The 144,179-nt window shown below is 38.7% G+C and overlaps 1 protein-coding gene across 1 annotated transcript; it reads left to right on the forward strand.

Annotated features, from left to right (window-relative positions):
* Positions 1-20,492: 20,492 nt before the first annotated feature.
* TSPAN7 (tetraspanin 7) lies at positions 20,493-97,751 on the forward strand. The gene is made up of 8 exons (XM_036305778.1): positions 20,493-20,635; positions 78,872-79,060; positions 84,028-84,102; positions 85,298-85,393; positions 86,811-86,966; positions 91,168-91,251; positions 96,495-96,570; positions 96,837-97,751. The coding sequence occupies exons 1-7, from the start codon at positions 20,555-20,557 to the stop codon at positions 96,561-96,563; spliced, it is 750 nt and encodes a 249-aa protein (XP_036161671.1). The 5' UTR covers positions 20,493-20,554; the 3' UTR covers positions 96,564-96,570; positions 96,837-97,751.
* Positions 97,752-144,179: the final 46,428 nt, after the last annotated feature.

The following is a 144,179-nucleotide window of genomic DNA, read 5'->3' on the forward strand; positions in this document are numbered from 1 at the left end:
ACCTCCATGCTGTTTTCCACAGTGGCTACACCAGTTTACATTCTCACCAATAGTGCATGAGGGTTCTTTTTTCTCCATTTCCTCAGCAATACATTATTTTTTGTCATTTTAATAATAGTCATTCTGACTGGTATGAGATGATATCTTATGGTTTTGATTTGCATTTTCCTGATACTGATGTTGAGCATCTCCTCATGTGCCTGTTGGCCATTTGTGTATCTTCTGTGGAAAGTTGTCTATTTAGGTCCTCTGCCCATATTTTAACCAGATTGATTTTTTTTCATATTTAGTTGTAAGTTCTTTATACATTTTGGATATTGAACCCTTATTAGATAAATCACTTTCAAATATCTTCTCCTATTCAGTAGGTTGCTTTTTCATTTTGTTGATGCTTTTTTTTAGCTGTGCAGAAGGTTTTTAACTAATGTAGTCCCATTTATTTTTGCTTTTGTTGCCCTTGCCTGAGGAAACATATCTAAAAAAACATTGTGAAGATCGATGTCAAAACTCTTACTGCCTATGTGTTCTTCCAGGATTTTTTTTTTATGGTTTCAGGCCTTAAATTAATGTCTTTCATCCTTTGTGAGTTTATTTTTGTATATGGTGTAAGATAGTGGTCCTGTTTCATTTATTTGCATGCATCTGTCCAGGCTTCCCAACACCATTTATTGAAGAGAGTGTTTTTCTGATTGTGTATTCTTGCCTGTTTTGTCATAGATTATTTAACCATATATGTGTAAGTTTATTTTTGGACTCTCTATTTTGTTCCATTGATCCATGTGTTTTTGAGTAAGTAATCATACTGTTTTAATTAATATTGCTTTGTACTATAGTTTAAAATTATGAGTGTGATACCTCCATTTTGTTTTTCTTTCTCAATATTTGGCTATTCTGGGTCATTTGTGTTTGTTTGTACAAATTTTAGGATTATTCTAGTTCCGTAAAAAATGCCATTGGTGCCTTGGCCAGTGTTCTCAGTGGTTAGAGAACATCAACCTGGGCACCAAAGGGTCATAGGTTTGATGCCCAGTCAAAGGCATGTACCTTGTAATTGATTTGTAGTTACAGGTGTGATCCTTAGCAGTCATGGTGTGTGGGGGAGGCAACCAATTGATGTGTCTCTCTCACACATCAGTGTTACTCCCTCTCACACTCCCTCCCTTTCTCCCTTTCACTCTAAAACCAATAGAAAAAATAACCTCGGGTGAGGATTAACAACAACAAAAAAATGGCATTGGTCTTTTGATAGAGATTACATTGAATCTGTAGATTTCTTTGGATAATACATTCATTTAGACAATATTAATTCTTTCAATCCATGAGCACAATATATCCTTCCATTTATTTGTGTCATCTTCAATTTCTTTAATCAATGTCATGTAGTTTTTAGAGTACAGTTCTTTGACTTCCTTCGTTAAATTTATTCTAGGTATTTTATTCTTTTTAATGCAATTAAAAATGGAATGGTTTTCTTAATTTCACTTTCTGATATTTTGTTCATAACATATAGAAGCACAACAGATTTCTGTATATTAATTTTGTATCCTGTAACTTTATTGAATTCCTTTACTAGTTCTGGTAAATTTTGATGGTATGATTAGCATTTTCTCTATATAATGTCATCTCATCTGCAAATAATGACAGTTTCACTCCTTCCTTTCCAATTTGGATGCCTTTTAGTTCTTTTTCTTGTCTAATGGCTGTGGCTATGACTTCTAATACTATCTATATATGTAAAAGCCTAAGCGACCATTACAACCGAATGACCAGAACAACTGGTCGCTATGACATGCACTGACTGCTAGGGGGCAGATGCTCAATGCAGGAGCTGCCCCCTGATGATCAGTGCGCTCCCACAGCCAACCTCCCCCAGCTGGCCAATCTCCTGCGGTCCCTACCCCTAGCTGGCAGGCCCCGATTGCCTGATTGGGGCCAAGTCCCAGGCTGGGACAGAGAACCAGAGGTGGGTGGTGGCAGACAAGGCCCCTTTCCCAGGGGGCCGAGGGCTGGCTCCCTCCTCAGGGTCGGCAGCCAACCTCCCATGGTCCCTCCTCCCAGCCATCCCCCTGGCCCACAAGCCCCAATTGGCCCGCTGCCTGCCTGCCATGGTGGCAATGCAGTGGTGCAGGCAGGAAGAGGGACAGAAGTGGGGAACTGAATGGTGGAGGGATGCCGAGGGTGGCATCAGCATCCAGCATCCATTCCTTCCGTGCCTGGCATGGCAAATGTCACCTTCTCTTCTGACCCCGCTGGGGCCTTCGGTCCCTGGGTTGGGACAGGGAACCGGGGGTGAATGCAGCCCCTTTCCCAGGGGAACCAAGGTCCAGCTCCCTCCTTAGGGCTGGCAGCTAACCTTCCCCCCATCCTTCCCCCCAGCCGGCAGTCCCCGTGGTGGCAAGGGAAGGCGGAGCGGGGGAGGCAGGGAACCACGTGGTGGTGGGGTGCCAATGGTGGCATTAGCATCCGGCATCTGTTCCTTCTGCGCCTGGCCCAGTGACAGTTAACTCCTCTCCCAACCCTGGCAGGGCCTTTAGGCCCTGATCAGCCTGACCCCAATCGGCCCTGATCACCAGCGAGGCCTAGGGACCTGACCTGTGCATGAATTTCGTGCACCAGACCTCCAGTGTTGAATGAAACTGGTGAAAGTGGGCATCTGTTTATTGTTCCTGATCTTAAAGAAAAAGCTTTCAGCTTTTAACTATTGAATATGAAGTTAGTTGTGGATTTGTCATATATGGCCTTTATCATCTCTCTATATAAAAGGCTAATATGCTAAGTGTCTGGCTGTCCGACCGGTTGCTATGATGCACACTGACCACCAGGGGGCAGACTCTCAATGCAGGAGCTGCCATGAAATGCACAGAGAAATGGCACCACAGATCTGGCTCCCACAAAGCAACTCAGCTTCCCCCAAGTGGGACACAGGCCCCACCACCAACCCAGAGTGACACCCCACCAAATTGCAGCTGATGCTGCCAAGACCCCATGGTGCAAAATGTGGACCACAGCCAGCCCAGCATGGAAATGGTCGCTGTGGGCACCGGGTAATGACATCATGTAGCAACACCCAGCTTCCTCTCCCTAGCAACTAGACTCCTTGCAGTTTCTTCAGCCCAGGAACACAACTTGCTTTATAGCCAGGTGCAGACATTTTACACTGTAACCAAATGTCTGTGAAGTGTTTTCCCTGCCTCATCTCATTTGATCCTCACAGAAATCCTGGGGTAGGTATATAGGAGACTCAGTGGAATCCTATTTTCTTTTCATTAGGCGGGAAACAGAGATTTAGAAAGTTTAGAAACTTGACCCAACTGAAAAGAAATAAAAAATGGTGGACCTTGAAAATGACTTCAGGTTTTTTAATGCACAGAATATAGTCAAACACTGCTGCAGTTAAATATTTTACCCTTTGTTCTCCCTGCATGATCTACAATAATAATCTGCTTCATGTTGATATTTACTGCTGTGTTGCTGACAATTACCTGAAAGAGAATTTTGGGTGCTTCACTGGACTGGAAAAAGTTTAGCTACATCAGAAAGCATTTCTAATTAAGCAAGTTTATTCTATATATATAAATGGCTAAGTTGACTCACGCACGCGCGATTCATATAAAGCTGTGGCTGGTGCCAATCGCACACATGTGTTTTGATCTGTCAGTGTCGATCGTGAATTTGGTTGACACTTCTATTATAGAGAAAGGGCGAATAGCGATATTAAAATATTTCTTCTAATTAATTTCCTTTCAATGTGCATGAATCCGTGCACTGGGCCACTAGTATTGAGATATGTTCCTTCTATATCCACTTTATTGAGAATGTTTTTCGTAACTGGGTGTTGAATTTTTGTCAAATGATTTTTCTGTACCTATTGAGGTGATTTATGATTTTTATCCTTCTTTTTTGTTTATTTTTGTGTTAATCCTTACCTGAGGATATTTTCCTATTCATTTTTTAGGAAGAGTGGAAGAGAGAGGGAAAGATAGAGAGAAACATTGATGTGAGTGAAACACATCGATTGATTACCTCCTACATAAGCCCTGACCAGGGCCTGGTCCAGGGAGGAGCCTGCAACCAAGGTACTTGCCCTTGACCAGAATTGATCCCAGGATCCTTTGGTCTGCAGGTTAATGCTCTATCCACTGAGCAAAACTGGCTGGGGCTTATCCTTCATTTTTTAACATGGTATATCACATTAATTGATTTGTGGATATTAAACCATCCCTCCAAAACTAAAATAAATCCCACTTGATCATGGTGCATGATTCTTTTAATGCATTATTGAATTAGATTTGCTAACATTATATTAAGTATTTTTGCATCCATGTTCACCAGGGATATTGGCCTGTAATTTTCTTTTTAATAGTGTTGTTCAGTCTCCATATGTTTGTATTTCTTCTAGTTTTCTTCTTGTAATTGATTTGTAGTTTCATACCGCTGTGGTGAGGATAGATGTTCGATAAGATTTCAATCTTCTTAAATTTATTCAGAGATTTGTGTGTGTGTGTCCTAACACATCATCCAACCTGGAAAATGTTTCATGTACACTTGAAAAGAATGTGTATTCTGCTGCTTTTGGATGGAATGTTCCATATCTATCAATTAAATTCATTTGATATATTGTGTCATTTAAGGCTACAGTTTATTGATTTTCTGTCTGAATGATCTATCCATTAATGTAAGCAGCGTATTAAAGTCCTCCATTATAATTGTAACACTGTCAATTTATCCCTTTATTTCTGTTCATATTTGCTTTATATATTCAGGTGCTTCTACGTTGGTTGTATAAATATTTGTAAACTATATATCCTCTTAATGTCCTTCTTACTCTTTTGTTACAGTGTTTATTTTAAAGTTATTTTGTCTATATAAGTTTTGCTCCCCTAGCTTTCTTTTTATTTTCACTTGCATGGAATATCATTTTCCATCACTTCACTTTCAGATTTTGTGTGTCTTTAGGTTTGATATGAGTCTCTTCTAGGTAGCATATAGGTGGGTCTCGTGTTTTGTTTTGTTTTTAAGTTAATTAAGCCACCCTGTGGTTTGATTGGAGAATTTAGATGAAACAGCTACCTTTCTCAATCATGAAGGAGTGGTCTTGTGGCTTTTATTTGTCTCTCAAACCGTTGTGATTGCCTCGCCTTAATCATGATATGCACCAGATGTTGAGAGTGTACCAGAACCTGTCACTGTTCCAAGAGGAGGAATCTCATTCAGTAAGTACTTTCAGACTGACTGGAAGTCAAATCCTTAGTCAGAAGCTTTTATAGTATGAAAATTTGCACAGTCCTGTGAGGCCACAAATAGTTCCTGCTGGCCTTCAGACCAGGAGATCTGGAGGTGTCCCCTGGGCAACATTTGCTGAAATCGGGACTCTAGACAAGTACTTAAGGATGATGTCTCCCTGCTTTCATTCACCGGGAGCACTTACTTAGCCTCTAGGTATGTAGGAAACCTTCACTTATTTCTTATTTGATGCTCTTCCTATCTTTATGTAGATCAGGAAAGTTTTACTCTGTCTTAAACATAGACTTTCTAGGCATCCAGATACTAAAAAGCTGCCCAGCACTAGCTAGTTAGATTATTTGAATATTCACAGGTTTGGAATTAGAATCTTGCTGACTACTTCAATCTAATGGCTTACTTTAAGAACATGAGACATAACGTGTTTCTCCTTAACTATCCCAGTTAAGAGCAGGCCAATTTTCCAAGCAGATCTATGTTTCCTTTAATAAGAACAGTTATCCTCCCTTCACCCGACCCCAATTTCCATTTTACCTGTTCTATAGTACAAAGCCTTATGCTTCAAACCTACAAGAAAGCGAAGTGGTTATGTAACTAGCATCATTTGCCTTGAGTCTCATTTGTCAATTAAGAAAGTTAACCATGTGCATCACAAATAAGGAGTAGCATTCTGAAAACCTTCTTCATTAAAATAGTTCTTTAAAAGGACAACTTTTTACCTGTTTTTTTAAAAATTTTGGAAAGCTACATAGCCTTTCTGATTTCAATTTTCATTATATGATGGAGATACTAACACCTATGTGAAATGTTGTGAATATTAAAGATGTAATACCTTATGAAATGTGCTTAGCTTAGTGCCTGGAGTAAACTGGATACTCAATGAACATAATTTGCTTTCTTTTCACTTTGTGGAGAGTACGTAATGATTTTGGCCTTGAGAGGAAGCTGAGATTTGATGGACAGTGAAAAATAATAAAAGCCTCTTGGATAATGGTAATAAGATGGCATTAAGCTAATTTTTGAAGTTTCAGATGGCCAAAGGTAAGATAAATGAATAAAGAACATTTGATAAGTGGGAGAGATATTAATTTGGAACCTAGCCTTAAGGAAACAAGTCTTACTCATAGTGGGTGTGAAACTTAAGTTAAGGTTAGTCCATGACCACATGGTGAAATAGGCAAAATATTCCTTTGGTGCTTTACTAATATGACCTTGCTGCCGTTTCTTCCCTTTCAGCATCACTTCTTCCAAGGACTCCATTATATTACTTATGCTAAACTATCATCTGTTTGAGAATAAAGTGGGCTAAAAAAATCGAATTCATACTAGAGTTTTTGAGCTCATGGGTCACCTCTTCAAGGTCATCAGAATTTTAAAAGAGAATCTTGGATTGCCTTATGATTAATCAAGAAGAAGGCTTTCCTGTGAGGAATTTCAAGCACGTCTGAATAGGGAAGATATTTTTTTTTTTATTAAAAAAATTACCCACTCAAATCATATCACAAAGATAACTTCCCTCCATCTATGGTTAATAAGGATGCTAATTAATAGACCCTGGCATGCACAGTCTAGACATAATCATGCTTTAATGTCAACATTCTAAATGAGGCTCTAGAAGAATTTTTCTGAATTACCCCTATGTGAGTTGAATAATAGAGAGAAGCACTGCAGGGGTTTCTGGCTGAAGCAGCCCTAAACACGGAAAAAAGAAAGAAAATAACCAAGTGAGAAAAGTCAAGACCCAAAGTAACAGTATTAAATCCAAAGGGGCAGATGCATGACTGCCAAGAATTCTGCAAGCTTTTGGAGTCAGGGGTGGTGGAGTTCAAAATGGGAACTGGTCAGGAATAATTGTTAATTCTGAGGGGGTTATAATGACCAGTGGCTGCCAGCTGTGACTGCCCATCAAATTAGTTCAAAAGGTTAAAAGCAGGGATGAGCATAAAGGATGCAGCAATGGACTTGTGATGCTTTGGGGAAATTTTAAATAAATATTAGAGAATAATTGGTAGCTGTTAAAATACAGAAGCTATTAGAATACAGAAGTTATGAAGCTATTAGAATACAGAAGTTATGGCAGATACTTCCAGAGGAGATAGTAAAATCACTATTTAAAGAATCATTAGACACTCATTCATTTTTAAGATAGGATTTAAGAAAAATAATGAGGTATATCTTATGGTAGTGCTGAGCTATGAGCTAAATGACCCAGGAGAGGTCTCTCCAAACTCAGGAGATTCTGTTTATACATTAGAATCTATCGTCTGGAATGGAAATTAAATCCAATAAGCATTCTCCTTGGAAAAACATTGCTTTATATTAGCAATGGTCTATTTGCTCTTCTCTTTCTTTTAATCCCTTCCAAATTAAAAATAGACTCAGACCTATTTGAAAAGTAATTTTCTTGATAGTAACCCCTAAAAACAGGATTCATACCTAACTTCCCAAGAATGGCAAATAGGCTTTAACTTGGTAGAGATTTTCCGAACTTTGTGTTGAAAAATATTGTGAAGCAGTATTCAAAAAGCTGTGTCTGATTAGCAATGCCTGCCTTGTGCAGGAAGGAGGGATTAGAGCATACTTACCAGATGTTTGCTATCTGGCTGTATAACAATACAAGGAGTAGTTATCATTAAAATCAATAAAAAGGTAATCTAATATTTTAATATTCTGAGGCATATATGATCTCACAGGTATCGATGAAATTTGGTACATGGTATAATGGACTCCTTCCAATAATATGGAAATAAGGGGCTAGTTATTGTTCAAAAGAAAATATCCAGTAGAAGAGGAAGACACTAAAATTGGTACACTAAGAATACATAAACTCTTTAGCAAATCCACTGGCTTAAGGTTGGAACCTTCAGGAAAACATTTAGCTATGATTTAAAGGAGAGAGCAAATAGGACTAAAATTGTTATGGTCATATACCATGCTGCTTGGCCTAATGGAGACAGAGATAATATTCTCCTAATATTGATTACAAAACTGACTTTATAGGCATAGAGCTGAACTGTAATTGTCATCCATTTCCAGAGCTATTTTGTTAACCCCAAAGTTATGTTGCCCAAATCTTAGCTATAACTTTGACACCTTGCAATACTTAATAACTTTGATTTCTTTTGATAGTCAAACCTACTCAACTGCCTAATAGCATTCAAAGGACAGAAGGCAAATCTTGCTGATAATAGCACTTTGGTTTCCTGAAGAACTCTCATGGGAGTAAACCACCACATCCCTGCTCTACCATCTAAAATGGAGATATGCCACGTGGTTCTGGTGACTTTGGTAATGTGAAAGACCCCAGGACAGGGCATACATTTCCCCAGCCTCCTTTATGCTTTACCTGAGATGAGTCAAAGGGGTGTGGGTATGTGGTAGTTGGGGGTGAATTATGGCAGGGGGATATGAGGGGATATTGCCTGACCTATTGGAACTCAAAGATTTATCAAATGAATAAAATACTTGAATGAGTAAGTGAATTTTTGGGAACTACCTTAAATAGTGGGAGGAAAGTACCTGCTGATCTGGGAAAAACAGATAAAGCAAACCAGAAAACTAGAAGTAGGTCATAAGTTCTTTCTTACCCTGCTATCACCAATCCTCCTCCCAAGGCAGGAAAACTGGGATAGCTTTGCATAGGAGGCTTGTCTGTTGGTGGAAGAATCACAAGACAGGAAGGTTAACCTTCAAATTACCAGGAGGAAGTTTATACAGGCCTAGTGAAATTTGGCAACACTTAATCTGGGAGTTCTCTAGCACGCACAGTAAAAAAATAAGAGGGGCATGCAGAAGATCATTAAAGTATACAGTTTGTTCTAACTTTGAATTAGGTCTTGGACAAATAGAGTTTTTCACTTTAACAATATAATTGCATGTTGGGAAATAAATATCTAGTTTAGATAAATATCTAAACTCTGGATCCTTTAACACATTTATTGGAGAAAACAATTGTGCTTAGTTTTAATGACCAGAAATGAATTTGAAATTGTTTCTGAGTAAAAAATTTGATTTTTTTTCAATTTAATCTTATCTGAATTATTTATTTTGGATTTTAAGCTATGCTGCTACTGTGACTTTTAAAGAAAGAGAGTTTGGTAGTGTTTGACCATATAAGTAAATTAGTAAATTAGTCCTACAAAGGCTGTATAAAATTGGCTAAGTTCAGGCTTTATTTAAAAAGTAAGCATGATGGGACTTCTGGTATTACTAGCCATATCTTATTTATTGATTTAGGGGCTAATATCACAGGTGTTATCACTTATGATATGTGCACCTTTTCTATATGACTATTGTACTTTATAAAATATATTTTTAATAAATAAAAGCACCTTTGCAGAGGATATACAGTCTTGGGAATGAGTGGTGTTTAGAATCCTGTAGCAGAACAAGTTTTGCCTTAGCAAATGGCAATTTTGATTTACAATTACTACTTGGAAAATGCTTCTGTCTTTTATGTTTCATCAATTTCAATTACTTATAAGCAAAATATTGTTAATTATGAGATTAAATAAGTAACTGAAATAACTCACTATTTACTTGGTGAAGTTATGTGGACTTAAAAGACATTCTCATCTACAACTTACCAATTATCATGGATTGTTGTCCTTTGAGAAAACAAACTTCATATCACAGAGGCAGCATATTTTGAACCTAATGCACTTCTATATAACTTGTACATTGCTTAATTCAATCTATGATTGGCACATGGACATAAACATTTAACTCATTCTGTGCTCTTGGACCCAGAATGAAACAGTTTTCTCAGGAATTCAGAAAATGAAGACTTTACAACATGTGTGTTTTCATGTTTAATTAGGAAAATGTGAAATTATTTATTTGGAGTTGAGAATGAATTTTCATAGAATTCAGAATACATGGATATTGTGCCCTCACCAGGTATCTCAGTTGGTTAGAACATTGTCCTGATACGCCAAGGTTGTGGGTTTGATCCTGGATCAGGGTACATACAAGAAGCAACCAATGAATGCATAAATGAGTGGAACAACAAATCAATGTTCTCTCTCTCTCTCTCTCTCTCTCTCTCTCTCTCTCTCTCTCTCTCTCCTCTCTCTCTCATCCCCTCTCTCTTCAAATTAAAAAAAATCACACCACAGAATATCTGGATATTCTACAAGTCAGGTGTACGTACTGGAAAATTAAAGCCCTCTGGGAGCAGCTCTCATGCACTGATGGATGGGAATTGGTGAATAAGAACTCCAGCTCTCAAGCCTTTCAGTTGAGATAACTGTAAGGTGCAAGTCTGCATCAACCAACATTCAGCAAGTTTCCTTCGGATTCCACAGTGATGTCTTGCTGGAAAATTCACCCTTTATCACTTTCCTTATCTTCCTTGTCTTGCTCCCCCATTCACCTAACAGTGTTTCTCAGAATTACCTCCAAAATAAGTTACTTGCATTTGGATACTTTTTTTTTTGAGGTCTGCTTTTGGGAGTAGCAAAACTAAGACACCCAGTTTGGCTGATTAATCACTGAATTGAACATCCATTGCTTTGGTAACATGAGGACCCCCAGAAAGATCCCAGAAATCTTAAGGGTAAAGTCAATAAAAGCCTCTTTTCATTATATTCTCAGACTGACAGTGCAGTGGGTTAAAGATATAATCTTTACCATTCCAGTCTTCGGACTTGCACCCAAGTAAAACTAAGAGTATTAATACCTGCAGTGAGCCCAAGGCAGCCAGTTCACCTTGGATCCATTGCTCTCTGAACCTCATACTGGGCTTATCAGCAGTGAGGACATCAAAGTGCTTTCACAGCATCAAGTGTTGGGGAGTCAGAGTCAACCGAGCCATGTAACAGTCCACAGGGATCCTAGGGCAGTGGGTGTGATGATAACCATGCAGCAATCTCTGTATCCATGGGGATTTATAAAATGGATTTTCTTCCCAAAGCTCCCTGAAAATAACCAAAGGGCTAAATTAATTCTTGCTCAGGAACAGCAGTTGAGTAGAGAGGGCATTCATTTTTTGGTCCCATTGCACTCATTTTATGCAGTAATTTCTTTCTTTGCAAATTGAAAAAAAGCTTTCCTAACCCTGTTCCATGCTGCTCCAGATGGCTGTACCCGCTCAACCTGGCAGGTGCATGCCTGTTGGCAGCGAGGCTGTGAACTTACTAAGTACAGCATTTTCAGCTCTTCAAACACAAATGAAGCAATGTAGATTCTTTTATTAATGACAGGCTTCTCTAATAAAAGGATAGGCCATGACATGTGAACTACAAGGAAATTATGAAGTCATATTCTGCTCTAAAGTGTTAGGGATTTGTGTGTTGTCTTAAAATTGATTAACATAGATTGATTTCCTCTAGTCCTACTTGGTATACAACATACAACAAAAATATAATTTGAAACTTAAAAGGAAAGAAGCTGACATTCTAGAACTATGATTTTTCTTCCAAATTCTTTTCTATATGTTCTAACATGGTTGAGATCATATTGAATATACATTTTTCTATTGTTTCATTTCTTAATATTATAATAAAAATTCCTCTTTATAATCAAAAAGTTTCCTCATATGCATACCTCTAATAAGTGTAAACTAGTCCCTTGCTTGAATGTATTGTATATTAGGATTGTGCATTTTAAAAGCTGTCCTCAAAAGTTTTCTTATTGTCGTGAGAACTGTCTATTCTATTTCTGCAATTTCTTTTATCTGTCTAAGAGGTTTTAATCCCAGCTAGATTATTGAGGAACTTTTAAAAATACTTACTTCTGGGGCCCCACCACACACTGAGTCCATCACAATCTATGGGGGGCGGGAATGAATTCCTGGCTTCCATATGTCTCCAAGCTCTCCATCGGGCATTATGAGAGAGAGAGAGAGAGAGAGAGAGAGAGAGAGAGAGAGAGAGAGAGAGAGAGAGAGAGAGAGAGAGAAAATACACATAACACAAAATTTACAATTTTAACCATTTTAAAGTGTACAATTCAGTGGCATTAAGTACATTCATAACATTGTACAATCATCACCACTGTCTAGCTCCAGAATTTCTTTATCACCTCAAGAGGAAACCCCTTACCTATTAAGTAGTCATTTCCCATTCCCCTTTCCCTCAGGCTCAGGCAACATTAATCTGCTTTCTGTCTCCGCTTGTTTTTGAGTTTATATAAATGTAATAACGCAGTATGTGGTCTTTGTGTCTGGCTTCTTTCACTCAGTATAATGTTTCCAAGGTTCATTCACATTGTATCATGTGTCAGTAATTCATTCCCTTTTATGACTGAGTAGTATTTTGTTGTATGAATATATCACATTTTGCTTTATCGATTCATCAGCTGATAGACATTTGTTTAGGTTGTTTCCACCTTTAAATTATTATGACTAGTGCTACTTTGAACATTCATGTACAAGTTTTTATTAGAACACCTGTTTTCAATTCTTTTGTGTATATACCTAACAATGGAATTGCTGGGTGATATGGCATCTGTGGTTATATTTTGAAGAACTGGAGATCAGTGAATCTTAGACATGTATTAGTACCACAAAATGTGTGGTTTAAAACAACAGAAATTTATTCTTTCACAGTTCTGGAGGTGAGAAGTGTGAAATCAAAGTGTCTGCAGGGCCAAGGTTCCTCTGAGATTGGGTAGAATCTTTCCTTGCTTCTTCCTAGCTTCTAGGGGTGACCTTGAATCCTTGGCATTTCTTGCATTGCAACTGCCTCATTCCATTCAGTCACATGTCATGCTCCCTGTGTGCCTCTGTGTATTCACATGACCTTCTCCCTGTGTCTCCTCTTCTTTTAAGGATACCAGTCCTATTGGATTAAGGGTCTACCCTGCTCAAGTATGACCTCATCTTGACTTAAATAATTACATCTGCTACAACCTTATTTCCAAATAGGATCACATTCTGAGGTACTTGGGCTAGGACTTCAACTTGTGATTTTGGGCAACACAATTCAGTTAATGACTAATGACAAATATGACTGTGCATCTGAATTCCCTGGAGATCTTGTAAATATAGGCTTGGGGTGGGGCCTAAGGTTCTGGTTTGCCCAAGAGCAAGGAAAATCCAAAGTGCAAGGAAACTCATCAGTCTTGAAAAAACTGGGATGTTTTGTCACCCTATTATAACCACAATTTGAGGAGTAAGGGTCTAGCCACCAGCTATGTTAATGTGCCCATTAACACCATTACTGCATATTCATATTTATCTTTACATTTAAATAATTTATTTTTGCCAGAACAGTTCAAATTTTCAAGAATCTGAACCTAATACATAGATGCCCTAAAAAATCTCCAGAAAAACTCTGAAATGGGGTGTGAGTTGAGCTGATGGGCACCATGTATCATACATTCATTCACAAAATTATTTATAATGCTCAGTAATGTCCCTGTTGGTTGAAAATTGAGATTTCTGACCCCTTTACAGAGTAATTATGATTGGGCAAGACTTTTTTTTTAAATAAATCTTTATTGTTCAGATTATGACAGTTGTAGGTGTACGATTTTTGTCCAGTCTCTTCCTGCACCCCCATACCCCTTTCCGCAGAGAATAGTCAGTCCATTCCCTTTCTATGCCCCTGATTCTATTCTATTCACCAGTTTATTCTGTTTGTCAGATTTTTTTATTCACTTGATTTTTAGATTCACTTGTTGATAGATGTGTATTTGTCGTCACTTTGTTGTTCATACTTTTTATCTTTACCTTTTTCTTCTTCTTCCTCTTCTTAAAGAATACCCGTCAGCATTTCATATAATACTGGTTTGGTGGTTCTGAATTCCTTTAGCTTTTCTTTATCTGTGAAGCTCTTTATCTGACCTTCAATTCTGAATGATAGCTTTGCTGGGTAGAGCAATCTTGGTTGTAGGTTCTTGCGATTCATCACTTTGAATATTTCTTGGCGCTCCCTTCTGGCCTGCATGGTTTCTGTTGAGAAATCAGCTGACAGTCGTATGGGTATTCCCTTGTAGGTAACTAACAGTTTTTCTCTTGCTGCTTTTAAGATTCTCTCTTTGTCTTTTGCTCTTGGCATTTTAATTATGATGTGTCTTGGTGTGGTCCTTTTTGGATTCCTTTTGTTTGGGGATCTCTGCGCTTCCTGAACTTGTAAGTCTATTTCTTTCACTAGGTAGGGGAAGTTTTCTGTCATTATTTATTCAAATAGGTTTTCAATATCTTGTTCTCTCTCTTCGTCTGGCACCCCTAAAATTTGGATGTTGGTATGCTTGAAGTTGTCCCAGAGGCTCCTTACACTATCTTCGTATTTTTGGATTCTTTTTTCCTTTTGCTTTTCTGGTTGGGTGTTTTTTGCTTCTTCGTATTTCAAATCTTTGACTTGATTCTTGGGATCCTCTAGTCTGCTGTTGGATCTCTGTATATTATTCTTTATTTCAGTCATTGTATGCTTAATTTCTAATTGGTCCTTTTTTCATATCCTTGAGGGTCTCACTATATTTCTCAGAGGTTTCTAGAAGATTATTTGAGTAACCTTATTACCGTGGATTTGACCTCTATATCCAGTAGTTTGCTTTCCTCCATTTCTTGCATTTGTGACCTGTTTCTTTGTGTCCGCATTTGGCTGCTTCCCTGTGTTGGTAGAGTGGCTTTGTGTGCTAGGTGTCCTATAGGGCCCAGTGGCTCAGCCTCCCCAGTTACCTGAGGTGGACAATCTTGGTGCACCCCTTTGTGGGATGTGTGCACAGTTTTGTTGTAGTTAAGCCTTGATTGCTGTTGGTATCACTGGGTGGAATTGACCTCCAGGCCAACTGGCTGTGAGGACCAGTTGTATCTACAACGATGCTGGGGTCCAACCCCAGCAGGTCCAGGGGTCCCCAAAGGTGTGGACGGAGTCGGCGAAGAAGGAATGACATGGAGACAGCGTTCAGTTGATCAGCAGCCTAGCCAGGATCTCTAGACAAGTTCTGATCAGGATCTCCAGCGAAGTTCTGGTTCAGGATCTCCAGCCAGGTTCTGTGTCCAGTTGTCTTGCTAGGTTCTCCAGCCAGGTTCTCCAGGTTCTCCAGCCAGGTTCTGTAGCCATGTTCCCTCGCTAGGTTTTCCAGCCAAGTTCAGTCACCAGGTTCTAGTCAGGTTCTCTTGCCATGTTCTATCCAGGTTCTTCAGCCAGGTTCTGTCTCTAGGTTCTGTGGCCAGTTTCTGTCCAGGGCCTTTTGCCATGTTCTCTTGCTTGGTTCTGTCTCTAGGTTCTGTGTAGGTTCTGTATGTAGGTTCTGTGTGTAGGTTCTGTGTAGGTTCTGTCTTCTAAGTTCTGTCTTCTAAGTTCTGTCTTCTAAGTTCTGTCTTCTTACATCTGTATTTATACCAGTTGATTCAATCCTATCAATCTCTATTACCTGTTCGGGCGCCAGATGCCGGGGTCCAACCCCAGCGGGTCCAGGGGTCCCCAAAGGTGTGGACGGAGTCGGCGAAGAAGGAATGACACGGAGACAGCGTTCAGTTGATCAGCAGCCTAGCCAGGATCTCCAGCCAGGATCTCCAGCCAAGTTCTGGTCTGGATCTCCAGAGAGTTTCTGCTGTTTATTGTCTTGTTACATCTGTATTTATACCAGTTGATTTTAATCCTGTCAATTTCTATTACAAAGGTTAGGGCGTTTCTTATCTCCATTCCAGGGAGTAAAGATTATGTAGCTTAAGCATGATTGTTCGTAGTTAAAGTGATTAATTACCCGCCTGGCACTTAGTTGAGGGGTTTTATTCCCTCCCTAACTTCAGGGGAAAATCCCTACCTGGGGAAACAACCTTTCTCAGAGAGGAGACCTTGGTTAAAACACATAGAGCCAAGAAGGTGAGCAAACATTTTAAGAACAGTATGCCATATATGCCAGGTCCTTTGAAACAGCAAGGATGGACCGGCTCCCGGCACAATGAGAGAACTTCTGTGCTGGAGACACACTTATGGGGCAGGACTTGCTTCAGTGGGGCTTTGTCGCTCACTGAGTCTGCCCAGGTTTTTGGGCGGAGAAAGGCCAGGCTATTAGTATGCAAAAGCCTCTGTGCACAGCTTGAGTGGGGTTGTAAATTGGGTGGGGCGGGGTCTCAGGGAATCACCAGGGTGGAGCAAACCGCAATGGCTGCCAGTCTGCTCTGCCTTGGAGAGGTCCCTGAGTCTCTGTGTCCCGCGGCACCGTGCAGGAACAAAGAACGCTGCAAGCACCTCTGCGAGAAAGCCGCCCTCATGTTCCAGCCCGATGCCAGACAGTCCATTTTCTCTCTGTATGAGTCTGGGTCCCCAATTTCTCACCTGGAACTGGAGTTCAAAGCAGTTGGGAGCTTGTTTCTCCCTCCCGATTAAAAAAGATAACAGCATACCCAGCTGCCAGCCCCTTTCGCGCATGCCTCTATACCTCCACACTTCCACACCTCTGCACCTCCTACTGGACTCAATGCGCTTTTCTCTTTCCTTCTAGTTGTAGAATTTCCACTCAGCCAGCACTTCCTGTGGTTCTGGATGGTATTTGTTTTGTCTTTTAGTTGTAGTTTTAATGTGGTTGTGCATGGCAGCAAATTCAGGTGTTTACCTATGCTGCCATCTTGGTTGTCCTCAGGCAAGACTTTTTTTTTTAACATTTTGATTATTTTCTCTTTTTATCTTCAAAATTTTCTGTCATGAGACTGGAATGCATGATAGAAATGGCTCAACATCTTCACATGAAACACTTGGATTCATTTTCATTCACAAGTTTTTCTAAAAACATCTACAATTTCATAATCCCACCACTTTCAACCATTATAACATATTTGATTGACAGTTAAACAGTACTTGCCAGCAAGAGCTAAATGCTTTCTGCATATTAGTAGTGTCTTAAAACTACCACCCAAGAGTATCAGAATTATAAATCTCATTGTACACAGCAACCCCAAAGGTGATTGATGTCCGCACATAAATTCCCTGGTTATCATTGAGAGCTTGAAGAAATGCCTTTCTACTTGTTCATCTCATAGTATTTTTCTTGTAGGGAATAGCACATGCTGACCTGAAAATTTAGTCACCACTGCTAATAGGCAAATATATATGCCTTATATATGCCTGATACTGATGCTCTCTGATAATTATGTACAGAAACACTGAAAAAAAGATGGGTTGCTTGGAATCTACATCTCTTCTGTTGAAGAGAGCTACTTTGAGGTTTTTTTGAACAGTTGTAAACAAAAGGAAAGAGATACACACGAACATATATCTGTACAGCTAGAGATATACATTGAATATTTTCAATGTGGTATATATCTGATTATGTAGAGATACACACAAACACAGAGTAAGTGTCTACACTCACCACTTCACACATACCCACACTTTACATACAGCACGTGAATATACATGTTGTGAGTGTCCTTGGAAGTTCACTGGAGTTTGTATATTACCAAATGATGATGAAATACCTGATTTGTCTTACTCCTGAGAAGATACTAGAAGGGAATGACAGTTCGGATGCACTTTGGAACATAGACACTTTCATATTTAAGACTTTTGAACTCATGCAAAATTTCTAAACATAATCTAACAAAAAAGATATCAAAACAATGCAGCAAGTTAAAAAAATAAAACAAAGGTTTTTTTATAATCCAAGTATAAACAAACATATAGGAAATGCATATTTGTCAGTAATCATTTTTAAAGTAGGGAAACACATACTTAAGAAAAACAGAGTCATCTGACAAAACTTAAAACAAAAACTACTATCCAATGCATAATAATACATGCATTGCCTAAACTAGCAGAGGATAACCACATTAGAATTGCAGGGCTTATAGCAACTTCCACCAGAGAAAAATGACCATATATAGCAAGTACGTGAAGTATGCAATTTATAAAAAAGAATTACTATGACTGTTATTCACACTTCTGTAAAAAAGAATTTGCAATTTGCTGAGTATCTTATCCCTCAATATAATTAATCTGTGTAAAAAATACAACTAAGCCAATAAACTTCAAGCACCAATTCAATCATTTAAACTTACTGTACAGTGGGGCCTTGACTTACAAGTGTCCTGACTAACGAGTTTTTTGAGATACCAGCTGTCTCTCGGCCGATTTTTTGCATTGAGTTGATAAAGTAATTTGAGTTAACGAGCTCCTTAATGAGCTCGGTCTCGGAATGAATTAAACTAGTAAGTCAAGGCCCCACTGTATTTATATTTCTCTTATTACCGAGGGAACAAATTATGTTGACGGCTAAGCTAAAATTAGCCTAGTATGGGCAAGACTTTTTGAAGCTAAGGGTATCCAATGAGTTTTTAGTCTTCAGTGTCCTTTTTCTGCTGCTGCCTGAAAACTGTAAAGGTGGATGAGAAACTCCTTTCTGACCTTGGGTTTAAGCTCATTGCAATTGGGAGTTTCCCTCAACTTGATTCCTATTAGGACCAGCTTAAGAACTTTAAAAACCGTTGAGCCTGTACCCCACACCAAATGACTCAGGCTACCTGGGATTGGACACAGGCAGTCATAGTTTTTTGTTTGTTTTTTAAGCCTCTCCGGCTGAAGCAAATGAGCAACCAGAATTGGGAATCATTATGCAAGGTCTTTATAACAGAAACCCTGACAATCTTTTCCTAATCTTTTCTTAACCAGCACCCATATTCTTCCCTACAACACTCTAAACCCATATAACCTTTTGTAATAGTTGATCATTTCCTTAGGCAGGTTCTCCTCTTCCTCATATTTGTGCCCTGTTTATACAATGACCTCACTCACCTGGGACCATGTACAACTCATTGAAGGCAATAATTACTCTTGCAACAACTGACCTTGGCAGGCTTTCCTCAAGCTTTATTGACTGTTTTTATTCTTTCACAAGAAATATCCTTAACATCACCCATGATTGAGTTAGCTTGTGATAGTGTTGCTACTTTGGCTGCAGAGTTGCTCAGAAATCAAGCTCAGTCTCCCACAGAATCTGTACTGTGTGTTCCTCAACAAAGGAGCCACAGGAAATCCGGGTGCAGTGTATGTTATTATTTTTATATAATTCATATGCCATAAAAGCCACTCTTTTAATGTGTACAATTCAGTGATTTTTAGTATATTCACACATATGTGCAACCATCACCACTAATTCCAGAACACTCCACAAAGAAAGCCCCTATTCATTAACAGTCACTGCTTATTCCTGGTGCCCCCATGCCATCACTAACCTATTTCTGTCTCTGTGGATCTGTCTATTGTGTAGGTTGCCTATAAATGGATCATTTACTATGTGTTCTTTTGTGTCTCCTCTAGCTGCTCTTACTTATCATATTTTCAAGGTTCATACATGTCGTATAAGTACTTCATTCCTTTTTGTGGCCAAATAATTTTCCACTGTATGTATGCACTACATTATGTTTATCCATTCATAATTGATGGACTTTGGGGTTATACTGCTTTTTGGCTATGATAAATGGTACTGCTATGAAGATTCACATACAAGTTTTTGTGTGAAGATGTTTTCATTTCTTTTGGGTGTATATCTAGGAGTGGAATTGCTGGGTGATATGGTAACTCTATGTTTAGCTTTTTGAGAACCTTCCTAATTGTTTTTGAGCATTATTTTTTTGACCTTGATACAGCTCTCTTTCCTGGTCTGTACTTGTTAGGATGGGGAAAATGATTCTTGGGCACTTTAAACATTTTTTTTTTTATCTGTTAAACATTTTATGTGCAGGAAGAATGGTACCTTCATAAAGAACTTTTTATCACTCAGTTTCATCATTTCAAAATGTGAGGAAATAAAAAAAATGGTCGCGAGGATTTGGGGTGTCTGTCTGAGCTCCCGGATTCCTGATTATCCCTCCAGCTGTATCTCCAACCACCTGTCACAGTCTGTTCCTGGCACAAACAAGGCCTGCTTGTTCCAAGGACACGACTACTGGGCCACTTCCAACTGAGAAGGGCCTGGTGGGGCGTCCAAATGCAGAAACAGAATTGCTTTTTGGGGATACCAATAATAGGCTTGTAGCCAGGTGCAAAAAGCCGGCATATGCAAAGTCCTACTATGTGCAAAGTAAATGTGCCACAGGGGCCTGTAAGACAGTCTTGACCAACGACCAGGACTCCAGGCTCTCACTCCCAGCTGTCTGGTGCGGCTGCTTGGCTGGGGGTCTGAGCCTGCGCGGCCTGGCCCTGGCAGGCAGCCTTCTCAACATGCGCAGTCACTGCCAGGCCCCGCTCCTCCATTGGGTGCCCCGAGAAGTGCGCGCTCACGCTCGCTCACAGCCTCGCCTTCGCGCGCGCGTGCACGAGGCCTCCGGTGGCACGCGCCCCCGCCCCGCCCTGCCCCGCCTCCTCCCCCCTCCCAAGCGCCCGCCCGCAGCCTGCCGCCGCCGCCGCCGCCGGAGCTCTGTAGTATGGCATCGAGGAGAATGGAGACCAAACCTGTGATAACCTGTCTCAAAACCCTCCTTATCATCTACTCCTTCGTCTTTTGGGTGAGTGACCGTGCCGGCTCTGTAGGCTGGCTGCAGTGATGCTCCGGGGAAGGAAGGGGGAGGAAAAAACCCAAATCCAAAATCAAATCTGGACCCCCAGCAGGGTGCTGGGCCAGGGCTGCAGGATGGCGGGGTGCGTTGTGGCTGCTCAGATCCTGGACCCTGGACCCTGGACCCTGCCCGGTGTAGGCTGCAAGGGTCTGCTTGGTGGTGATAACGTCAGGTTGTCGACCTTTCCCAAAAAAATTTAATGCATTGATTTATTTTTTAAGCTCTCTGGATAGGGTCAGCCTCTGGGGAAAGTTGCGGGTTTATTAGTCTATTTTCCTCTCTGGACACCCCTCCTAACCTCCCTTACCAGCTTGTTTGCGGTGTCAATCGGAGCTAACCTGTGGCCAGCTGGGAGCAGGCGTGGGAGAGCAGGGTTTGATCCCAGATTCCTGGTTACTGCTGACCCCCCGGGATTGCAAGAGGGAAGCGCCAGGAGTTCTGTGTCTCTCTGGCAGGGCAAGGGTAACCAGAGGCCCCCAAGCGCACTGATGGAGGGGGTCGGGGGCAGGCGCCGCCGTCAATGCAGCCACCGCTGAGGGAAGACGCAAGAAGGGAGAGTCTCTTACGTAAACCAGCGGGCATCTTTGAGCTTTTTTGGCGACCCAGAAAATGGGTCTTATGACCCTTTCCCCACTCCCCTTCACCCTCACGCTTTTCATCTTGTCTATCATTGCGTGAGCTCCTCCGCAGAGCCCTGGGGGAGGATCTCCGCCACTTGGTGACAGGATCTCAATAGTGCTGCTTCGGGTCCCTGAAGCTCAATGCAGAAGGGTGACGTCAGCCCTTCAGCCGAGGTCTCAGGAGTTGTGTGGTGCACCTCACCTTGAGATGCGGGCTGCTGAGTGCTGGTGGGGGGCGAGGGGAGGAGGTGGGGGGCGGGCTCAAGGCTGTGCCTTACCTCATCCTATTTCATGGAATCAATGCTGGGCCGACACTGCAGTGATTCACTTGGATGGAGGGGTGGGTGGTACCTAAAGAACATTTCCTGTTATTTCTGTTTCCATGTATAGCCCCCCCCCCCCTTCCTGAAATTCTCCATTCCCACACCAAACCACAGCCATTCTGCTGGAGAATGAATGTCCACCATTCCCCGCCAACCCCCTCCCCTTCTTCAATAATCTGGGTCATTTCAGCTTCCAAGGCAGTCATTTTGAAACCCGAGGCTCTGTAGAAAAAGCCAGTCCTGCCTTTGGTTGTTTTTCTCCTTGCCACAGCTACCTCCCGGCGCCCCCCCCCCCCTAATTTTGGTTTAAAACTGGGCACCCTGCTCTATGAGGTACCAGACTCTGCTTGATGGTGAACCAGGCTGTTTGTAATGTCCAAGGAAGGAGCTGAAATTTAATAAGGATTAAAACAAAACAAAACAAAACAAAATAAACAAACAAAAAATACCCTAATGTTCCCCCCACCCCCTTGTCACTGGCATTGGTGATTCTTCAGGTCGGGTAAACTGTGTACCCTGGGGACCAGGCATATCAAGAGCTCCGAAATGAGATAGAATAGATTAACTGGCGTATTGCACAAGGCAAACTGAAACACACTTTATTTGTATTGAAAACGACACAGATTGAAAATGTTCAGTAGTGGAATTGTGAGTTATGCACAGATCATCTTATGTTCTGTTTGGAAAAAGCAATAATGCATGCTGCTTGATGAACCTTCCTAAAAGCTATTCCTGGGTACTGGTTTACCTTTTTTCTTTCCTTAAATCTCTTTGTGTTTGCCCTTTAGTATTTACTTGACTTCCTATTTGTTACTGGAGTTAATCATATGGGTTTACAGTATATACAAAAGAGTGTGAGCTCTTTAACTCTTCTTACCTTCCTAAACCCCTCCTGTGAATCTTAATGCCCCTAATATGTCTTAAGCATGGCTTTTTATGTTCCTTGGTGCCTGCATTTTAATTTTTTCCTACTGTTAATATTTTTATAGTCTTAAATGAAATGTTTATCTGGAACCTTTTCAATAGTTTAAATACCATTCAGTAATCATTTCCTATTTCACAGCCAAAAGAATGAGATATTTCCAGATGCAAGGGTATTTTAAATAAGACATTTTCATTAATAAACCGTGGTCCAAATGCTGTGTTTTCTATTGTATCTTACATGCTATTTGTAACAGCTCTATAAAGATATAATTCACCTTTTTAAAGTGTACAATTCAGTGGTTATTAGTATATTCACATACATGTGCAACCCCAGTCAATTTTAGGAGTTACATTACGTGAAAAAGAAACCCCATACCCTTGAGCTATCATCCCTTAATTCCCCCCAATTCTCACCCCTCCTTGGCCTAAGCAATCACTAATTTACTCTCTTTGTATATAGATTTTCCTTTTTTGCTCATTTCATATAAATGAAATTATATAATATGTGGTCTTTGTGAGTGGCTTCTTTCATTTAGAATAATGTTTTTAAGATTCATCGATGTCCATTTTTTTTTAATGGCCAGATAATACTCCATTGCATGATTGTATAATATTTTGTTAATCCAGTTTCTATTGATGGACATTTGGGTTGTTTCTATCTTTTGGCTATTATGAATAATGGTGCCATAAACATTCACAAACAAATTTTTGTATGAACACATGTTTTCAATTATCTTTGGAATTGCTGGATCATATGGTAACTCGATGTTTAATCATTTGAAGAACTGACAGACTGTTTTCCAAAGTGACTGCACCATTTTACATTCCTTCAACCAGTGTATGAGGGATCTGATTTCTCCATATCCTTGCCAACATTTGCTATTATCCAACTTTTCGATTCTAGCCACCCTAGTGCGTATCTCATTGTGGTTTTCATTTGAATTTTCCTGATGAGTAATTATGTCAAGTATCTTTTTATGTACTTATTGGTTATTTGAATATCTTCCTTGAAAAATGTCTATTCATATTCTTTGCCCATTGTTTTATTTGGGTTGATCATTTTTATTGAGTTGTAAATGTCCTTTATATATTCTTGATTCAAGTCTCTTATCAGATATATCATTTGCAAATATTTTATCCTATTCTTGAGTTATCGTGTCATTTTCTTGATGGTGTCCTGTGATGTACAAAAGTTTCTTTAAATTTTGATAAAATCCAATTTACTTGTTTTTGTTTTTTTTTGCTGTTTGTGCTTTTTGTGTCATTTTGAGGAGTCCTTTGCTAAATCAAAGATCATGAAGAAAATGCTGTTTATGAGACTGATTTATCAATTCAGTAAATGCAGTTGATGATTGTATCTTTTTCTAGCACCTAGCACTATGTCTGGCACATAATAGATACTCAAATATTTGTCAGGACTTCTGGGGTTATGTTAAAGTAATTAACAAAAAAATGACCTTGGTGTTCTTTTAAGTGGAAGATGTAGGGAATATTAGGCAGGATTATTTCCTTTTTGTTCTTGGTGAACTATTTTAGTAGGACTACTTCTCTTCCCTTACCACAGTTTAAATTTAAGACTAGAAGACATTTGAGTTTAAAATCATGGTAGACCAGTAGCATTAAGAGGTTGATGTACCTGAGCATATGCTAAAGCAGGAGTCTACAATTATGAAAGAGAAATCTTTATTTTACTTGGCATTCTCGGCTGTCTACAATAACTATCTCTCTTTGAGGTGTTCTGGAGACATGTTTGGTCACAGCTCGGGGTGGGGTACTATTGGCACCTAGTAGGTAGTGGCCACATGTGCTGCTAAATATTCTCCAATGCACAGGACAGCCCTTCACAACAAATAATTATCTGGCTCAAAATATAAACAATGCCTGCAACCTCTGCACTACTATACTTTACATGAAGTAAGTCCTATGAAGAAAAATAGTGTTATGCAAAACTCGCTCTATTTACTGGTGTTTAGAGCCACGATACCAGAGCATACTCAACACCAGTTGCAATTAAGAAGAAAACGTCCTTTATGTTGTACCATAATTCTTTATTTGAAGATAAAAGGTAGGTACTTCTTTATATAATAGTTTGTAGATGATTAGGATGATTTGTCCTAGAGTTCAATAACATCACCTGAATTCTATGTAAATGGATCCTTGATTTCCTCGATTTATGTTTTGTTTTCAGGTTTATAGAAGAGGAGGAAAAAACACACCTAGGAGTAAGTTACCCTGTGCTTTAAAGATTAGCAAACAGTGCCTTGCACCTAGGAGGTTTACTTAGGAAGTGTTTACTTAATGAATGAATGAATGAATAAATGAAATTGTATTAACTACTCTTGAGCTCATTTATTTCTGCTCACCTCACTTGAGAGACTTTTAAAAACAATATTATTTCCAGTCTTATTGTGATGATTTAAATGTGTTCCTGACATTGATGTATGGAAACTTAGGGTACAGGACTTTGTAAAGATTTGCTTATCTTAATGATAGTTCAGTTATTACATGTGAATGGTCATCTAATTTGCCATACATTTTCAATATCTAAAATTTTAATTGAAATTTAATTTAATCTTGAATAAAAAAGCTATCAATCTTGTCCTAATACAAAACAGAACATCCCTCCATGACAAATACATTTTTTTCAACAGAAAGTAGGAAAACTTTATAAAAATGCTGCTTAAAGAGTAAAATCTGTTTGGATTTCTAAGTTTTTAGTATATTTTAACACTCATCTGTGTCTTAAGCTAAGATTTAAATCTATCTTATCTAAATTGCTAAATGATATTGTGAAAAGAAATATTATTTGCTTCATTCCAGTGTATATTGGATTGTATTTCCTTTTTGACTATCCAATGAGGTAATTAGCTATCAATAGTGCTATCAAATTCTCTTTTGGTGAAATATAAGTGTTTTTTCATTTGGGAAATATCACTAATTTTTGGGGGGGAATATTTTAAAAAATGATAGTTAATTTTTTTTGTCATCAAGAAAGTTTGGCTAATTGGGTTAAATAGAGGGGGAAAATATTAAAAAGCAGTCCCTAAAATTTTATAGTGTTTGAATTTGGGCACATACAGAAGTTTATTTTGCATGTCAGTGCACCTCAGTAAACATTCATCGAATGTCTTTTATATGCCAGGTATTTCAATAGAAGTTTAGCTGCTGCATTTAGCATTTTACCTTCATTTCTAAGTAATGTATTTGTTTTACTACTTCTCGATTTTCCAGTGTTAGGTATTATATATTGTCTTCCCACAATAGAACATGAAGATTTAGCTCTCCTACCCCCTTTTTCCTACAATAACACCTTTACTGTAACATCCTACAGTGATCGCATTAATGTGACTAGGTAAGCCTGTTCACAGCTGAGCCATGTAGTGTACATTATGATTGCTTACACAGCTTATTTTCCCTGTAGTTTTGAAATAGCTGACATCATTCTAATCTCTCTTTACTATCATCCTGAGGAATGCTGTCTCCTTTTATGTTGGATCCTCAATTTTTGTTTCTTAGTTCCTATTTTGGTGGTGCAAATCTTCTAGTAACTCTCTGGAAAAGAGTGCATGGGAGGTTAAATTTTTGAGACCTGGCAGGTGTGAAAATCTTATTTTGTTCTTGCGCTTAATTTGATAGTTTGGCTAAGTATAGAATTCTAGTTTGTAAATCATTAACCCTCAGAATGTTGCCATCTCCCTCTCCCTAAACCCTCAGTCTTTTTGCTCCTGTTGTTACTATTGAGAAATCAAATATTTATGACTTTTCTAAAAATTAATTTTCTTCTCTAAAAGCTTTTGGAAACTCTTGTTCTTAGTGCTCTGAAATTTCACAATAATATGCCTTCTTGTGTCTATATTTTCATCTCTTTCCTGTGCAATCTTTCAATCAGGAAACTTAGGCCCTTCTATTTAGGGAAATTTTCTCGAATTTTTAAAAATTTTATTTCTCTGTTCTCTCTCTTTTAATGTTGGAACTTGTAGATGGATCCTCTAATTGTCACAATTACATTTTTCATTTATTTTATATGTTGATTTCTATGAGCTCTTTTTAAGGTCTGAATGTTCCTTCATCTATCATCGTGTTCTTGTTTCATAAGTGTAATATCTTTTTAAAATCCCTATGAAAATATTAATTATTTTTTAAAGTTTTTTTTTTCTACATAGTTTCTTCCAAACTTGTCTATTTTCTGGCATATTACAGACTTGCCTTAAATTTCTGGTGTCCATTTGTTCTCTGTTCTGTACATGTTTAAGAGTAGAACACTAAAAAGCTAGAAGCTTGCAGCATCAAATTGGAATTTGTTGATTATAAGTTAGGTGATTTGACAGTTGAGTTTTGGAACCAAGGTCAATATCTTTAAGTCTTTTCCAATTGGTCCAATCAGATTTGGCACAGAAAATTTTTCCAATCTTCTGTCTGGATGAAGAAGGTTAGGGATATGGGTGTCTTCACATGCAGTTTATAAACCTTTGTTTAATCTACTATTTCAAGTAGAGAATCCATGTCCACTGCACTTCTGTTCTCTAGGTCAGAGATCATCTGTTTCACCCTCACTAGAAAATAAATGTCTGAATCTGTTCTGGAATGTGAGATAGGCCAGAGACAAGAAGTTGGACGGAATCTAATTGCTTTTCAAAAAGCTTTTTACCAGATCCTCCTTATTTTAGCCCCCTTTCATCCCTAGTTTTAGATGTGCATGGAGCTGCCTTTTGGGAATACTTGTGTGCAAATATTTAATTCTTGGATGTTTCTCATAGCTGCCATAAGATTTGGCTTTTTCTCAGCTTCCAAAATGTTATTGTGGTTGTCTCCTGTTTCATTCTCTTTCTTATTGTGGGTTAAATTTTTTTAGTGTCATTTCAGTGGAGTTTTGGGAGCTGACCCAAGTAAATAGATGTTTTCAGTCCATCATCTTTAACTGGGAGCCCTTTATATCTGTATTTCTACATGGCATGGTCCTAATTAAATACGTAGCTGATTGTGAGTGATTGAGTAGAGCATCTAAAATGGAAGTGGTTGGGCTATTCTAGTAGATATTGTTATCTACTTTTCAATTTTTAAAAAGCTTTTGATGTCACGGAGAGTGTTCGAGCCAGCAACAGGCTTACGAAGGCACATCTTCTTTAAGGTCATCTGGTCATCAGGGAATGGGGTGTGGCAAATGGGGATGAAGCTCTGAAGGTTACTGCTGCTTTTTTCTGCTCTTCTAATTTCTATCCACCAGGTGAAGGCCCATATGTCTTCTGACCTAATTCAGACCTTGCTAGATTAACTTAATGTGGAAGTAGCAGAGTTCAAAGTATAGTGGTGAGTGGGGCACTTAATGTTAAATAGGTTATTGCTGGGCTATTTTTCTGTTATTACAATGTTGGCCCTTCATGTTTATCATAGGACTTGTAAATTATAATCTGAACAGTCTTTTCTTATTTAATCACTTTTACTTCCAATATGCAATTTTCAGTTAGGATATGTGCATTACTTTAATAGCATTTAGGGAACATTAAGTCTTTTCCACTTAGTTGTTGCTTAGAAACTAGCTCAATTTTTGTCCAAATAGAATAAAATATTTTCTTCATTTTTAATTATAGCTAGACCTCTTGATTTGACCTTACCTTGAGCTACATTATTTATGATTCATTGACTATTCAGCATTATATACTGTTTTAAGTAAGCACCTCAGAAGGTGCTGGGAATTAAAAGTCATTTGTGACTGTATTTCTTTGTTTAAACATTTTAAACCCTTGACATTGATGACTAATGCACTGCTAAATCAATTTGAAACACACTTTAAAATATATTCTTGGACAAGATTAACCAAAGAACTTATATGCATAGCCCATGAACACAGACAATAGTGTGGGGAAGGCCTAGGTGAAGAGGGGCAAAGAGAGTAAAATGAGGGACATCTATAATACTGTCAACAATAAAAAATTTAAAAATATATTCTTATGACTACCAATTTGTGTTTCGTAATCCATCACAACTTGTTAGTCACAAAATACTAGTAGTCATGGGGATGTAAAATACAGCATAGGAAATATAGTCAATAATATTGTAATAACTGTCTATGGTGCCAGGTGGGTACTTGAAATATCAGGGGTACAACTTTGTGTTATATATATATTTTCTTACGCCGTTTCTTCTTTGGTCCCATTATAGCTGCTTCCAATTTGGGTTATCTCCTCATGGGAAGCAAATCATTGGATTACTGCTTTTAATTTTTTTGAGGGGGCTGTTACCCCCCTTGCCATGACAGAATACTTTTCATTCTTGGCTGAACAATTTTGCCCTCTTTTATATAGAGCCCCAATATTCATAAAAGAAAAAGAAGGATGGAGGGGGGAAAGATAGTTTCTCTTTGTTTTGTTTTCCCCTTAGGTTATTTTATCAGTTGAACATGTAAGCATGTTACATAGTTTGGTGATAAAATTAAAGATCACTTCTTCTATGGAATGTTTTCTTTAGAGCTTTTTGTAATGTCTAGTGGCCTTTTTCATGATCTGTTTTAGGAGAAATTGCAGGTGTCTTATATTAGAAGATGGGGTGGGGCAGGCACAGGTGCTAGTTGAGCCATCTACATCAGTGAATCCTGTTTACTCAAAAGGATGGCCTAAGGAGTCCTAACATATTTGATTAGACCAGTGGTCGGCAAACATCGGCCCCTTGAGTGTGGCTGTCCCACAAAATACCACGTACGGGCGCGCACGTACAGTGCGATTGAAACTTCGTGGCCACACTCAAGGGGCCAAAGAACCGCATGTGGCTTGTGAGCTGCAGTTTGCTGACCACTGGCTTAGACCACCCTAACAGATCTGATTCAGTTGGTCTTGAGTGGGGTATCAACATTGGTATGTTTAAAATAATCTCCCAGTTGATTTGGCTTTACAAGTAACATTGAAAACCATTAATGCAGAGAGAACTCAGTATATAATAGCAGACCTGATTCATCTGGAATCTCCTAGATCTGGAGGTAGCTAGGGAGTATCTAGCATTGGCCTGTTGGTTTTATCTGCTTTGCACAAAAGTCTGGACTAGCTTTCCAGTCTCTTAGTAAACCAAAATGGCCCTGTTACTCTTACATGACCTTGCTATTAGTTCCTAAATAGAAGAGTGCTCATCAGAAACACTAAAGGGAATTTTAAAAAATATATTGTTATTGATTTCAGAGAAAAAAAGGATACAGAGACAGAAACATCAATGCTGAGAAAATCATTGATCAGCTGCCTCTTGCACACCCCACACTGGGGATGGAGCCCGAAACCTGTGCATGTGCCCTGACTGGGAATCGAACCGTAACCTCCTGGTTCATGGGAGGATGCTCAACCACTGAGCCACAATGGCCAGGCTAAAGGGATTTTTAAAACACAGATAGAAACTTCTTATGAAGTTTCAATTTATCTAGAGAGCGGCCTCGGCATGTTATTTAAAAAACTATTCCCAAGGTGATTCTGACTCCTGGAAGGTGACTCTATGGTCCATGATACAGTTTGTTATTAAAAAAATTCTTATCATATGAATTCTTTTCTGTTTATTGATCAGTGGTACCATAAAGCTAATTTGAGGAGAAGGTTCCTCAAGCAAGATGTAGCCAATCTAGTATTTTTCTCACTCACTGAGTCTGTCTTTGGCAAGGTTCTCCAATTGTATTCTTGGAGTTTGGGGTAGTTTCCATCTGTTAGTGGGAATCTATTTCTGTTCATCTTTGCACTGAGAAGTTAAGCATCTTTGTTTGCCCTCTGTCAAAAGATGAGACTGTTGTCTAATATGTAAAACACAAAAGCTGAATTCATTACTTACCAAAGTTTATGAGTGAAGCAGATTGCTGATCTCTTTGGGAAGAGTGTGGTGGTGTTTGGGGATCACTTTGATTACAGAGGCATAAGCAGTTGACCTTTGCCTTAGAACCATGACTATTTGGGTGAAAACATTGTTGATTAACTTTGAGAAACATATTCACTGCAGTGCATCTGCTGCTGATTGGTTGACATTGAATTTTATGGGACACCAATTGTAATTGGCTTCCAGAAGTATGTTCCCTGAAGCAAGTTGAGTTGTCATTGATAATTAGATTTAGGTGAATGGTCATTGATCAAATAGGTTTAAAAGTGGGTTCTAGTGGTTACTATTTATCATGCCTTTTGAATAATCAATCTTCTCTCCCCTTTACCCCAGGAGAATAGAGACAATTATTCTTGTCTTAGATTACTAATTCTTGCTTCTCAGTGAAATGAGGTGATTTGTGCACCTCAATTATACTTCAAACATTGTTTGGTGATATATAGAATTCCTCATTAAGTTAATTGTTCTATTATTCCACAAACACTAATAAGAGTTTATGATTTCCATGGATTGTACCAGGACTTTCCACAACCCCTTGGGTTGAAAAGGAACCTAAAGCTTAATAATGAGGCTGGGCAGTAACTATTCCTAAACATCACTTTCACATCTTACATTAGTGTGGTACATTTGTTACAGTAATGAACCAAGATTGATACATTATTGATATTAATTAAAGTCTTTACTTCATTCAGATTTTCTGAATTTTTACCTAATATCCCACATTACATTAAGTAGTTATGTCTCCTTACATTTCTCAGATTTTCCTTGTTTTTGATGATTTTGATAATTTTGAAGAGTACAGATCATGTACTTTGTGCAATGTTTCTCAATTGGGATTTATTTGATGTTTTTCTTATGATTAGACTGGGTTAATATGTTTTGGAGAGGAAGACTACAGAGGTTAGGTGCCATTTTCATCACATCATATGAAAAGTATATACTATCAACATGACTTATCCCTGTTAATATTGATCTTGATCATCTGACTGAAATAGTTTGTGAAATTTTCCACCACATTACTCTTTTCAACTCTTTCCATACTGTACTCTTTGGAAAAAAGTCACTTGCCTAGCTTAAGGAGTGGGGAATCATGTTTTATTTCTTTCAGGGTGGAGTATTTACCATTATTTTCTTAATTAACAATGATTTCAGTTAAAAAATGTTAAACCAACAGTAAATACTTGTTCAAGCAAATAGTAAACTACTAAATCCATTTGAATCAGTTGGGAACTGGACAGGGATGCTTGCTTACCATTATTTATTATTTTGATTTAATTAGTAAGTACAATAAGATAAAAAGATAATAATGTTGGAAAAAGAAGTGATGAAATTATCTTTACAGAGCTTTAGCTATTGTATACTAAAAACCTAATAGATTCTTGTTTAAAAAATACTAAGAATTTGGTAAGATAGTTGGATACAAAATAAAAATACAAAAATTATCTGCTTTTATTTATTTTAGCATAAGCTTAGAAAATTGAGAGGGAGGAAAACATTTCGGTCTCAGTAGCAGCAGAAATACTTCAGAATTGAATTAACAGGCAAGACTTTTACTAGTATATGAAGAAAATTAAAATCTTATTGAGGGTCATAAAATGTGATCTGAACAGATTAAAGGAATTTTTTGAGGAGAAGAGGTGATATTTGATAACAATACTTTTTATGCAGAAGGATAAATGCCTAAGAAATCAAGAGTAATTTGGGGAGGGGAGTAAGTATGTGCCTTACTATTTATCAGACTATAAGTTGGCTGCCATGACCCCACTTCCTGGTATTTAGGCCCTGTGTTATCTCCTCCATTTGAGAGTATGCACGACCTGTGACTTTCTTAAAACGAATAGAATACATCAAAAGTGTTCAAATGTATGTGAATACATGTACATGATCACATTAGATAAGATCATAATGTCTATCTTCCTGCAAGTCTCTGTTCCTTGCTGGCTTTGAAGAAGCAATATTCCATGTTGTGATTTGTCCTATGGGAAGGGACACATAGCAAGGAATTGAGGGCAATCTCTGGATGACAACCAGCAAGAAACTGAGACCCTCAGTTTGGCAGCCTGCAAACAACAGAATGATGCCCATGATCAAATGATCTTAGAACAGGGGTGGGCAAACTTTTTGACTTGAGGGCCACAATGGGTTCTTAAACTGGACCGGAGGGCCAGAACAAAAGCATGGATGAAGTGTTTGTGTGAACTAATATAAATTCAAAGTAAACATCATCACATAAAAGGGTACAGTCTTTTTTTTTTTTTTAGTTTTATTCATTTCAAACGGGCCGGATCCGGCCCGCGGGCCGTAGTTTGCCCACGGCTGTCTTAGAAGCAAATCCTTCCCCATTTAGGCCTCAGATGAGACTGTAGCCACCTGTTACCTTGAATGAAGCTTTATGAGACCCTGAAACAGAAGACTCAGTTAAGATGTGCCCAGATTCCTGACCCCACAGAAACTATGAGATGATGATTGTGTGTTGCTTTAAGCTTTAACATTTGTGGTTAATATTGCTATGAATCAATAAATAACTAACACAACTATAAAGTCACTAATCAATTCAATATGATGTTGACAGAAATAGACAAATAGGTCAGTGGAATGATAGGGAATCCAGAAATAAATTCTAGTGTATATAATTTAACAAAGGTCAACGGGGGTTGGGGGTTGGGGGAACTGGATGAAAGGTGAAGAAATTAGCCAAAGAACATATATGTGTAGTCCATGGACACAGACAACAGTGTGGTGATGACCAGAGGGAGGGGGACGGGGACTGGGTGGAGCAGTTCAAATATGGATAGTCCAAATTGAGATGTGCTCTAAGTGTAAAATACACATCAGATTTTGAAGACTTAATATGAAAAAAGTAAAATATCTCAACTTTTCTATGATTACATGTTGAAATGGTAATATTTTAGACATATTGAGTTAAATAAAATATTTTTAAAATTAATTGCACCTGCTTCTTTTTAATGTGAGTGTGGCTGCTAAAAATTTTAAAGTTAGACATATATCTTACTAATATATCTCTAGTGGACAACATTGGACTAGAAGTATTAGAAGTTTAAATTACGTGCTATGGGATGAAAGGAGAGAACTCATCTAGCTGTAGAATTTAGAAAGGTCATGTGGACGGAATCAACCTTGGAGAATGATGGGATTTTGACAAATGGTGCTCTGGGAGGATAATGAAGACTATTGGATAGAGGAAGTGGCATAAGTAGAAATCTGGAGGGAGCACTATGGTTTCTTTGTTTGGAACAGGAGTGAATTTAGCTGTAATAAGGGACAAAGCATGTGATGGATCTAAGTAGGCATAGGCCTTACTGTAGGTTGGCCTCATGGGTTATGGCTTTGGACCTATTTTGGTTGGCAGGTGGAGAGGCAGAGTTGAGGTTGTGTTGAGGCCATATTTTTGAGCAGGGTGTGGTAATTTTGGAAGCAGTTCATATGTCTAATCTAGAAACAGTAAGACTGGAATAAGAAAGGCAAGAAGTTAACCTTAATATCCAGGCAATAAGTTCAGGCAAGAAGTTAACCTTATGAAACCAGGTTAACTAGGAAAGAACAAAGGTTTAGCATAGTGTGACGATATGATTTAACAAAGGTCAACGGGGGTTGGGGGTTGGGAGTTGGAGGGACTGGAACAGAGAATAGTGCAAAGCCATTTTATGTTGTGGCAAGGATATTTTTGAGTGAGTGAGAACCCCAGTATTATGTGCTTGAAAAACCAGCGTGATAGTTATGCACTCATGGAAGTACAGACCTCAGAAGAAGTGATTTGAGACTAACATGATGTGTTCAATTTTGTATGTGTTTAGTTTGAGTACCAATAGATTTAAAAAATAGGCCAGCTCTCAGAAGCTTGCACACTTTTGTTTTTGCTGACAAAAGCAGACCTGGGCGATTCTTTACTTTTGGCCATCTCTGTACTTCCTGACCCTTTCCACCATCCACCATGGTCACAGTTATTTGACTGGGGAAGAGGACCCTTGGATATTTGCTTGTTGGCTAGTCAGTGGAACTTGAGATGATCAGGCTTGTAAGGTCTGAGTGAAACAGTTCTTTTTTTAGGCATTTGAACTTGAGATACAAGAGAGACAGCTGGTGTAGGGACAGAAGGAGAATGCAACACTGGGGGAAGTTGCAGGGACAGGAAAAACCTAAGTTATGAGAGTGGTGATCAGCTGAATGGGACAGTGGACTCCTGGTCACTAGATTGTGTAGGTTCCTGGCAGTTCTACAGCAGCCCATTCCTTTTCCTAACAGTTACTCTCCTTGATTACGTGAATGTTGGAAGCGATTAGAAAGGCAGGTTTAGAATTGAAAGAGGTGGTTGATGTGGAAATGCAAATTGAGAAAAGCCCATATCTCCATGTAAGAGGCATGAGATCATAAACAGTATTCTTTTCAACTACAGAGTGAGCCCAGAGTTAAATGCAATTGATGCTAAATTGCTTGATGATAATAGGTGTAAAAAGTATAGCAAAGCATCCAGCTAACAGCAATAATGGAAGCCTGAATTTCCAGTAAGTCTTATTTAAGGGATGAAGGTTCTGGTACAGGGTAGTAGCAAGTTACTTATTAATCTCATTAGCAGCTGTTCTATTTGCGAAGTGAGGCTGGCAGTTTATTTTATTTTTTTCAGAGATGTGTTGAGGATAAATAAGTAACTGCTTTGTATGTTGTATTCTTCATAAAATAGTCCTGGTATACAGAGGTGGTAGCTAGCCTGTTAGTTTTTACAAATGGCTTATAATAGGCAGCTCTTTGAGTGGTGGCTCAATGAGTCCTTTGGGAAGCTTTGATTTGGCCTACATAACAAATGGAGGGGAAATGTACTTCTCTCCATCATCGGGGACTGAGATCAAAGTCTTTTAAACTAAGATATGTGTATTTGGCATGGGAATTATTTTGAGATAAAATACAGGAACAGAAAGGTGTATAAATGGATATTCTAATTTTAAAAGGCTATTCAAATAAGCTGTCTACAAAACAATATGTATATAGGGTATACAATTTTAAAGAAAAAAAATGCATGTAACAAATCCCGAAGGGAGACCCATATCAAAATGTTAACGGTTATGGTGGGGTGGTAAGAAAATTCATGGGGTACTTTTTTTCTTTGTGCTTTTCTTTATTCCCTAAGTTTTTTTCTGTCCCCCTACATATAACATGACTTACTTTTGTAATTAAGAAAACAATAAATGCTGTTTTAAAAACCAAACTTTTCTGGACATTTTATACTATATAGTTTTCTTTTGTTTCTCTAAGATGGAGTACCTATTTTCACCACATTATGTCATTTTTAATCATCTAGCAGATCTTTGACCTACTCCATTTTAGTGATTGGATTAAATGAATGCAGAGCAAAAATGTATTTTAACTTGCTTTTTAAGCCTTTAACTGAGTCTTTTGAATAAAGGAAACTACCTGTTCCTGTTAAGCATTAAAGAAAGATTTTACAATGTATTTTAAATATAATACTAAGACATAAAATAATATGATAATTATCTTTGTACCTACCACTCAGCTTTATCAGATCTTGTCATTATGTGTTATTTGCTTTGGGCATTTAGTTTTTAAAGAAATGTGAAAAATTTAGTTGATGTCCATATATCTCTTTTTGTCATAAAATCAGAGTTTATCATTTGAGCCTATTTTTAAACAGTTACTTATATGTATATATCCATAATTATTATAAGTATTGCTTTTCAGATTTTAAAATTTTGTATAAATGAATCATACATTATATATTCTTTTGAAACTTGCATTTTTAAGGCATTCTTTGATATGCTTCCATGTTGATAGATGTGGTTCAAGTTTAGGGGTTGAAAAACTGTGGCCTATGGGCCAAATCTAGCAAGCTACCACTTTTTTTAAATAAACTTTACATATTGTTTATGGCTGCCTTCACTCCACAACAGCAGGTTGGATACTTGCGCCAGACACTGTATGGCCTGAAAAGCCTAAAATATTTACTATGTGGCCCTTTATACAAAAAGTTTGCCGACCTTTGATCTAGTTCACTCTTTGTATGGTTATCTCACTATTTATCCATTTTCCTGTCCATGGACACTTATTTCCTATTTATTTGTAAAGAAATGATGTGTTGGTGAACATTGGTGTGTATGTATGTATACCACATGAGAGGGTTACTAGTGTATTGATCATGAAACAATTACATTTTTGTTATATTTTGCTCCTGTTTTTCATATTGAGCAAAAACAAATCCCAAGGCAGATATGGTCCCTTTTAGCTGATAAATGATTTATTTAGTAGTCTGAGATAGAGAAGTTATTTTTACTCTTGATTTAGATCAGCGGTTCTCAACCTGTGGGTTGCGACCCCTTTGGCGGTTGAACGACCCTTTCACAGGGGTCGCCTAAGACCATCCTGCATATCAGATATTTACATTACGATTCATAACAGTAGCAACATGACAGTTATGCAGTAGCAACGAAAATAATGTTATGGTTGGGGGTCACCACAACATGAGGAACTGTATTTAAAGGGCCAGAAGGTTGAGAACCACTGCGTGACTAGCGTGTCAAATTCTCTAGGAAGCCTTGCCCTTCTTTTTTTTTTTTTTTTTTTTCTTTTTCTTTTTCTTTTTTTTTTTAATTAAATCTTTATTGTTCAGATTATTACATTTGTTCCTCTTTTTTTTTCCCCCCATAACTCCCCTCCTCTCAGTTCCCGCCCCACCCTCCGCCCTCACTCCCCACCCACTGTCCTCTTCCATAGGTGCACGATTTTTGTCCAGTCTCTTCCCGCATCTCCCACACCCCTTTCCCCCCCAAGAATAGTCAGTACATTCCCTTTCTATGTCCCTGATTCTATTATGATCACCAGATTATTTATTCACTTGATTCTTAGATTCACTTGTTGATAGATGCATATTTGTTGTTCATAATTTGTATCTTTACCTTTTTTTTTTTCTTCTTCCTCTTCTTAAAGGATACCTTTCAGCATTTCATATAATACTGGTTTGGTGGTGATGAACTCCTTTAGCTTTTCCTTATCTGTGAAGCTCTTTATCTGACCTTCAATTCTGAATGATAGCTTTGCTGGATAAAGTAATCTTGGTTGTAGGTTCTTGGTATTCATCACTTTGAATATTTCTTGCCATTCCCTTCTGGCCTGCAAAGTTTCTGTTGAGAAATCAGCTGACAGTCGTATGGGTATTCCCTTGTAGGTAACTGGGTTTCTTTCTCTTGCTGCTTTTAAGATTCTCTCTTTGTCTTTTGCTCTTGGCATTTTAATTATGATGTGTCTTGGTGTGGTCCTCTTTGGATTCCTTTTGTTTGGGGTTCTCTGCGCTTCCTGGACCTGTAGGTCTATTTCTTTCACCAGGTGGGGGAAGTTTTCTGTCATTATTTCTTTAAATAGGTTTTCAATATCTTGCTCTCTCTCATCCTCTGGCACCCCTATAATTCTGATGTTGGTGCGCTTGAAGCTGTCCCAGAGGCTCCTTACACTATCTTCATATTTTCGGATTCTTTTTTCATTTTGCTTTTCCAGTTGGGTGTTTTTTGCTTCTTCGCATTTCGAATCTTTGACTTGATTCTTGCGCTCCTCTGGTCTGCTGTTGGGTGTCTGTATAATATTCTTTATTTCAGTCAGTGTATGCTTAATTTCTAGTTGGTTCTTTATCACAACATCGAGGGTCTCATTAGATTTCTTGAGGATCTCACTACATTTATCGGCCGTCTCACCAGTCTTTTCGAGGGCCTTACTAAGTTTATCGGCAGCTTCTAAACAGTTCTTAAGAGACCTTGAAAGTGTGGTTCTGAACTCAATATCCTCCATTGACAGTTTTGTCCTGTTTCTTTGTCTCCGCATTTTTTATGCTTTCTTGGTGCACCCCCTAGTGGTCTTTGTCCGCAGTCTTGTTGCCTTTAAGCCTTGATTGATGTCTTCAATACCGGGGTGATTTGACCTCCAGGCTAACTGGCTATGAGAGTCTGCTGTGTCTGTAGTGGGAGGGCTTCTGTGCTGGATCTCTAGGGCGGTGCTAATCTAGCCTTTGCCTGAGGCTATCCGGCAAATGGTTCTGTGCAGGGCTTGGGCGGGGCGGGTCCCCGGGGATCTGAGTATTTCACTTCAGCACTGCGCCTCCTCTGAGTCTGGGTATGATATTCTCTTTCCTCCTAGTTGTAGAATTTCCACTCAGCCAGCCTTCCCGTGGTTCTGGGTGATGTCCGTTCTGTCCTTTAGTTATATCTCTGAAGTGGTTGTTTGAGGCAGCGATCTCCGGCGTTAACCTATGCCGCCATCTTGGTTTCTCCGTCGCCTTGCCCTTCTTGACAGCCTTTCTCTTCCTGCCACTCTGGAGTCAGTCTCCTTCCTCTTTGCCCTCTTCCAAGTGATAGGTGCTCCAAGGGAAAGAGTTCATAAGATAATGGTATAGGGGCTTACTTGAGAGTGATCATAGAAAGCCGCCCTGAGGAGATGACATTGGAACTGCAACCTGAAGAATAGGAGGATCTATAGTTTAGAGTTCAGATGATGCAGAAATCAATGTGTTATTTACGATTTGCTGATCATTGTTAACCTGATTATTCCAGTTATCTGTGCTGAAGCAGATAACTTAGAAGTCAGTTTACTGATTTGAATTGTCATCACCTTCCCTCCCCTCTCCCCACTGGCAGCAGCACCAGGTTTGTCTTCCTGATTATCAGTTCTTTTAGCATTAAAAAAAACATGAACCGAAGTTTTTATTGTTTGCTTCTCTTTAAGGGAGGTATATAAACAGTGCAGTAGAAATGTAAAAAACAAAAACCAAAAACCTGTCTGGTTAACCTACACATAGACAAGTAATAGTTAGCCATGATATAAAGCATTTTGTTTTTAAATATAATGGGGATTGGTATGAGCTAATGAAAATAGGGTGGGCCATTCTGTCATTTTCAGGAACTTGCTTGATCCTTTCCTACTTTCTCATTTCCCTTATATCTAACATTGAAATTTTCTCCATTTAGTTTTCTCTTATCCTAACTGATGTGTCTTCATGGGTTATTCACACATATTATCTCTATCTTTATTTTATGATTATACCACTAAAATACAGAATCCTGGCCGAAACCGGTTTGGCTCAGTGGATAGAGCGTCGGCCTGCGGACTGAAGAGTCCCGGGTTCGATTCCGGTCAAGGGCATGTACCTGGGTTGCGGGCACATCCCCAGTAGGAGATGTGCAGAAGGCAGCTGATCGATGTTTCTCTCTCATCGATGTTTCTAACTCTCTATCTCTCTCCCTTCCTCTCTGTAAAAAATCATTAAAATATATTTTAAAAAAATACAGAATCCTGCTTTATGATAACAATAAAAACTTTTAACCATTAAATATAATTGTCAACTCAAAATTTTCCATGGCTGATAAATATTAGTTGTAGAATCAGTTCACATCTAGAAAAGCCCCTGATGAACATGACTTCACTTCCAATTAGCCTGTGGTCTTTATCATTGTACCTTCATATCTATGCAATTATAATCATCCTAAACACACTGACTTCTGATGTTATTCAAGTGTGGACTTGCAATAGGAGAGAAGATATGATCAGGGGTCACTCTGTAGGAAAACTCTATTGCTTTATTTTTGCCTATGTTTCACATCTTCTCCAGTGCTTAGTCTTGTTAAATTTCTCAATATTTTTCCAGTCTACTGGATGTTTAATGGTATTACAGTTCTTTTAATTTGTGTTCCCCTCATTAATAATGAGGAAATGTACATTTTCATATGTTTTTTGGCCATTATATCATTTTGGGGGAATTATTTCCTTTCCCCATAAAAATGCATCTTATTTTCCCCCATAATTTCTATGATTTGAAATATTTTGATTAATTAATTCCATTTTAAGAATATTTTTATAAATGTAATTTCTTATAACTCTAAAAATATATTTGTATCCAATATTTGCATCCAATATTTGAATATAAATAATAATTTGTATATGTACAAAGTATGTAATTGTTAATCATGTCATTTACGCATCTGACTGTGCTTGCATCTTTGTTTTTCTGAATCTTGTTGCTTAGCACCATTAAGTGGAGCTCAGTGGTTGGAGACCAGGCATTGGACTAGAAACTTATGTTTAAACCATCATCAATGTGTCTGATAAAGCATTATGTCTTTTACATTGCCTCAGTTTGAAGAATTGGGTATTATACAATGTTTGATATCAGGAAGGTTTTGAATATTTTTATCTAATTTCTTTTAGGGTTAATTTCCTTGGAATATATTTCTAAATGTGGAATAATTAAAAAATTTAATTCTTTTAACCTGGTATCTCATAGGTTAGGAGATGAACTAGATCAAACTAGCATTTTACACAGTCTATTTTACATACAGCTTTATTTAATATGAATTTTGTTAATGTAATTAGTGAGAAGTAGTATAGGTTTTTCTTTTGACTAAATGTTGAACTTAGAGAATCTTAAAGGCAACAATAGAAAAACAGTTAGTTACCTACAAGGGAGTACCCATAAGATTGTCAGCTGATTTCTCAATAGAAACTATGCAGGCCAAAAGGGAGTGGCAAGAAATATTCAAAGTGATGAATAGTAAGAACCTACAACCAAGATTACTTTACCCAGCAAAGCTATCATTCAGAATTGAAGGTCAGATAAAGAGCTTCACAGATAAGGAAAAGCTAAAGGAGTTCATCACCACCAAACCAGTATTATATGAAATGCTAAAAGGTATCCTTTAAGAAGAGGAAGAAGAAGAAAAAGGTAAAGGTATAAATTATGAACAACAAATACACATCTATCAACAAGTGAATCTAAAAATCAAGTGAGTAAATAATCTGACGAACAGAATAAACTGGTGAATGTAATAGAATCAGGGGCATAGAAAGGGAGTGGACTGGCAATTCTCAGGGGGAAAGGGGTGGGAACCGGGTAGAGGGGAGCTATGGGGGGGAAAAAGAGGAACAACTGTAATAATCTGAACAAAAGATTTAATTTTAAAAAATGTTGAACTTAGAGACCTAGGTTTTAAAAAGTCAATTCCTTGAAAAATCATTTCTTAAAAGTCTAGTGCATATTTACATTCTGTCCTCAGAGTATATGATCAATTATTTAATTCCCTCATGTTCTACTGGAACAAATGACCAATTTATGAAGTTACTGAGAAGCAGGTCAATGGTGATGATTTATGGTTATGAAACCTCACACATAAATTTAATGTCATGTAGAAAAATGACATGTGAGCTGTTTCCAGATTTACCTGTGTTCTTTAGCTGTAGAAGAAGGCATTGATAAAACCTCACACATAAATTTAATGACAACAACATGAGAGATAGTGCTGTTTGGGAGAAAGTAAAACATACTGAGTTATTTAATTATTTTTACATGTGGGAAAATAATACTTGAGATGTTTCCAAATTTGCCTGTGCTCATTAGTTGTGGAGGAAGGCATTGATTGCATTGATTGCCTGTATTTGAAAGTGTCCTACATAACCTTAAAGTCATCAACATTCTCCATTTTTTTTCTTTCTCTGGGATTGTTATCTTTCACCACCACTCACTTTATCTTAAATCTACATAATTGATCTTGCTGTAGGGATCTAATGCAAAGATGCTCAACCTGGGGTGGTTTTTCCCTCCCCCCCCCCCCAGGACATTTGACAATGTTGGGAAACAATTTTGGTTGTCACAGCTGAGGAGAGAAGGTGCAACTGGCATTCAGTGGGTAGAGGAATGCTGTTAAACATCCTACAAGTCCCAGGACAGCCCCTGCCCCCACAACTAAGAAGTATCTGGCCCAAAATGTCAGTAGTGTTGAGACTGAGAAATGTTCAGTGGTTGAGCATCGACCTATGAACCAGGAGGTCAGGATTTGATTCCCGGTCAGGGCACATGCCCTGCTTGTGGGCTTGATCCCCAGTGTGGGGCGTGCAGGAGGCAGCCCATCAATGATTCTTATCATTGATGTTTCTATCTCTCTCTCTCCCTCTCCCTTCCTCTCTCTGAAATTAATGAAAATATATTTTAAAAAATAGGTACAAGAGCCCTTCCCTAGAGACCACATAGAGAGATATAAATTATTGTCCATGTTTTAATCTCCATGTTAGGTAGTGGGTTTGTGTGTGTTAATATAATAAACACAAATAAACAGGAAGTCCATGATGAGTGGTCATGAACCAAGGATTTTGATCATACTGAGTTATTCAATTATTTTTACCCGAGTTCTATACTTTAAAAAATCCTTATTTAGAAATTATAGGGGAGTCTGTACACTTTACCATTTCTTGAAAGTGGATCAAGCACATATGTAAGAATTTTAAGTACTTCATATGGGGAAGAGATTAAATAAAATGACCAAATTTAAAATGTAATATTAATGGTGGTGAATTCAAAAACAACAGGCATTACAAAAATGAGAAAATAATGGAAATAATGCACAAATACCACGTCTTATTTGAGTCAATCAAGTTCTAGAGCTGTGGAGATGAATTGCAATCAGCTTTAATGGAGTCCCCCATTTGTCCTACATTTTGTTGGCAGCAGAAAGAAAAGGACACTATTCAAAGAAAAGCAACTGTGTGGCTTGTGAGAAAAATATGCATCCTATCTCTTCTGTGTTTCATACCACAGAAAAAGAGCCCTGTCTTCCAATTTTACGAGAAATGCTCTTTATTTGAAATGGTTTTGTTTTACTTTCGCCCAAACAGCACCATCTCTCATGCTGTTTCTTGTCAATCCTGCATTCCCTTTTCTGCTAGAATCCTTGAAATCTCTTTCTAGTAGCAATTGGTGCAAGACACTGTGCATTTTTATTTCTGTGGCAGCGTTTTTTAGTTTTCATGCCAGAATGTCTGCATTCACAATGAGCTAGTTTTAAGGCACTTTAGATTTCAGCTGATTCCTAGTATCAGATGTGCACAGACAAAATTCTATCTGAATCCTATCTCTCTTTAAGCAGGAGCTTTAGTTATCCTGTTGGCAGAGTCCAGAGAAAAGAATCAAGTATTGCTTGGATTTTTAAGTCATTTAAAAAACCATATCATGAGTGTCTTCCTGTCTCCTTGGTGATATGTGACCATTTTCCTCCTGAAAGAGCTATTCCATGTATTTTTAGTAACAGCCAGAGAGCATAGATATTTGGATGAGCTGTGTACCCAGCTGGGAAGTCTAAGCAGACAAAGAGTCTTAAGTTTCCCTTGATCTTGTTTGTCTCCCCAACCCCCTACTTTCTTTTTTGTACAGCACAGAAATGGAAGGTCCATTTGTGAAAAGTACATCACTTGGGCTTGCTGGCTGCCATTATCTTCTTTGGCCCTTTGTTCTGTTTCTTCAGTCTGCAAGGGAAGCTCTTAAGCTCTGCCAGCTGTTTCTGTCATGTCTGCCCAACCCAGTTAAGAGTGGAATCTTACTATTTGATGACCTATAAATAGGAGGCCTGAGAGAGTATAATTTACCGATATTTTTGTGTTTTCCAAGCCTCCTTTCTATTCTCTGTGTAGCTAGCAAGTGTCATTAACTTATTGCCTGATTAAATCTGTATAATTTCCAACTAAAAGCAATGTTCTTTTCTCCCAATTAGGAGGAAAGCTGCTTTGTGTTCTCTCTGGTAGCAATAGGGACTATCTCTACATTCTGTCCCATCCTCTAGGAGGCCAGCCTGGGCTTTTGCGCATCTTAGCAGAAGAGTTCCCAGAAGTAATGCACACACACTCTTCCTGCTTTTAGCTACGTTAAGTTTGCCAGACTCCCAGTGGCCTACTCAAGTCATATCACCACGCCCAGAGTCATTGTTGGAGGGGAGACTACTCAAGAGCATGGATATCTAGAGGTGTGACATTTTGGGGGTGTTAATTAGTCTCACACAGTAGACTTTTGAGTTGCCAGATGCTTTCAGTAGAATGTATGCAGAGCTTCTAATTGCTGGAATGAGGGATGAGGGATGAGAGTTGAATATGGAGGAAAACCAAGTTTCTGCAGTAGCATGCTGAATGTACTTTCTGAATGAGAAATCATAGGACAGTCTGCCGAAGGGATTTTTATGAAAAGTGTCTGAGGCATATAACCTAATCACTTTTGTGTCTTCTTGAGAAAATAAGGCACTAAAGGCAGTGAATAATTATAATGACTAATAAACTAGTCTGCATAATAATGAAGAACTCTTACACGGTAAACACAATGAATAAACAAAGAAAATACACCTGGGAAAATTATAGATAATAGACAAAGGGGTGACATTTCTAAAAATTGCCCTAAACGGTTTGGCTCAGTGGATTGAGCATCAGCCTGGTGACTGAAGGGTCCCAGGTTCGATTCCGGTCAAGGGCATGTACCTTGGTTGTGGGCACATCCCCAGTAGGGGGTGTGCAGGAGGCAGCTAACCGATGTTTCTCTCCCATCGATGTTTCTAACTCTCTATCCCTCTCCCCTCCTCTTTGTAAAAAATCAATAAAATATATTTAAAAAGTAATCTTTTTAAAAGGAAATATAAATAGGAATGTTTTAGAAAAAAAATCAGTGACAAACAGAAAAGAGAATTACAAAGAGAAAGCACCTACCAGGGGTGGGCAAACTTTTTGACTCAAGGGCCACAATGGGTTCTTAAACTGGACCGGGGGGGCCGGAACAAAAGCATGGATGGAGTGTTTGTGCGAACTAATATAAATTCAAAGTAAACATCATTACATAAAAGGGTATGGTCTTTTTTTTTTTTTAGTTTCATTCATTTCAAACGGGCCGGATCCGGCCCGCAGGCTGTAGTTTGCCCAAGGCTGAGTCCTAGCCCAACTGAGGAGAGGGAGGGGTAGTTGGAAAATGTGTAAGATAAATTACCACACCTATAGTTTCCCCAAGGTATTCATTTAGAGTTTTAGTGTATCAGCTGATATGGTAAGAAAGATCTTTTAATCATGGGATTCTGAATCTAGAGTCCATAATATCAGTATTATGGAGGAGATAAATGCCACAAAGGACATCTTCCCCCAACAATTTTACCTTACCAGATGCTGTTACTATGACCCCCACACTCAGGGGAGCCACTGTCACAAGAGAAGTCTTCTTTGTGAAGATGCACCTAAATTGAATCTTAGAACTTTTCTTTTCTTTTCTTTTCTTTTCTTTTCTTTTCTTTTCTTTTCTTTTCTTTTCTTTTCTTTTCTTCTCTTTTTTTTTTTTTTTTTTTTTTTGCCCAGTAGAAGCATTTTAAAATGGCTAGTTTTTTTAATAGTATCAGTTTTATTGTAAATCTATTGTGATTTGAAATTGAAGTTAATTTGTAACATTGTTTGTATGAGGAAATGTGTCCAGGTTTCAAATAAATGACTTAGTAATGAACCTTTCGGGAATCCAGCTTTTTGTGAGATAGAACTGCATACAGTTCAGAGCTTCTCTCTATCTTGCTGTGGATGTAGAGTAGGAGAGCCTGAGAAAATAAGATAAGGGACTCCAATTCTTATAGATTCATGCTAGTCATGCTTGCTGCTCCGATGTCCTGGGAGCTAATGTAAAAGGCTGAACTTTAGCTGATTAAATGTGATTTGCATGCAGTTGACATCCCAGAACTCTGGTGTGTGATGAATTTCATTAATCCAGTGATTTGTAAAAAGAGTTAGAATTAAATGCCTCTTTATGCTTTAGAGACTACATTGGGCTGCTCTTTATTGGTTTCCAGTTTTTCCAGTGTAATAATGTAAAAAGGAAAAGACAGGTAGGAATGAAAGATAATCCAGAGACCTGCAGGTACAATATTGTAAATGTTGAAACAGAGGAAGTAATGTAGCTTTATTTAGATGTCTCACTTAGAATAACTGTTCTCTTCCCTCTATTTTTGTGAAGACTGTACCCTCACTGTGCTTTGGTTTCTTACTCATAGTAGTTTTCACTTAGGGTAGCTCTAAGCACCTGGAAAGCCAGTAAACCTGCAGATACATGGGCTTCTGGTAAGGCCTGAGACTTACCATCCTATATAATAAAGAGGAAATATGCAAATTGACCATCACTCTGCCACAAAGATGGCAGTGTCCACAGCAGAGGCGGGGGTTTCCATAACACAAGATGGCTGCACCCACAGCGGAGGCCGAGTTCCCATAACAAGACTTCATGAGCAATCAGCAGGGACCTGAGGCTGCGCGCTCCCCCCCCCCCCCCGTGGGTCTTGACGGGGGACCTCAGGCCTCACCCCTCACCCTGGCGCCAGGACAGGTGACCTGAGGCTGCGCCCCCTCCCGATGGGGCTTGATGGGGGACCTGAGCCTGTGCCCCCTACCCGGCAGGGCTTGATGGGGGACCTAGGCAACGCCCCCTGCCCAGCAGGGCTTGACAGGGGAATCTCAGGCTGTGCCCCCCACCCGGCAGGGCTTGACATGGGTGGGACTGGCCAAGTGTGGATCTAGCCCAGTGGGGGGTGGGGGGCTGGCCGGGTCAGGGTCTTGCATGATTTTGAGGCACACGTGGGTGGGTGGGGACTTGACTCTGGGTCCCATGGTGTTCCCCAGACTCTGACAGGAGAAAGATTTTCATATACACTTTACTAATTTTCTTTCATCTCTGACACTTCTATTATAGAGAAAGGGCAAATAGCAATATTAAAATATTTCCTCTAATTAATCCCCTTTTAATGTGCACAAATTTCGTTCATAGGGCCACTGGTTTCTAATAAGCACACAAGCAATGCTGCTAAGCAACCACACCTTTGGTAGCACTTACCTATAAAATTTAGAAAGCCATGCTTAATTCTAATGTTCTACAATTCTCTGTTTTCATATTCTCACATCTGAGGCATATGCTTGAGACCAGATGTGAGCACTGGCCATTTAATTGCTCAATAATCTTTAGGACTCATTTTCATCCTGAACATGGGGAAACCAAATCATGACCATGCTTAATGTCTACAGAAGGACTGGTTTTTGGTCTAATTTTAGTTTTGAGAGAAAATGTTGTTTCATGTTTTAATCATTCATTTAATTTTACCAGCCATACATAATCAAATAATTAGAAATTACTCCCCTTGGAAAACTCCCACAACCCCATTACTTAAAGATGGCTTACTTTAACATTTTGTAGTACATCCTTTCATACATTTTTCTATAATCGGTACCCTTATTTTTTACAAAAATGGAGTCCAGCTATCCAAATTATTTAATAACTTTTTTTTTTTTTTGCTAACAGTATTGCAGATATTTTTCCATTTTGCTAAATACATTTCTATACCATAGGAATCCTCTAGATAACCAGTGTTCTATGATACTTTTATTCCTGGGTTATTGGTTTTTGCTATTAAACAATGTGATGAACTTCCTTGCATATGCATTTTTACTTGTGTGCCCCATTAATTCCTAAGGATAAGACTTTAGAAGCTGAATCCTAGGTCAGAGGATATACACTCTGTAATCAGATACCAGTACAAAATTGCCCTGTAGAAATGTTGGGCCTGTTTACACACTCTCTTAGCAGTGTTTGATTAGTAATCTGTATGTTTCAAAATAAGTTTTTAATATTTTTAAGAACTGCTTCATGGCATTAGTGAATTTAAGTGTTGGTTTTTGAATGAAAAAATTATCAAACTGGATGTATTTGAAGTGTTGCTGGTGAATATTATTTGAAGCTCTCTCTTCACACAACCTTTCTGCAGCATTTTTGCACTGCCTTGGTCAGCCAGTTCCATTATTAGTGGAAGATAGTGGGTGAGACACTAAAGTGTTTACCACTGGGCTTCCTCTGTGCTTAGGAGCTGCATGCATGAAAATATCTTTTTCAAAATACTACTTTATATTTATTCTTGCAGTTGAAAAGCCCATGCAGCCAAATATAGGTTCACACATACATTTCAAGACTACATTCAGCTTTGATCTCCTATTTTAAATGTCTTTTAGAATTAACGGATTTCTGTGCATGGTGATTGACATACAGCATTAGAAAAAAAAAAGTTAAAAATTCAGGGACCTCTGTTTCCTACAACTGTACAGAGAATCCTTTGAAAAACTACTCCTTTATCTTCCAAGTGAGACAGGGATGTATTCCTTTGAAAAAAAAAAAACAACTTGGAATTCTAAATCCGTTTTTGCCAATTCCTGCAAATAGAGTGCTCTGATTTCACACCAGGTTATTAACAAAGACATGGATGTCTGAATGATGAAAGGAAGGGTGGACACAGCAAGAAAGAATGTTGCTATGTTATGTTAAATGTCCCTCTTGGACCTCAAAAATGTCCTTTTCACCAGAGCTGGATGAAATTCAGTTATAAAACATAAAAGGTAGTACAGAAAATTTGAGTGATTTTAGTCCAAAAAATGTGCAGTTGGCATCCTGAAGAACATTTTATTTTTGGATACTGAATTATTTTAGTTAATACAATTGCCAATTTCTTTTTCAGTTTCTCTTTGGGGGTTGACAGAAACTGGCTTGATGTATTTAACAAAGATTTCTAAGGCATATTCTATGCCATAGCCAATGTTGTAAGCATTCTGTGAATACCAACTAATTTAATACCCACCATCCTGTGAGTTATCTGTACTAATATTAGCCCATTTCACAAGTGAGGATACTGAGGCATAGAACAATTATATAACTTGGAATACTTAGCCAGTGACAAAGTGGATTGGCAAACCCAAGATTGTGTGCTCCTAATAACTTAGTTGTGTTGCCTGGCATATATAAGCATGCACACAGCAGTGATGGGTTATAAGAAATGTTAGTTTATATCTATAACAGGAAGAAACTATTCACCATTATCCTCCAGTTGACCATAGTTCTTACTATTGGCAGCATATTAGAATCACTTAGAGGACTTTTCAAACTGAAGTAGATCAGACAGACCCTTCACCTGATAAACCAGTGGGCCTCAGGCAACAGTAGTTTTCAAAGCTACCCAGGTGATTCACCTGGCCAAGGTTGAGAAACTCTGATCTAGGAGAAGATTTATTACTGATGGTCAGTCATTACTTTACCAGAAAAAGAGCAGTAGGGAAGAAAAGTCATGTCTCAGCCAGATGGTTGAACAGAGTCAAGAGTCTTGGGCTGCAGCATCTTCAATTCCCTGTGAGAACTGTAGAACTGTTTTTTTTCTTTCTTTCTTTGACTGGACATGAAGGGAAACATTAAGCACATGAGAATTTGGAATGGCTGTTTCTGTTGGAGCAGCTTTGTAAAATAGAATAGCAAATTGCCCTTCAAGAAGAGGACTTTTAGTCATGGTGGTATGAGCATAGCATACATAACATTTAAGGAAATCTATGAAACATGGGTCAGTAGTTAACGGTAAAATTTTTTGCTGTTTCATCTGAATCATGCTGGAAAAGTGAAGCTGTTGTTTGGGATATTTATTTTAGAATTGACAGTCTATTCAAATAAGACTAAAACCTGTCAGCAAGATGGTGAGCACAATCTATTCTGACCAGACATTTCAGTTTGTCTCAAAAGCCTGTTGGTTCATGGGAATCCCACTGGTAGGATGTACATGAAAGCTAATTACAAAAAGTCCTGTTTCTGTTTGTTCCTGTTGTAAAGTGTCTTCTGGAATTGCATTTCTGTGACTGCTGTCTTGGGGCTCATGAAAGGATTGTGATAATTGGAATACTCTGTCTATGGCTATTTTGGGGGACAGCAGAGACAAATGATACCGATTCTGTGGAATTTGTAATATAATCTGTGACCCAAATAATTTTTTCAAAACTACAAAATGTATCCTTAAATACAGAAGAATGTCCAGTAGCTATAATATAGTATAGAGAATAACTACCCATGTGTCCATGCCCCAGTTTAAGAAATGGGACAATAGCAGCTCCTTTAAGGCATCCTTTCCCAGTTGAATGATATCCCTTCCCTCCAGTGATGATCACTACCTGACTTGTGTTGCTCATTTTCATACTTTTTTTTTTTTTTAGTGTCCCCATGTATGTATGTCTTGGTTTTGAAAACCAACTACCAAGAAAAAACCTAGCTGTCCATAAGGTAAGGTAGACAATGCTTCTAGCTGATGAAGGTCCAAAGAGAAGGGAAGTGAGCCAAGTATCTTGGAGAAGTCTGAGTTCAGGTGCCATGAGGTTATTCTGGGGAAGTGGGTGTGCAAGGCCATGAGTGAATCCAAAGAAAAATCGGGCTCCCCACCATGAGCATATCTGATGGTTCTGTAGTGTTTTAGTGATGCATACCCTCTAGTAACTTTGTGATGAAAAGTATGTGGGTAGTAAATTTTCTGAGGCCTTGCATGCCTGAAAATGTCTATTCTATCATCATGCTTGATCAGTAGTTTGGGAATAGAATTCCAAGTTAGAAATCAAAATTCCGAAGGGAAATTAAGACATTTCTCCATTGTCCTCTCTTTCTACTACTGCTGTCAAGAAGTGTGCAGCCATTCTGATTCCTGATAAGCTACTTATGACCTGATAGTTTTCTCTTTGGAATCTTGTAAACTCTTTTCCTTCCAAGAATCAGAAATGTCACGGCATTCAGGGAAAAGATAATCACTCAGTGGAATAGAGCTTTCTTTCCAGACATTTACACTTTTGCTATCCTCTTTATCCCCAGTTCCAGAGCAGCTTGGTGCCCATGTTCATCTTTTTTTCTCTGATGGTCTGAGATAACTTGCTGAGTTAGTTACTGCTTGTCTTTCTGCTTCGCAACTTCCAAAACGTGCTTGTTGTTGCTCCCTCTCCTTTTCTCCTTGATTTGTCTTTAACAAAAAAACAGTTCTTTGATGTGGTCTTAGTGAGGTTACAAGAGAGTAAAATTAGGTTCATGCGTTAGTCCACCAAGTTAACCTGGAAGCTGGAACTTTTCTCTTCTTTATACATTATTGGATCCAGTACATTTCTGCCTATTTGAAGCCAAAGACCAAGTCCATTAACAAGGTATCTGACCATTTATTGAAAACCGTTGTGCCAGGCACTGTTGAGCCCTTTACATGTGTAGACATGCAAGTGGGAATGGATGTTACTTTTAGTTTACAAAAGACAAAATTGGTGACACTCAGATAAAGCAGTGTACCCAAGATCACTGCTAAAACATGGTAGTCCTGAGATATGAATTCAGCCCACGATTTGGGTTTTGAAACCTTGTGAAGGGTTTTTAAACAAGCCAAATGCTTTCCTTATAATCGGGAGCTGATTTAAATGAATGCCTGTGAATTCTGTGGGGATCTTTGAATAAATTGGACTTTCAAGGAGAAAAATATTCCCACATATATTGGGTTGAGTAACCTTGTCTGGGCTTTTGAAAAGTGAATGTGGCACCCTTTGAGTGTGAGAAGCGCCTGTTTTTCCAAGCTGCAGTGCCTCATGCTTCCCTGTTAATTTGGTGTGTGGCTGAAGGTCATTCATAGGCACTGTTGTGCTATCTATCTGGAGAACAAAGCATATATAGTTTTCTGGCCCACCCAGTAGAATGTGTCTTATTGGTGAGACTGTGCTGTAATGAAGGCCTTATTTTGTGTATGGCTACAAGGCTAGGTAACTCATTGCCCATTCAATGTCAAGAACACTAGCATCTCATTTCCCTATTGACAGTTTTGCTTTTTTACTGCAACAGCGTGACTCCATTGATTTGCAAAATAAATATGGTGGCAATGGCAATGGGATATTTACAGTCTTTAGAGATTGAATTACTTATTATGTTTTTTTGCAAACCTTTTTCAAACCAATTTTCAGAACAAATTATATATAAAAAATTATGCTTCAGGGCTGTAATATTGCCAATAGCTTTAAGTATGGACTAGATAGGTTTGAATATTAGAGTATTGGAAGTATTGGCAAATAATGAGACCTACTTTTTTAATGTTGAGAGTATTATTAATATAACAGGTTTCAGCTTTAGTGAGCTTTCTAAGAATGGCTACTTGCTTGTTAAGAATAAAATTGTTTATATTCCTTCCCATAATTATAGCTAGTCTTTTGCCTAGAAGAATGCAATTGAAAGCACAAATAGCTAAAAACAAGGTGTATTTTTTTTTATGCAAAGAAACATCAACTTGCTTCTGCACGCTTGAAATTAGCTGGAGTTACATTTTAATGCACTATTTCAAGCCAAATTATCTTTAGTTTCTTTTTTTTAAAATTTTGTTTTATTGCTTAAAGTATTACAAAGAGTATTACATATGTCTCCTTCCCCCCCGCCCCCTTGACATCCCCCCGGCCTCCCTTACCCCCCCAGTGTCTTGTGTCCATTGGTTATGCTTGTATGCATGCATACAAGTCCTTTGGTTGATCTCTTACCGCCACCCCCCCCCCCCCCCCCCGCAAACCCTTTCTGGACTTCCCACTATAGTTTGACAGTCTGTTCAATGCTGCTCTGCCTCTGTATCTATTTTTGTTCATCAGTTTATAATGGTCTTTATTATCCATAAATGAGTGAGATCATGTGGCATTTTTCTTTCATTGACTGGCTTACTTCACTTAGCATAATGCTCTCCAGTTCCATCCATGCCGTTGCAAATGGTAAGAATTCCTTCTTTTTTACCACAGCATAGTATTCCATTGTGTAGATGTATCACAGTTTTCTAATCCATTCATCTGCTGATGGGCACTTAGGCTGTTTCCAAATCTTAGCTATGGTAAATTGTGCTGCTATGAACATAGGGATGCATATATCCTTTCTGATGGGTGTTTCTGATTTCTTGGGATATAGTCCTAGAAGTGGGATCACTGGGTCAAATGGGAGTTCCATTTTTAACTTTTTGAGGAAACTCCATACTGTCTTCCATAGTGGCTGCACCAGTCTGCATTCCCACCAGCAGTGCACAAGTGTTCCCTTTTCTTCGCATCCTCTCCAGCACTTGTCATTTGTTGATTTGTTGATGATAGCCATTCTGACAGGTGTGAAATGGTACCTCACTATTGTTTTGATTTGCATCTCTTGGATGATTAGTGACTTTGAGCATGTTTTCAGATGTATCTTGGCTTTCTGAATGTCCTCTTTTGAAAAGTGTCTATTTAGGTCCTTTGCCCATTTTTTGAATGGATTGTTTATCTTCCTTTTCTTAAGTTGTAAGAGTTCCCTGTAAATGTTGGAGATTAAACCTTTATCGGTGATAACATTGGCAAATATGGTCTCCCATGCAGTGGGCTTTCTTGTTGTTTTGTTGATGGTTTCTTTTGCTGTGCAGAAGCTTTTTATTTTGATGTAGACCCATCTGTTTATTTTCTCTTTAGTTTCCAATGCCCTAGGAGCTGTATCAGTGAAGAAATTGCTTTGGCATATGTCTGAGATTTTGTTGCCTTTGGATTCCTCTAGTATTTTTATGGTTTCCTGTCTTACATTTAAGTCCTTTATCCATTTTGAGTTTATTTTCATGTATGGTATAAGTTGGTGATTATCTTTAATTTCTATGGAGAGAACAGTTTTCACTTAAAGGGATTAAAAGAGTGCTGGACCAATTTCAGCTGTTTTAAAATGCACATTTGGGCCTTTTTATGTTTCCTCAAGATCCAAAGAAAAGAACATTATAAGGACACTCTGTAAACTGCTTTACAGTATTGGCCTTCAGATTTAACTAGATCTTTACCTAGGAGAGAAAACGATGGGTAACATATGCCTTAAGTATTTTACTTGGGAAAAATAAAATAGCTTCACTTTATATTTTAATTTATTTTTTTAACATTTTTCATCACAGGAATATCATCACTTCCATTCTTATTACCCAAGGAAAAATATTTAGGTGTCTCATATAAGAAAACTCTGCTATACCAGAGCCAGGTTTTTAATCAGAAGAGAAATGTAGAAGAAATTGCCACCACCGACCTTAATCTTGGAGTCATTATCCCTTTAGATATTGGGTGGGAGGACTTATACTGGAAAAAGCCTGGTCTTTGGATTTGGATATAGGTTTCAATTCTGCCCACACCTTGGGTTCTTGGAAAAGTCATTTGACCTCTCTGGTATTGTTTCTGTGTCAGTAACAGGGAAGGCATAATTCCCAAACTGCATGGTCATTGAAAAGTCTAGTGGGAATACAGATGAAGGAAAGGCCTACTATAACAACTGATGTATAATTGGGGGCTCTACTACTATAGCACTAATTGACAGCATTTACTGCCAGTTAGTTTCTGTTCTTAGAGTTTTATGTCTATTAACTCATTGAAGCATAACAACTTTCTAAGGTAGTTCTATATTAATATACAGATTTTTGAAAGCTAGTCATCAAGAGCTGGAGTTGGTACAGTGCTTCTGTAAAGGGTCAGATAATAAATATATTAGACCTGTAGGCAATAGGATCTCTGTCACAAGTTCTCCATTGTAGCCTGAAAGTAGCCATAGACCAGTGAAGGCGAACCTATGACACGCATGTCAGAGGTGACACGCAAACTCATTTTTTTGGTAGATTTTTCTTTGTTAAATGGCATTTAAATATATAAAATAAATATCAAAAATACAAACCTTTGTTTTACTATGGTTGCAAATATCAAAAAATTTCTATATGTGACACGGCACCAGAGTTAAGATAGGGTTTTTCAAAATGCTGACACGCCAAGCTCCAAAGGTCCTCCATCACTGTCATAGACAATAAGTAATGGATGTGTGTAGCTGTGTTCCAAGAAAACTTTACAAAATGAAGCTGTCTTTTGCCAGCCTTGCCACAGAGTGCTGATTGTTCCCCTTTGTAGTGCTGAAGAATCACCTAGATTATACCTTTTTATTTTAAATATATTTTATTGATTTCAGAGAGGAAAGGATAGGGAGAGATAGAAACAATTTTATTTTACTCATATTAGGGAACCTAGCACATGTTATAAGCAGTTTAAAGGGAAAAATTAAAGAAAAGCATAAATTTATATTGAGTAAAGGAATTAAATTGCGAATGGAGGCAAAACTGATTTTTTTTTCTGCAGGGGGGAGGGGAGTCAATAAAAACTGTACAATGACAGCTTTTATATCTGTCAGTTATGTATAACTTAGAGAGTTGCAAAATAGCACAGGCAATGAAAGCTTAGAACCCGATAATCTACAAAGATGTGCTATATGTACATGATACAGAATTTTCCTTTGAAACAAATATTTTGTACACCCCAAGAGAATGGTTCTATAGATCTGATGTTAGACTGAGAAATCTGCATTTTTAACACATCTCCAAAATTTTGGTCCAGCAAGAAAACTTCATACCACACTTTGAGGAACACCATATATAGGTTCATTATTTGTTCTTCTTTCCTGGAATACCCCTTTCTGTTATGGACTCCTCTCCCCTGATTTAGGGAAACCAACCCTCATTTTGTGAGGTTCACCCACCCATTTGACCAGATAATGATAAATAGCCTCTTTGTTATAGGGTGTGGTAGGGACAGGAGGAGACAGGATATTGGGGAAAGCTCATTGCCATCTTTTATCTTTACTATTTGTCTGCTCATGTCAAAGAGAAAAACCAAAGGGATGGAGGGAGACTTAATCTGAAATGATCATAAAAATAGTTTGCATGGACTAAGGAAAGGGTATTTGCAACAAAGGATGATTAAACCTTGGAAGCTCTTAGTGCAGTTGTAGGAAGGTGGAGAAGAGAGACAGGAAGCATTAGACCTGTGTGGGAGGGACTATAGGGTGAAGAGAGACTGGGAAAACAGCATAGGTTTTAAAGAATCAGGAGTACAGAGATCTCAATAAACACATTAGTAAGTGAGAACTCATTAAGTTGGCAATCCATTATACATTTACTTCCTTGTAGATCTTTAATTGGCAGCAGCTGTTCTGCTCCATCAAATGTTATTCCTCTATGGACAGAATAGCAAGCTTGGTTTGTACATTTCCAGAATATGGAGAGATTCAGATAAGCCCTAGTCTGTCAGCAAGCTGATTTCCTTTTTACTGGTTTATTTCTATGTGTAAAAATCAAAGGGACAGATGGGTGGGTGTCCTTGATATAGTGTATCTGGAAATTACCATCAAGTCAGAGCAGTTAAGACCTAATTTCCCTCTGATTTGCTTTCCAGAGGAGCAGTCCTTTGTGTCTGAGAGTGAGTGTAAGAGAGTAAGGAAGGTTTAGTACCCCACAAGTCTTTCACTCAGTTCTGGCTTTTCAGACTGTACCCCTAGTCAGAGAGCTCCCTTGAAAATTGTACTATTTCAGCTAGCCGGAAATAATTCATGTAAAGTTCCTTTCTCAATGAGTTCAGTGGTTTAACAGGAAGAATTCTCTGAAAAATACTGTACTAGGTGCAGGCACTTCCAGAGATAGTGGACACAGATTCTGGTTGTGTGAAATGAGAGTGAGTAGTAAGAGTCTTTTTGTGGGTGGGAGGTGTACCTGTTGGCACAGACTGGGCAGTTGGTTGAAATGCTGGCTTTGAGCATGTTGTGCTCCTCTTACACCTGTGTCTTACTAAAGATTCCATCCCCATCTTGTCTTTGCTCTGAGATTTTAATCTCAGAATCTGATCATTTTGCTGGCATTGTCAAGTTACCTACTATTTATTCCGAAATCTTAGCCAGCCCACAAATGCAGTTTTCTGTTAGTGTCAAGAGCCTGAATGATAAGAATGTCCAGCTGCTTGACCAAAAGGTGGAGATAGTAGTAGCCATGGCAGCTGTTTGGGTCCCACTAGTGCCAGGAATGTAGCACTATAGTCTGCCCTGCTGGAATTTGGGATGCCAGAACATGAACCCCACACTGCTGCCCAGCCCTGCTGTGTTCACTCAGCTTAGAGCACTTGGCACCTCCTAAAAGAACATAGCAATAGTACGGTGTTCTCTTTGTGTAGGAGATAGCCTTCCTGCCCTCACCTTGCTTATACTTCAAAGGGCAGCTGAGATGGGGAAGATTATCAGTCATGGCCTTAGTGCTCTTCTTGGAAAGCTTCTTAAAAGGTCTTTGTATGGTACTGGATAGGTACTAGACTTATTGGGATGGTCACTGTGTAAGGTACATAAATGTCTAATCACTATGTTGTACAACTGAAACTAATATAATATTGTATGTCAACTATAAAAAATAATTTTAAAGAAGGTCTTTGTATTGTTTCTGAAATGATTCTTTGCTACTTATTTTTAGAGCCACAGAAGCCTTAAGGGGTTGATAGCTGTGTGAAGGGCAGGAGCCTGTTTTCAGGAAGGACATCTTGTCATTTTAGTTCCTAATTTAGACTTTAAATCTAGGCAGTCCTGTGACTTCCACAGTGTTGACATTCTCTATTTTGTATTCGTGGCTTGCCAACACAGAGCACATTGAGATTAAACTGCAAAATTTTATACAATTTAACAATGGAATTTTAGGATTATTTGGGGTTTTCCTGCATTTTATGCATCATCTTTTTATTTGGGGCTTGTAGATAGTAATAAATTCAGAAGTTTTTAAAAACCTACATTGGGAGGTGAAATGCAAATAATTACAGAAACAGTGAGTTATTCAAACCAAAAATGAAGCTACTCAGATTTTCCTAATTTAAAAATTTTATATTTTCCCATTTTTTTTTCTTTAAGACAATGGTATCTTCTGTGCTAGATAAATGAGTGTGATGTATTTCTTGTTATTCAGTTCTATTTGGAAGTTCCTGAGGAACAGGGCAAGGGTGGATGGACTTGTCTGCCTATTCCCAACATTTAGCACAATGACTAGCACCTAGGAAAAGCCCAGTAGGTATGTACTTACAGCCTGCCAAAAAGTTACTGTCTACTCTAAGAAACAGATATGCCTGATGTAAGCAGGCTTCAGATATGAGGACTGTGTGTTAGTAAGGATAGCATAGGTTTAGAAAGACATTTACACATTTTAATTTACCCTTAGAACATACTGCTTCACTGGTTTTTAAACAATATCGGCCCATCATATGTAATTTTATTTTTTACTCTTAAAGATAATTTTTTAACCTTCATTTGACATAATGGTTTAAGAAGTTCTAGGTAGGTTTACCTGGTTATTTGTCATTGGTAGGTTTTTTATTTACTTTATTTTTTTAATTTCTTTATTGATTAAGGGATTACATATGTGTCCTCATCCCCCCAATCATGCCCTCACTCATGCCCTCACCCCCCTGATGTTTGTGTCCATTGGTTAGGCTTATATGCATGCATACAAGTCCTTTGGTTGATCTCTCCCAAGGAAATAATCTTAGTAAACTAAACCTAAACCTCTGAATAAGATATGATGTGCCATGACAGCCACATGAGAATAGTTTATAGAACCTGATTTTTCATGGTTTTTGAATGACATATTTAAAAATGAAGCTAGAGAAAGGACAAAGAGTAAAGAATAAGATCTATGATTATAAGGAACAGAGCAAAAGATCAGAAGAATTCTCATAAAAATCTTTCAAACAGTCCTCTGAACACAAATTGTAATAGTGGTTGGCTCCAGGAAAGGGAACTGGGAGGTTAGGGGATCCGGGTAGAAGGCAGATTATCTTCATCATATAATATCTTTGTGTATTTTACATTTTGTATTATATTCATTTATGAGCTTTCAGAAATTAATAAACAAAAACAGTAGCTTTCTGATGAGAATGAGTGAATAATTGCTGAGTCACTTGTTATTTAGAAACAGCATCCAACTCTGATGGTAATTGTGTTGACCCAACCCACTTGGTTTTGCTGATGTAATTAGTTTCCAATGAGACTTATTTCAGAAACAGATGCAGATGCAAAATTTTTATCTAGGGAATGCTTTAGAGATAAGTAACTTCTACATTTACAATCTACTGCTTGGCTTTTTATAGCCAAAAAGAACGAGTTTAATGTACTACTCTGCTTCTGGATCCCTGATGCAAGACAAGAATTTCAGGCTACCAGGCCTTGGCCGGATCACAGTCTATTGATTATTGGTTTTAAAATTAGTTCTTAAAGAGAATTTGAAAATTTTCATGCTTAGGTTTAGAATCTAAGCTTCCTTCGATTTGCCCAGAACTGAAAGGCTCTGAGTAACTTTGGTTAAAGCTCTGACTAGTATGTGATATTTTGTATTAGATCAGGATTGAGTCTTCTTGGAAAAGTGGAAGAATTGATAACCATGTTGGCAATTCACCTTCAGTAGAGTGTAAAGGAAGACTGTGGTAAGGCAAAGAAAAACAGACCTATTTCTCATGCCTATGTTTAACTTTGGTTTCCCTAACTCATCCAGTTTTTTTCTTTCCCTGATGATGAGCTTGTGATGGTGTGATCCACAAAGCAGTATGTAAATATGAGTTGTACACTTGTTTTAATTTGTTCAGGATAGCCTTGCCTACTGAGGATAATAAAGAGCTGTTTTTCTCCTCATTTATATAACAGGCAATATGGTATAGGAGACAGAATCAAAGATTTGAGGTCTGAAGAGCCAAGCTCTCATCTAGTTTTTCTACAACTTTAGAGGCTGGCCTTGAACAAGTCTCAATTGAGTTGCAGATTTTTTTTTTTTATTTGAGTACAACCCCTCCTCATGTCATAGGGAGGCTGTATAGTTCTAAGGAGAGCCCTTTGAGGGTGAGACAGCACTTTGTAAACACTGAAGTGTGATGATCCTCAGTTTTATTTATTCCCATTAGTAAGTGTTACTGGCAGACCATGCGTTTTCTGAGCAACTTGGCTTTCATTGGAATGATGAGACAAGCTACTGCTGAGTTCCTAGGGCAGAAGATCAAAGATCTCCCCGGAGAGCTTTTATTCTATTATATAGATGTAAATAATATGGAATCTTGTCCTTTCTATAAAACACAATATTCCAGAATATTATAACTTACAATTAGTTATAAATGAAAGCATATTAGATTTTATTTAATATGCATATATAATAGAATATAATTATTATTTCCTTATTTGACAGATTTTCCCAGATATTTTAAGTATAAAATTTTCCTTTATGAGAGAGAAAACAACCACTTGAGGCATTCTAGAGCCTACTGAAATGATTTAAAGCCAATTCTAGGTCAAGAAAAAGTTTCTTAAAATTCAAACCCTGGGAAGGTAGTCAAATATATTAGACTAAAACATTATGTATTATTATTATTATTAAACAGTATTAAGTAATGTATTCATTTAAAATAATCAAGTTCCTGATTAACATAATTATTTTAAATACATACATACATATATATATATGTATTAGTGACCCGGCACGTGAAATCACGCAAGATCTGGGACCCCAGGGCTCCTCAATGGATTGCCTCAAAGAGGTAGGCTGGAGCTGGGGGTCCCGCCTCAGAAGCGTGCATAGCTGTGGGACCCCCAGGGCTCGCTGCACAGAGCAGCCACCGGGCCCTGCCTCCACGCCAGGCACTCAGTGTCAAGTCCCCGCCCACCCACGCACGCCTCCTGGTGCACGCAGCCCCTCCCACCCGCGTGTGCTGGCTGCCTCCTTGTGACGGTATGAAGGCATCAGGTGTGAAGGAGTGATGACCACCTAGGCCAGTGGTCGGCAAACTGGGGGTTGGCAAACTGTGGCTCGTGAGCCACATGCGGCTCTTTGGCCCCTTGAGTGTGGCTCTTCCACAAAATACCACGTGGAAATTAGTACAATGTGAACTGTATTGCATTTTTATAGCCATTTTTAATGGCCAAGGACTTTTAGGTCTTAGGTCGTCTTTGGGTGTGGGCTAAGAAGCATTGATATAGTGAAGAATTATGCCATGTACTTCAAATACTTTTCCCTTTGCTATATTTATTTTCTTTTTGTTTATAAATTATTAATTTTATTGGAGTGACATTGATTAATAAGATTACATAGGTTTCAAGTGTATGATGTATCATCTGTATATTGCATTGTGTGCCCACCATCCAAAGTCATACAACAGTAAAATATAGAGTGGGACTCTAATCCCTTCTCTAAAACACTGTTCCACTAGTTGTATGTCCTTTCCAGGTGAGGTGGGTTATGGGTCTGTGTAGCTACCCCATTGCAAACTTCAGGGGTGCTGTGCAGGCCTTAGTTTTTGAACAGTAACCCATGAAGTTCATTGTAGGCTTCCTATTTCTGGCAAATAATTCAATTACTCATTTTCAGATAAATATTTAAAATTCCCTACTGGCAGCCCCACTAATTTATATGTACTTGCTAATTAGGGAAAACGTTTTTGCACATGGGTACCCTAATCTCAGACAGGCCACATTTGAGCCAAATAGTACAAAAACCTCTCATTGTTACGGATTAGAATAGCTTAAGTGTATCTGGTCTCTCTACTCTTTAATAAGTCAAACCACTCAGCAGTAGGACAAAAGCTATTGTTTTACTTTTTCCTTGCTCAAATTGTTTCATAACCATTACTCTGATTTTGAGTGAATATTAATCCTTCTTTCCTCATAAAGAGACATTTAAAACTGCAAATTACCATTTGTTTCAAACAGTTGTCCTTGTTCACAAACAAATTTCTTACACTCAGGATTAGAGAGGCCACTCAGCAAATCCTGAAGGTAATTTTTGGTTGACAATTAGCACAAAGAGTAGAACATCATGAAAAGAGTTGGAACTCTAGCCCTGAGGCCATCATGTTGAGCAGAAGTGAAAGATGATACCAATAGTAGAGGACAGTGCTGAGGCACCTGGTGGGATGGGCCAGGCTGTGCCCCTTATGACTAGCAGAGCTGGTATGAGGGCGAGGCAGTGACTTTTTCCAGTACATTCTCCAATAAAATTATGGTCCTACTGAAGAAGCACCACAGGACAAAGTGCTGAGATGTCACAAAACATGTGGGTATAAGAAATTACTCCTTTATAATCCAGGTTTACTGTTTCATACTGACTTTCTGGGAAGTTTTTCCCTTAGCTGGGAACTTCCTGTGTTGTGGTAGGATTTTAGCTTACTGCTGCTTTTAGTATCCTGCAAATTGGTCATTGAGTATTCTTACCGACAAAATTCCTTCCTGTAAAATTCCTAAAGTGCTGTTTTTATTTCATATGGCCTGTGAGTGTCCATGAATACAGTTATTCTGATGTTACTTTAACCTTGTGTACCATAGCACATATTTCCTTCCTCTAAGACTCCTTCCTCATTTGACTTTGTTTTACATGCTCAAGGCCATGTACATATCTAAGAGATACATAATCTTATGGCTTTGGTCCTAGATTTAAAAATGTCATGGCAGTCATTGTTTCATGTCCATTTTGGGTACCTTGGGTAGCCCAGTTCAGCAGAGCTTGGTTTCCTTCCTGTGTTGCTTAGTTATTATTGGAGATGTTGAACTCAGTTTTTCCTTCCCAGTGCCTCTTGAAACACAGCCCTCTTTCCTTACAGGAGAGCAAACCCCTGCTGATAGGAAATCTTTCTGTGTGCACATATACAGAGCAGTTTTCCAGCATGGATGGCTGCCAATGGTTTTCTCTAATAGCAAGGAGTTTGTTTTCCCTGGATGGTAGTGCTGTGCCACACAGGTGGCCTATGACACAGTAGGCTCCTCATTGATGGAAGTTTCTTTGTGGAGAAGTGCCTCTCGTGTGTCAAGTGATGCAAAAAAAATGTTTTCATGTTGTAGTGATTTGGGGCTTATTATGAAGCAGAGGATGTGTCAAGATTAGGGTATGCTGTAGGCCCCTCAAGAGGTAATAGATTTTTCCCAGCCCCAGGAGGGCTGGCTGGCTACTAAGTGTCCTGACTTTGTAGGGCATGACATGAATCTCTGGTTAACTCTGTGAAGGGGGAAGAAGGGGAGCTCCCTACAGGTATAACACCTTAGGGAGTAATACCTCTCTTCCCACTAACTCCCTAATTCTGGAAATATGGTATAGCCTTTTTATCTTCTGTCCATTTTAATTGCAATTGTGTCTACTTATTACCTTAACTTTATGTGACATACTCTCTCAAAAACACTAAGCATGCACTCTAGGGTACAATCTGATTGCTACCTATAAACAACTTTTTCAATACAGTAGAAAATAGCAGAACGCTAGGTTAAATCACTTACACCTAAAGATGGATTGCTATTATATTGCCTGTTAAAGATATTTGTCTTTTGCCCTGGCAAGTTTTGCTAAGTAGTGAGAGCATTGGCCTGCGGAACTGAAGGGTCATGGGTTTGATTCCAGTGAAGAGCACATGTCTCAGTTGCAGGTCCTGGTTGGGGTGGGGTGCAGACCATTGGCAGCCAGTTGATGCGTCTCTCACATCAATGTCTCTCTCTCTTTCTCCTTCTCTCTCTCTCCCTCCCTCCCTCCCTCCTTCTGTCTCTCCCCCTCCCTTCCATTCTCTAAAAAAATATCCTCGGGTGAGGATTAACAAAAAAAATAGTTTTCTCTCTTAAAATACTATAATTTTAATACAAAATATGCCTTTCAAAGTGAAATTTCAGGGACTCTGACATTTATATGAGAAATAATGATTAGAGAAGAGCACACCTCATACCTCTCCAATGACATTAAGTTGGAGACATCTGCTGGTGAGGAGACTGATTCTGCTTTGGAGGTTAAATGGCAGTGGTGAGGAATAAATTTATTGAGTACTTTCTAAATTTTAGGCATAGTATGAAGCACTTTAGCTGTAATTAATTCAGTTTTCGCAATACTTCCATGAGATAAGCATGGTATCCCTACTTGACACATCAGATAAGGGAAGCCTTGCCCAGGGTTCCACCCAAGGTTAGGTAGACACAGGAGCTAGATTTTGCATCTGGTCATAAGTCTTCATGCCAAAGAAGATTTGTGAGTAAGTTCTTGGCCTTAGAGACAAGTGCACAACCTTCCCAATGAGAGGTCCGAAGTAGTTCCCAGTGTGATTGATGCCCAGAGTGTAGCCCTCTCTAAGTATTTATACTGTCTGAAGTTCTAAAGAGAGGCTTTGAACTTTCTCAAGTAAAAGTTTGTTCCTTTGAGATGTTCGTTGGAGTTGAAGAACAAAGAAAATTGCATGACCCAAGTTTAACTTTAAAGGATAGGTAGAATACTGAAAGATGGGAAGGAGTGTTTTTCAGGTTGGACAAACTGTATGAGCAAATGTATAGAGCTGACACTTTTTATTCAAACAAATAAAAAAGAGTATACAAAAAAGGTCACAATGGGGACATTTTTAGCAATGTGATTGCTTGGTAAGACTCAGGAAATAGTACTTAATAGTAAAACATGAAATTGAGATTTGATCTATAATAAACTAGTTTCTCCAATTTTACTAAGGAAAACAAAATTGTCGGTATGGAAGCTTGGCATGAAAGGAAAGAAATCAGTGATAAGGGAACAAAGCAGAGGTTAAGGAGGAAAAATTGGGAATTTAAACCATTTTGCTTTGGTGGTAATGAATGAAAGTTAATGAGAAGGAAAGGCAGAAAGGCTGATATCATTGTTATAGAAGACCAATAGGGTAACTCGCCAGAGTTCATAGCATCCCATGAATTTTCTGTGCTTCTCTCACTCCAACAGTATGAACTTTCCTGTTAGTGTAGGAAGAATAGCTCCAGTGAGTATGATAAAATTAGTGGAGCTCAAACTACCCCTCTGTTCTCAGTAAACTATGCACAGGAGAGATATTTTGATTCAATAGAGTGATGTATAGGCTAAAATTATTCTGAGTCACATGTTTTTGAGACCATTTTGCTGAGAAGTGCTGATGCTTCTGACCTTGAGTTTAAGAAACATCAGCACTGTTGTTCTTGTGACATTCTGTGATGTTCAATTTTTTTTTTTCAACCTGTATGACTGGATGACAGTTATTGGGAATAGGGAGAAGGCACACTAACATAAAAATAAATCTTCATACAGCATAGTGTACCTTGGGTTGCTCAGTATTTAATGAGTGTCCCTTTTGACTTGTATATTTTGAATTTTCTTAATGATTTTTGAATTTCTAAATAAATTAAATATTGTCACTATAAACAGGTCTGATAAATCTACCCATTTCCCAGAAACTCTTTCATACCCTTCTCTATACTACAAGAATGTCAAACTCATGGCCAATGGGCTGTAAGCGGGCCACAATGAATATTTTTGTGGCCCAGCCAATATAATGGTATGTTAGAAATGTTTAAATAAAAATTTTGTAACTTAATTTTTATAATATCCTGTTGTACATAATCTGTATATATAAAAGGCTAACATGCTAAGTATCTGACCAGTCACTATGACATGCACTGACCACCAGGGGGGCAGATGCTCAACACAGGAACTGCCATGATGCACACAGAGAAATGGCACCACAGACCTGGCACCCACAAAGCAACACTTGGCTTGCCCCAAGTGGGACACAGGCGCTGCCACCACCACAGACCAACACCCCACCAAATCGCAGCTGATGCTGCCAAGACCCCGTGGTGCAAAATGCGGCCCACAGCCCAGCCCAGCCCGGAAATGGCGGCTGTAGGCACTGGGTAATGACCTCACGTAGCAACGCCCAGCTTCCTCTCCCTAGTGACTAGCCTCCTTGGAGTTTCTTTAGCCCAGGAACACGACTTGCTTTATAGCCAGGTGGAACCATTTCACACTTTAACCAAATGTCTGTGAAGCATTTTCTCATGCCTCATATCATTTGATCCTCATAGAATTCCTGGGGTAGGTAGATAGGAGACTCAGTGGAATCCTATTTTCTTTTCATTAGCCAGAAAATGGAGGTTTAGAAAGCTTAGAAACTTGACCCGGCTGAAAAGAAGTGGACCTTGAAAATGATTTCAGATTTTGTCACTGCACAGAATATAGTCAAACACTGCTGCAGTTAAATATTTTACCCTTTGTTCTCCCTGGGTGATCTACAATAATAATCTGCTTTGTGTTGATATTTACTGCTGTGTTGCTGACAATTACCTGAAAGAGAAGTTGGGGTGCTTCACTGGGCTGGAAAAAGTTTAGCTACATCAGAAAGCAGGTCTAATTAAGCAAGTTTATTCTATATATATAAACGGCTAAGTTGACTCGCGTGTGTACGATACATATAAAGCTCTCACTGGTGCCAATCGCATGTGTGTGTTTTGATCTGTCATTGTCAATTGTGAATTTGGTTGAAACTTCTATTATAGAGAAAGGGCGAATAGCAATATTAAAATATTTCTTCTAATTAATTTCCTTTCAATGTGCACAAATCTGTGCACCAGGCCACTTGTTATTAATAGCGAACTACAATGTCCACTAATGATTGATTACTATAATTGTGTTGCATTAATTTCCTTTAGGAGCCTTACATGCAGATGCACTGTTTATCTCCACTAATACTAGCAGCAAATATTTTAGCAGCTGATTGCCACATCATTAGTCTTGTACTGACTTGTTTGGTGTGTGCAACAGGAAATATTTCACTTTCGGAGAACAAGAAAAATGGGTTTATTTCTGTTACTCTTATTAATTTGTGTAGTTATTCAGTTCTGGTAAGTTAATGTTCAAAAAAATATTAATTTTTATTAAAATGTTCTATTATTTTATGTTAACAACTAGAGGCCTGGTGCACAAATTTGTGTATGGGTGGGGTCCCTCAGTCTGGCCGGCGATCAGGGTGATCAGGGCCATCTCACCTAGTCCCGATCAGAGTAGATCGGGCTGGCTGGCCAGGGGGAGGGACCGTGGGAGGTTGGCCGGCTGTGGGAGGTGGGCTGTGGGAGCGCACTGACCACCAGTGGGCAGATGGTCAGTGCGCATCATAGCGACCAGTCAACTGGTTGTTCGGGTGACCTGTCGTTCAGTAGACCAGTCGTAATGGTCACTTAGGGTTATATATATATAGATTACTCATTTATTTCAGCCCTTTCTATTCAGAATGTCTCTATCGAAATAAACCTACATTTCTATGGAAATTGAAGCTTTTGTGTGTTGTTTTTTTTGTGTCCCACATAAACTTAAACCTTGTTTATTTGGCCCATGTTAGCCTTTGAGTTTGACATGCTTGCTATACTATAATTGTTCAGAGGCCCTTAAAGGGGACACTTTATAGACTTTGAAGTAATCTGTATGGATAAATGAGTGACTTAAATTCTAGTCTTGGTTCTGCCTCTAACTAGCTGCATGATCTTGGGGCATATATTTTGCTTCTCTAGCCCTGTCTTCTTACTTTTAAAATTGTGGAGGTTGGACAAGGTGATGATGTTGACAGAGATAGTAGCTAACATTGATTAAATGCTTCTGATGCACCAGGTAGTATTCTAAGTACTTTGCCCATATCAACTAGCTTAATCTTCCCAACAACCCTATCAAGGAAGCACTGTCATCACTGAACCCATGTTGCAAATGAGGAAAGCTCTAGTGACTTCATCACAGTTTATGTGCACAGTGATTATATATATATATATATATATATATATATATATATATATATATATAGTAATTATATGCATTCATGTGAAATGAAATGTCCTGAAATTATGAAAATTGCATTAAAGTGATAGATTTGGGGTGTTACTCCATTTTAAAAATTTTTTCTTTAGGAGAGGGAGCAAGCATATGTGCAATCAAGGAACTTCTTTGCTTTCATCTTTACTTCTGGTATATGTGTATCTTAAGGCTGCCAGAGTCTCGTGGCCATGAGAGAGCAGGTTGAGTTCTTGGTCCTTCACTGAAATCAGAACTTACATTCTCTTGTACTCCAATTAGAAAGAACAGCACTAATTGTATCTTGAAGATAACTAAGCCTGAAAACAATCTGACCTTTGAGGAACATTAAAGTGCCCTGGGGCAGAAGATCTGCAAGGAAGTTTAGAAAGGGGTGGCCTGACTATAGATTTTCTTCTATTTACACTCAGCTGTAAAGGCAAACATTTAAAAAATTATCTTCACTGTCCTAACATAAGTTTCTACAGGTTGTTTTTGCTAGCTACAGACTTTTAGTTAAGTTCTGTAAATTATTCCCCACTTGAAGGGAGAAAACACATTCAGTTAATACATAAACCATCACAATAAATTTGTCCTAAGTTTCATGAATATATTTCTGTGATACAGAATTTTGTTACATGATTCTCTTTTTAAGACTGTTAATTTCTAGCAGGTATAAAATCTGTTGAGAAAATAGCATTTCTTGAGTGGGTGTGGTAAGTAGGACACTGATACTGAGTGCTACTAGTTGTATGTTAAGATGACAAGAAGGATATTATAAGTATTACATAGAATTTTATGAACAAAAATACTTTATACTGTAAAGCACATTATAAAGATAAGATGATATTTTACTTGTTACATGAAATCCAAGGACATTTTCTTCCTCCTGCTGTCTCTAATCTATAATAATAAAAGCGTAATATGCTAATTAGACTGGACAGCCAAATGAACTTCTAGACGACCTTCTGGATGAAGCTGGGGCTGCAAAGGCTGAGGCAAGCCACCGCGGCTGCGAGGGCCAAGCCCCTTGCACAAATTTCATGCATCGGGCCTCTAGTGATTATATAATAACATTTCTTCACTCATTATTTTTCTGCTTGAGTTTTGAGGCCTTTTCCCAAAACACACCTCAATCAAGATAAAAATTCTCTCCATCACCCCTTATGCCCCCTCCTGTCAGTCTTGTACCCTCCATTGATAGTCACTCTTATGATTTCTATGTCATAGGTTAGTTTAGGGTTTTGCAATTTAAATGACTTAAGAATCAACAAATGCCACTATTATGTTATCCCCATTGTGTAAAGAGGGCCCCTGGTGCAATCCCAAACTTTCTTGCTGTGTAAATTTAGTATATTTACAAAGAAAAAATATTAATACCCTCTAGCATTAATATTTACTAAGAAAAAATATTAATACCCTCTAGCATTAATATTTACTAAAAAATATTAATACCCTCTAGCATTAATATTTACTAAGAAAAAATATTAATACCCTCTAGCATTAATATTTACTAAGAAAAAATATTAATACCCTCTAGCATTAATATTTACTAAAAAATATTAATACCCTCTAGCATTTTGGAAGATGTTTATTTCTATTGCTTGTGCCTAAGTAATGTGTCCTAGATGAGAACTATTTGCTATCAGAGTGCTCTGTCTAATCATGTTTATCAAAAGCAAAAGCTAGATGCCATAGGATATATATATAGTTAACACAGTTCCAAGAGGGACTCATATGTTGTCAGGGAGCTGTCTACTGGGGCTGTGCTAAGGTATTCACAAAGGTGTAGAACACAAGTTAAAAAAACCATTTATAAGAGATAACATGGAAAAGCCTAAGCACATTCAGAAGAGGATGAAATGATTACTGTCTTTCAGGAAAGGCCTCTTGCCAGAAAGATCATTTCAGTTGGGCTTTGGAGGGCAGGTTGGACCTGGCTGTGCATCAGTGGAGCAGGAGGCCTGAGCAGGTAGAACCAGCAGGCACCATGCTGGAGTGAGCTTAGCAGTGGCAGCTGTGTCACCACAGGGATAAAAAGTAGAGCTGTATTGTCCCCATGACCATTACCAAGAGCTAGTTACATAGCTCTTCTAAGGAGTTATGAACTTGTTTTATAGGGGATAGATTTCTGATGCAATATACTGTTATTAATAGCACCTATTAGATATGTAGTTTCTCATTTTACTTCTTTGTCAGGTTTTTGAAAGAATCTTTGTCTATATGTGAAAAGTATGGAGGTTGCCTCTATAGTCTTTGTACATTTATCTTTAACCAGCTTCAATGATTCTTAAAGTCAGCCAGGATTTCTACTCTAGCTGAGAAATGGTAGAGTATAGTTGCCTAGGGAAAATAGAACTATTATTAATAGGGTAAACACTCCTTCAAGTGCCATATCCCCTTTTAAAGAACACAGCTTATTTTAGTTTCAACCTCATTACATTGCTCTTCATGTGACAAAAATTATGTGGCCTTTCACTTCCTTTTAGAGATAAAAGGAAATGTAACTCGGAATCTGGGAAAATGGTTTCCCTGGTTCCTGTGTCGCAAAGCTCCTATTCATGCATATATGAAAATCTAGGGAGATAATTGGCGAGGAAAATCACTAGGTTTCCTGAACAATAGCATTAGACAACCTTTCAGGCAATTCTGCATTTTCCTGCTGGCTTTCCATCCATAGAACTTCTGTTCTATGGTTGCCTTCTGTTGTCACATTTGCAAGGCAACCCACTCCATTTTGGGTAATGCCTATTACTAGAAAAAATTTTCCCTATATTGAGACAAAAATCTTTCCTTCTGTTAACTTTCCTAATACTGGCTTAAATATAGATTTTTGAAAATTGGCCCAAAACACAGGCATCATGTCTAACGCTGTTTTCAAAGCCTCAGTTTTCAAAGCCTGTTTTTCATCTGAAAAACAGAGATTAAAAATAAATGTGATGGGAAAAAATAAATGGGGTGAAGCATATAGGGAGCACAGTACTGCTCAATAAAGGCCATTTATTCCAGGCACATACACAATTAACTGTGTTTTCAGACTGTGCCCTTAGTTAATGAAGGACTGCACATCCCCCTTGCAGGCTATGGGACAGGCAGATAGGACACCACTTTGGGCCAGAGCTGCTTTGAAAGTCAGATGGTCCTTGTGTAGATTTGTTTGTGATAGTTACCATTTCTGGCTCATCATAACATATACATCAGGATATTTATTTCCCATCTTGGTTTTTAAAGTGTCAAGATGTAGCTTGGAGCAGAACATGTTTTCATTTCTATAGAGCTGCCTGCCTCAATGGGGAGGAATAATGAAGAGCATTTTTTAAAATAAATAAATTAGTGACTATGCCTGCATATTTTATTTTTTAATTGTGGCAGCCAAATTCTCAGGGTTGAGAGTCAATCTGGCATCAGTGCCAGGATGGATGACACTAGCTTTCGAGGTTTTCTTATAGAACTGTTAGAAGTAGAGGGTTTGCGAGAAAGAACCTTCTCCAGTCAGGCTACATTAGAACACTTAGTATAGTGTCCAGCACATAGTGAGGACCTATCCTTTCTCCAACTATTGTACAGTTTTTTTTTGTTTTTTTTTGTTTTTTTTTAAGAGAGAGACATTTTGCTGGTATAAGCACTGCTCATTCTCCTAACCATCAATTACAGACCTCATGGAATTATAGAATGTTAGAGCTTCAAATTACATTTCCATTAGTGGTGATAGATTAGACCAAATAATTCCCAATTTTTCCTATTTAGGCCCCCTTGTGGTCAAAAGCAGACATTTGTGAAGCATTGTGAGAAGCGATGTCCACTATATGGATTTGACTTTACAAGGACCAGGCAGGTAGTTGCACTCAGATAAAAACCTGTTATTTGGTCAATTTGCTTCAGTTAATATTTTCCCACAGTACCTATCAACATTAGACATTTGAACTTTCCCCCTATGTGTTATTGGTAGCAGTATCACATATGTGTGCAGTGAGGATATTTGAATGTTGAGAGGGAAGTGATTTTGACCCCTAAGTCTTCCCAGGAGAAAGTTAGGACCACTGAAAGGAGGTAAGAATCTTATTATTGAATACTATATGCATGCCTCTTCCACATATGTTTTTACTCAATAGTAGGTCCTCTTCTAGCATTAGGTGTTATCAGCTCCAATTTCATGGAGAAAGAGGCGTGAGTTCCTCCAAACACCCCACCCCCTCACTCCCATCAATTCATAGCCAGATAGAGCACAAGCCTTAATAGATTTCTTCACTATCTAAGTTCTAACTTATTCCTGTTTATTTACACAGGTATGTATAAGATATAATATATATATACACACAGGACTATGGTTTTATTTTTGGTATTTTGAAGATGATAATCCTATATAGAAATTATGCAAAGAAAATTCCCTTTTTAAAATAATGGAACTCCTAGAAAGCTAAATTTGTTCAACATAATAATCATGAGAGAAACGTTGCTACTAAGGTTCATTCTGCATTTATGAAGCTTCTATTGTGTGGTCACTATATGCACAGTGACTGGCTTTCAAATTAAAAATTGGGAATTATGATCAGACAAGCAGTGATTGTACTTAAAATAGATATTAGGACAGAATGTCTGAAGGACCTGTTGTGTTAGAAAATCAGGCACAGGATGTGAGTGAGGCTTTGGTGTTTACAAAGGAGTTAAAAGACCTTATTTCCTCCCACAAGGCTCTTTAAATCTTGATGTATACACAATTAACAATATAGGATATGATACATTTGTGGTCAGCAGAAACTTTCTATCAACACGCATTAATAATATAGTTGTAGCTTGTTTATAAGCTTACACTGACATGATCTTCTTTTAAAATATCTTTCCGTATTAGTTTGGAATTTTATCCATCTTTTCACAGCTGGTTCAGTCCTAGGTCACTGAGGAATGGAAGCAAGGGAAGTGGCTTCTCTCTACAACGCTTCCTGCACTTGGCCAGCCACCTGCTAATAATGCTAATGCTGTTCACGCTCCTGGTACTCATGCTTTATGTGTTAACTGGGTCAACATATTTTATATACAAGTGAAATCAAATGGGGGTTCCATGGAGGAGATGTGGCATAGAGGGAATCCCCAAAACATTAAGCTTCTGTCACTTTAGCCACTATAGCTGCTCCTGATTTCTAAGTACCCAAATCTCCTTGTAAGTGGCTTTGCTGGCCCCAATTCATAATAGGTATTCACCTACTAGCATATGCAGTCTATTTATATATCTGGGTCATCACTAAAACCAGAGATGTGAACTACATCCAGACATCCTTAACCTCTGGTTTGTTCACTTCTTCCTTTTACATGCTCTTGGGGACTCAAAGTTGGAGTACAACACACCTTATTAGTGTATATTTTTAAGGAAACTCATCAACAATACTTACTAGTATAAATAAAAAAGTAATGCCAAGAGGCTCAGAATAAGCTGCCATTAAAATTTCTCCATGGAATAATGGGATGTTTCTCAATGTGCTTATAACTGTGTAGTGAAAGGCTTTTAGGGCCTTTCTTTTGGGATTTTTTTTTTTTTTTAAGAGGGAAGAGACCTAAAATCCTGAATCTTGTAAGGCAATATACAGGAAATAAGAAACCAATTCAGGTATGTCCATTCTTTCCTAGTGAGATATACAGAGTTCCTAAAAACATGTTTAGAAATTTAATGTGACACTTTGTTGAATAATGGAATTAAGTGTAAGTTGGAACTGCTTGGGCCTTATTGGAAGGGGTTTAGTTATTCAAGTAGTAAAAGACTATTTTAATAAGTACCCTTTATTATGATTTTCGCAGCCATTTAGCCTTGATTTTCTGTGATAGGTCTATTTCAAATTTCTCTACCATGTTCAGACTCAGTTTTTAATTCCTAAAGTACTGTCACCATATTTATCAGTTTCTATCAGTTCCTGGGCCTCTAGGCTATTAGAAATTATTCAGTCTCCAGTCTGTCACGTGCTCAAGCCACTTCTCTCCTAGACTCCCATGGACAAACTACAAAGCCCCAACCAATACAGGCCCTTGGTAAATGCTGGATCTTGGCCCTTCTGAGGATCATTTGGGCAATTCAAGGAGACAGATAAAACTTAAGCACTTGGCTCGTGGAGATGTGACTGGAGCCAGTCCAATCATTTCACAGATGAAGAACTAAGAAACAGATGTAAAACATGACTTGTACAAGCTGGTGGTTGTATTTTGAAAGCATCTGGGAGAAGGAAGCATTTGTTTGCTGGACTTAATGCATTCTTGGTGTCATTTCCTATGAGATGATTAGCTGCTTCACTACCCAGGTGAAGAAACTGCTATGGTGGGCCCACAGCCAGGGCTGGAATTCCTGACTTTTCATAGTGCCATTCAAAGCCCTATACATATTTTCAAAAGCTTCTATGATCTGTTAGACAGTATGCATTTCAGACCCCGGTTATATAGTCATTGATAAAATTGAAATGGAAGCTAAAGTTTGTGACAAATGAATTCTTTGGAACTTGAATTCTATGAATTGGCTATAGAATGAAATATTTAAGTAATAAATATAATCTTAGTGGGCTGTACTGGGTATATAAATAAAGAGTACCATGTCTGCTCATTGGCATACCTGGGATCAATGAACTGTGGTGGTATTCCCTTCCCCCCATTAAGTTTTTAGAAGAGAAAGAAAGTCTCTTTCTTCTATGTCTCCTACTTTTCCTATTAGCAGCTACCTTCATAGATGTGTCCACTGTGTTCTGCATCTCCTCACTATCACCTGTCTTCCAGTGTTGTCCTCTCATGTTCTAGCCTTAGTCCTTATCATTACAACCATCCTCTGCTTTTGTTTCCTGAGACACACTGTTCCTTTAGCTGTCACTTCTGGCCTGAACCCTCATTTGCAGATCTGATGAACTTCTAAATTCTGAACTCCAGCTCCCCATCCACAATTGCCATCTGAACATGTTATATGTGTCATCTCAAAACCAACAGAAAACAGGACCTGCAACAGAGAGGTTTCCTATTGGTTCTCAAATTCAGTTTTAACAGAATTTAAAATCCTCTTCTCTCACTGTTCTAAACTTCCCTATTCATATTTAATGATGCCACTGATCTCCCCACCGTGTATTGTGTGTTATCTTCCACACATATACACATAGACATAAAAATAAGGAGAAAAAGATTGAATTGGCTAACATACTTACTTAGAAAAAGCTCAAAGCATATGTCTTGTTGCTCTTAAGATAGCAGTGTCATCATTTAAAAGGAAAGCTTGTTGTCATGCCAGTAAGCGAATGAATTTTTGGAAGTCTGTGTAAAACTATAACACATGACTAACTGTACATGTTCTCTTCCCTCACCCAGCAACCACTTGTCATCTTGGAAAGCTGGCAGAACAGTGGAGTTTGCGTCCAAAAATTAGTTGACTTTCTACTCCCACTGCTGATGGTTTGTCAGTCACAGGAAGAACCTCATAAGCTTTCTTGTGCTTATTTGCCCAATGGTACATCTATCACTATATTTCAGAGTGAATAAATTTGAATAAATATGAAGCTTGAGGTTCATATTTATTGTTGAATGTTAGAGATGGGGGAAGCATTGAAAATCAGGTTTGCCCGCTTCCTGATCCTACTGAACAAGGAACTGAGGCCCAGAAAGGTTAGCTGATCTGTCCAAGGCCACATAGCTAATTTGTGACAAAACTACAACTGAAATCATGATATTCTAACCCCAAGCCATGAACTCTTCCATTCATCTACCTTTTAAATATACTAGGTCTCCTCTTGCCATTCACCTGGGCTGAGTTCTCAAGCCTGTGGAAAAGCCCCAGTAAATCCTGGTTCTTAGTCTATTTTAAAACATTAATCATTTACACAATTACTTTTTAATAAAATAATTAAGTTGTAAATGTGACAAATTCACGCTGTTATTCTGATGATACAAGTTTAATCAGAATGTCTGTGGTCTGTGAGCACAAATGGGAGTGGGCTCAAGTAAAATGCCTCTGGGCATCTGAGAAACATGAAAGTGCAGTATCCCTGGCTCCTTTGCTTGTAATTTTTTTTCCCCTCTCTCATGGCCTGGCAATTGTTTTATAATACTCACCCCAAGTTGACCACCACTACCACCACCAGATATGGTTTTACTCACCTCAGGGTGTACTATAGTCCAACCTTTTTCTTCCTTGTCTATTGAACCCTTTCTTCTTTGTCCTTTACATTGTTGTTCTCCAGATTACAATGCTGACTCAGATTGGCTAGGTTTTCAGAGAATTTCAGAGGGTAGAGTAGGTGGATGGATAACATGAAACTTTTCCCCTTGTCAATCTACAATTGGTTGCTTATTCATTCATTCAACAGACATTCTGGACATTGACTATGTGCAAGATACACAGCTTCTGCTCTTAAGGGAATCACAGTACTAGATGTGCATGGGAGGGGGAATAGAACACTGTATGACAAACAATGGAATACTACAGAATAAGGTTTGTTTAAGGAGGCTGGGACAGGTAGTGATAGGAAGGGTAACAAACCTAGGTAATAGGATCATCAAGAGCAATGGCTGAGAAGCAATAAAGAATGGGAAGTGCACAGAGAACTACACTTTCCTGGAACAATGTAGAATGCACAAAGAGTCATGAAGGAGATGAGGATGCAGAAGGCCTTACATATGTGGAGTTTGGGTTTTCAAACACAATTTGTCTATCAGGAATGTTTGAGTAGAAGACCAACATTTGAGAAGGCATTTTCTCTCTAGATTGGTCTTAGATTCTTAGCAGGTGGGTGCTTGGAGGGGCCTAGCTATCCCAGTATTCATGTCATTCAGTGGAAGAGTTCCTTAGAGGATGACCAACTTGGTCAATGTCAAGATGTTGGATGGTTTTTCTCCCATGCAATATGGTGCCTACTAGAAGTCTTTAAGAGGCAACCTTGAGGTTTGCAAAAGAAAAAAAAAGAAAGAATGAAAGAAGGGGGGATAGTTGTGTAATTTACATTAAACGAATATTTAACAAGTTGATATTATAGGCTTTGTACTTTGCATGAGGAGAGATTTATTATACAAAGCAATGGTTACACTTGGAGAAATTATTTTTGGAAAGGAGAACAGGAATAAAAATGTTAATACTGTTTGCCTTTAAATCAGAATTTGTGTTAACTTTGACATACCACATATAATATTTGGTATGGTGGTAAGTGAACTTTATGAAATCTCTGGTCATAGAAATATATGATAATATCAGACTCAAATTTGGTCAGTAGTGTATACTTTCATTAAAACAATATCATTCTAATAATGACTGGTAATAGTAATGTATGGACTGTAGCTGCTCAGTGTATGTCTGAAGTATTACTGAATCTTTAAGGACAGTCATGTGAAATTGCAAGTTTATACATGAGACCTACATTCAGTCTGAATAAACAATGATTAGCTTAATCGAATTTTTGCTTTTGTTTAACACATTGTGATATTTACAGCTTTAGGCAGATAGTGCAGAGTGGGAAGTGAAGGAGAAAGTTTCTCATTTTTAACTCAACTCACAGTATTTACCTTATGGAGAAGTTTTGTAAGTATTTGGCATTTGATGGATTCTGTTTTATAAAATAGAGGTTCTAAGACCCAGAGAAATTAAATATATTTGTTTGTCAGTCTATATTAAGCATTTACTCTGTGCCTGGCACTGTGCTAAGAATTGAGTAATAAAAGACATCTTATGCACTGCCATTTCTACCTAATGTTCAATTCAGTATGTTCGTATTCCTAATAAGTGGAGAATTGAATGTTACATTTTGATTCTGGTAGGTGAAAAATCTTTTATGTTTCTATTTGGAGGAATATGGAAGAGGCTGTTCAAGGAAGGTACTTTCTGTAGTAACCACCAGGTGTCAGCAGAGGACATGAAACTCTTGGCAACATTTGAGATCTTGGTTGTCTTAACTCACTAAGGTCATTTCCATTGGAACTTTTCAAAGGCAGTAGACCTCCACTGGGCCACTATCTCCCAAATAGTAGTGTCAAACATTTTTTCCTGAAGACTATATCACATCCATTCCTTTACCTTGTAAAAGTTGCATTAGTTCCTCAATCTTTTCATGATTTCAAGCTTTTAATTCTTTCACGGTTAATATTTCTACAAAGTAGAAAAACTATTGGGGGTAGGGGTAAGGGAGTATCACCAAATTCTTGTTTCTACTGAACCCTTCTCCCCAAATATGTGGAGCCCACTCTCACCTGATATGGGGAAAGGTACAGGGTCTGTTCTTTTTCCTGCACGGAGAAACAATATGATGGTGGAGCTTGATGGCTCCAAATGGCATAAGGAGTTTTCAGAGTATACGGAGAGAGGCCTTGGCATCTTCACTGGCCCAGCTGTTTGGTTCCTCATGCAGCATGTATCTGGTGGTGTTCACTTACAGATGTTATGGAACAGTGAACAGTGTATTGATCGACAGGGGAAATGTTGGTGAGGTGGGTATTGATTTGTATCATACTGGTTTTCTCCAGTTTCTCATCTGGCCTCCTCACTTGAGTGGTCAGGCTGGACAGGGAACTGAGGCATTTGGTATGGAGAAGAGCTACCTTGGACACCCAGGCTTTTTTTGGCTTCATAAGCTTTCAGAAGAGATAGCAGAGGGCTGTTAGTTTAAATAAGTTGCTAAGCTACTAATAAACCGAAGGAGAGGCCAGTTTTGGAGCTAGAGACACAGTCAACCATTGGCTTCAGTAGCTAAAGCTTCAGGGGATAGAGAGTGAGGCATAGCATGCAGCCCCACGTCTATTTTCTGAAGTAAAGACACAATTGGTGCAGGGTTCTAGAGTTTAGACGTGCTGTAGGGATTTCTTTTGGCCTGATCAGTAGGGTTTGACACATTGCATTAAAGTTAATTCTAGGAGTTATTTGGATTCTTCTGTTGTTTTATATTGAATAAAGTAACATAAATAAGGTGGTGAATCAACATGGATTCAAAAATATTTTGAAAGTTTTGCTTTTGTAGAGATTTTTGTGAAAATAGTGAAAGAAAATTACTTTGTTCCTTAAAACATGTGAAATGTCCTTAAAACACACTATGTACACACATACCCTTGAAGAGGGTGACTGACATTACTATTGGGGTTATACCTAGCTCAGCATCAAGTTGTGGTTCAGACTAGACCTAGAAAGTCTCTGAGAACTGTATTAGGATATACTTCTTAAGCAGCTTAAAAAGTTCTTTATTGTTGGCTTCAGTTTGGATTAATGTAGTAACAGCATATGGGATTGTATAAGATCTAATTGTACAAAATCATTGTCTTTGCTGTATGATGGCGTTAGTTAATGATCTTCAACCTTTTCTCATTACTTTAGGGAATCCTATAGCAATTACCAATTTGCTCATACAAACTGGAGTTGTCATATTCAGGCCACACTGATTGTCACCTCTCTCAGCAGCAGTCTTACACTCTCTTCTCCTGCCTTCCCATTTTCAGATCACTGGGGTGATCCTGCTGGCCGTTGGAGTCTGGGGAAAACTCACTCTGGGCACCTATATTTCCCTCATTGCTGAGAACTCCACAAATGCTCCCTATGTCCTCATCGGAACTGGCACTACTATCGTTGTTTTTGGCCTGTTTGGATGCTTTGCTACATGCCGTGGTAGCCCATGGATGTTGAAACTGGTGAGTATGTCACAACATCATACTGCTTTTTCAATTCCTTTTTGCAAAAATATCAATCACATGAAAGCAAAGTGGCCTTTCTTGAAGCCACAGATAAGACCTCAATATTCATTGATTCTAATTTTAGTCCAGACTCTTACATAATCCACCCTTTAATCCCTTAGAGGGAAAAACAGCCCCAAACACAGCCTGGCACAAAAAAAACCAGTCCTGGTCCCCTGAGGTAGATGATGAGAAAACAGTGGCCAGCGGTTCTAATAGGCCATTCAAATTTGTGGCAAGACACCCTGTTCCAGTTTTGAATTCTGTCTTAGAAATCTCTTCAAGCATGTGATGTGCAGCTTTGGTGGGCAAGACAGCATCCCAAACATAAGCAGTCTTTAGTCTCCAAGTTCCCACTGGAGAAATACTTTCTGTGTCCTTGAACTTGGCTGTTGATGCATGGGCACCCTCTTCTCGAAACCTTCACACCCTGGTTCTATGGGAGTTGAGCTAAGCCAGAGCTTCTCCACTCAACGGAGGGTTGATGCAGTGCCAACTATTGGCTACCAGGACCAGTGCTGGGTACCTTTACTGCAATAGGGCAGACAGAGCAGTGATGTTTCCCAAATAATAAGGATAAGCTGTTAAAAGGTTGTTACTGTGATACTTAAGTTTTTAACAGAATAGTTGCCTAAGTCTCTACTTACTGTCCATGCTCCTCATTAATAAAAGTTAATATTAAAGGCTTTTATAGATAAAAGGTAGCAAAGGCATCTCCTAACACTTGAGAGCTCATTAGCAAAGTGTCCACCAGTACTTTGTTGTTGGTGCTTCCTCATTTAGCTCTAGGTTGTAGTAGCATTTAATACCATGTAGTGATAGATGTGGGTGTAAAGGTAATTCACTCTAAAGGAACCACCTTCCAAAGTGGCATACGTCTGTGTCTTTGTTGACAACCTCATGGAAGCCATGGTTGATTTGGCCACTTTCTCTTCTGTAGACCATGCAGGAGACATGCCCTGGCCACCACTGATTCTTTTGGGTTGGTGGCAAAACCATAGTGAAGCCATATTGAGGCACTTTTACTGCTTTCAGCTGTCACTCTATGCTAACACCCCAAGTTTTCCTTCTTGTATTCCTTACAAGCATTAGGATTTGTTTTAGTCTAGTATAGTAGTCCTCAACTTTGGATGCATGCTTAAATCAACTGGGCAGCAAGAGGAGAATTAACTTCAAATGTATAGTAAAGAAGGATTGCTAAATATTCATCTGTGTAAACAATAATGGAGGAGACCTGGTCATGAGACTTGACTGATTCTGACACTGTCTATGTGTTTAGTGGCAAGGATGTATCCTCTTTAGACCTCATTTATAAAAGAATACTATTGGACTAAAAATTAACAAGGTTTCTTCCAGCTCAAATTGTATGAGTGAAGGAGGGGCATAAGAGAGGATACAGCAATGGAGGACACAGCGGACTCTCATAGCCAGTTAGCCTGGAGGTCAAATCACCCCCGGTATTGCCGACAACAATCAAGGCTTAACCACAACAAGACTGCGCACAAAGACCACTAGGGGGTGCACCAAGAAAGCATAAAAAATGCGGAGACAAAGAAACAGGACAAAACTGTCAATGGAGGATATTGAGTTCAGAACCACACTTTTAAGGTCTCTTAAGAACTGTCTAGAAGCCACCGGTAAATGTAGTGAGATCCTCAAGAAATCTAATGAGACCCTTGATGTCATGATAAAGAACCAACTAGAAATTAAGCATACACGGACTGAAATAACGAATACTATACAGACTCCCAACAGCAGACCAGAGGAGCGCAAGAATTAAGGCAAAGATTTGAAATGCGAAGAAGCAAAAAACACCCAACCAGAAAAGCAAAATGAAAAAAGAATCCGAAAATACGAAGATAGTGTAAGGAGCCTCTGGGACAGCTTCAAGTGTACCAACATCAGAATTATAGGGGTGCCAGAAGATGAGAGAGAGCAAGATATTGAAAACCTACTTGAAGAAATAATGACAGAAAACTTCCCCCACCTGGTGAAAGAAATAGACTTACAGGTCCAGGAAGTGCAGAGAACCCCAAACAAAAGGAATCCAAAGAGGACCACACCAAGACACATCATAATTAAAATGCCAAGAGCAAAAGACAAAGAGAGAATCTTAAAAGCAGCAAGAGAAAGAAACTCAGTTACCTACAAGGGAATACCCATACGACTGTCAGCTGATTTCTCAACAGAAACTTTGCAGGCCAGAAGGGAGTGGCAAGAAATATTCAAAGTGATGAATACCAAGAACCTACAACCAAGATAACTTTATCCAGCAAAGCTATCATTCAGAACTGAAGGTCAGTTAAAGAGCTTCACAGATAAGGAAAAGCTAAAGGAGTTCATCACCACCAAACCAGTATTATATGAAATGCTGAAAGGTATCCTTTAAGAAGAGGAAGAAGAAGAAAAAGGTAAAGATACAAATTATGAACAACAAACATGCATCTATCAACAAGTGAATCTAAGAATCAAGTGAATAAATAATCTTGTGATCATAATAGAATCAGGGACATAGAAAGGGAATGGACTGACTATTCTTGGGGGGGAAAGGGGTGTGGGAGATGCAGGAAGAGACTGGACAAAAATCGTGCACCTATGGATGAGGACAGTGGGTGGGGAGTGAGGGCGGAGGGTGGGGCGGGAACTGGGAGGAGGGGAGTTATGGGGGGAAAAAGAGGAACAAATGTAATAATGTGAACAATAAAGATTTAATTAAAAAAAAAGAGGATACAGCAATGGAATAGTTATCTCTGGCCTCTTCTGAAGATGGTGCCACACCATGCTACCATTTTCTCTTAACTCTTGAGAACTTGTTGGCAGATGAGCCTTTTGGGGAGTACAAAAGGTTTTTATTTTTTTTTACCTTTAAAAAATTATCATGTAGTTCCTTTTGTCTGCCAGATGCTGTCATATGTGCATACTACATTTATTTCTCACCATCTCTGTGAATGAAGTATAGATTGTATTTCCATTACAGGATAAAGTCTTTGAGGTTAAATAACCTGCCAAGGTTCATACAGCTAATATACCAGTATAGAGACCTGGTATTGGAACCCATAAATGTCTCTTTCCAGAGCCAGGATAGTTTTTACTACAGTATTTTCATTTGGAGAAAATTTGAACCCTACCATCTGTATTTAGCACAAGCTCTTCCCAATAGACTTCGGCTAAGACCTTGTGAAGGAGAAGGAAATGTTTTCTGGAAGGTTCTGGTAGCAGGGAACTTCCAAAAGATGGGATATTGTTGATCTTGCTGATGAGAGAGGAAGTAACTTGATTAAGTTTCAGTCTAGAATTTTACAGTCCTCATTTAACCTCATTAATTGCAAAACAACTGAAAATAACTATTTTCACTTTGTGGGGCCTAGGGAAGCTGCCTCTTTCCTAAGAGTTTCGCCACAGAAAGGCTAGGGCTCAAACTTAGGAGGAGTTCTGGTGGAGTCTAGGCCTGGTATGAGAGTCTCCCTAGAGTAAAATGTGCTTCTAATTGCATTTTGTACCAAGTCAAGAGAGAGAAGTTGTTTATATAAGGCATTCTATTCATAACTGTGTGCTTCATATTTTAGTGGCTGTACTTCAAGTGTGTAGAGACTTTTGTTAATATTTCAAATGAAACTGGCATTTTAAGCCAGTATTTCTTCCTTTTAATATATGTACCACTAGCTAAGAAAAATAATTTATGATCCTGTGTATATATTTATACTTTACAGGACATGTGTACACTTTACAAATAAGTCATATGGCCATGTGCAGTCTATCTAAATTCCACAGCATCATCTAGGGCCATTCCAAATATTGAGGGCTTTTATATAGTTTGAGATGAGAAGAAGCATATTGTAAGACATATGCCTTGTAGGAAAGGAATCAATTCTCTTTCCTTTCATCTGCTTTTCAAAGTCACAAAAATGGAAACCATTAATGTCTCGTAAGTACCATGTAATATCCCTGAAATTAGGCATGCACATGCACACACACAAAATCAACTTGGAAAGTACAGGAAGCATGAAATGGGAAAGAAGCACTAAGGGTTTTAGGTGCCTGCAAATGTTGTTAGTCAGTAGTGTAGCATACGGGCTTTTTAAAAGATTATTAACTCCACGTACTGTGCAGAACAAGAAAGGTAGGTATGTAGCCTATTGGCCATTGTTGTATATGCTGCATTCGAGTATGACCACCATATTAAGGAAGGGAGGTCAACCTGTGCACATTCTGATTCTTCTGTAAGTATGGGAGGGATACAATTCCAAAGGGAGAAGTTTTGAAGCCATTTCCTGATTGGAAAAAAGCAGGGTTGCGCCATGGCTGTGTTTGCCCATATAAGGGCCTGTTGTATAGAAGAGAGGGCTGGTTCTTATATCTCCTGAAAGCAGATTCAACACCAATGAGTGGAAGTTACAGGTAGGCAGACTGTGGCCAAGAGAAAGGAAGTCTTTCCAGCAGTTGAAACAGTTTGAAAACTAAATGAGCTACAAGGGGTGGGTGGGTAGAGCTGGGTTTGCAGATGCTAGATGAAGGTGCAGGCAGATGCCAAATGACCATAAAGAGGAAGGTGGTATGAAGGACTCCCAGACAGGGTGAAACTGTGTCCTGTGACTTCCAGAGTACTTTCTAGCTCAAGGATTCTAACATTAAAAATAATGAATACCTTAAGTTGTACAAAGCCCTTTTAGATTTCTCTTGGTCAACCTGAGCTGATAGGCATGATACTAGTCCCAAAATGCTTCCTCCTATTAAACAGACATATTCCTATATTGGGGCTCATGTGGGTAAATCTGGAGAAGAGTATTTTTAAACTTTTCCTTAAACTTTGTCTAGGGAAAAGGAGGATTTGTCTAATTCTCCCTGACAAGAAGTAACCTACCCAAAAGAAGCACTCTTCCTAATATTGACATATTTCACTTTGTTCCTGCCCACTTGATTTTCAGTATGCCATGTTTCTGTCCTTGGTGTTCCTGGCTGAGCTCGTAGCTGGCATTTCAGGGTTTGTGTTTCGTCATGAGGTGAGTATACACAAAGTGGATCACTTAGTTAAAGAGTCTTTGGGAGGAGGAAATTTGAAACCTCTTGAAATGTGTATAGGGCACATATAAGCTAGCTGGCATCTCCAGTGGTATTGCTATTTTCCAAATATCACATATTATGAACTAAAATACCAGTAAATTTCTAAATGTACAATTTAACCAAACTCAAAAACTTAGTTGTTGATCCTCACTCTATTTCTTTATATAGTTATGAGTGCCCTGGTGCATGGATCCATGCACATTGAAAGGAAATTAATTAGAAGAAATATTTTTTTTTTTTTAAATTGTCAATGGAAGATATAGAGTTCAGAACCACACTTTTTTTTTTTTAATATATTTTATTGAGTTTTTACAGAGAGGAAAGGAGAGAGATAGAGAGTTAGAAACATCGATGAGAGAGAAACATCGACCAGCTGCCTCCTGCATACTCCCCACTGGGGATGTGCCCGCAACCAAGGTACATGCCCTTGACCGGAATCGAACCTGGGACCTTTCAGTCCGCAGGCCGACGCTCTATCCACTGAGCCAAACCGGTTTCGGCAGAAGAAATATTTTAATATCACTATTTGACATTTCTCTATAATAGAAATGTCAACCAAATTCACGATGGACAATGACAGATCAAAGCACATGTGTGCGATTGGCGCCAGCGAGAGCTTTATGTGTATCATGCATGTGCGAGTCGTTTATTTTTAAATTGCCAGTGCGTGTCATATGTACTGGCCAGTCGGTCATTCAGATGGACAGTCAGTCACTTAGCCATATATATATAATAAAATTATTCTCCACCTTGTTTTAAAACAGTGACCTTCAATATAGATTAAATACTCCTTTTAGGATAGCTACGTCAGCAAAGCACAAGTGTGTATCTATATAACGATTTCTGAGACTGTGAAAGCAAGCCAAACTAGTTGTGTCCCAAAGGCAAAGTGCTAGATTTCCCCAAAGCAGCCTGTGCTCTCTTCTCTTCTCTTCTCCCCAGAGCTCCTTTGGGACACCCCTACCACTTGGGAGGTAAAATCTACATCCCAGTAATGAGGAGCCCTGCTGTTATGCCTGGTGGTGAGGGAAAAGGAAAAAAGATAGTCATAATCCCAAACCCCTACAGCTCTTTGTTTTTAATTTATATGTAAAATTTTAGATTTCTAAAGCTATTCATCCCTGTCTTCCATAGATTAAGGATACCTTCCTGAGGACTTACATGGATGCCATGCAGAATTACAATGGCAATGATGAGAGGAGCCAGGCAGTGGACCATGTGCAGCGCAGCGTAAGTTCCAGGGAAGGAGTTGGGGTTGGGAACTGCCTGTGAGGTGTGGCCTTACACTTGTGTGCTGCTGCTGATTCCTGTTCTCAAACTTTTGATCCCATTCCATTTCCAAAGGTTAGGGGATTTGTCCAGGGTCCAGTTATCCAGGTAATTTCTGTCAAGAAGCATCACTGTCTCTGTTTGTTTTTTATAAGTAAGGATTGTGAGGATTCCAAGGAAAGTAAGTTTGACCTTAAAATCTGAAGCCTTGGAAAGGAGGTAGGCAGTGAGTATATGACAGCCTTTCTTAGAGTTGGCTCCCAAAGGCTGGCATTCTGGAAGTGGTGTCTAGTCTGGGTGAAGAACTCGAGTAAACTACCTTCACAGGCTTTTGCAGCATACTGGGGATAGAGAGTGGACCAAGAAGAAATGGAGGGTCTGTCAGGTATATGAATGGCCCAGACAGCCTGGTGCTTTACAAAGGATATGAGGAAAATCGAAGTTTCCTGCCTATAGGCGCTCAGGAGGGGGGGTGCTGGTGCTGAAGCCTGATGCCCATGAGGATCACCTGGGAAGTTTTTTGGTATTAGGGTGTTTTTTATGTGCTTCAGAAGCATTTCAATTTTGGGGGGTAATTTATTTGATAAAATTTCAAACTTATCCAAAAAAAATTTTGTAAGAGTAGTACAAAGAACTATACACCTTTTACCCAGATTCACTAATTAATTATATTTTACCCCATTGGCTTTAATATTCTCTGTGTTAGCAGTTGGCAAATCTTTTCTGTGAAGGGTCAACTAGTAACTATTTGAGGCTTTGAGGGCCATGCAGTCTCTGTCACAAGTACTCTGCCTCTGTACCACAAAAGCAACCATAGATAACACGTAAACAAAGAGGCTTGGCTGTGTTCCAATAAAACTTGATTTATGAAACTAGGCAGCTGGTGGGCTATAGTTTAGCAGCACCAACTCTCTTTCTACCTCTATGTGCATTCCCCCCCCCCAAACAAAACAAAACAAAACACACACACCCATTTATTTACTTCTTAGTATAGATCCTTTGAAGAGCTTTTTAAAATCATTTTTTGCCTTGGCTTCCCCATCAGCTGTACTGATTGAGTTGATGTATACACCTTTAACAGCACCCAGCTGACATAAGTGATTTTGATGCATAGCCAGGCCACTGCTTTGATTTAAGGAGGTCATAAGAAAGCCAACACGACCCATCATTTAGAACTTTCTTCTTTGAGTTCAAATGGGCTTCCCAGTGAGAACAATTGTTAGTGGAGCTTCAGCTCATCTTTACTCACCAAAGCTATGCCTGTTGACTCAGAGGCTTGGCCCATGTTTCTCGTTTAAAAGTTACAGGGCGGTGAGTGAGGAGATCACACAGTCTTTGATCTGCCACACTTTGATTCTTTCTCTTTCCCTGTTAACAGCTGAGCTGCTGTGGTGTGCAGAACTATACCAACTGGAGCACCAGCCCCTACTTCACAGAGCATGGCATCCCCCCAAGTTGCTGCATGAATGACACCGATTGTAATCCCCAGGATCTGCACAATCTGACTGTGGCCTCCACCAAAGTTTACCAGAAGGTACTTGCTTCCTTTCAGTCCTGATGTGATCAGTGGTGAATGTTTGAGGAGGTCATTTTTGTTTTTGTGAGATTATGACAAGTAGGTAAGAAATGGTAGTCTAGGAAGGAGTCAAGAATCTGCCTTTGTGGTCCTTTATTGCCTAGAAGAGATACTTGAGGCTTCCCACTTCTAAGGAGAAAGCTGTGACTTAGTTCAGCTCCAAATTCCTCTCCCAGCAAGAATCTACCAGGCATGGTTAGGAAGGTTTAGCAAGTGGTTTCTGTTAAACCTGATGCTGATGTCAGACAGGGAATGCTGGCTTTCTTCTTTCTGGGTGTCTTTTTTTTGCTTAATATATCTACTAAACATGAAATCATTTACAGCTGGGTGTCAGTCCTTAGCAGGAAGGGGGGAGTAGAGTTGACAGACAGCATCTGTTTCTGCTAGGAGGGTGGCCTTTATTTTAGGGAGGTCGCTGTCATAGGAAAAGAAATAAACAACTCCACTCCAACTCACTGTCAACATCCTGACTCCAAAAGAAATTAGAGAGGAAAAAACTGGCTAAAAGATATTTGAAAGTTAGTATGTAGTGGAGTTGAGGAATATGAAATTTCAGTAGTCAGAAAAGGAATATCAATTCTTTATTCTGTTTACATAGAATATGTTAAAGACATGATACAAATGCATGTGAAGGCCCTCTATATTCTTAAATGTTTAGAGAAGTGCCAGATAGAAAATATAGTTTGGTAAACAAGAGGGAGAATAAAACCCTACTATTGAGTTTACTTGTGGTTATATGGTCATCAGGTAAATTTTCTTATCTTAGATAAAATTCTATTCCTTAAGGTCTTCAAAATTCTATGTGATCTGGGCCAACTACTGAATAATTCATAGGAGATAGCATTTTCTCAGGATCAGAATGTTAAGATATTGGTTTCTGTATTTTACCCACTTAATGTTGGTATTTGTTGCATAAATACTGCAAGGCATTGTTGCCATTCTAGAAGCTCGGTTTGTCATGCTGGACTTATGACTTTGCTATTGGATTGGGGAGGTAAGATGTTCAGTACTGACATCTGTTCCTACTGAAATTTTCTTATGAATCTAAAGTTTGAAGCCCATTTGCCTCTCATCAGTAAGGTAACTTCTGCTTTTTTTCATGGACATCCCCATTAAGCACTCATACATGTCAGTATGCTGCCATTTTATGAAATGCCACCTTATTTAGCACATGGTGGCTACTCTGATGTATAAAAGGCAAGATGAGCTTTGTTGCAGGGAGATATTGGTGTACCAGAGCCTCAGGAGGTCATTTGTAGAAGCAGCAACCTCAACCTTTGATAAAAGTATTTTTTATACCCAAACTTCCTCTTCTTTTGTGCAAGTTGAGGGTCTAGAAGTCCAGATCACAGGGTCTGGAGTCAGACTCCAGGTTAAATTCTGGCTCAGCCACTTGCTGGCCATGCAATATTAATCAAGTTACTTAACGTTTCTCAGTCTTGTTTCTCATCTGTAAAATGGGGATAATAATAGTTCCTGCCCCTTAGGATTGATAGGAAGATTGAAGAAGATAAAGTATATAAAGCATGGTGCTTGGCACAGAGTAAGGACACAGTAAATGTTAACTATAATATTAACTATTACCTGTAATATAAATGTCATGACAATGATGGTGAAATTTTTCTTCCATTAAAAATGCCGAAGCTAGTCCTCATAGGAAGGATCATATAAAGATGACTCTGGCTCTTATCAGACAGCCTGAGAAACCTACCTTGAACAAATAACTGAGAGAGAAGGAAGGAGCTGAGAACAGTTAAGCAGGATATTTATTGTTTTGTTTGGGAGACAGATTTTTATTTTGATTCTGTTAACAGGATCATGGCATGTCTGCAGGTTCAGTTGGCCAAAAGTATTGGCTGAGTTCCTCCTCCATAGGAATTCCTTTATATATTTTTTAAAAATATGTTTTTATTGATTTTAGAGAGAGAAGAAGGGAGAAGGAAAGAGAGGGAAACATTGATAAGCTGCCTCCTGCACACACCCTGCTGGGGGTAAAGCCAGGCATGTGCCCTGACCAGGAATCAAACTATTGACCTCTCTATGTATGGGACAGTGTTCAATCAACTGAGCCACACCAGCCAGAAAAATCTTTGCCATAATAACCCACCTCACTTCTCTCTAGTTTTTTATTTATTTATTGGGTTTGTGTTTCCGTATTTTGAGCTGACCTAGTACCAGTGTAGATGTGAATTTCATTCCTCTACCGGACCATCGACAATCACTGTGGGGAGAAGATCCAATAATAATGGCCAGCATAGCAAAACACTGTCTTAACTACTATCATTTGGGAAATGGTTAGAATATTCACCACCCTTCTCATTTTGAATTCTTCCTAATCAAAACTGCTCTCCCTTCCACTGCCTTTTGAAAAATAGTGCGATATATAGTTTCACTAGTAAAAATGAAATTATCAAGCAAGCCTCTACTATAAAGAGATAATCAAATTTCAAAACTCCCCATGGCTATAATGTATTTCCTTTCCCACCCCTGCCCTGGCCTTCAAATTTATGTCAGGTAACTAAGGAATATAGTTTGTCCATTGCATTAAAAACATGTGTCAAAGCACTGCTGCTAAGTTAATGCATCGTTTTCTCTGCAAACAGACTGTGAATACATAACATATCACTTATTAGAAGACACAGCCTTGGCAGAATTTTTACAGGCTATGAAAAATGTTAAATGGTTAAATTTTGAATGAAAAAATGGGAGACACTGTTCTTTGTTGTTTTTTTACATGTTATGACAATTTAGTGTGCCTTTCCTGATAAACAAGAGTCCCTTTTACTCTGTTTTGAAATTAATATCTTGATTTTTACAGACTTTATACATTTCAATTGAAGCTCTTTTACAGAAAACAAGAAAACGACCAAGTCTTCCAAAAAGCTGAATATGTCAGAAGTCTACGTTGATTTGGCTCAGTTTCAAATGAATATACCTATAAATTCAATCTTGTTTTTCATTCTCTCTCACTCTCTCTCCCTCCTTTCTCACTCCCTCCCTCTAACTTCCTCCTCCTCTCCCTCCCTGCTGTTTAACCTGTGAGGCTTTTTAACAGGAAGAGTGAGTTTTTGCCTCTGCATTATGGGTGATATACATTTGGTGTCTCCTATCTGTATTAGATTGATAAAATGTAATCCAGTATGTTCAAGGAAATTTTCCTTCATTTTACGGGTAAAGATGTTGTCATCAGAAAGGAAAAGTGACTTGTTCAAGGGCATATAGTAAATTTGTGAGAAAGACTCTAGAACATAGGTTTTCCCCATTTTTTAAAGAACAAACATAATAGTCTGTTTTGGAAGAATCCTAAAATGCCATAAAGTAGGCAGGCATTCAAACACCTCTCTCTTCCCAGATGATTTCACTTTATCCAAAATTTTTCCATTTGTTGTTAAAATGCTTTTGACTATGATTATGATTCTTCCTGTTCAAGGATGTGAAATGCCTTTTCACCTATTCAAGTTTACTTCTGTGTCTATAGTGTTTGCTTCATAGGTCTTACAGATTCATTGCTAAATTTAATTCTACTACTGAAATATTTGCCAATGAATAAATAGTTAACCCTTGAACAACAAGGGTTTAACTAATTGCACGGGTCTGCATATACACTGATTCCCCCCCCCCCCCAGTAAACACCTGTACTATTTTCAACCATGGTTGGGAGTCCGTGGATACAGAGGGCCAATTGTATGCATTGATCTAAGCCATTTTATGTAGGGGACTTGAGCACCCTGGGATTGTGGTGTCTGCAGGGATTCCTGGAACCAAAACCCCTGAGAATACTGAGGATCAATTTAAGTTTTGGGGGAGTCAAAGTTATATATGGATTTTTATGCAGGGGTTGGCACCCCAAGCACTGTGTTGTTCAAGGGTAAACACTGTATATATATTGGATTTACTTTAAAATAACTCAGCCAAGGGATGAGAGATTTAAATGAAACAAGATTAGTCATATGTTAATTGTGATGTTAGAGAAAGGTTCACTTGGGGGCTTGTTGTAGAACTCTGTATATTTTTTTGTATGTTTGAAATTTTTCATTAGTTTTTTTTTTAAAGTATAAAAAGAATGCTGGTAAGTTCCAAGGGTGAATTACAAACTTTAACACAGTCCACTCTGGCCTGGGTAAAACATGCCTCTGAGACTGTCTCTCTCTGTTTCCAGGGTTGTTATGACCTGGTGACCAGTTTCATGGAGACTAACATGGGAATCATTGCTGGAGTGGCTTTTGGAATTGCATTCTCCCAGGTAGCCTACATAATTGTGTGATCCCATCAAGCCTTTCCCCTGTCTCCTGCTCTCCTTTCCCTCCCTGGTCTCCATACTCTGCCTGCCTCACTGTGTCTTGGGAAAGGCTGATAGATGGGGTCAAAGCTCCATGCTCATTAGTCCTTAGGTCATCTGTTTATTGATTTTCCTTTTTCAACCTAAATGAAGTTTTTCCATCAAGGGAATATTGGTTACAGTTCAATTAATGACTAGCTCCAGAAAAACAACTTGCTTCTTCTGTAGGTCAAATGGAGGTTAACTGAACAAAATGCTGGCTTAATTGGAGCATAAACAACTCCAAACATCAAATGGCTTATCTGGATTGGGGAGAAGCCTTTTTTTCCTGCTTGACCTATCACTTTTCTGTTCTTAATTCCTATAGATTATGCATGAGGTCTCTCCCTTTAAAGAAAATCTAAATTTAGCCAACTTCATTTTATGATCATTATTTTAATCTCTAGGTTTGACTATTATTTCTAAAGAGGAAACCACATTTCTGTATATTACATTTTATATTCCTTTATCTCTACCCAGCCTCTAAAAAACAGTGCGAGAGGTAATTATGCAAACTAAGGATGGAACAAGATTAAGCTAACCAGGCAGTATACTGTCCCACAAGCTTCTGATCTCCTGGCTGAATAATATACTGTTGCTATAATATTACTGTGGGTAGAAGGATTGGCATATATACTTAAATAAAACCTTTATGTTTTCCTTAGAATTTTTTTTAGACCAATAGATCGTTTTTCCAACAAAGTCTAATTATTGTTATCTCAGTAATGTGTCCACAGCTCTAATTTCACCTGCCTGAATTCTATATTGGCTCTCTCAAACTGTAATTACTTTTTCCCCACCCCTCTGTACTTTCCTTCCTGCTAAGGAGAACAGATGCACTTTGATCTTATTCAAGTCTAAAACTTTTTATTACAATATAACATATGCAGAAAAGTGCATAACTTAAAAGTATACAGTTTAGTAAATTATCACAAGGTGAACATATTCGTGTGACTGTCAGATCCAGGAATTGAACATTAGCCTGATAGTTTTTGAAAATAGAGGGCTTCGCTTTAGATAAGTCAAAAAGTTTTGTTTCAAGCAGGTTCAAAAAACCTGCGTGACGTTTCATTTCACAAGAACATGTGGATTCAGCCAATAGGAGTGTGTCATTCTTGTGACAGTCCCAAAATTCATTGACCATTGGTTTGCTTTTTGAAACCCATGAAGTAAGTTAAATCTCAGTACACCCACACAGAGACAAACCAAAGTGGTGTCACAAATAGGGCCAATTAACTCAGTCTCCAGAGACATTTCAGAGGAAGTTGTTGCCCTGAACTTTCTTCTGGTTGCTATCATATTTCAGTAATAACATCTCAGTAACATATCTGTAATGGCCAAAGGGGCATTTTAGAGGATCCCAGACCACATGTTTGATGCAGATGTACGGGATGCACTTGACAGCTTGCACATAGTTTACTTTCCACATGTATGTGCAGCGTCAGGTTCATACCCACCTACAGGACAGACTTATTCTGGGCATTTGAGGAGAACTGTCCCTTTGGAGGTAGGAATATGCTGAAGTCCCCACTAATGGCTATCCTAGAACCATTAAGGGACATGATGCCTGTAGTCTGCACGGGGAGAAGAGAGCCTCAAAGAGCCTGGAATCTCATGTATAAAACATCATCCAAGAATATACGCATGTAGCCATGAGGGAGTGAAGTGGCAATCCTATTTCATTAGCGAGGTGACTCAAGTCATAAAGAACCTGATTTGTACTTAGACAAGTGGTTACCTGGCCTGCTGAGCATTAATCTCTCTGTACTACCTTGAAGAAATCACTTATGTGGAATTGGTGAGTTTTCTCTGTGGCCTTATGAGGCAGTAAGAGAGGGGATTTGGCTCCAAGGAACCCCAAAACAGAAACTCTCTGTAGAGAGTTTAGGTCTCATGAGGTATCACATAGTTGTTGGGATGAGAGAACAAAAAACACAAAGCCCAGTGACTTTGCAAAGTCAGTACCAATTACTCGCATGGCCAGGCAGACGCAGTGGGGAAGAGACCTGAGTCTTGTTATGCTCAGCTTGCACCGGGGAGAGGAATAGCCATGGCTGTCTTTTATTAGCCAGATGTGCTAGAAACTGCAGCTTTTAATGGTGCTAGCAGCCTCAAGGTTCCTGTAAGCTGAAGTGGAATTCCAGATGCCAGTAGATCTAGGCCCTCTCTGGGACCATGGTGGCCACTTACCAGCCGTACTGATTCTGGTCAATGACCTAGAACCAAACCTTTAGCCACACACGTTCAAAAATTGTAGGACACATGTCACAGTGAAATTTAACAAATGTTAGCCTATCTCTTACTAGTAGCTTTAGTATAATAAAGTGAGCTCTACTGAGTAGAGGCTACAGACAGACCAAAGTATATAGGAAAGAACAGAGCTCTCTTTCTCTTTTCACCTTTCCTCACCTGCCCTCTTCCTCCTCCTTGTCCTTTTCCTCACCTGCTCTTGTGACCTCCACGCTATCTGTTGGAACAAACTGGATTTGTACATCTGTTGTCTCAGAAATTAAAGATGGTATAAAGTACAAAGAAAACTAAGCTGAGTCTAGCCTTTTAATAGAATGTTCAAGAACTCTGGCCCTGTTAGTTAATTTAAAGCAGGCCTTTTATACTTCTCTCCACAAATTCCTACTGCCTTTGCCCTCTCAAGGAAAAACCCATTTGCCTGGAATTAATATGCAGGTCCTGCTGCCCTATAGATTTATAGCAAGAGGTTGAGTGTGTTTTGATAGGGTTTGAATGGCTTGCTTGAGATTGGGCATCTACTGTAGATCCAGTTTTACAATTCTGACCTCAGCACCTGGTCTGCTCTATTAAGCATTTAGGCCAGATTTCACCCTTGTTCTTGCCTCAGGTAGCACCTAAAGGGAACTTATTCTGTGCTTTTATAATGAAAGGGTTTGAATCTGTGGAATTGGAAGGAAAAAGATACTCATCAAAAAAATAGATCCTCCTCCTACCCATCCATCCCCTGACCTTCACCACTGTAGCGCTTCCCCCAGAGCTCACAGGCTTCTTGGATGATTCATTATTGGCCGGGAATTTTTTTTCTGGGACTTGTTTACCTTTTCTATGTAGAGGGCAGGACAAAGCTGTTGATAGCCTTGATAAGACATAGCCCCAAAAAAGGCTAACAGAACTATTTACTCATTCCCTTAGTATTTTCAGGGCCTCAGATGGTCCCTAACAACATTTATACCATTTTATTTCTAGCTAGATTCCTTGGCATTTTCCTAAAGTCATGAAAGTTTTACTTAGTTTCCCAGTTAAATCATTAAAATAAAATCTCCACAGGCATTATAAGGATCTAAATTTTTCATCTATTGCTTGTCACTTTCTTGTTAAGAAAGTTGCCTTTATAGCTCTGTGATGGCAGAGGAAGACACCCTTACCCTGTTGCCTTTGACATCTCTTGTCTTTGCTGACAGGCCCTACAACTCTCTTAGCTTCTCTTCCTCTTCTCTGGTTTCTCAGTTGTTGAAGCAGTAGAACCACCCTAAGGTTTTAACAACTCAAAAGAAAATAGAATACATACTGACAAGGCAGATAGTAGTAAAATTGTTACTTCAAAAACTTAGATGGGTACTAAGTACAAAGTCTTAGTCAATCAAATATAAGCTGATCTATAACTGCCTAAACTATATAGGATTAGGCATTTCACCAGCCACAGGCAGGGTGAATGGTAGCTCTGAGGTCTCTGTCCTGAGGAGTTTTCAGCATAACAAACTCTTTAGGAGAACAGAGTTCAGGTGTTGCCTTGACCAACAATGGGACCCAGTTTGGTCGCAGGTGTTACACCTGTAAGAAAAGGGTGACTAAATGGACTAAATGACTAGTTCTCTCACCTGTAATGCTTGTTAAGCCATCAATTGCTAGGCCCTACTCACCCACACTGTCTGATTCAGTAGGCCTGGAGTGGGGCCCGAGAATTAGCATTTCTAACATGGCCCTAGGTCAGTGGTTCTCAACCTTCTGGCCCTTTAAATACAGTTCCTCATGTTGTGACCCAACCATAAAATTATTTTCGTTGCTACTGCATAACTGTAATGTTGCTACTGTTGTGAATCGTAATGTAAATATCTGATATGCAGGATGGTCTTAGGCGACCCCTGTGAAAGGGTCGTTCGACCGCCAAAGGGGTCGCGACCCACAGGTTGAGAACCGCTGCCCTAGGTGCTGCTGATGCTGCAGGTCTTGAGGCCACACTTGGAAAGACACTGTTCCCAATTTTCTCTAAAAGTCATTCCCAACTCTGATCCAATAAAATATGGCAAATTGCTTAACTTGCAGTGGTTCTCAGCCTTCCTAATGCTGCGACCCTTTAATACAGTTCCTCATGTTGTGGTGACCCCCAACCATAAAATTATTTTTGTTGCTACTTCATAACTGTAATTTTGCTACTGTTATGAATCATAATGTAAATATGACTATTACTTCTTCATTGGAAAACTCATCTGGTCAAGAATAGCATCTCATTGTCTCGAGGAAAGAACTATTATGGCTGGGGTATCAGCCAACTACGTTAAAATATCTTCCAATGCATGTGCTTATGGTTTTGAATTTAATTTGGGCATTAAAAGATATCTCTCACTAATTCTGTGGTACTTAATTTTTTCCATTACACTTATAACATATGAACACATTTTAATACTACTTATATGTCAGAAGTTGTTTTTATTTATTTTTAAATTATTTTTATTGATTTTAGAGAGAAAGAGAGAGGGAGAGAGAGATAGAAACATCAATGATGAGAGAGAATCATTGATCAGCTTCCTCCTGCATGCCCCCTATTGGGGATTGAACCTACAATCCAGGCATGTGCCCTTGACCTGAATCGAATCTGGGACCCTTCAGTGTGCAGGCCTACGCTCTATCCACTGAGCCAAACCGGCTGGGACTCAAAAGTTGCTTTTAAATGGCCAGAGTGAACTAGAACCTGTGGCCAGTTCAAGAACCTCTAGTTATCCTCTATCAGCAATTAGACACTCTAAGTCTTAGATCCCACAGATGAAATCAGGTTTGATCATTTTCTCTAGTGCCCTTTCCCCATTCATGTACAAAAGCACTCAGTTGTCTAAAATATAGTTGGGGGGGGGGGGAATGTCAAAGCATGGTGTAGTTCAGTGGCTTAAGATTCCTGTTCTCATTTTTCCTTCTGGCAATAGCTGATTGGCATGCTGCTGGCCTGCTGCCTGTCCCGGTTCATCACGGCCAACCAATATGAGATGGTATAAGGAGAAGGTGAGTGGCAGTGGGGAGTGTTTAATTTTGGGTTTCTCCCTTTGGGGCACATACTACCTTTCAAAACACAAGGGTACTATCCAGCCACTTAAATACTTGATCTTGGTGGCACTGGTCCATCTGACAAAACCTCATTTCTGTGGTGCTAGGAAGGAGATGTGATCAACACTATTGTGGAAAATGTATCAATACTCTTTTCAGATTGCTATCTTATTTTAAGTCCTTATTAATGATGAGTCACTCACATGTTTTAATCTCTCTCTTAGTCTTTCAAGACGACGGAATAAGAGACCCGATTTAATAAAGGAACTGCAACAATCCTTGAAAGACTTCTAAAAGAATGTTAGAGCACAGTACATATTACACTTGCCCTATTCCCCCTAACTCCATACCCTGTGTGCAACTGATACTCCCACACAGTATCTACCCTGCCTTTCAACCTAAACCTAGTGTTCTATTTTGTGAAGCCCTTTTGTGCCAGAGTATAGCCAGATTCCCTGCATCTAGTCCTAGTGGAACCCACCCAAGGCTCCTTCATCTGTACTTGGTCCAACTGCAACTCATCATAGGTGACTAGTTATCACACCATCACTGGCCACCTGGGCCCTGCATGTTTTGGGGAGGCTCCTGTTAACTCTTCATTAAGATTGATAAATGTCACACCCCTTGATATAGATAAACAGCTACCTGTTCTTTTGGCTTAATTTCCTATAATTTGGTTATCCCTTTACTAAGGCTCTTTCCTACCTTCTCCAGGCTGCCTAGAACATGTAAAGAGATACATCAGTAATTGTTTATGAGGAGGAAAAAGCATGAAGGAAATTGTTGAGCTTTAGGTGGTCTCCTTGGCTCATTATTATTACATGCGTGGGTATGTATGGACAGTTTAGTGCACCTAAAAGTTGAATTGTTGCTTCACATGAAGGAAATAATACTACTTCTGTTTTTCTCCAATTAATTGCTATTGTGTTATTTTACTTCTTTCTGTACTTTTCCTTTGCATTGATATTACAGACATTGAGGACATCATCAAATCAATTGAAAAATGAGTGTGAAGGGGGAACAAATGTCAAAATATTTTTAAAAGATCTTTAAAAATAATGCCTCTAGCATGCCAACAAGAATGCATTGATATTGTGAACATTTGTGATACATGTATTAATAAATAGAGTCACTACAAATTACTGTGTTCTGGTTTTGTTCTTTGGTTATTACAGAAATTTTAAACACATATTTCTATTCCATCTTGTTACACACTGACACACCCCTCTATAAATGCTCCCATCAATCTTATCACACCAAAATAGCATCAGGCAGTGTAAAAGTTGAAGAATTAAATTTTTTTAAAATGGGAATTTTAGAAATTTATATCACTTACCATGAACAGGATAAATTGTTGACTACAAAAATAGAACTTTCAGCAGAGGTTTTAAAAGTCTGAATGTCTTTGTTTAAGAAATGGAAATGAGCATCTATTCTTTCTTTCATCATTTCTAATGAGCATGTATTCTTTCTTTCATCTCTGGATTGAATGCACTTAAAGAAGAGATGACATCACACAACACCATTTAGTGGTCCCAATACCCGGTTTGTATTGAAGTATGAAATTCTTACACTTGATTGAAAGTGCATTTTAACAATAGGTACAATATATATTATCTATGATCTATTTTTCCTTCTTAATGAATCATTCTTTTAAAAAGCTAGTAAAACATATGTTGATCTGTTTTCCAAATAAGTGGATCTAAAAAGTCCACCCCCCTGCCCTGCAGAACAACCTGTAATTAGTATGGAGATTCCAGTATAGTTATATACATTTATTAGCCTGAACTTTGCATGGAGTAAACCAGTGGTTCTCAACCTTCTGGCCCTTTAAATACAGTTCCTCATGTTGTGACCCAACCATAAAATTATTTTCGTTGCTACTTCATAACTGTAATGTTGCTATTGTTATGAATCCTAATGTAAATATCTGATATGCAGGATGGTCTTAGGTGACCCCTGTGAAAGGGTCGTTCGACTGCCAAAGGGGTCGCGACCCACAGGTTGAGAACCACTAGTAAACTCTAAAAGGCTTACAAAGGGCACTGTCCCATGCTTTCAGATATCCCCTCTTCAAACTGTCAATGTTTTTCATGAATTAAGGAGATCTCTTCTAACAAAACATGTTGTTCAAAACTTTTCAAAGTCCATTTTTTAATTTCTACTTTATTATATACTAGAGGCCTGGTGCATGAAATTTGTGCATGAGGAGGGGGGTGTCCCTCAGCCCAGCCTGCACCCTCTCCAATCTGGGACCCCTGGAGGGATGTCCGATTGCCCGGTGGGATAGGGCCTAAATGGGCAGTTGGACATCCAGGACTGCTGGCTCCCAACCGTGTGCCTGCCTGATTGTCTGATTGCCCCTAACTGCTCCTGCCTGCCAGCCTGATCGCCCCCTAAGCACTCCCCTGCCAGCCCGATTGATGCCTAACTGCTCCCCTGCTGGCCCAATTGCCTCTAACTGCCCTCCCCTACAGGCCTGGTCACCCCTAACTGCCCTCCCCTGCAGGCCTGGTTGCCCCCAACTGCCCTCCACTGCAGGCCTGGTTGCCCCCAACTGCCCTCCCCTGCAGGCCTGGTTGCCCCTAACTGCCCTCCCCTGCCGGCCATATTGTGGTGGCCATCTTGTGTGTTGGAGTATGGGCAATTTGCATATTACTATTTATTAGATAGGATTGAAATGAGGCTTTTCTGTAAAATCCTAAATAGCCCCACTCATGTGGTTTACCCTTTTGCAAACTGCATTCATCAGTATACTATTTTATTTTTATTGTTTGTAGTTCTTTATTCTTACTGTTTATGCTATTTTATTTTTATTATTTGGACACATTTAATTGTTAGTGTTAAAAGCTTCTGGACAGCCCTGGCTGGTTTGGCTCAGTGTATAGAGCATCAGCCTGTGGACTCAAGGGTCCTGGGTTCGATTCAAGAGCACATGCCCGGGTTGCGGGCTCGGTCCCCAGTAGTGGGCGTGCAGTAGGCAACCAATCAATGATTCTCTCTCATCATTGATCTTTCTATCTCTCTCTTCCTCTACCTTCCTCTCTGAAATCAATAAAAATATATATTTTTTAAAAAAGCTTTTGGACAAAACTTAAGTTGAAAGATATTTGAAATTATAATCATAGACTACCCCACAGATTGATTTCTTGGGGTTTGGCCTGGCCATTGAGATTTTTTTAAAAGCTTCCCAGGTGATTCTAATATACAGACAGGGTATTGCCCTACTTCTATCTCATTTACTTGAGATTATCTCACTCTGCTTAATGCATGTTCATTTCTACCTCATGCTTTTCCTCTGATTTTTCCTGTTTGGTATGCCTCTCCCAATGCCTCCCATCTTCAAAGACCATCTCTTCTGTAATATTCTTCCTGCTGACTCCAGTCCTAACTGTCCTAGTAAGTTCTCTATATGTCCAACATTGTAGATCAGTTATTTTCTAGAACATTGCCAATTTCTTCAATTTATGAAGTTGTTATAATAATGCCTTATTTTTGAAATCTTAATGGCATCTAAATTTGTTACCTTTTCCAATCCTAATATTTTTTCTTTCATTTTTAATCATTCCAGACATTTATCTATTTTACATTTCAGTTTTGACTTACAGTTTTTATTGTCGTTTAGTTCTAATGTTTTGCAATTTCCATTAGGATTCATGCATGGAATGGTAAATTACAAATTGTTTTTTAAAGTTTTCAAATGTATAGAATTTGAGACTGTCCTTTTTATTTTAAAATTTAGTTTGTAAGATAAAGAATTTTTATTTGCTGAGGCTTGCTTTGTGCCCTAGTATGTGGGCAGTGTTTGTTCTGTATGTACTTAAAAGTATGTGTCTTCTTTAATTATAGGTGTGAGGTTAGACCAAGCTTGCAAATATATCCAAATAGTAAATCTTGTGAAAATTTTTCAAATTGACTGTGTTTTTATGAGTATTTTGTCTGTTTGACCTACCAGGTTCTGAGAATGAATTATTACAGTCCGCCACTATGAGTGTGGATTTTGTCAAATTTGCTTAATATATTTTTAAGTTATATTTTAGGGACATACAAATTCGAGATTATTTCTCATTGATAAATTATTCTGATATCATTATGCACTTAAACTCTTTATCCCTAATTATGTTTTGTCTTTTAAACTTTATTTTGTCTGATATTACAATTGTTATAATTAGTTTTGGTAAATATAGGGTTGAGAAAAAGTAAGTTTACAGTTGTGTGTACACAAAACACAAAGTTTATTCTTGTATTGTTAATTATTGCATTACTTATTATTAACCTACTTTTGCCCACCCCTGTATTTGCCAAGGGTATTGTTCTATATCATTGTGTTTAACCTTTCTGTGTAATATTTTAGATGTCTCTTAAGCATCTAAATGTCTTCATTTTGTTTTCTTTTTCTTTTTTGTTTTATTGCTTAAAGTATTACAAAGGGTATTACATATGTGTCCTTTTTTCCCCCCGCCCTTGACAATCCCCTGCCCTCCCCTACCCCCCAGTGTCTTATGTCCATTGGTTATGCTTATATGCATGCATACAAGTCCTTGAGAAAGTCAAAACTGAAAAACATGGTCCAGTTGTGCATTGTTATTACTGATGTATTTTGTTTTACTCCTACCACATTATTTTTTCTGTCTACTATTTATTTCATGTTTTCCTTCTGCCCTACATTCTCTTGGAAATTATATGTTGCATGTTTATTCTTTTAATGGTTAATCTTAATTTCTTTTTTAAAATTTTGTTTTATTGCTTAAAGTATTACAAAGAGTATTACATATGTCTCCTTCCCCCACCCCCCTTGACCTTCCACCGGCCTCCCCTACCCCCCAGTGTCTTATGTCCATTGGTTATGCTTATATGCATGCATACAAGTCCTTCGGTTGATCTCTTACCCCCCCCCCCCCCCCCAACCCTCCCCTGGCTTCCCACGGTAGTTTGACAGTCTGTTCAATGCTGCTCTGCCTCTGTATCTATTTTTGTTCATCAGTTTATAATGGTCTTTATTATCCATAAATGAGTGAGATCATGTGGCATTTTTCTTTCATTGACTGGCTTACTTCACTTAGCATAATGCTCTCCAGTTCCATCCATGCTGTTGCAAATGGTAAGAATTCCTTCTTTTTTACAGCAGCATAGTATTCCATTGTGTAGATGTACCACAGTTTTCTAATCCATTCATCTGCTGATGGGCATTTAGGCTGTTTCCAAATCTTAGTCTTAATTTCTTAACATACATACTTGAAATGTAATTAATTAGAATGTTCATCCTCCTCCAAAATAACACAAAGACATTAGAATGTTTTCATTTCAGTCACCTCACTTAACTTCTATATTTTGTTGCCTAACATTTTATTTCTACTGTCTCCCCAAATGAATTACACTGTTAGTGTTTATAGAGTTTATTTAGACTTTTCTACATGTGGACATACTTGTTTTGTTGTTATTATTTGTTTTGCTTTAACCATTGCAACTTACATCTTAATATTTTTGGGTTCAATTTTGTTTTTATTGAAGTAAATTTTTTAATTTGTTATTTCATTAAGGGATCTATACGTGGTAAATAATCTAAATCTTTGTCTGAAAATCATGTCATCTTTTTTCTTGAATGATCATTTTACTATGAATAAAATTTTATATTTGTAGTTGTGGGTATTTCTTTTACTATTATTAATAATAAGTCTAATTGTTCATTTATGGGTAATCTGTCATTTCTCTCTAATTGCCTTTAAGACTTTCTCTTTTCCTTTCATTCTCCTCTACCATATATGATGGACACTTTCTAATTCTATCTTGTATGTCTTTCATTTTTTCCATGTCTTTATTTCTTATAGAACACCCAGGATAATCTCAGTTGTCTTCCAGTTCTCTTCTTCAATTTTTCTAATTTGCTTAATATTCAATAAGTTATATTTTTATTTTATTTTTAAAAGCTCTTTACTTTTTTATAGTGGTCTCTTTTTCCACTGACTTCACATCCTGTCTCTAATAACCCTCAATTATTTTTATCCTTTCTTTCAAATATCCTAATATCTAAAGTTCATGGGTGCTCTTCCTCCTATATGTTGTGTTTGCTATCACTCGTAGCAGATCGTTTTCTTGTGTTTTTAATTTTTGTAAGACAGTTTCTCACCTTTAAATGGCTTGTTATTTCTGTAAGGATATTTCTATTCCCCCTTTCACTGGGTTTATTCAGGGTCATGAGATACAGATTATTGTATCTTGACTTTTTTAGGAGTTAAACCTTTACTCAAGGCATTGAAGAGTATAGTAGGTTCAATGAAACACAACTAATGAACCTATTGCTCTAGCTTTAAGTTTCTTTGTTTCTGTCTCTTGAAGATTTATCTTTTTGTCTTGAGATATATATTTAATTCTTAAACATATTTTTATCCAGTATTTGAGGTTCTGCCTAGTGTGTATGGCTTCTTTTTTGTCCAGTTTTTCAGGTTCTATATTCTATTATTTGCAGTATTTAACATGCCGCTTTCTTGTTCTCTAATTATTTCATGTGTAAGTCATTTACCTCACAGTTGTTTAGGATATTTCAGTAATGTTAATGAGGGCAAGGACTATGTCAATACTGCCTTTATATCCCCACCTTGATGGACACATAACTAAAAACTTTTCAGTTTCTCAAATTACTATATGGATAATGAATAAATGAACTCCATGTTCTTAAACTATGTGCCAGAAACTTAACTGATCTTATGTGCAAATATTTTCTTCATTTATTTTAGTTGTTCCTCAAGTCCAAATTGTTGGGTTTTGTTGTTGTTGTTGTTTTTTAATTTTATTTATTTATTTTTCTTTAAATTCTGTATTGTTGAAAGTATTACATATGTTCCCCTTTTCCCCCATTGACCTCTCCCAGCCTTCCCCTGCCCCCCAGCCTTCATCCCCCTATTGTCTGTGCCCATTTGTTATGCTTATATATATTCAAGTTCTTTGGTTGATCTTTTACCCTCACCCACCCTCCCTAGCCTTGCCTCTGGGATTTGATTGTCTGTTCAATGCTTCTATGTCTCTGGATCTAATTTTTGTTCATCATTTTATGTATTCATTATAGTCCACAAATCAGTGAGATCATGTGATACTTATCTTTCTCTGACAGGCTTATTTCACTTAGCATAATGCTCATCCATACTGTTGCAAATGGTATGAGTTTTTTCTTTCTTTTTTTTTTTTTTTTTTACAGCAGTGTAGTATTCCATTGTGTAAATGTACCACAGTTTCTTACCCACTCATCTGCTGATGGGCACTTGGACTGTTTCCAAATCTTAGCTATTATAAATTGTGCTGCTATGAACACAGGGGTGCATATGTCCTTTCTGATTGGTGTTTCTGATTTCATGGTATATATTCCTAGATGTGGGATTACAGGGTCAAATGGGAGTTCCATTTTTAACTTTTTGAGGAAATTCCATACTGTTTTCCACAGTGGCTGCACCTGCACCAGTCTGCATTCCCACCAGTGGTGCAAGAGGGTTCCTTTTTCTCCACATCCTCGCCAGCACTTGTCGTTTTCTGATTTGTTGATGATAGCCATTCTTACAGGTGTGAGCTGGTATCTCATTGTTGTTTTGATTTGCATCTCTCACATGATTAGTGACTTTGAGCATCTATATATATAAAAGCCTAAGCGTCCGAATGACCTAATGACTGGCCAACCGGTTGCTATGATGTGCACTGACCACCAGGGGCAGATGTTCAATGCAGGAGCTGCCCCCTGGTGGTCAGTGCACTCCCGTGGTGAGAGCGCTGCTCAGCTGACCAACAGGCACCAGATGCCAGGCTCATGGCTGGCGAGTGCAGCTGTGGTGGCACGAGCCTCTCCCGCCTCCATGGCAGTACTACCGAGTGGCAGCACCAGATGCAGTGGAGCCGGAATGAGCGGGAGTGGTGCAGCACCCTGCCCAGGCGCAGGCTCCTCCCTGGCACACTACTACATCCCTTGGGTGATGTCAGACTGCCGGTTTTGGCCCGATCCCTGGCAGTCTGACATCTTCTGAGGGCTCCTGGATTGTAAGAGGGCTCAGGCCAGGCTGAGGGACCCCACTGGTGCACGAATCCATGCACTGGGCCTCTAGTGTTTTCAAATGCCTCTTGGCCTTCTGTATGTACATTTTCAAAAAGTGTCTATTTAGGTCCTTTGCCCACTTTTTGATTGAATTGTTTCCCTTCCTTTTGTTAAGTTGTATGAGTTCCCTATAAATTTTGGAGATTAAACCTTATTGGATATAACACTGGCAAATATGTTCTCCCATGCAGTGGGCTCTCTTGTTGTTTTGTTGATGATTTCTTTTGCTATGCAGAAGCCTTTTATTTTGATGTAGTCCCATTTGTTTATTTTCTCCATAGTTACCATTGCCCTAGGAGTTGTATCTGTAAAGATATTGCTACAACAAATGTATGCTATTTTGCTGCCTATGGATTATTCTAAGATTTTTATAGTTTCCAATCTTCCATTTAAGTCCTCTATCCACTTTGACTCTATTTTTGTGTATGGTGTAAGTTAGTGGTCTAGTTTCCTTTTTTTGCATGTATCTGTCCAATTATCCTAACACCATTTATTGAAGAGACTGTCTTGACTCTATTGTATGCTCTTGTCTCCTTTGTCAAATATTAATTGAGCATAATGGCTTGGGCCAATTTCTGGTTTCCCTGTTCTGTTCCATTGATCTATTTGTCTGTTCTTGTGCCAGTACCAGGAAGTTTTGAGAACAATGGCTTTGTAGTGTAGCTTGATATCTGGTATTCTGATCCCTCCAACTTTGTTCTTCTTTCTTGGGATTGCTCTGGCTATTCTGGGTATTTTTTTATTCCATATGAATATTTCAAGATTTTGTTCTAGGTCTGTGAAATATGCCATTGGTATTTTAAAGGGGATTACATTGAATCTATAGATTGCTTTGGGTAGTATGGACATTTTAATGATGTTGATTCTATAAATCCATGAACACAGTATATTTTTCCATTTGTTTATGTCTTCCTCTATCTCTTTTTTCAATGTCCTGTGGTTTTCTGAGTATAGGTCTTTTACCTCCTTAGTTAAGTTTATTCCTAAGTATCTTAAATTTTTTGTTGCAATGGTAAATAGGATTTTTTTTAGTTTCTTTTTCTGTGACTTCATTATTGGTGTATAAAAAAGCCACAGATTTCTGGGTGTTAATTTTGTATCCTGCTACATTGCCAAATTCATTTATTAAGTCTAGTAGTTTTTGATGGAGTCTTTAGGGTTTTCTGTGTACAATATCATGTCATCTCCAAATAATGACACATTTACTTCTTCTTTTCCAATTTGGACGCCTTTTATTTCTTCTTGTCTGATTGCTATGGCTAGCACTTCCAGTACTATGTTGAGCAGGAGTGGTGAAAGTGGACATCCCTGTCTTGTTCCTGTTCTTAGGGGAAATGGTTTTAGTTTTGACCATTGAGTATGATGTTGGCTGTAGATTTATCATATAAGGCTTTTATTATGTTGAAGTATGATCTTTCTATTCCCAGTTTTTATCAAGAAAGAGTGTTGGATTTTGTCAAATACTTTTTCTGCATCAATTGATATGATTATGTGATTTTTGTCTCTCAATTTATTTATGTGATGTATAACGTTTATTGATTTGCGGATATTGTACCAATCTTGCATCTTTGGAATAAATCCCACTTGGTCATGGTGTATGATCTTTTTAATGTACTGCTGGATCTGATTTGCTAGAATTTTGTTGAGGATTTTAGCATCTGTGTTCATCAGAGATATTGGCCTGTAATTCTCTTTCATTGTGTTGTCTTTATCTGGTTTTGGGATTAGGGTAGTGCTGGCTTCATAGAAAGAGCTTGGAAGTGTTCCTTCCTTTTGAATTTTTTGGAATAGTCTGAGGAGGATAGGTTTTAGTTCTTACTTGAATGTTTGGTAAACTCCCCTGTGAAGCCATCTGGTCCAGGGCTTTTGTTTGCTGGAAGTTGTTTGTTTGTTTTTTGTTTTTGTTTTCCTGCTTCAATTGCATTGGTAGTTATCGGCCTATTCAGGTTTTTTTATTCTTCCTGATTGAGTTTTGGAAGATTGTATTTTTCTAGGAATATGTCCACTTCGTCTAGGTTGTCCAGATGTTACAGTAGATTTGTTGGTAATATTTCTTTTACAATTCTTTGTATGTCTGTTGGGTTGGTTTCATTTCTGACTTTGTTTATTTGGGTCCTGTCTCTTTGTTTCTTGGTGAGCCTGGGTAGAGGTTCATCTTGTTTATCCTTTCAAAGAGCCAGGTCTTGGTTTTATTGATCTTCTTCTTATTATTTTTTTTTCTCTAGAATTCTATGGCATTCTATTTTTGCCTTATGCCTTGTTTCCCAGTTAATATATCACTATTTTTATCTCATGGATATATCATAGTTTCTCCCAGTGTACTCAAAATAAACAACCCAACATGAGTAGTTCTATGATTCAACCTGGATTCTCAGCTAAACTTGTAGGCAGAATGCCCAGATTTTTGTTTCTTGGAGGAGGAAAAGTGGTAATCTCTGTCTCCTAATAGATCTTCCAACATAACTTGTATAAATAGGCTAATAAACACTAAAAATATCCAAGAACAGGTAACTCCTCCTAGCCCTGGTATCGCTCTGCAACAAAATGTTTGACCTGTTACCCAGAACTGTTTGTCGCAGAGAGATACCTGACTAGGAGGAGTTCATTTATCTGTTCTAGATCCTTTTGACCTATTGTGTGATGTTTCCATGGAGTAATATAATTTAATTCAAAGAAGATTAATTGAGTACTTATTAGATTTCAACCATGGGTAATGTAAAGAAACATAAGGAAATGTTTGTTTTCGAGCAGTGTTGATTAATTTCTATGTATATAGCAGATTGTGTAAGCTGCTAATCTCTCTACCAGAACAATTCAGGTTTGTACAGTTGATTGTGAAAAGGCCAATATAATATCTTCTACAAATGCAGCTATATTAGTTATAAATTGCTTTATAACAAATTACCCCATCACTTAGCAGTATAAAATGAAAAAAATTATCACAATTTCTATGGATCAAGAATTCAGGTCAAGGTTATTTGGGTGCCTCTGGCTCTCAAGGTCTCTCATGAAGTTGCAGTTAAACTACTGGTTGGGGCTGTGATCTTCTGTGAAAGTTCAACTTGGGGAAGGGAAATAAGATTCTGTTATCATTCAGGTGATTGTAGGCGGGCATTGGTCATTTGCCATCTAATAGGCTTCTCTAATAGGGCTGTCCTATGCCTCCATAGGGATGCTTAACAGCTAGCTTGCCCCAAGATAAGAAATCCAAGAGAGGAGGGAGTATGAGAGAATGTTCAAGAAAGAAGCCACTTTTTTTTTTATAACCTAACCTCAGAAATTATATGCCATCATTTCTGTAACATTCTGTTAGAAGTTAGTGAATAAGTCTATCCCAAGAAGGGGAGGAGATTACACAAAAGTTTGAATGCCAGGAGGCTGGGATCATTGAGGACCATCTTAGAGGATGCCTGCCACAACTATACTTGATTTTTCCCCCTCTTTGGGACTTATTGAATGACTCATACATAGTTGAGATAGCAACTAAATTTAGGAAGAAAACTGCATTACAAGTAAGTTTAAACTCCACTTTCTTTTTTTTTTTTAATATATTTTATTGATTTTTTACAGAGAGGAAGGGAGAGGAATAGAGAGTTAGAAACATTGATGAGAGAGAAACATCGATCAGCTGCCTCCTGCACACCCACCACCGGGGATGTGCCCGCAACCAAGGTACATGCCCTTGACCGGAATCGAACCCAGGACCCCCCAGTCCGCAGGCCGACGCTCTATCCACTGAGCCAAACCGGTGCTGGCAAACTCCACTTTCATTGATCTTGGTGCTTTACATTTATTTCAAGATTAGCCAAGGCTTTTTGGCACCACCTCCTGAAATATTTCTGTTTAGAGTTAGAATTACTGATGGTCAGCAAAATCAAAAGCTGCAAGTTTTCATGGATATCAGAGCTATTTTTCCATTATCTTGGAAGATTTTGTCATTTCTGCGTACCTACCCTCTCTTGAAAAAAAATCTAGTAATTATCCCATTTCCACATACTTCTTGTTAAAATATCTGTGAAGAGAAACCTTTAAAAATAAATGATTTTGTATTTGATTTTTACCCTTTCTTCCATTACCATTACTTCATGAAGATTAATTATTTTAAGTGATGGTTATTACAGGTAAAATAATGGAGCTATGGGGTTATTTGTTTTATTTGTAATTTATTTAGTAGAATAATGATTAAATTTTAAGGGGACATTGATAAACCAATAAATGAATACATCCAACATACTGTCCAAAATAGTAATGGCCTAGAAATTATGTTATGTTAGAGGGGCTTTGTGTGCAATGGAATGGGACATGCTAAGCATTTTCTTCTTTAAATATTGAGTTCATGAGAGCTTAAGCCTGGGCCATCTTCTGCATGCTCTTCTCCTAGGCAATTTTATCCATCTTTGCTGCTTCAGTGACTATGCATATGCCATTAACTTCCATTTTCAAATAGTCAGCTCACATATATCTTTGGAGCTACAAGATCTGTACAGTTCTGCTGCCAACAACCACAGGGCTAAAAGTATAGAAACCCAGAGTGTGGCAGTGCTGACTTGGACACCACATTGAGGGAAGGTATGGATCAATTTGGTTTGGATTAAAATAAACAGGAATTTTTGGTAAATTTCCTTTATGCAATCATTCCATAGATAATCATTAAACATTACACCAAGCACTGTTTTTGAATGTGTGCCTACAAAGATGACAAGACAAAGTAGGCTCTTGCCTTCATGTAACTTACATTTCCACAGAAGCAAGATGATAAATGTGTGAATAAATAAGATTAGTTAGTGATACATTTTAGAGAAAAAATAAAAATGGGTAACATTGGTGATGTAACTTTATGTTATCTTAAACAGTCCAAGTTTCACTATATGTTTGAATCACTTTTAAGCCTGGGAACTCAGGCTCTGATATCCTCTCATGTGAGTTAATTTAAAGGCGGACTGAAGTAGGTTTGTACATACATGAAGTTTGGATCAGGCAGTGTGGCCCCTGATGGTTGTCTGTATGTATGGAAACCAGCCATTTATGGTTATGTAAACAAGCCAAATAAGGACCCTGAAGACTCTTCAAGAAATTTAATTAATCTCTAACTATAGCTATTCTCTTGCAAAGAAGAGTTAACTTCCTGTAGAAGGGCATAACAATGCATGTGGTGTATATATTAACAAGGAATGTGCATGCTATAACCATGGTTGTTTAGCTTTGTGGGTGAGCTCTGGCCTTTCACCCTGAAGATCACAGCAGTTCTATGTGTTTTATACAGGACTCCTGTAAAATTTGATTTGAAGAAATGGTTTTATAGCTTAAGAAAAGGGTGTAAAAATCACTGAGTTTGATTATAATGCTACTGAAAGGAATCAGAGCTACACAAAATGTGGCTAGGTCAGCAGTGTGGGTTTAGCTTGGGAGCTTGTGATGCATGCAGAATCTCGGGCCCCACTCCAAATCTGCATTTTAACAAGATCTCCAGGGGATTCATATTCACAAATATTTGAGAAGTGCTGATTTAGATCACTGGTTTCCAATCTTGGCTGTGCTTTGCAATCACCTGGGAGTGAAAGCTCCCCAGAGGATTTTGATGTGCAGCCAAGTTTGAGAACACTGATTTAGGCCACACACTGATTGATGTCCTGAAAGTGTGAGCTGTTTGGCCACCTGGTGAACCAGGTGTAGTGTAAGTCACTCAGATAGAATCCTCACCCACAGACCACCTAAGCCCAACATCCTCCTTGCATATGATATCTAGTACATAATGAATGGGAAATGGCTATTCTTGTACATGATGGGGGAGTGGTGAGGGCATTGAGAATTCCTTTCCAGCAGATGGTATCATTTATCAGCTGGTTAAGACAACAGCTAGCTTTCATTTATATGTAGTGATTTCCCCTCTTTACCAGGGATTAACTCAGTAGAATCACTCAGAAAGACTAGCCTGCTTGCTACTCATGCTATCTAGTTAAATTTGTGCAATAGTTTGTCTATGAAATTCCTCCAGGGGAGGGATAGCTCAAATTGCTGAAGGCAGTAAATAGAATGGCCTTATGCATTTAAGTCATAAAGCAAACTGCAAGGGATTGCTGAGGAAGGGGAGAAGGTGACTGAAAATTCAGAAGAAAACACCTTTGGGAAGGCACTTTTTCTTTCTTTCACCACATCTGACTCCCAGAAATGGGGTTTGGCAAGTGAAATTTGCATTCAGCATTTATAATGTTTAATTCATTTTTTGGTTACTCCTCACCTGAGGATATTTTTCCATTGATTTTTAGAGAGAGTAGAAGGGAGAGGGAGAGACAGAGAGAGAGAAACATTGATGTGAGAGAGGGACATCGATTGATTGCCTTCCACACATGCCTCGACTGGGGCCAGGGATCAAGCCTGCAACCAAGGTACATCTTCTTGACCAGAATTGAACCCAAGACCCTTCAGTCAGTGGGCCGACACTCTATCCATTGAGCCAAACCAGCTAGGGCAATTCATTTTTTATTGAGGTCACATCTATAGTAATAAAAGTGTAATATGCTAATTAGACTGGACAGCTGAATGACCTTCTAGACAAAGCCAGGGATGCGAGGGCCGAGGCAGCCACTGCGGCTGTGAGGGCTGAACCCCTTGCACAAATTTCATGCATCAGGCCTCTAGTTTGTTAATAACATTATATGAATTTAGGGTGTACAGCATAATTTGATACTGTATACTCTATGTTATACTCACCACCAAAGTTCTAGATTCCATCTGTTACCATATATTACACTTCCTTTACCCATTTTGCTTCCCCCACCCCCATCCTCTCTGGTAACCACCAATCTGTTGTCTTTCTCTATGAGTTTGTTTTTATTTTCTTTGTTACTTCTTGTTTTTAATGCCACATATGAGTGAAATAATGTTTTTTGTCTTTTTCCATCTGACTTATTTCACTCAACATAATACTACTATCAAGATCCATCCATGTTGTAACTAATGATAATAATTCATCTTTTTTATGGCTAAGTAGTATTCCATGTGTGTATGTACATATATCATTATATATGTGAGTGTGTGTGTGCGTGCGTGTGCACGCGTGACATCTTTATCCACTCATCTGTTGATGTGCAGACACTTAGGTTGCTTTCATATCTTGGCTAATTTAAGTAATACTACAATGGACATAGGTGTACATATATTTTTTTTTGATATAATGCTTTTATATTCTTTGGACAAATACTCAGAAGAGGATTTGCTGGATCATATGGTAGTTCTATTCTTAATTTTTGGAGTAACCTCCATACTATTTTGCATAGTAGTTGCACCAATTTACAATTGCACCAACAGTGTATGAAAGTTCCCTTTTCTCCACATCCTCTCCCACACTTGTTAATTACCATCTTAATCATAGTTAAGTACACAGTTCAATAGTGATAAGTATATTCACATTATTGTGCAATCTCCAGAATATTTTCAACTTGAAAATCTGACACTATGCCCATTAAACAACAACTCTCCATTTTTCCTTTCCCCAGCCCCTGATAGCCACCATTCTACTTTGTTTCTATAAATTTGATTACTTTAGATACTTCATATAAGTGGGATGATACAGTATTTGTCTATTTGTGACTGGTTTATTTCACTTACCATATCTCAAGGTTTCATCCATGTTGTAGCATGTTACAGGATTTCATTCCTTTTTAAGGCTTAATAATATTACATTGCATGTATATACCACATTTTGTTTATCTATTAATTCAATGATGGACAGTTGGGTTGCATCCACCTCTTGACTATTGTGAACAGTAGTGCAATGAACATGAGAGGACAGATATAAGAATGTCTTTTAATACAAAAATAGCTGACATTGATTAATGCATTAATGTGAGGAACTCTTCTAAAGCCTTTATATACATTATCTCATGTAATCTTTCCGGCAACAATATGAATTAAGAAGCACTCTCATTATTAGTATTTTACAGATTATTAAACTGAGCAACAAGAAAGTTAAGAAACTTTCCAGTGGAGCTGGGATTCTCATCTAATCAAACTGGCACTAGTGTTATCCACTTAACCACCATGCTATGTTGCCTCTTCTCTATCTTATTTTTTAAAAATTTACTCATTTTAAGTGTACAGTTGTTTTTAGTAAATTCACAGTTTTGAAGACTTCACCATAATTCAGTTTTAGAATATTTCTATCACCCCCCAGAATTCCCTAAGCATGTTTATACTTAATCTCTCCTCCTATCTCTAGCCCTAACAATCATTTATTTGTCTTCTATCTCTATATGGTTGCTTTTCTTGCACAATTAATATGAATGGAATCATACAAGTTGTGGCCTTTTGTGACTGACTTCTTCTTTATCTTCCACTAGAGGCCCGATGCACAAAATTTGTGCAAGCGGCTCTGCCCTCGCAGGCCCGGCTTCATCTGGAAGGTCATTTGGAAGGTTGCCTGGAAAGATGTCCAGGAGGTCGTTCAGCTGTCCAGTCTAAATAGCATATTACACTTTTAGTATTATAGATAAAGGAGTGCACTGTGTGAGCTCATAAAATATCCAGTCCTCCCAGTTACATCCCCTTTAATTAAAAACATGAGCATTCCCTCTTGAATCCTAAATTTCTTTTACTTTTGACACATACAAACTGCAATATCACAAAGCATATTTATTAAGCACCCAAACTTCTAAAGTTCCTTTTCTTGTTCTGGCAAAGCATTTCAGATATACTGTACATTGGAAAGAAGAAATCAAAATTAGCTTAATGTACTGAATTCTATAAAAAGTTATTAGCAATTACAGACTTAAGGGAGAGGGCAGTAATTAATTCATTTGCCCTGAAAATTAATGGGTGCTTTTCATTATACTCTAAAAGATATTTCACCCGATAACATTTCATTTCAGATTAATGTAAAATGAAAACTACATTGAGAATGCTGTCTACAAAGTGATTACAAACCATAAAAATCACAAAGATTAACAGGGAAGGAAGATCAAGTGGAACAACGACCTATTAATAATTTTAGACAGGACAAAGAAAATAAAATCAATGTGTCAATCATTCTACCATAAGCAAGAAGCTATAATATTTTTCAAGGGCATGGCTAGGTTTATGTAAAGTAACACTTGATAGAGTTCTTTATAAGTTAAACAAGACTTTCAGAAGTGGGTAGTTACTGAATAGTTACAAAGGGAATAAAATATACTCCATAGCTTGCAATTTTAAAATACAAAGACCTGTTATATGCTAAGTTGAATTTGAATTTATCATATTTCCTTACTAAGAACCAGAAACCAAAATAAGCTTGACTAAACTTTTTTCTGTTCTGATACTTAAGTCACCACGTAATGAGAAATACTGACCCAGGAGCCATGATAGCAGCTACATGAGTATAAGGCAATACTGTATTATTTTCTGTTCCTCTCCAACTCCAGTTTTTTTTTAATATATTTTATTGATTTTTTTTTTGCTACAGAGAGGAAGGGAGAAGGATAGAGAGTTAGAAACATCGATGAGAGGGAAACATCGATCAGCTGCCTCTTGCACACCCCCTACTGGGGATGTGCCCTCATCCAAGTTACATGCCCTTGACTGGAATCATACCTGGGACCTTTCAGTCCACAGGCCGATGCTCTATCCACTGAGCCAAACCGGTCAGGGCTCCAACTCCAGTTTTACAATCCTTTTCATCTTCATAGCCACTTGGTTTATTCAGGCTTATGCTTGTGGTTACCCTCATCACTTGGCAACTTGTGGTTTCATACCAGAAGCAATATCCAAACCTGATTTTATGAGGTAGCCTATTGACACATTTAACCTATAACACAGTCATTTCACAACAGGCATAGAGTTCACTTCTCTCACTTTGTAACACTGTGTTAAAGTTTAGCCAGGAATAGTTCTAAAGGAACAAATAAGCAAGTATCAAATATTTGTAATAAATCATGGCATTTATGCCAATTTCTGAAAACTTTATCCCACCAAAATATGCATTTTATAAGGAAGTAGCAGTGCATTATGAAGTATCCTAAATATATATCTATATCTATATCTATATCTATATCTATATCTATATCTATATCTATCTATCTATCATCTATCTATCTATCTATCTATATACTAGAGGGCCGGTGCACAAAAATTTGTGCACTCGGGGGTGAGGGGTGTCCCTCAGCCCGGCCTGTGCCCTCTTGCAGTCTGGGACCCCTCAGGGGATGACCACCTGCTGACTTAGGCCCGCTCCCCGGGGGATTGGGCCTAAGATGGCAATCAGACATCCCTCTGGCAGCCCGGAAGCCCTCGGGGGATGTCCACTTGCCAGCGGGAAGCAGGCCTAAGCTTCAGTCTGACATCCTTAGTTCTGCTGAGGAGGCAGGAGAGGCTCTCACCACCACCACTGTACTGGCAGCCATCAGCCTGGCTTGTGGCTGAGCAGAGCTCCCTTCTGTGAGAGCACACTGACCCAGAGAGCAGCTCCTGCATTGAGCGTCTGCCCCCTGGTGGTCAGTGTGTGTCATAGTGACCAGTCATTCCCAGTCTTTCTGCTGTTAGGGTCAGTTTGCATATTACCCTTTTACTATATAGGATAGAGGCCTGGTGCATGGGTGAGGGGCGGCTGGTTTGCCCTGAAGGGTGTCCCGGATCAGGGTGGGGGTCCCGCTTGGGTGCCTGGCCAGCGTGGGTGAGGGGATGATGGCTGTTTGCAGCTGGTCACACCCGCTTCAGGGTGGGGGTCCCCACTGGGGTGCCTGGCCAGTCTGGGTGAGGGGCTGAGGGCCGTTTTCAGGCTGGCAGGTACTGAAGCTCCCAACCGCTCCTTTTTTCCTTTATTTTTTTATTCTGGAATTTATTTACCTTCTATGGCTGTCACTGGACCTGAGAGCTGGCTTTAGCGCTGAGGCTCGGCTCCAGCTCTGAGACCTTGGCTACTAAAAGCAGGTATCTGGTTTCGTTTGGGTTTTATAATTGTAACACTGTTGCGGTCCTGCTCGCTCCAGCTCTGATGGCTGAAAGCAGGATTCTAGGTTTGTTTAGGTTCTATAATTGCAACATTGTTTCTTAGAATGCAAGCTCAGAGGCCGGCAGCGGCAGGCGGGGAACCTTGGCTTCCTCCATCACTGGAGCAAGCAAGCCTCCTGTTCGCTTCAGCTGCCTGGCTGCTGGCCGCCATCTTGGCTGGCAGTTAATTTGCATATCGCACTGATTAGCCAGTGGGAAGGGTAGCGAAGTTGTGGTTAATTACCATGTTTCTCTATTATTAGATAGGAGATATATATATATATATATATATATATATATATATATATATATATATTGCAATAGTCTTTTCTTTCAGTAAACTGGCTACTTAATAAATGTCAGGCTAAATATGCATAAAATATGAACCGTGTCCTCATGGAGATCACAATTGAGTGGGAAGCCAGATATAGAAATGGAAAAAGATTATAAATAGAACATTTTATTCTATATGATATTATAATGATTTGGATGGGTATTGCTTAGTTGGGATTCAAAATGGGAGGGATCAGATACCAGAAAATGCTTTGCCTCCTAGGAAGTTGCATCCTGAGTGCACTTTTAAAGTACAAACAGATGTGGTCAGGTAAAGAAAAAGTGGGAGAGCATTAAAGGCAAGGCAGACATTTGGAGCAAGAGTCAAGGCAAGAATATAAGATGGGTGTAATGGTCGGTGGGTGGGTAGGTATCATAATCAGTTCTGTGTTGCTTCTGTATTCAGTGGGAATTGTGAAAGACAGAACACGAGGGACAGAGCTCTATGGACCTTATACATCAGACTGAGAATCAGGGACATCACCCTGTAGGCAACAAAGGGATGGGTAACTGTTTTGAGCAGGGAAAATTGATCATTCTGGAAGAAGTTGAGGGGCATGAAATTAAGGTCAGACAGACTACTTAATAAGTGCCTACAATTATCCAGAGATGATGCAAGCCTTAACTAAAGAACTTTCAGAGTTGGGGTGAAAATTGGTTACATATTTGGGTTCAAATCTATAGGGATTGGTAATCAATTAGATAGGAGAATGGTAGGTGAATGAAAGAGGAATCAAGAATGACTCTTGGAATTATAACTTGGATTACTGGGAGGCAGTGGGGCTACCAGTGGAGATGGAGAGCACAGAAACAGGAGCAGGGCTGGGAGACAACAATGAGTTTGGTTTTAGGTAGGTTGAGATTGGGTGCCACAGAGATACTTAAACGCAATTGTCTGGTATGCATGTAAATATCAGCCAGGTGGGTCTGAGTTTGGCTTCAGAGTTGTTTAGGCTACACTCTTAAATCACTGGTGGCAGACCATTTGGGGGGGATGAGATTTTTCAAGAAGAGAAGTAGAGCAGAAGGGCAAGGACTGAATGGCCAGAGAATTCCAGCATTGGATAGGTGGAGGATGTGAATCACCAGGCTAGGGTAGAAAAGGAATGGTCAAAGGCAAGCATTTTGTGGTAGAAAGTTTTGAGAAGAAGTATCTCAAGATCTTATTCATGCCATTCAGCTAGTAAATATTTGAGTGCTTAGCATTGTGATAGTCCCTATGAGAGGAGGAAGTCACTAAGAAACCTATCATGGAACTCCGGAGGAAACAAAACTCATTCATAAAGAGGTTAAATAAAGCCTAAGGGAGAAGCAAACAATTGGGGAGGATAAGGTCTAGAGAACTCTAGGAGTGAGAGAACCAAAATTTCAAACAGAAGCAGGACCTGGCTGACCTTTGGGACAGATAGGTCAGAGGTGGAGGTCAATACAATGTCTACTGTGGATGGATCAGCTACTTCATATTCAAGAACAGAGACAGGTCCTACTGGAAAGGTAGCTCAAATCCAGGTCTTAAAGGGCATGAATGCCTGCCTGGGGACTTGAGATTCTGTATAAGGAGAAATGGAAAGTTCAGTGCAGAAAAGGGGTTGCCTTCATTAACAAGCAGTTACCAAGTGTGTATTCTCCAAAGAGGAGTAAGAAGAAATGTTTCTGACCTTCAGAGAGAAATGAAACAGTTTCAGAGAAATTAATACAATGCTAGTGTATCTTTCGTTTTCCACTTTTGAAATAGTCTGACAATTTTTTTTTCTTCAGAAGGTGCAATTTCTTTGCCCTTTTCGTTGTCAAATTTCCTGCTTACTGTAGTTTTCTGCCTAACCTTCAAATTTCAAAAAAGAATAAAATTCTCCCTCAGTGAAACTTAGCCTATGAGATTCTGTAAACTAGTTTTATAGTAACTTTTCTCTTTCAGAGATTTTCAGAGAAATCTATGCTCAAATTCTTCAGAAATCATTAAAATATGGGTGCATTAGTCAATTGCATGATAAATGATATCAATGTGGTGCTATATAACAAAAGAACTTTCTAAAATGTGATTATATTTCACCTTTAGCATCCTTAAGTCTTACAATTCGATGAAGGAAAAGCTAGCAAATTAATGGAAAATTGGGCAAAGGATATGATGAGGCCGATTTTTTAAAAAAAGATTGCAAATAGCCATAAACATGAAAAATGCTTCCCTTCATTCTTATGCTTCACTAACATTGCAAAAATGCACTTAGAAACAGTGCATTTAACATCTGCTATTCACATATAAAAATGTTTGCTATTGTCCTCTGTTGGTAAGGGTATAGGGACTCTTGTCTGATGTTAATGGTAGTATAAATCAATGTATCTTCCCGGAAGGACAATTTGGTATTCACTTTCACATTGTAAATGCATACACTCCTTGATCCAGCAATTCCACTTTTAGAAATTTATCCTATAGCTATTCTTGAACAAGTGTTTCAAGATGTGTGTGAAAGGATCTCCATTGAAGCATTTTTTTTATTGTTGATTTTTCTTTATAAAAGCACACAACAAAAATCTAGGTTATTCAGTAAAAGATCAGAGTAAGAGGGTTGGAGTTACTGTGGTATCTACAGACTCTGGACCCTGGAAAGTCATAAACCAAATGGTGTAGATTGGGGTGCACACTATTGTGGCCTTGGCCATGATCTATACCCTTAGAGACCCGCTACATCCTCCCTAAAAGACTCTGATTTGTTCCCGAAAGCCTGGCCTCAAAGTGAAAAGCTGTTTCATGAAAATTACCTAAATCAATCTTACTAGGAAAATTGTGTTGTGCTCTAATCCAAACTCAAATTACCAAAAATGTTTTACAGATAGAAAAACAAATTGATTCAATGATGAAAACAACAGACTCAATAGTAGGTGGTTGGTGGTGGAGTGGGGCACAAAGGTGAATTCTGCTGTTTGCACCATTTTCTTCACTTTTATGTGGACTCATAGTTATCTTGCCAATACACTGTTCTTAAAAATAAAGTTATAGCATATTTGCTTTGGTCATGTGGAAATAGCATACATGAACTACAGACTAAAAGGCACTACTGCTTCATCCCTCTTGCTCGGTATGCAGTTACGAAACAAAACATTTTGGCTTCATCCAAACATTGTGCACAGTTCTATTATTTGAGTAAATTGGTGAGTGTCTTTTTGTCTGAACTGGTGTCAAGATTCTCATTATAGTGCATTTATTTAGTATATCTTGTGGAGAAAAAGTCATTATACCAATTTAAAGAAGGTGTTGTTCCAAAAAATGATGTGGCTTTTCAAGAACAGTTATAGAGATTAGTAATTAAGTGGCAAAAAAAACCCAACACACCCTAGTATAATCTCCTTTGAAAAAGAGCATATACCCATACTACATGTTTCTGGAGAGAAAAGTCTAAAAATCCTATATAATAAAGAGAGAATATGCAAATTGACCGTCACTCCACCACAAAGATGGCGGCACCCAAAGCGGAGGCCGAGTTCCTGTAACAAGCCTTAATGAGCAATAAGCAGGGACCTGAGGCTGCACCCCACCCCCCACCTGGCAGGGCTTGACAGGGGATCTCAGGCTGCATCCCCCACCCAGCGGAGCTTGATGGGGGACCTCAGGTCGCACCCCCTGCCCTGGTGCCGGGCCCGGTGGGGCTTGACAAGGGTGGGACCAGCCAGGTCTGTATCTAGCCCACTTGGGGGGGAGGGCAGCTGGGTCTGAGTCTCATGCAATTTTGAGGCACACGTGAGTGGGTGGGGACTTGACTCTGGGTCCCGTGGTGCACCCCAGACTCTGACAGGAGGAAGATTTTCATATACATTTTACTAATTTTCTTTCATCTCTGACACTTCTATTATAGAGAAATGGTAAATAGCAATATTAAAATATTTCCCTAATTAATCCCCTCTTAATGTGCATGAATTTTGTGCACCGGGCCACTAGTACATATATGAGAAACTGTAGCAGTAGTCTTTTCGGAGGAGAAGAGTGGGGGCAACTAAGACTTATGTGTGCTATTAAACATTTTACTATTTGAAAGTAAGATTTTTATAATAAAAAATCGGGCTAAATACAGAATCCTTCAATGATTGGTCACATAGAGAAAAGAGTTACAGTAAAGCTTCAGGTATTGATAGAAAGAAAACTGCAGGATTTGTCTGTCCACACAGGCACCATCCATGGCCCTATGTGGCTTATTACAACTCCACCAAACCACTTGCCACCCCAGAATAAACTATTCATCCCTGAACTTGTTTGCTTTTGTGTTAATTCCTCTGTCTGGAATGCCCTCTCCAAACTCATCTATCACAAACTTCTCTTATCCTTCAAGACCTAATTCAAACGTACCCTTCTATTGGATTTCTTTCTCAACCTCTCCAAACCTCAGTCCCTCTCCAGGCAGGTATGCCCAGATGTACTTTCCCTGAGATGAATGCCTGTGAGTCAGCTGATGTGCTATGAATAGCTCCTTCTGGGTTATGCCAAGCTGTCTGGGCAACCATTTTCCAATGTGAAGAAGGGGTAGCTTAAGGTAAAGTATGAGATGCATGTAATACATGCCCCTGTCTGGGTGCAGGGTTTACTCATAAATTTTATGGCTCTTTCAGCTTTCATTCATCACATCTAAACAGCCACTTCCTAAACCCCTTTCCTTAAGGCCATTAGACCTGAAACCAGGACCTTATGTCTCATTGGTTTAGTTAGTTCATCCTTGGATCTGGGAAGATAGAGCTCTGACTACTGTGGGCTTACCTACTTTACTTGATGAGATAAGTTAATTCTTCAGAGAAAATTCTGTTGGGTTATGTTGGCCCATGCAAAGTTAAACTTAGATTTACAAGAAAATGCTCTCTATCTAAATTGGTAATTTCATTCAGAATCAGTTTTACTTATTTTAACAAGGAAAGAAAATCATCTATAGAAAACAGCTTCTATAACATATGCAGAGGTCGGCTTCATCCTTCATGTCCTCTCACCCAAGGCTCAATGGTCATAAACAAATTTATATGAATATTCACTACTAAATAAGCCAGTGAAATTCTGAAGAAGAAACTATATAAGGACAGTGGCCTTACCAGAAATTAAAACATACAGGAATGTCTCAGCAGTTGAAGGGATGCTTGACTAAAGAATGAGACCAATGAAAGAGAATAGGAAGTCTATAAATTAAACAAGGTACCTGATGATAATCTATATATATAAAAGGCTAATATGCAAAGTGTCTGACCATCTGACCAGTTGCTATGATGCCCACTGTCCACCAGGGGGCAGACGCTCAACGTTTTGTACTTTAAACAAACTGTCTGTGAAGCGTTTTCCCATGCCTCATCTTATTTGATCCACAAAAAAGTCCTGGAGTAGGTAGTTAGGAGACTTGGTGGAATCCTATTTTCTTTTCATTAGCCAGAAAATGGAGATTTAGAACGCTTAGAAACTTGACCCAACTGAAAAGAAGTAAGAAATTGTGGACCTTGAAAATGACTTCAGGTTTTGTCACTGTGAAGAATATAATCAAACACTGCTGCAGTTAAATATTTTACCCTTTGTTCTCCCTGTGTGATCTACAACAATAATCTGATTCATGTTGATATTTACTGCTGTGTTGCTGACAATTACCTGAAAGAGAAGTTGGGGTGCTTCACTGGGCTGGAAAAAGTTTAGGTTAATCAGAAAGCAGGTCTAATTAAGCAAGTTTATTCTATATCTATAAAAGGCTATGTTGACTCACACATGCACGATACATATAAAGCTCTCGCTGTAGCCAATCGCATGCGTGTGTTTTGATCTGTCATTGTCGATCATAAATTTGGTTGACACTTCTATTATAGAGAAAGGGCAAATAGCAATATTAAAATATTTCTTCTAATTAATTTTCTTTTAATGTGCACAAATTCATGCACCAGGCCTCTAGTATATGATAAAAATAAGATCCTTAATTTCTAGGCTCATGAGGACTTTGGACTACTGGGTTTTGATCTGAAAAAAATATGAAGTTAGATATATACCTCAAACTGTACAACTGTACACTAGAACAAGCTCCAAATGAATTGGGGATTAAAATGTAAAAAAGCAAGAAGAAAAATATCAAAAAATCATTTCAAGAAACATAGGTGAATAGACAAAGAAATACACAAATGATTCTCCAAAACAAAACAACATAAATGGCCCCTAAAACATATAAAAATATACTTAATGTCAGTCACAATTATAGAAATGCAAATTAAAATTACACTGAGGAATTATTTTTCACCTCTTCATTGGCAAAAATTTAAATGTGTGACAAACATTCTACTGGTATCATTGTGGGGCAAATGCTACAACCCATATTGAGGGCAAATTGACACTATCACAATTACAAATATGTTTAACTTTTGAACATATTGCCTAAATGCACTTGCACAGGTAAGAAATTATATGATTATTAATTGCAACACTGTAATTGCAAAAGAGTGGACACAACCCAATTGTTCATGCATTGGGGACTGGTTAAACAAACTTTTCCCTATCCACACAATGGAATACTATGCAGTTGCTAAAATAGAATGAAGGTGTTCTTCTATATGTACTGATATTGGGGAAAATCTCTAGGGTATATTCAGTGCAAAAAGGGTGGAACTTCATATACAGTATGCTTCCTTTTAAGAAATGGAAAATATAAGAGTAATTATTCACATCTGCTTGTATTTGCATAAGGAAGCACTGGAACACAATAAAGGGGGCAGAAGAGAAAGGAGAGGTGGAGACAGTGATAGAAGGTATATGCCTTAGTATATGCATTTCCATATCACTTTAATTGTTAGCTATGTAGAATATATTACCTTTTCAAAAAATATAAATATATTCCACAGAAAACTTTTGCCAAAGTCAGAGATAAATAACACAAGGGTGAAGTAGAACTTGTGCTAGAGAAGAAATCTAAGTTAAATGTGCTTTATTGTATTGTTAACTATGTCTACTTATTAGGATCAACTCTGATCCTTCACTGATGGCTCTGTCAAATGCCACACTAGGATGTCAATGTTGACAGAAGTCTGGCAAACACTAATAATACGTTATTATGTCCATAGATTAGAAAATCCTATCTAATAATAGACAAACATGGTAATTAACCATACCTCCGACACGCTTCCCATTGGCTAATCAGGGAAATATGCAAATTAACTGCCAACCAAGATGGCAGCCGGCAGCCAGGCAACTGAAGCGAATAGGAGGCTTGCTTACTCCAGTGATGGAGGAAGCCAAGGTTCCCCGCCTGCCACTGCTGGGCACTGAGCTTCACTCTAAGAAACAATGTTGCAATTATAGAAACTAAACAAACCCCAGAAACCTGCTTTCAGCCAGCCGGACCTCAGAGATGGAGCTGCAACAGTGTTTCAATTATAGAAGCCAAACAAACCCAGATACCTTCTTTCAGCAGACGAGGTCTCAGAGCTGGAGCTGAGCCTCAGAGCTAAAGCCGGCTCTCAGTTCCAGTGACAGCCATAGAAGGTAAATAAATTCCAGAATAAAAAAAAAAGAGAGAAAAAGGAGAGGTTGGGAGCTTCAGTCACCCGCCAGCCTGAAAACGGCCCTCAGCCCCTCACCCAGACTGGCCAGGCACCCGAGTGGGGACCCCCACCCTGAAGGGGGTGTGACCAGCTGCAAACAGCCATCATCCCCTCACCCACACTGGCCAGGCACCCAAGCGGGACCCCCACCCTGATCCGGGACACCCTTCAGGGCAAACCAGCTGGCCCTCACCCGTGCACCAGGCCTCTATCCTATATAGTAAAAGGGTAATATGCAAACTGACCCTAACAGCAGAAGGACTTGGAATGACTGGTCACTATGACACACACTGACCACCAGGGGGCAGATGCTCAATGCAGGAGCTGCCCTCTGGTGGTCAGGGCACTCTCACATGGGAGGAGCTCTGCTCAGCCACAAACCAGGCTGATGGCTACCAGTACAGCGGTGGTGGTGGGAGCCTCTCCTGCCTCCTCAGCAGCACTAAGGATGTCAGACTGCAGCTTAGGCCTGCTCCCCGCTGGCAAGTGGACATCCCCCGAGGGCTGCCGGGCTGGCAGAGGGATGTCTGATTGCCATCTTAGGCCCAATCCCCCGGGGAGCGGGCCTAAGCCAGCAGGTGGTCATCCCCTGAGGGGTCCCAGACTGCGAGAGGGCACAGGCCGGGCTGAGGGACACCCCTCCCCCCCGAGTGCACAAATTTTTGTGCACTGGGCCTCTAGTATATTTATAAAAGGTGTAATATATTTTCATCAAGTATTCATTGAGAATCCATATAATGGAAGATGGTTGATTATATTGTGGGTAAATAATTATGTGATTCTTGGCTTCAAGAAAATGCATTTGATGGTCAGAAAGCAATTAGATTAATCATTTCCAAGTGCAAACTTACAACCAAGATTTCCTTACTAATTTTAAGCTATTAAACATCATGATTATTAGGGAAACATACCTTGGAATCTTATTCAGGTTATAAGGCCCCGAGGCTGATTTTACCCTCCACTTTACCAACCCCACGAAGTTTTACAGTTGTCCTGGATCAGAGGAGTGCCATAATTTAAGCTTTCCTTTTCACATCTCTATTAGCATATTTTTCTTTCTCTTCAGCATTGGGGCTCACTCTGTCCTCTCTTTGGCTTTTTGCCAGCATGTTTTTTTCCCTCTCCTCTCTTTGATGCTGTTCAGTCACGTAGGAAGATGTGCAGTGGCATTCACAGGCAATGATTGGCATCATATTTCTCTCATTATTCTGCCATAGAGTCAGCATTGAAATCGATAGGAAACCAAGTGCAATCACATGAAATTGATTGCCATTTGGGTCCTATTGATTGTCCTGCCAAATCTATGACAAGAAGAATAGCTGTGATAGATGGCAAAAGGCAGTGACTACACATGCTTCAGCTGCCATTTGAGGTTGGCTAAAATGGCATCTACCTATTGATCTAGATCAGAAAATATGAAAGAAATACCCCTACAAAAAGCATGCCAGTAGAAGAAAAATATTCATTCTTGCCCACTAATCATGGCTTCTTAAAGTTAGCTTCAAGGACACTCATCCAATAATTCTCCTTTTTTTAACCTAAAAAATTGTTTGAAAAATGAAAACTTCTGGGACCCTCTTAGACTGAGATTGCTATAGATGATCCTCCCACTGCAAACACATAGAGATGCTGGATCGGATATATCAACAATAACTTTTAAATATATCTTAGTTTAAAATAAATGAAAGCAAACATCTACACATGCAAAACTAAGAGGGAATCAAAAGCAAGACCCCATGAGTTTGAGATGAGGGTAGGGTACAGCAGAAGACCCAGATATAGATATTCATGATCAAGTGTTTGGACTTAATAGCCATATAGGAACAAAAGGCATGGCCTTAGGTCCATGTAAGACAACTTGGAAGCCAGAATTGCAAAAGAGCTGCCCCACTCAGTAAAGATAGACTTAAAAACAAAACAAAACAAAACAAAAACAACAAAAAAAACCTCTCCCAATTGGCCCAAGGATTTAACAAGGAGATAATATATGCCTACAACTCTAGATATATTTATTTTTAAGTTTCTGTGAGAAAATGAAGCTGCAGGTTTGTAGCACAAGTGGATCTGAAGTATGAATTTTCACTACCCACATGGCATGAGAGATAATATAAAAACTGGTTACAGGCCAAAAAAACCTCTGAGCCACCTGGCTGAGGAAAATGGAAACACATCGTATAGGACTTCTCTATAATCCAGGACATATGGGACTTTAGAAATGTGGTGATTTAAAATATATTGGCCAAATATTCTGATATTCCAGTGAGGGGTGGGGTCTATCTCTTTACTTAAATCCAAGCATGCTTATGACTGCTTTGACTAACACAATACAACTAAAGTGATGCTATGTGAGTTGTGAGGCTAGGCTTTAAGAGGTCTTGAACCTACCACCTCATTTGCTGAAACATTCATGCTGGAGCCCTAAACCTTCATGTAAAGAAGTATCATCATCCTGAGGCTGCCATGTTGGAGAGTTCACATGTAGATGCTCCCACCTACATGTCAGCTGAGCTGTTGGCTAACTACCATGTTAACTGGAGCAGTTGGCATCAGACTGCAAAAACATAAAAGAACTCAAGCAAGAACTGCAAAATTAAGCCCTTCCTTAATTTCTGACCCACAAAATTGTGAGCAACATAAAAATAGTCATTTTAAGGCACTATTCTGTGAAGTGACTTGTTTATAGCAATAGATAACCATAAAAAATGGAAAGAAGAGATCTGGTGAAGGGATGCTTACTAACACAAATTGTGAACATGAGAAGAAATGATTGTGCAGGAAGATACTGAAAACTGTAGTCCAGGAGTCCTCAAACTTTTTAAACAGGGGGCCAGTTCACTGTCCCTCAGATGGTTGGAGGGCCGGACTATAGTTTAAAAAAAACTATGAACAAATTCCTATGCACACTGCACATATCTTATTTTGAAGTAAAAAAACAAAACGGGAACAAATACAATATTTGTATTTGCATGTGGCCCGCGAGCCATAGTTTGAGGACCCCTGCTAGTCAATGCAATAATCTGAATGATACTACAGGTGAGGCATAGTATTTAATTTATAATATTTAAAAATTATTGAAGAAATCATTAGAATTAAAAAGTCAATGGCTAAGTTGGACAGAGCTGAAAATAAACCTGTGAAAATCACTCATAGATTTAAATTTGTTCACTCTTCTCCTTGCTGCGTTTTGGTCCATAATGATCTTGAATTGAATTCTATAATCACCATAGAAATAAGTGCCTTTTACTGGTGAGTAAGAATAAAGACTTCTCCAGTGTTTGTTTTTCTTTTACCTCCAATGTCCTAATGACAACTTGGTGATAACTTTAATAAATTATTTTAAAGAACAAAAAAAGAAAATTGCTCAGACCGTTGGAGGGCTGGACTATAGTTTAAAAAAGAAAATTGCTAAAAAAAAATTTAGCAAAGAAAAAAAAGAGGTGAAAAATATGACAAAAATTTAAGAAACATGGAAGTGAGAATGAGAAGGTACAACATACATCTGATTAGAGTTTCCAGAAGAAGAGGTTAGAGAGAATGGGATACAGATCATCATAGCAAAACTGCAATATACCAAAAACAAAGAGGAAATTGTAAAATAATCAGGGAAAAAGACTAAGGAACAAAAATTATACTGAAAAGATATTTATTATCAACAACAATAATGTCAGAAGTCAATTGAATAATATCTTCAACTGTTGGACAAACCCGAATTGTATTCTCAGCGAGATTTGCATTCAAGATTGAGACAAAACAAAGACATTTTTAGAAAGACAAAGAATGAGAGCCCACCACTCATAGACCTTTGATAACAAAAAATCTAAAGGATATACTTCAATAGAAGGAAATTAACCCAGAAGGGAGAAGTGGGTTGTAAGAGGCAATGTCAGTTGTCATTGCTGAACATGGAGTTAAAATGTAAGTAAATGTAAACTGTAAAAACAATAACACTGATAATGAGTGGTAGAAAGTTAAGCAAGGGACAACCAAATACTAGAAAACAAAACCATGGACAATGGAAGATGATACTTGCAGTTTGTGTACCAAGGTCTTATCTTGTTCAGGAGGAGGGTAGAGATACTAAGTTTTTAAACATTTAAGGATGCTCACTAAAAGAATAGAAATGGAATGATAACTTCCAAACAAGAAGATAAAAAAGAGGGAACTATTTTTTTTAAATTTTGTTTTATTGCTTAAAGCAGGGGTCCTCAAACTTTTTAAACAGGGGGCCAGTTCACTGTCCCTCAGACAGTTGGAGGGCTGGACTATAGTTTTTAAAAAAAAACTATGAACAAATTCCTATGCACAGTGCACATATCTTATTTTGAAGTAAAAATACAAAACGTGAACAAATACAATATTTGTATTTGCATGTGGCCCGCGGGCATTAGTTTGAGGAACCCTGGCTTAAGGTATTACAAAGAGTAGTACATATGTCTCCTTCATTTTTTTTTTTTTTGCCCCTTGACATTTCCCTGGCCTCCCCTACCCCCCAGTGTCTTATGTCCATTGGTTATGCTTATATGCATGCATACAAGTCCTTTGGTTGATCTCTTAAACCCTACCTCCTGCCCCTCAACCCTCCCCGGCCTTCCCGCTGCAGTTTGACAGTCTGTTCAGTGCTGCTCTGCCTCTGTATCTATTTTTGTTCATCAGTTTATAATGGTCTTTATTATTCATAAATGAGTGAGATCATGTGGTACTTTTCTTTCATTGACTGGCTTATTTCACTTAGCATAATGCTCTCCAGTTCCATCCATGCTGTTGCAAATGGTAAGAATTCCTTCTTTTTTACAGCAGCATAGTATTCCATTGTGTAGATGTATCACAGTTTTCTAATCCATTCATCTGCTGATGGGCACTTAGGCTGTTTCCAAATCTTAGCTATGGTGAATTGTGCTGCTATGAACATATGAGTGCATATATCCTTTCTTACTTGGTGTTTCTGGTTTCTTGGGATATATTCCTAGAAGTGGGATCACAGGGTCAAATGGGAGTTCCATTTTTAACTTTTTGAGGAAACTCCATACTGTTTTCCACAGTGGCTGCACCAGTCTGCATTCCCACCAGCAGTGCACAAGTGTTCCTTTTTCTCCACATCCTCTCCAGCACTTGTCGTTTGTTGATTTGTTGATGATAGCCATTCTGACAGGTGTGAGATGATACCTCACTGTTGTTTTGATTTGCATCTCTCGGATGATTATGAAAACTTTGAGCATGTTTTCATATGTCTCTTGGCTTTCTGAATGTCCTCTTTTGAAAGGTGTCTATTTAGGACCTTTGTCCATTTTTTTGATTGGATTGTTTATCTTCCTCTTGTTAAGTTGTATGAGTTCCCTGTAAATGTTGGAGATTAAACCCTTATCGGTGATAACATTGGCAAATATGTTCTCCCATGCAGTGAGCTTTCTTGCTGTTTTGTTGATGGTTTCTTTTGCTGTGCAGAAGCTTTTTATTTTGATATAGTACCATTTGTTTATTTTCTCTTTAGTTTCCAATGCCCTAGGAGCTGTATCAGTGAAGAAATTGCTTCGGCATATGTCTGAGATTATGTTGCCTTTGGATTCCTTTAGTATTTCTATGGTTCACCATCTTACATTTAAGTCCTTTATCCATTTTGAGTTTATTTTTGTGTATGGTGTAAGTAGGTGGTCTATTTTCATCTTTTTGCATGTATCTGTCCAATTTTCCCAGCACCATTTATTGAAGAGACTGTCTTGACTCCATTGTATGTTCTTGCCTCCTTTGTCAAATATTAATTGAGCATAGTTGTTCGGGTCTATTTCTGAGTTCTCTATTCTATTCCATTGATCTATATGTCCGTTCTTGTGCCAGTACCAGGCAGTTTTGAGAACAGTGGCTTTGTAATACAGCTTGATATCTGGTATTGAGATCCCACCTACTTTGTTCTTCTTTCTCAGGATCGCTGCAGCTATTTGGGGTCTTTTTTTATTCCAGATGAATTTTTGGAGAGTTCGTTCTAGGTCTGTGAAATATGTCGTTGGTATTTTAATGGGGAGTGCGTTGAATTTATAGATTGCATTGGGTAGTACGGACATTTTAATGATGTTGATTCTACCAATCCATGAACATGGTATGTTCTTCTCTCTGTTTATGTCTTCCTCTATCTCTTTTTTCAACGTCCTGTAGTTTTCTAAGTAGAGGTCTTTTACCTCTTTAGTTTATTCCTAGGTATCTTAATTTTTTTGGCGCGATGGTAAATGGGATTGCTTTTTTAGTCTCTCTTTCTGTAAGTTCACTATTGGTGTATAGAAATGCCATAAATTTCTTGGCATTAATTTTGTATCCTGCTACATTGCCGAATTCATTTATTAAGTCTAATAGTTTTTGGATGGAGTCTTTAGGGTTTTTTATGTACAATATCATGTCATCTGTGAATAAGGACAGTTTTACTTCTTTTCCAATTTGGATGCCTTTTATTTCTTCTTCTTGTCTAATCGCAATGGCTAATACTTCCAGTACTATGTTGAACAGGAGTGGTGAGAGTGGGCATCCCTGCCTTGTTTCTGTTCTTAAGGGAAATGGTTTTAGTTTTTGCCCATTGAGTATGATGTTGGCTGTGAGTTTGTCATATATGCTTCTATGATGTTGAGATATGATCCTTCTATTCCCACCTTGCTGAGAGTTTTTATCAAAAATGGGTGTTGGATTTTGTCAAATGCTTTTTCTGCATCAATTGATATGACCATGTGGTTTTTTTCTCTCAATTTGTTTATGTGATGTATCACGTTTATTGATTTGTGGATATTGTACCATCCTTGCATCCCTGGGATAAATCCTACTTGGTCATGGTGTTAATGATCTTTCTGATGTACTGCTGGATCCAATTTGCTAAGATTTTGTTGAGGATTTTGGCATCTATGTTCATGAGGGATATTGGCCTGTAATTCTCTTTCATTGTGTCTTTATCTGGTTTTGGTATTAGGGTGATGCTGGTTTTATAGAATGAGCTTGGAAGTGTTCCTTCCTCTTGAATTTTTTGGAATAGTCTGAGGAGGATAGGTTTTAGATCTTTTTTAAAAAATACATTTTATTGATTTTTTTACAGAGAGGAAGGGAGAGGGATAGAGAGTTAGAAACATCAATGAGAAACATTGATCAGCTGCCTCCTGCACACCCCCCACTGGGGATGTGCCCGCAACCAAGGTACATGCCCTTGACGGGAATTGAACCTGGGACTCTTGAGTCTGCAGGCTGACGCTCTATCCACTGAGCCAAACAGGTCAGGGTGGTTTTAGTTCTTCCTTGAGTGTTTGGTAATACTCCCCTGTGAAGCTGTCTATCCCTGGGCTTTTGTTTGCTGGAAGCTTTTTGATTACTGCTTCAATTTCTTCCATAGTTATTGGCCTATTGAGATTTTTAGATTCTTCCTGATTGAGTTTTTGAAGGTTGTATTTTTCTAGGAATATGTCCATTTCCTCCAGGTTGTCTAATTTGTTGGAGTAGAGTTGTTCATAGTATTTTTTTTAACAATCCTTTGTATTTCTGTGGGGTCTGTTGTTATTTCGCCTCTATCATTTCTGATTTTGTTTATTTGGGTCCTCTCTCTTTGCTTCTTGGTGGGCCCGGCTAGAGGTTCGTCAATCTTGTTTATCCTTTCGAAGAACCAGTTCTTGGTTTCATTGATCTTTTGTATTGTTTTTTTTTTTTTTTTTGGTCTCTATGGCATTTATTTCTGCTCTAATCTTTATTATCTCCTTCCTTCTGTTCACGCTGGGCTTTTCTTGTTGCTCTCTTTCTAATTCTTTGAGTTGTAGAGTTAGATGATTTACTACCATTTTTTTCTTGTTTTTTGAGGTAGGCCTGTAGAGCTATAAACTTCCCTCTCAGGACTGCTTTCATTGTGTCCCATAGGTTTTGGATTGTTGTGTTTTCATTGTCATTAGTTTCCAGGACGTTTTTAATTACATACTTAGTTAAAATAATGTCTCAAAATGTCAAATAATACCTCACTTACTACCAGGAAAAATATACAATATGGAAATCATTATACTACCTTTCTTAAGATATATTTTTTAAATTCTTTAAAATATTTTTCTACCGTATATCATCTATCTTTTTCTTATTTAGTGTTTTCTCATGTGTGCCTGTGTACATATACCAAATGCACATATCTTTGGAGAACACAGAGAGTGGAAGTTTTCTATAAAGAAATAAAGGTTATTTATTCTGCTTACTTCAGATAATGTATCCTATGAGTTCATCATCTGCGTGTTGCTATTTTCATTGTGTTATTGAGCTGTATATCAGAAGGGTGGTGTTTAATTGACAACACTTGTTCTACACATCTATGAATGAAATTTGTGAGCTCTCAGTTTGACCTCAACTTGAGGTTTTGGTGGCAAGGATAAAAAGTAGGGTAGTAGATCTTAGTTCTTTGAACTTGACAATATAATGAAAAAAACATTGGTAGCATTGACCCATTCGTAGATCATCAATGCAAAGCTCAGAGTATCAATTGATACTCAATCTTGAGACTTGTAAACCTATTGTATTGGACTGGGGTGAATGAATATCAGGAAAAATTCAAACCTATAACTGTACACCAAATGCAGGTATAGAGTAGAGGCAGATTGGCTGATGCTCATTAATTTCTCCAGGACTACTTAGCTAGTAAATGACATCTCAGAATTTGACTTTAGGTGTTCTTTAGGCTACATCATTTAGAGTGAGAACTGAAACTGTCTGTCCAAGTTAACTAATATCTAATGTAAAAGATCAGCTAGGGCCTTAAAAGACCTGATTCTACTCTTCATTTTTGAAATGAAGAAACTGAAGACAAGAGAGCAAATTATCCAAGCTTACAAAGGACAGGCCTGAGCATCTCAGAAGCCCCTCTGCCTGTCTTTGATGTATAGAACAAGTCTTATAATTTACTAGAGGCCCAGTGCACAAATTCGTGCACCAGTGGGGTCCCTCAGCCTAGCCTGCATCCTCTCACAATCCGGGACCCCTTAGGGGATGTCAGAGAGCCGGTTTTGGCCAATCCCCACAGGCCTGATCCAGACAGGAGGGAGCCCAATCCCCACAGGCCCAATCCAGACAAGAGGGAGCCTGATCCTGTGCATTGAGCATCTGTCCCCTGGTGGTCAGTGTGCATCATAGCAACCAGTCATTTAGTCATTCTGTCACTTAGGCTTTTATATAAATAGATAGATATTTGCAGCAATTAAACTCTGTAACTTCATTTACTCACTTATTTGTTTCCTTCTTTAACAAGCACTTATTAAATGCCTATTGTGTGTACAGTATCACATTAAATATTAGATAAGTTGAAAGCAATAGGCAATGGCTTCTATCATGGAAAAGCTTACAATGCAGCTGGAGAAAAGCAAAATACAAACATATACTTGAAATTAAACAACTGTAGAATGACTATGAAATAACATAAAAACAAATATGAGACTGTGTTATAGAAATAAGTGGAATGTGGAATTGTAAGGTCTTGAAGAAGAGTGTGATTTAATTCAGTCTAGGAAGGAAGCTTGGCTTGAGAGAACAGTGGGAACCAAAGTCAGAGTATGGGACTGAGCCCTCTCTCTAAACTCCTAAACTGGTGAAGATTTTCCTTGTTTGGTCCCTGCTTAAGCATCCATCACATTTTCTGAGAACTTCCAAGGCTTCCTGCTTATTTTCCAATAAACAGGGACTCTGTCATCTCATACAAATGTCTCCAGTATCTGGTTGATTTTACATATATCTGATGAATGAGTGAATGAATGATACCTGAACTTTTTTGAAAAAGTACTTTGTTTGGATATCATGTATTATAATCCTAAATATTCTTGATATGGGCCCTGCTTCTGCAGACCTATTTTGTCAAAATAAATAATGCTGTATATACATATTGAAAATTTTGTACTACTGCCTCATTTTATTTAAGACTAGAGGCACTGTGCATGCATTTGTGCATGGGGGGACGGGGGAAGGGACTGTGGGAGGTTGGCCGCCAGCCCCAAGGAGGGAGCCAGTCCTCAGCCCTCCTGGGAAAGGGGCCGTGTCTGCCACCACCCACCCCTGGTTACCTGTCCCAGCTTGGGCCCGAAGGCCCCATCAGGGTTGGGAGAGGAAGCAATGGTCGCTGGGCTGGGTGTGGAAGGAATGGACGCTGGATGCCAACACCACCATCAGTGCCCTACCACCATGCAGTTCCCCACCTCCTCTCCTCCTCCTTCCCTCGCCACCACCATTGCAGTGGGCGGGTGGCCCCCGTGGAAGGGAGAGTACAGGAGGGAGACAAACCCTTGTGTTGAGGGCTGACTTTCAATAGATTGCAGCGAGGGAGCTGCTCTGCTACATGGGAAACCCCGACCCAGAAGCAGGTCTCTATGAATGGTTTAACACCAGGGGCCGATGGGGGCCAGCTGGCTGGAGGGAGGGGCCATGGGAGGTTGGCTGTGGGAGCGCATTGACCACCAGGGGGCAGCTCTTGTGTTGAGCATCTGCCCCCCCTGGTGGTCAGTGCACGTCATAGCAACTGGTCAACTGGTTGACTGGTCGTTCTGGTCATTCCAGTGTTTCGGTCATAATGGTGGCTTAGGCTTTTATAGATAGATATAGATATAGATAGATATAGATATAGATATAGATATAGATATAGATATAGATATATAGATGTATAGATGTATAGATATATAGATGTACAGATGTACAGATGAATAGATATATAGATATATAGATATATAGATATATAGATATATAGATATATAGATATATAGATATATAGATATATAGATATATAGATATATAGATATATAGATATATAGATATATAGATATATAGATATATAGATATATAGATATATAGATATATAGATATATAGATATATAGACATATAGACATATAGGCATATAGATATAGATGATAGATATAAATGAGCTCTAGCCGATTTGGCTCAATGGATAGAGTGTTGGCCTGCAGACTGAAGGGTCCTGGGTTTGATTTCAGTCAAAGGCACATGCAGGAGGCAGCCAATCTATGATTCTCTCTCATCATTGATGTTTCTATCTCTCTCTCCCTCTCCCTTCCTCTCTGAAATAAATTAAAAAAATAAAATAAGATATAAATGATTTTTCTAAAACAATGGTGTGTTTTTTGCTAGGTGTTGATTGGGGAGCTCTTATCTACTTTAGTTAGTGAGTTTTTGGAGAATATAATGGACATATTTGGAGAAGTACAGACAGCTCACAAGACTAATGAGTAGAAAGTTTCTACTTTTTAAGGCAAATTTAAATTTTTTTTTAATGTTCAGTGCTTCAATGAGACCATGTGTGTTCTGTTGATTAGAATTTCATCATTTCTCTTCTTATTTTACACTTCAGCTTCTTAGATAATGTGTCTACATAAAGACTTTTATAGAAAGCAGTCTTAGAAAACCTGGTGTGGTACTTAGCTAATTGGTAAAGATTCTGTAAGAAATGCATCAAATCTTAAAAATTTTATATGGCTTCTTCTAGTTGGGGAAAGAGCATGATGACAATGTAGTTTTAAAATCTTTGCAAATCCCCTCATAACAACGAGTATAGCAAAAGAAACAACACAACCAGTGGACAACATCTTCAACAAAAGAAAGTGACAATTATGCCCACGAACCCCATAATATTGATGGATAGGTCTAAACCATGACAGTAGCAGACCACTATGGATTTAGTAGCTGTTTGAGGTTAAAGACTGTTGGAGGACACAGAAATTGCCAACAAATACTTCCAAAAGAAGAGAATCTCACTTGAGTGGAATGTTCAGTGAGCAGGTCTGAGAACAACTTGAGAGACATCTGCATAATTTCCATTTGTACATAAGTTCAGAAAGGACCATGAGGACCCTCTTATGGGCTGCAGGAATGTCACAGAATAATTAAGAACCTCCCTGAGAAAAAAAATCTGGTTGGGAGCAGAATCCAAATTGAGAAAGCAAGAAATACTGGCAGGAGAGATAATTTTCACATACTGGCCAGGAGAGATCCAGACCAGCCTGCCCTCATAATTGTGCAGGTGGCTACACAGAGAGGCCATGTATTTAATACTTCTTAGCAGGATCAGTTACACAATTTGCAGAGCACAGTGCAAAATGAAAATTGAAGACCCCTTGTTAAAAATTATTTAAAAATTTAAAACAAGTAAGAGCAGAACAGCATGGACACAGAGGACCCTGTGTCCATGAAAGCCAACCCTGCTTTTGTGTCAAAGCAAGGATACCCCTTCTAAAAGAATCTTTTCATTTAAACATGAAAAGATTGTGATCAAACCTTTTACAATAATATTATAAGGTAAAAGAGGAATGAATTTAATAACCTATCAACAGATAATGAAAGCACAGCAAAGAATATGACAAACAAATAAAACCTCTTATGTAATAACACAAAATAAAGTTAAAAGAAAATAAGAAAACTGTAAAGCAATGAAAGAGTATGTAAATCAGAAATGGCAAAGCTCTGAAATGCTATGGGAAACAAACAGGAAAGTATCAAAAGAGTTTTCAAGACTTGAGAGAATTAACAAATAAAAAAAAACATTTCATAAACGAAGACTCAGAGTAATGCAAAAGAGAATAGACTGCATGTGAAGTACAGTAAGGGAAACAGAAGATAGAAAAATAAAATAAAACAAATAGAAATAAAAACCTTATATGAAAAGCAAATTTCATAATCTCTAACCACTTGACACTTATTTGACAAAAAAGCAATAACTTTGTTTTTACTTTATTGGCTGAAGTTTGATCAATCTTACCCAAAGAGGTTATAGTTAATTAATTTTTTAAAATTCCGGTTTCAAATATATATTCATAAAACCAATTTTGCATTAATATTCTTCACAATTCATTTGATACTTTGAAAACATTAACAAAAACATTTTAATCTGTTTTTCAAAGGAAACATCTGTGCATTGTTGTTTGTGACAGTAGCTTTGTTATAGCAAGTGAAACATCTGGACAGACTTGATTACTTGTTGACAGAAGCTCCAATGCAAAACATAGGTGAACAACAATGTATTCTCAGTGGACTCACATGAATAAGTCCAGTCAATGGTATCAACTTAAGCTAATAAACTGGAACACAGCAGTATCTGGGCCCTTTATTGCTGAGCCATTCATTGTAGTGAGTCTGTATTTGTGGCCAATTTTAGTTCTTACCTAACTTGGGCATAAAAACACACAAGAATTAAGACTCTGAGCTTGTGGTTTTTACTCTGGATGTTAAGAGTGGCCTGTTTAATCTCCTTAGATAACTCTCCGCTAGAAACAAAGAAAATCCAGGTCTCAATAATCCAGATTGTTTGAAGCCATGTTGATAATAACCAGCTCTAGGGCTACAGAAATAAGTGACTTCTAAGATCCCCAGAAGCAATTTATTGACCATTTTAACTATTACAGCTTAATTAGGTAAATAATGTAATGCATGTGAAGGTATATAATACCTATTTATTAAATACTAGTAAATGTATTAAATGAGAATAACACTATCTTATTGTTGAAACAATTTTACTCAGGTATTTATATGCAACCAAAAGCATTGTAACTAATACATTGAAGGAGCTTTCATTTTTAAATATCTCAATAGAACCTAAAACCAATTTCCTTTTAAGGTGCCTGGTAAAACGTACAAGTTGCCAGTGGGGCAATAGGTCCTCCCCAATCCCTGAGTCCATTTCCACACTCACTACTGCTTGTCCTCAAATTTTCTTCATCCACTAAATGGAGATGTTTGCTGTCCCCCAACTCATTAGGTGATTATGATGACTGGTAACCTAACTGATTTGTGGTCCCCAAATTAAGGGCACTAGTAAATATTTTTTAAATAGTAGTTTTTGCCCTAGCTGGTTTGGCTCAGTGGATAGAGCATCAGCCTGTGGACTGAAGGGTCCCGGGTTCGATTCCAGTCAAGGGCACATGCCTGGGTTGCAGGCTTGAGCCCCAGTAGGGTGTGTGTAGGAGGCAGCTGATCAGTGATTCTCTCTCATCAGAGATCTCTCTCTCTCTCTCTCTCTCTCTCTCTCTCTCTCTCTCTCTCTCTCTCTCTTCCTCTCTGAAATCAACAAAAATACGTGTTAAAAAAATAGTAGTTTTCCATATGAGCTCTGCCAGGCTGGGCTGTAATTTATGGATTTACTAACAGGCTAAAGAACAAAGTGATGTGTAATTTGCCAGCCTTTTGACCTTGCTGGTAGTGTTTCTTCTGTTTCGTAAATAAATAAAAAAAAATTCCAGTAGAGCCCTGAGAGGTTGGATAATGTACATTTCTCCCCATCAACACATGAGTAATAACCATCAAACACACTGGTGGGCAGTGAGTAACTTCCTTGCTTCTGAGCTTGTATCCTGCATTGGATACAAACACCGTGCCCAACAGCCTTTGGTAATGACATCCCAAAGAGATCAGGAGTCCCAATATGAAGAATGAATCAGCACAGTACGTCACAGAATCCAGCCCAGATTGAAAAGTAATGAACAATTATAGGATATCAAATAAATATTTAATGAATATTTAAATGATATGAGTCAATACTGAATTGCTTGGTGAAATCTATTCCAGCAAAAGAAAGCAGTGGTGGTCTGGTAGGGCAGGCTGTCTTTCTCATGAACCATTGCTCTTTAAAGAGCCAGAAGATGCCAGGGGGTACTCTATTCTCAGTTTACTCTTGGGTACCCACCAAGAAGAGGCAATAATAGTGCTAAGGGCTGGAAACAAAAAGAGTTTCCAAGGAAAACAGTTCAATAACCCCTGCTCCAACCAAGCTAGGGATTGAAAAATGAGGAACCAGGCCCAAAGTCTTTTCTGTTTGCCCAGATGGTACAAGAAAGAGCAACTTCTTCATCCTCTAGGGAAAAGGATGCATTATGCATTGACTATGCTAGTGCACCAGCTCTCCAGCACCCTGTAGAAACTACTTCACCATATTGGGGGCTGAACTCCATTCCCAGAGCAGCAAGGCCATGATATAAGCAACATGGAGCTGTCAGTGATGCTACTAAGGCTCCAGAGGCGGTGAGCTTGGCCCTCTATAATCATGATCATGTCCACCCCTGTGCAGCCGTTAGACTTCATCTTACCCTACCATCGTCTAAGGAAGACTCTGCAAAGGGGAATCCCAAGGATGGCTGCTGCTGCCATTGGCCAATACAAATTGTTGCTTTTACACCCTCTCTCCCTGCTCCAGTATGCTCACTGCAAACTGGAATTGTGACAAGGGCTGCTCAGTCACTCTGTCATCACCTTTCAAAACTGTTTCTGTGCTATTTGGTAGCTCAACAGGTGGCTTCCTGTCTTAGCCTATTTTATTTGTGAAGACTGATTCTAGGACCTACAAGATTCTTGGTTCCACACTAATTTTTTTCTTTCTCTAAACAGACTTGTGAGGGCTCAAGTGAGGCTACATGTGATAGAAGGTAAAATGTTTTCCCTTGCAATGCTAGAAATGGAAACCACTATAAGTATTTCAAACCAAGGTGGGGTTAATACCAGCAGCCGTTTATATGGGTCAGAGAAGAGTAAGAAGCCAAAGAGGGGCACAGGAAGGTGCTGTGAGCCTTAGTACTAGGGAGATATCAGAGGAGGTGGTGTATCCTGCGACCAGAAGTTAGGGTGATATGTCAGGAGGTAGAGACATAGTGAAGCTGCTGGGTGGAATCTGAGACCATGGAAAGAGGCTACCAAGTGGGGGCTTGTATTTGTAGATTGGTGCATAACAAATTATCCCCAAACTTAGCAGCTATAAGGAACAAATATATTACCCCACAGTTTCTGCCAGTCAGGAATCTGGGAGAAGCCTAGCTGGGCAGTTCTGGTTCAAAACCTCTCACAAGACTGTGATCAAGGTATTAGTTGGGGCTATAGTTATTTCAAGGTTCAAATGGAAAGGATCTGCTTCCAAGGTTGCTCATAGGGATGTGGACAGATTACAATTCTTCACTGGTTGTTGGTTAAAAAGATAAATTCCTTGCCATGTAGGCTTCTCCATAGGGCTACTCACAATATGGCAGCTTTCTTTCTGTAAAGCAAGGACTCTGAGAGACAGAGGAGAGGGAGGGAGGGAGGGGGAGAGGGAGAGAGAGAGAGAGGGAGAGAGAGAGAGAGAGAGAGAGAGAGAGAGAGAGAGAGAGAGAGAGAGAGAGAAGGGAATGTAGAAAAGGAGAGCAAGATGGAAGTTACAGTATTTTTATAACCTAATCTTGGAAATGACATATTAACACTTTAGCCATATTCTATTCATTAGAAGGGAGCTATTAGGTCCAGACCACACTCAAGGAGATTAAAAGGACTTGAATATCAGGAGGCAGGATCATGGGGGGATCATGGGAGACACTCTTAGAAGCTGCCTACCAAAGAATTGCAGCCATAGATGCAGGAGTAGATCCAACTTTGGGGGCCCAAAGATTAGACAACCTGGGAAACTCTTTTTTAAAACAAACAATGTAAAATTACAAATAAAAAATTAAACTCAGGTCCAGCAACTGGTGAATGTATAAACAAAATGAGGACTACCCATACAATGGAATACCATTTGGCAATAAAAAGGAATGCAACATGAGTGAACCTTGAAAACATGATACTCAGTGAAGAAAACCAGCCACAAAAGACCACATACTATATGTTTCCATTCATATGAAATGTCCAGAATAGGCAAAATCCGTAGAGACAGAAAGTAGATTAGTGGTTACCAGGGCCTGGGATTGGGAGCCAGGATTAACTGAAGAGACACAAGGAAACTAAAACTGGATTGCGGTGACGGTTGCACAACTTGATAAATTTACTAAAAAACATTGAACCATACACTTACAATAAAGCTGTTTAAAAAATTATATGCACAGGGGCCTGTGCAAGTGAGAGACCCTGGAGCTTAAGCTTCATTAACTTTTCAGGACATTTGCCTCCGTGGAGGAGATATAGCTATTGCAGAGATGCCGCTTGAGGCAATGAGAGGTTGGGGAAATCAGCAGCTTCACCCCTTCTCTCTCTCTCTCCAGTCTTCTGGCCATGCTTCATATTGGCTTAACCTGCTTAAAAGCCAGAGGAATGCAGTGCTTTGTGATACAGAGTGGAAAATATGAAAGGCTGGAAATAAATCTGTGATCATGAACCAAACCCTGCAGTGGTACCTACACACCCTAATGCAAAGACAACTTGGATAACTGTACCTTTTGATACTGAGAGATGTTTTGAGAAGAAATCCACAGAAGGCCCATGTTTCCAAATGAAGACTTAAGCTGTTGATTATTTATCATCAAACTAGAGGCCCAGTGTACGAAATCCGTGCACAGGTGAGGTCCCTAGGCCTGGCCAGTGATTAGGGCCAATTGGGGCCAGGCCAATCAGGGCCAGGCCAGAGAGGAGGCGATGTTCGCCAGGTCGGGTGTGGAAGGAACGGACATCGGGCACCGACACTGCCATTGTCGGTGTTCCGCCACCACACGGTTCCCTGCCTCCCCTCACCCTTTCCTCACCACTGTGCTGCCACCATGGTGGGCAGGTGGCGGGCTGATTGGGGTCTGCCAGCCCGAGGGAGGGACAGGGTATGGGAGGTTGGCTGCCAGGCCCCAAGGTGGGGCTGGCCCTCAGCCCCCCTGGGAAAGGGGCTGTGTCCACCACCCCCCACCCCCAGTTCCCCGTCCCAGCCCAGGGCCTACTGGCCAGGGGCAGGGACCGTGGGAGGTTGGCCAGCCAAGGGAGGTTGGCTGTGGGAGCACATTGACCATGAGGGGGCAGTTCCTGCATTGAGTGTCTGCCCTATGGTGGTCAGTGCACATTATAGTGACTGATTGTTCCGGTCATTCTGGTAGCTTGGGTATATATATATATATATATATATATATATATATATATATATAATTGAGAACACTGGACTTGGTTACCTTTTCATTCATTGTCTGGTCACCTGAAGGCTCAAAATCATTTAGTTGTGTATATATGTGTATGGGGGATGGAGAGTGGGCTCTGTGTGGGTAATAGGAGGAGAACGAGGAGATAACTCAGCAAAGAGGTACAGACAGTACAAAATGTTTTATTAAGCTTTCCTTTTAGTAAAATGTAAAACAAAATAAAAACAAACAGCACAGTACCAAAAGAAAAAAAAATTGGATAAATACTTGTATTGATATTAATGTATTTTTAAGGAGGGGGAAAACCAGATGAAGAAACACATTTAATAGAGTGAATACCACATGCTTCAAAGAATAATTTACACCTAAATTGACAGACTGAAGCATCCCAAGTTCTATTTCTTTATTTTCACAGTCACTGTGCTGTCATTGTGTTTCCAAATCTACCGTTTCAATGCAGGAATATGTAGCACCACCATAACTAGAGACACAGACTGCACCCAAGGTGAGCTCAGATGATTCTGAACAAATACAAACTTACTCTAGCATTGAATGTGTGTGGCTGACTCCAGATGTGTCAGTGGTTTACTATGTAATTGAAGGTTCTCTGCATCATCTTCCATGCAGAAAACAATGTTTATTAAACGGTAAGTAATAAAACTGTGTTTATTTGAAGCATATATATATATTTTAAAACTCAACAGCAACCTTGGCAATTTTAGAAATTAAAACAATAAGATATTGGGGGAAGGGGTTGAAGGGATGAGTATTACAACTAACATTGTTTAGAATTACTTGGTAAGGTTTATAATAAAAGATACCAACTTTTAGTAGGTTTTATTATTGGTTTTAATTTCTCTACAAACAATGTATTCCACCTGTGGCTGACCAATCCCACCACCCTGAATTGGGTACCTATTGTCTGCAAAAGTTAAATGAGAAAAACTTCCAGGACAATACATTCAGTATTGAATATTTAACACATCCAATACTCTTCTTCTCATGGCTGCTTTAGTGAGTTAGACCCACTACCACCAAGAAGGAAATCTCCCAGTAGTGATTTCTAAGGACATAAATGCAATATGGTCTGAATTTAGCTCAACTTGATTGCTTAACAAAATCTTTGAAAAGGAAAGGATGACAAGACTATTTTTTTTAGAAATTAGGATTCCTGGTATTTAATATATATTTAACTCCTGTAGACATAGCCGTGCTTGCAAACTGTAATAAAGACTGAAGAAAGCTTCATGGTGCTTCCATTACAGGTAATACTGACCTGCGACGCTAGATGGCAAAATGGTGCTGTGTTACAATGTTTGGTATGAAAAAACCTGGTATAAAAGTTTTGCAAAAAAATTCAAATCCATTGAGCTGTCCTTTAAAAAAAGTTTATTCTTGGAAAACAAAGTTCTATGTGAAGTTAATATCGTAATATTTAAATCATTGTTTAGAAATGCCCTTTTTAAAAATTGTCCCAGTCTCCTAGGCTCTATCAAATAAGTAAATATATGTCTCTTTGCCTAATGGCCAGCTGGTCAAAAGCTACCTCCTAATTGATCAGATAAAAACTAGAGGATAACAGAAGATAATGGAGATAGTATGAAATGTACTTTCAAAAGCTGCATGTTAACATAAATGTGACATAAATGTGACAAATATATATGGCACAGATGTCATCTGTCATGGTTTCTTCTGTATAAATAAACTTAGAAGCCAATAACAAATTGGACACACTGCTGTTTCTCATTTCATTCGTTCAAGAATAAGCACCTCTTATGTAAAAGGCAATTGTAGGCAGCACAGAACACAAAGAGAATTCTACCCTGGCATTTAAGAAATCTGTGTTCTAGAGGGGAACAAAAGACAAATGCGCCAGTACTGTCAACCATCAGCCCCCAAACCATTATTTCTCCAGAGACTCTCAGTTAGAGCTGCTGCTCCCCCTCACCCTTCCCCCACCCTATAAGTCTTAGGACCACCCAGGGTCCTGACCTGGGGCAGGCAGCACATCAACATATCAAGATGGGCTTTATCCAGCAAAGACTCCGGGCTAAGTTTGTATTGCTCTCTGAATTGCCTTGGCAAATCAAATTTAACCAAGTCCCTACCTTATCAGAGTTGCAGAATAACTAATAGCAGGAGGGGAAAGGAATTATGGTGTTCAGCCACCCAGAATCATTGCCATAGGCAATGAAGAGGAGGTAGAACTACAAGCACAGAATATCATCTGCAAAGACATGGAGACAGAGAACTCTGTCCTGGTGAGAGGAGCTGCAGGGATTAGAGAAGTGGTCCTTGAAATGTGGCAATCTCTAGGAAATTGTTAGAAATGCAAATTCTCAGGTTCCACCCCAGACCTACTGAATGAAAATTTTTGAGGGTACTGGGTGGCCAGTCTGTGTGTTAACAAGCCATCCATGTGATTTTGGTGCATGCTCAAGCTAGAAAACCACTGAGTTAGAGTGTGCTCCCTTCCAGGGAGGGGTGGTGGGGTGTGTTACTTGCCACTGAATTGGCTGTGACTCCTGGTGACTTTAAGAATGAGTGATGTCCACAGTGTCCTGTCCTCAGCAACCCTGCTCAGCTTCTGTAGACTCATGCCTGTGGCTTCTTTTTATGGAGTCAATCCATCTCATATTTGGTCTCCCTCTTTTACTGCTGCCTTTTACTTTTCCCACCATTATTGTCTTTTCTTAGCAATCCTGCCTTCTCATAATGTGGCCGAAGTAGGAGAACTTCAATTTTGTCATTGCTACAAATGTTAGACCTTGAAAAGCCTTGTGATAAGGTGATTGGTTGTGCATTTTTTTCTGTTTGTTTTATCTTGTAGGCA

Source organism: Myotis myotis, unplaced genomic scaffold (genome assembly GCF_014108235.1).
Source record: "Myotis myotis isolate mMyoMyo1 unplaced genomic scaffold, mMyoMyo1.p scaffold_m19_p_4, whole genome shotgun sequence".
NCBI classification, from domain to species: domain Eukaryota; kingdom Metazoa; phylum Chordata; class Mammalia; order Chiroptera; family Vespertilionidae; genus Myotis; species Myotis myotis.

Bases quoted from the DNA above. Each gene is read 5' to 3' on its own strand.
- TSPAN7 (XM_036305778.1), top strand. From the start codon at position 20,555: ATGGCATCGAGGAGAATGGAGACCAAACCTGTGATAACCTGTCTCAAA. The intron at 79,061-84,027 runs GTGAGTATGTCA...CTTGATTTTCAG, and splicing joins GCCCATGGATGTTGAAACTG to TATGCCATGTTTCTGTCCTT. The intron at 84,103-85,297 runs GTGAGTATACAC...TGTCTTCCATAG, and splicing joins GGTTTGTGTTTCGTCATGAG to ATTAAGGATACCTTCCTGAG.